General features: G+C 40.2%; 2 protein-coding genes across 3 annotated transcripts; one reads left to right on the forward strand and one right to left on the reverse strand.

The window, feature by feature from the left end:
* Positions 1-32,535: 32,535 nt before the first annotated feature.
* On the reverse strand, positions 32,536-66,893 carry SFXN2 (sideroflexin 2). 2 transcript variants are annotated; one of them, XM_075216241.1, is made up of 12 exons: positions 61,509-61,530; positions 60,243-60,422; positions 56,687-56,857; positions 53,227-53,325; positions 51,608-51,683; positions 49,330-49,415; positions 48,400-48,460; positions 44,430-44,496; positions 42,962-43,011; positions 38,922-38,971; positions 34,434-34,481; positions 32,536-32,779 (listed from the first exon to the last, which is right to left on the reverse strand). In XM_075216241.1, exons 2-12 carry the CDS (start codon positions 60,413-60,415, stop codon positions 32,680-32,682), a joined length of 981 nt encoding a protein of 326 aa, XP_075072342.1. In that variant the 5' UTR covers positions 60,416-60,422; positions 61,509-61,530; the 3' UTR covers positions 32,536-32,679. The 2 variants fall into 2 exon arrangements, with proteins under 2 accessions (XP_075072342.1, XP_075072341.1); XM_075216240.1 differs by lacking the exon at positions 61,509-61,530 and adding an exon at positions 66,803-66,893 and having other exon boundaries at positions 32,553-32,779.
* A 202-nt stretch (positions 66,894-67,095) lies between these two features.
* Positions 67,096-95,686, forward strand: ARL3 (ARF like GTPase 3). The gene is made up of 6 exons (XM_075216242.1): positions 67,096-67,186; positions 71,352-71,495; positions 75,128-75,244; positions 76,192-76,242; positions 76,822-77,007; positions 90,204-95,686. Exons 1-6 carry the CDS (start codon positions 67,184-67,186, stop codon positions 90,249-90,251), a joined length of 549 nt encoding a protein of 182 aa, XP_075072343.1. The 5' UTR covers positions 67,096-67,183; the 3' UTR covers positions 90,252-95,686.
* The last annotated feature ends 33,688 nt before the right edge of the window (positions 95,687-129,374 follow it).

Consider the following 129,374-nt stretch of genomic DNA (forward strand, 5'->3'; position numbering starts at 1 on the left):
TTGGTTGAAAATGGCAAATATTTACAGGGACGGGGCCTAACGACACTTTTTGAGTGGCCACGCCCCCTCAACAGGCCCCCCCTCCCAGACAGCTTATTTGAAAAGGCGGCAAGTATGATGGAAGGGGTCCCAAGAAGTTGCTGTACTGAGGCCCGAAATTCCTTTTGGTGGCCCTGATAACAGCATATACATACAGTACTCCTTGGTATACAATTAAACTAGGAAGTCATTATTCAAGGGGACTGTTCCAACATCTTGACGGACATGCCAGAAGGTATGTCCCTTGTGCAGCTGTATTGGTGTGCGCGGTAATACAGAGGTGTTTTCAAAAAAAAGGAAGGGTCGTTGGGGCGGACGAGCACTAGATGAGCCCCTGGGGATGTGGCACAGCCACTAACAAATTGACCCTAGTCTGTGTGTCTGTGTATATTGGGGAGTTTAGACTGTAAGCTCCAATGGGGCAGGGACTGATGTGAGTGAGTTCTCTGTACAGCGCTGCGGAATTGGTGGCGCTATAAAAATGAATGGTGATGATGATGATGATCCAGACAAGACCATGTCAGCTTTTCGGGTAGTGTTGCAAGGGGAAATGTTTGGAAATATGGCATGGTAACTTATAGTATCCTTATAATTTGCAATAGAGGTTACATAATCTCATATATTATTACATTGCAAGGTCATATCCATTTGGCACGCAGTTAGCATTAGGCTCTGTATACTACATCTAAGCAGTTTTTGTATATTTGTTTCAATAAAGCATACAGAATTGTATGCATCATTATACACCCCTGTTAAGGGCAGATTAAATAAATTCCGTATTGTCATTAAAACATTAGGTAATAATAAAATAACAATCATACAGCTATTTTTATTTACTGATTGCCTGATTTAATATTATTGATGGGCAACCTGATACACTTCAGGGGCTGCATGTATGGACTATGGAATATTGCTCCATCACCAATAAAGCCTTTATTTTTATTTTATATCAAGGAGCAGACATTGCATCTATAACTGTATAGAGAATGAAAGGACCGCACATTACCCTTAATCTCAATAATAAGTTAAAACACTACATTTTATCAATGAAAGAGACACCTTTTGTAATAACATATTAGTAGGCATTTTAATGCAAGATAAACGTGTTAACAAAGCTGTAACAAACATATCTAGCAATAAAGCAGAAAGGAGCCCATGGCTGCAGGTGAAGGCTTGGAGGGTCGTATGAGTCCCTAGGGCCATCTGTTGCCCATCACTGTCTTAGTCGATAAATTTTATTGTCTCTAGAAAAGAAATAGGCAACCTCTGTTATGCTGGTTCTTGTTGTACTCCATATCAGCTGGAGAACTGCAGGTTCCCTACCCTACTCTAGAGCATGTTCTAAACCCAGCAAATATTATCCCTGTTTATCTGTGTTCTATTTGTGTATCATGACTATCAGATAGCACCTGAGTTGCATCAAATTTCCTCAGTAGAAACACACACTGTTGCAGGAATCAACCCAGGTTTCCTAGAATTCCTATTGGGGTGACTCTGCTCATAGCAATACAGTTTCATTTTTCACAATTAAAGAGATACACTTTTATTTAACTATAGAAATATGTACTACACGTTTACTGGATAGATCTACATCCAAAGACCTGCTATGAGCTAAACACATAGGATGTTTGCTAGGAAATGTAAGTGTCTGTGTACCACAACTAGGGCCATAAGGGCAGACACAATGTATGTCACTTCTGTATGCTATATAGACCCTATTCTCCAGTCCCCCACTGGTCCCCATGGCAACAAAAGTATCTGCTAACCACCTCTAATCATTCACACACCATAAGGGATATAGAATCCTATTCAGCAGGTTAGGCTGCACTGAGAGTCTGGGCGTAGTCACTTGTTTTCTTGCAGAAATCAGCTGACTTAGTTTAAAGGGACAGGATGTGGGAAGTCTTGTAGAGCTATGTTGTTTTTACTGAGCAATGAGTTAGTGCAGTTAGAGAAAAACAGTGCCGGTATCCATGCGCATTCATCTGTATTAGCTACCTGATTATATTACTGTCAACATAAATATCCGTGGTCTTAAAATAATACTGAATTAATTTGCTATGAAATAGTTTCAATGGAACATTGGTCTCACAGCAGGAAAGAAATGTAATATGTTATTCATAATAAGGGGCCTATTTATTAAGCCCTAAAACATACGGAAACTGCTTTTTACGCACGGTTTAAAGTGAATGTTCATTTAAGAAAAGCCTAATGCAGGAGTCCTGCATTAGGCAAATTACCGCATTAAACCGCAGTCCCCATAATACTCAAATAGGACTGCGGTCTGGGCAGTTTTATCAAGCTCTGTTTAGCTTACCTTTTCGGAGCTTGACCACGATAGCTAACATCATCTGAAGATGGCATTAGGTATTCAATCCCATGGGGAAAGCATGGCCGGAGAGGGATCTTCGGATCCCTCTCTGACAGCGTTGCTGCATTCCCCTGCACTCATTACCGCTAATGGCAACTGTGCATTCTAGGTTACGCATGCACAGCAAAGACTCTGGGAGATATATTTATCATGCTGTGGGTTTGAACAAGTGGAGATGTTGCCTATAGCAACCGATCAGATTGTAGTTCGTACATTCTACAAAATGACAGCTAGAATCTGATTGGTTGCTATAGGCAACATCTCCACTTTTTCAAACCTGCAGCTTGATAAATTTACCCCAAAGTCTTCATTAAAAAAAAATGGCATTGTCGGGACAGCCTCCTATCGGAAGCGGTTTCCCGACATGACTTGCATATTAAATTGCTATCGTTGCAATGACAGAGTATAATTAACGGGGCAAAATCACGTTGATTATTAAATAGGCCCCATAATGTTTTAACCTTTTTAATTCATTATCAATTGAACTCTTGCTGGCCAGGTCAAAACTGAAGGACACATATTTTAGCTCAGAGACACAGAGCAGTCACTATTGATGTTTGTTTTGTTTGCTTAGTTCTGCATGGTATGGCTACCTAGTCAGGTGAGACAGAAACTGCAGACATGGTTGCTGTATGGCTATTGTATATAAGATGTCACAATTTAATTAATTTACTGTGTGACCTAAAGTCCTTTGTCTGTTGTTTTAGAATATTCCCATCACTCATGAGGCACCAGGGGGAGTGCAAGTCTTGATCCAGTTTTGTTTCTCTCTCATATATAGGGACTGCTTTAAGGTTAACGTTTTTTGTTTTATATTTTTATGATCACATTAAGTAATGTTATTTGTATATGACGAATTAAAGATTTGCAAAGATCCACCTATACTAAGAAGCAAAACGTTGCTGCAATATCAGTAAATGAATATTTTTGCACATGTTAGTCACATTGGGTAAGCTTTGTTTTATATTTGCCATGTTAGAAAGGTTGAGATGATCCTTTAAGACAGAGGAAGCTGCCATATTACTAGCTGTGCTCACAACACAGACAACAACAGTGACCTTATATAGTCAGATTATCCTAAAAAATGTAAACAAATTTTTTAGCAATAACAAGCATTAAGAGTAAAACTTTTTGTTTTCCGTAATGATATTGCAACATAAACAAGGAAGTCAAAAATAACATTAAAACATCTTTTAATTCATATCCCCTAACAATAGGATCATTTAAAACAATATTATTTCTGCAGTTTAATGGTTGAAAAAACATTTATTTTTCTCAGTTTTACTGCAGTACCAATGCTGGCCTCACACATGGTGATATGTCCAATAATATAATTAAATTAGCCTGATATTACCATGTGTGGCCATAACACTAGTGGGCTGTCCAAGAGTTATTAAAAAAAATTGATGTGATGTTTTTTTCTGACATGCATGTAAGTCTTACTTGCCTACTCTCCCGGAATTGCCGGTAGGTTCCCGAATTTTGGGGAGTCCTCACAGACTCCCGGAAGAGTAGGCAAACCTCTCGCATTTGCCAAAATTCACGGGAGTGAATGGAGGGGGGGTCTTAATCGCGTCATTTAGCTCCGTCCCCTCCATTCAATGCTGTGAATTTCGGCTTTTTATAGTGGAGACGGGGCTATGGTGATGCGACGCCCTCCTCTAACCCCATGTCACATGACTTCTCCCCCGGATCTCCTGGGGGAGAGATCTTAATCTTAAAAGTTGCCATGTATGATGTAAGTCCAGACAATAGATGACTTCATCTGCCTGTGTACAGAACCAGATGCTGGCTACATTACCACACTCCCTTGTGATCACTCAGTCTAAGGCAGAGATGGACAGCCTGATATAATTTAAGGACCAAATGGATGGCTGTCTAACCTTCAAAAGGGTCGCCTATTACCCTTATTCTTAGTAATAAGGTAGCAAAGAAAACATTAAATCAAAGAAAGAGACATCTATGTGTAATAATATATCACTAGGCATTATTTTTTTTTAAAAGTGTTACAAGCTATAATACATAGGACATCTGAAAATAAAGCAGAATAAGCTGATGACCACATGATGCCAATCACTGGCCTAAGGTTTCTGTTTATCAAATAGGGAGAAGCCCTAAATCCAGTGAAAAGGACATTTTTCTCCTTATTTATGAAACTTTCCCTGCTGATGATAGCTTTCATGGCTTTCACTCGCAAGGACCTGGGTGTGTTTTGCATGGGGAAACCTTTATAACCTGTACAATTAACGCCGCTGTCCTCCTATCGCTATCGTCATCTTGTGATGGTGATATCCAGCGGTTTTTAAAAGCATTATTATTTTTTCTTGAATTTGGAACCAGAAGTCCAATCCTTTATCCACTGCCAGTCAGTATTGCCAAGGAGATGAGCATCGCTCAGCTAACCCAAGGCTTTTTCTACATAAATTGGGTGAAAGAAGATTTTCTGTTGCTACAATAAGCAGCGATAGAAAGTCTTCATTACAGATGGTTCTTGATAAATCTACCCATAAGCATTGGATGTTCGTATTATTCTGGTCACCAATGTTTCAGCCCAAATTGAAAACAGACCTTGTTGACAAATATGTGTAGTTTATTGGATGTTTACGTATGTGGGTCCTAGTAAAATACACATGAAAAGTTTATGTGTGCTTTTTCCCACTTCTTTTATTTCTTCTAATTTTTACACTTAATTGTTTTAATTGGAAAGACATACTCTAACACTAGGGGCGCTGTAGGTAAGTTGATCGGCACCTTACTAGGCTCAGGGCTTTTCTCTCCATGAAAGGCCATGATTATATCATCCAGGGAACATTATTATGCAAGAGGCATACTCTCCACATCTGTTCAGGAAGCAATTGGATACCTAGCAGATAGAGCAGTGTTGGCGAACCTGTGACACTCCAGGTGTTGTGAAACTACAAGTCCCAGCATACCCTTCCAGCAATAAGCTTCTATATATTGACAAAGTATGCTGGGACCTGTAGTTTCACAACACCTGGAGTGTCACAGGTCAGCCAACACTGAGATAGGGGATACCCAGCAGATAGGGAATAACCGATTGCTTACTTGTGAGTCAGGTGCTTTCCATGAAGTTACTGAAGGAATTACTAGGATTTTCAGTGATACAAGCCTAATGGTGTAATTCTCATGGTGGTGACACACAAAGTTTTCCAGCAACATTAATTAAACAAAGTTACAAATTTATAAGCTACAAACTGGTTCAGCCAACAACAAATGGATACCTTCTTTGTGTATAACTGACAGATACACTTTAAAGTAACACTATATCAAAACTTTTGCTATAAAAACATGGGACATGATTTATAGAGCCCTTTTGGCAGAACAAAAAAAGGACAGTCCCTTGTCTGAAAGTAAATCATACCTGCCCACTTTCCGGAATGTCCGAGAGACTCCTGAATTCTGGGTAGGTCTTCCAAACTCCCGGTAGAGCAGGCCATTCTCCCGCATTTTGCCCACTTCCTATTGAAGTGGATGGCAGGATTGGGGCTACGATGACGTGATTCTCAGCGAATAGTGTCATGTTAGCTCCACCCTCCGGAAAAATTATATGAATGTGTCATTACATCGCAGGGGCGGGGCCAAAGTGATGCAACTCGTGGCATCCCGCTCCCCTCCGCACACTCACTTTACCTGCACTCCAGCAGGTATGAAGTAACTCAGATTCTTCAAAACTTACATAGTAAAGCAGCCAATACATCACAATTTTGTAGAATATTTTGGCCACTTTGCAGTTAATAAGATTATTCATACTTGCCAACTTTTGGAAACTTAATTCCGGGAGATCCCGGGCAGGGGGGGATCATGGTGGAGGGTGGGAGGGGCGGGGCGGGCGAATCACATAATTTTGGCCCGGCCCCCTGTGACAAAATGACAAAATGACGTTTTTGTCACGGGGTTGGGGCCAAAATGACGTGATTCACCGCAAATTGCGTCAAGTTGCCGTATGTGGGATACTTGCCTACTCTCCCGGGAGTCCGGGAGACCTACCCGAATTTCGGGAGTCTCCCGGACATTCCGGGAGAATTGGCAAGTATGAGATTATTGCTGCAGATTAACATATGCTCTTATGTTTTGCTGAACCAATGCTAGAAAATAAAGTACACCTGTCTATTAAATAGGGTGTATTTTCCATGTATAAGTAACAGTAACAAAGTCCCGAGTAGTCAATTATTAAAATAGCTCATGGAAAGCGATCTCCAAAGTGCAATTCGTAGATATGACTGAATTTGAGCAGGGTCCTATTGTCTCTTTATCTATTTGCTAATTCCCTGTCTTGTTTTATTACAGAGTTTGTGCTCAATCGCTAAGCGCTGTATAATATAATTGTAAAAAATAATATAATTGTTGAAAATTATTTCACAAAAAATACATTGTTATTATTTTGTTATGATATTCTAGCTTACATGACTAGTACCTGCAACAAAAAGCCATCCAAGACAGCAAAGGAGGTCACATGATGGGGAAGTCAGCTGCCCTCTTCTGATTAGATGGGGAGTAGCTGGCTGGAGGGCCCTAGGCGACGGCTCGGCGAGCCACTAGCAGCCCTTGAGTCATCTGTTGCCCACCGCTGGTGTAAAAAATACATTACCCATTACAAGCAGCTCTATACACAGACGAGACATGAATATCAAATCTGTGCAGGAGCCACAGCTGGTGTTAACAAATGATCATTACTGTTTATAAAAAGTATTTAAACATTCCAAACTGAAAAATAAACACCTACAGTGTTTTCAATATAAGCTTGCTAATATTACTTTTCATTTTGACCAGTGAAAGGAATTCTTCTATAAAGGAAAACTAATAAAATATGATTTTAAATACAAATGTCTAACATTTAAAGTACAAGTCCAGACAAGCCCTCGTTAATCTTGCATAGCCCCCACATGTAGAAACTAAAAAGCCACAATAGTCAAGGGTACACAATCCGTTAATCGGGCACACAATTTGCAATTCCAAACAACCATTTATTCCATGTTCAGGCTGAGATGGCAGAATACATCAAAGATTTTGGTGGTCTAGTCCGCTCCCTCTTCATTAGTGCAATAAACGGCCTACTTACTTTCTTAATAGGTTTCTGTATATCATTCTTCTATGGCAAAACCTGTGAATAAAAATACTTTATACAAAACATTTACATAGAAAAAATAAAGTATACCCATGACAAGGTGCAGTTTATGAAAGTGCGCTCTGTCTGTACCACTCATTACCTGCGACGTTCCCCAGACTGTTGGGCTGCTGAGTTTTTTTTTAGAAATCTTTTTATTGTACAACAAAGAAAAAAAAGTTATTGATAATAAAATATAATCACAATAGGTGTACAATGTGTTTCTACAGTTCTTTTCAGTTTTTCCTGACTTTCTATGTCATAACTTTACAATAATATTTTTTTTCCAGAGCAGGAATATCTATATAGCATGAATTAAGAAGAGGAATCAAATACAGCAAACTGAAAAATGTAATTGAATATAAAAATAATAACCAAAGAATTCTGATTCAAACTAAGGGGTAAATGTATGAATGTCCAATTTCTGCAAGTCGCCGGAAATCGGCGACTTTGCAGGTAAAATTTAAAGAGGAGATGGCTTGTAAAGGCAAGTTTGCCTTTACAAGCCATCGCCCCTTTAAATTTTCAATGCAAAGTCGCCGATTTCCGGCGAGTTGAAAAAATCGGACATTCATACATATACCCCTAATTGTTAAACCAGTGGAGCTTTATAGAGAAAATGAGAGGACATTGGGGGTAAGATACACAACTTATCTAGTTAGAAGAGGCAATGGGGGCTGGTGGTGGTAGTGGTGGGGGGAGCACAGTGAGACCTAAAAAATGGGAATAATGAGCTACATGGGTGATCTAGATAAGGTACAGTACAATGTAGGAATACAGACATAAGAGTGTAGAAAGATCAGATTCATACTCGTCTAATCAGAGACCATGTTGTAGGCTCAAAGATCTTCATGATGGTATTTTAAGCTTCTTTCGGTAACTAGTCTATGTATGGTCCCTATTTCACTTAAAGGGCCTCCTCTTAATCCACCTCCTCTCTATGCACACTCCCACACGTTCCCTGCGTTCAGCCAGTGACCGCCGCCTTTCCTCTGCACTGATCATCTCATCCCATGCCAGAATTCAAGACTTCTCCCGTGTTGCCCCCCTCCACTGGAACGACCTTCCTCGCTCCATCCGTTTGTCCCCTAATCTTAGCTCCTTCAAACGGGCTCTCAAAACTCATCTGTTTCTCAAGCGTATGATATACAAAATAACTCTGCGCATGCCCAGATCCGGGACATACGGCCATCAACACAGCCTTGTCCATTTCGTCTTCTAACGCAAGGGACACTTACGGCAGCCTATGATTTCTGGGAGTGAACAGGATGGGAAAGGGCCGTTTTGAAGTAGTCACTGAACAGTAAGGGCATGCTAAGCTCAAGCGCACGCAACCACGTCCGAATCCAGCTCTGACCATCTCATAGTTACTTGTTTTGCTGCCGTATCTCTTGCTCCAACTAAAGGGCTATTCTAAGTCCTGATCAATAGTGATTACAGTATTATATGCATGCTATAACATGTGTTTGCAATTACGAGAAACTGTAAAAATGTATTTTATGCTCAGTAGACATTAACAATATTCTAATAAATGTATTTAATGAAAAAATAAATAAACAAAAAAACACTTTTTGAAACTTTTTTAATGCCTATATTATTAACAGGTGACATTAATTCAATATTTGTGCGTTCTTCTGCAAATTTATAATGCACATAGTTATTGGACATATCCTGCAGTGTCTTGTGTGGTAGAGCACAGCAGGCCTACAGTTGATTTCAACAGCATACGTATCTTGAGATCCGTGCCTTCATGGCTTAGGGAATGATTGGTCCCCTTCTAAACTACAAATGATGTAGCAATATAGCCCTTTGCCATGATTTGTGTGTATGGGCTACTATGAAGTGTGTTCAAAATTTTTATAAAGTCGTCGGATAACCGAATCTATGAAAGAGCTTCAAACAGGCTGTCCCAGGTCATCAGATCAAATGCCTTTTCGGCGTAAGGCGAGATCACAAGATTTGGGTCTTTAGTTCCAGAAGTAGTTATTGCCTGAATTATAGTTAGTATTTATTTGACATCAGTCACGGATTGCCTACTCCAGACAAATCTTGCTTTATCTCAGTGTGTGATTGTTGGTGGAATTATTTTTAGTCACTCAGTGAGTATCTTAGTGAATATTTTATTGTCCACATCTAACAGTGAGATTGGGCAAAAGGAGGCACTGGGTTCCTTCCTGGTTTAGGGAGGACTTTAATAATCGCCCTATTAAAATGTATTATAGAGAAGTGTTAATGTGTCTGCAATCTGGTTTTAGAGTATTCCCACTCAACCCATCTGGGCCTGGTGACTTTAAGGATTTCAAATATTTTATTGTTTTAAGTACTTCCTCCACTGTAATTGGTGAAAGTAAAGTTTCTATTTGGCTCCTCGTGACCTGGGTCAGCCTGACCCTATCCCAAAAAAGTGTTTGGAGTTCACATCTCTTGGTTGCTGGCTATACAGTTGTTGGTAGATCTTCTTTCAGCATTTCTATAATTTCTGCTCCCTTATGTTTCAGTTCCCCTCGTTTGTTGTGTAAGGTTGTGATATTTACAATAGGTCTGTCACCTCAAAGTAAGTTGAAGAGGAGCCTCCCTGGTTTGTTTCCATGTTTATAAAACTGTAACTTTTTTAAAAGATTCCTTCTTTTGGTTATATATAAACTTATTTTGATTAGATGAATTAGCTTTTAATTTATTGAGTGTTAATCCTTTTTGTGCCATCGCATATGCCTCCGATTGGTCCTTCATGTATTGTTTAGTATACAGAATAATCTCCCCTCTCAGCACCGCCATGACCGTCTGCCAAAATAGTAACAGGTTTTCCCAGTGTCGTGGAGGTAAGGGGTCCAGACTGCTTCTAACATGTTTCTAAATTTAACAGAATTTGCTAAAGATGCAGGGAACCACCAGTGCTGACATTCTCCTTGTGGGGTGTGGCTTTCTATGGTTATCCAAATTGGCGCATGATCTGATATGTCCGTCGGTTATATTTTGGTAGACATTGTCCTAGTCATTAGCATTTTGGAGATTTTTTTTTTTTTTTTATAAAGTTTTATTTTTACAAGGTCATAAAGCAGAAATACAACTGTCATTGAGAGTACACGTATACAGGTAAAAAGAGTAAACAGTATCTATGGCCAGCATAGTAGCGCAACATGCAGAAGAAGCATAATATTAGTTACAATGAGTGACCAAGAGTTTTCAGAGAAACAGAGAAGGAGGGAATGAATAAGAGAAGAAAAGGAGAGAAAGAAGAGTGGAGTGGTTAATTCCTTAGAAAAAGCTAGAAGTTAGAAGGAATAGGTAATGGAAGGGAGGGCTTAGAACAATGCAAAGGCAGGAGAATGGAGAACGAGCATGAAGGAAAGAGAGCCTGGGTCCCAGACCCTGGTGAAGGTTCTCGACAAGTTGCGAAGAATGCTGGTCATGTATTTCATATGATGCATCTGCCAGACTCTCTTGATTATGGCCTGGAGGGATGGAGGAGTTTGCCACCCCCAGTCCGCTGCAATTTGGCATGTAGCGGCTGAAAGGATAAGGCTAGTCAGCTTATTCTGGTGACGGGTTGCTGAGAGGGCTCCCAGTAGGAGAAGAAAAGACTTTGGGTTTAGAGGTACATCAATCTGGGGTATCGATTGAATCAGGTATTTGATACTATCCCAGAAGCATGTCAGTTTGGGGCATGTCCACCAAATATAAAGGAAAGTGACCTCCTGGAAGCACCCCGGCCACCAACGGTCACGTGTTTTGGAGGTTAAGAAGTAGCAGGCGCGGGCTGGCATAGTACAGTCCGGGGGGCACACAGGCGGCCGCATCACATGACACACGATGCGGCCGCGTCATTGGACGCGGCCGCATCGCGTGTCATGTGATGCGGCCGCATGTGCGCTGACGCGGCCGCATCTCATGTCATGAGATGCGGCCGGCAGACAAAATCAGGAGATTTTGCATCTGAGTGGCAGCCGGCCGGCCTTCCGGCCGACCCTCACAGAGATGAAACCGAAACCAAGTGGCCCGGGGGACCGATGCCCCCCTGCCCCCCAGGCCAGCCCGCCCCTGAGAAGTAGTCAAAACGTGAAAAGGTATTATCGGGCTGTCGATAGTCGGGTATAATCAACATCCATGGAATGCTTGCTCTTCAAATATTTATAACTTGGAGTTGTGTAATAAAGTTACTAACCACAATTTTATACATTTTATATCTGTGGGATGTCCCAGTTCTGTCTCGGCGCTGAGGAGCCACTATATTAAAATCACCTTCTAATATTATATCTGAAACTATAAAAGGATATAATTTATTTAGGTCATTAAAAAAAAAGGATTTGCTATAGGTGTTCGGGGCGTATAGGTTGCAAAACGTATATCTTGGGGCTTCAATGGTAACATCCAGGAGCACGAATCGTCAGCATCATCTAAAAATATATAGTGCACATCTACAGGAAAACCCTTTATAATTAGAAGTGCTGCACCCCTAGATCTGGAATTATAGGAAGTATAGTCAAGCATTGTCTGTCGCAATATATTTAGCTTTTCATGTTCAGGATTTGTCAAATCTGGGCTTTATAAATTAATATTTAATAAACAGCAATATTTAAAATGACAAACTTCAGTTAACTTCAGTTAACATTCTATTATGGGTTTGTAATGCACCAAGGGTCACCTAGACAATTTATACTTGGCGTGTTTTGACGCACCTGCGCAGCAGCAGAGTCCCTGGTAATTTTGTAATATTGGCAACTAAGCACTGTATCTTGCATCACCCTCTTACTGTGTGTGATGTTATCACAGTAAATATAACCACACCTTAAGGCTCCTACTTTTGCAGCGAACTCTCAGATGTTCAGAATCCACAAAACACCTGCACCAGAAAAACAACTTACATGTGAGTCATAAGCCGAAGACTGAAAAACACCAGCACAGTCCATGAACTGACTCTGGCACACTTCTCTGCATGGTCTGTGAATGTAATTAGTAGAAGAGAGCTAGGAACTATGGCACATAGAGGCTTATTGAATATCCTGCTGCAAACAACAATGAAGTTTTGCAAATCATTGCAAACTGTCAGATATTGGCATTTAGTAATAAGTCAGACTAACTACATTAATAGTGCACTAACATTACCACCTAGTTTACTGACTGCATAGACCTCCATGATGTGCCATTTATCAGTTATTTTGTCTACATGAGTAAGATTAAACTTGCATGCTGTTGCACCAAAAATTGCAACCTTTTAGCTCCACCCACCATGGCGAAAAGCCGTGGTCATGCCAACACGCCACAGGGCCAAAATGAAACAGATTGCTTCGAATCGTGTCATTGAGTCCCCCATCCCTGTCCACTTCTTCACTGTGATTTTATTTTTATTAAATCAGGGCGAAACTTAATTTTCTTATCGGTGCAACAAACTGCGATAGAGAATCTAGGTTCTTACCCACGCATCATAAACCCCTTAAATAGGAAGAAAGAAGAAAGAGAAGAGAAGAAAGTAAAGATAAATAGGCCCCGTGTCCCCACCCTTGTGTTGTAATGTTTATTTAGCTTAGGATAATGATGCATTAATTCCTCCCATTGAAGCTATCATATTTTTGGCTACACAGTATCCTGAGATATTACTTGAAGGTATAGACTAAGCTTGTGAACAGGGCCCACAGCTTCTTTTTATGCTTATATATACTCAGTCTTGTTTTATTACTGGGTGTGCTCCAAATTGTACAAAATGCTAGCATGTTGGCCCCTCAAAAGCCTTGCGCACTAGGCTGCAGCCTGGTAGTCCTATTAGATAATCAGGCTGTCATATGCAAGCTAACTACTAGTCTTATAAAATTGCAAATATGTGATTTAATTTATAATATTAGCTTGGTGTGGCTCAGAGGAACTCTGTGTCCAGTCATGGGTTAAAACCTGAAAGGGGAGACTAAATTACTTTATCTCTTTGATTATTTCTAAATTCTTCTGTATTTATGAATAGAGAGTTCCAGACACATAGTTAAAGATGATTAACCAATACCAATTTATCACACAGATCAAAAAATCTAAAGCCTCTTGAAATCTCTCTTTATATCAAAATCATCAGTAACATCCACAACCAGACCCCTCACATTTTTGGTCATTATGTGATATGTCAGGACAGGTAAACTGGGTGCCATAGCAGCTGGGATAAGTTTGAATGTAGGGATATAGGGACACAGGAAAATGTCATATTTTCTCAAATGTCATACTAACAGGAGTCATGTCTGGTATGTAAATGAATAGAAGTGTATGTCTTGTTGTGTGAAGGTAATATCATCTTTGTAGGGCATTTTGGTAAGAAGTTAGGCCTCTGTAAATAAACCCTGACTTATTATTTGTTTTTACAGAGACTTTCTAGGTTTCACATCACAGTGAAAATTGTCCTGTAAATTTAACAGTTTTTGTTCACTTTTGGGAGTCAATATCATATTGAGAAGTGTTCCATTATTCATGTCCTCCCATCAGACCGAAAACTGATCATTCATGACCATTTATGTTGTTTATTTCTTTTTATTTATCTTTATATGTCATTTTGTTAATTGTTTTTCATCTTAAGCATTGTGGATTTATTTTCCATATTAAATTACACTTAATAAGTGCAGGTCTCTGTTCCTACTAATTCACGTGTCAGACTTGCTTGGTATTTGAACGCTATATAGTTGAAACAGAGGATATCATTTGGTTTATGATAACTCTGATGAAAGTAAATTGTGATAGATTCGTTTAAAGGGAAAACTCCTTATTTTGCTTTACTTCACTTAATAAATCAGGCCCTAACAAGATTAACAGTGCATCGAAATAAACCGTATGACCCAAATTTATATTCATGAACAGTAGCCAATGGCTACCATTCACTCATACACAAAAATGAATTGGTGTCAATAACCATACCAAATAATAACAACACATAAACTCACTAAAAACAATTGTGATGAGTGAAACAGTTTACAAATTTCAACTTTTGTTAAAATTTTTTTTTAGCATTGTCAATTGGATTTTTGTAGGCAATTCATTTATGGCATAATGCAATCAGGTTGATGATGATGACTGGAATTTTTAGTCCTGCCACATCTATACTATCTATTTTAAATCACATGTAACTTAAGATACGTACAACTAAAAAAAAAACATGTAAGGCCGCAATTTTGTGGCTGTAGGTTTACTATACATTCAGCCTGCAAAATTGTGGCCTACCCTAAATCAGACCCTCAGTAAATCATGACCATTTAGGACCTGCAACCAATCAATTCCTGGAGCTGTTTCCACTGTTTCAATTCAATATATGCTCCACACGCGACTGCAAACCAAGATGATGGTAGGAGGAAGGAGAAGTCTTGCACGAGGTTGTTTTGACATGTTGCTGACATGCCTGAACATCCCGTAGGCGTGCTTAGGGAAATCTTGGATAGGTAAGGGAAGCAGAATATGTTTAGGGTCAAGCAAACCTACAAACTTATAAGAGTGGTGGCTGGGCAAATGACTTCTTTGCCTAGCCACCAAAGTTTAGGGCAGGTCCACCAGATGTGCAAGAAAGACACTGACAAGACTTCAGTGTACTTTTAATACCCATATGCAATACTAGGTCTGCATAATTTTTTTATGGTGTCATTGGCTTTTAAATTCCCAGTACAAAAACATATTTGCATATGTTTTGATGGAAACTGCCATATTTTAAAAAAATAATGTTGGGATCCAAGGCCAAGTGCACCCATAGTTTTACAACTTGGAAGGTGGTTGATGGGTGAAAACGACGTTTTACATAAACGTTTAGTAGGAGCCACTTAATATATGATATAGTTCATTTGTTTCTTTCTTGTTATTGTTGGTACTTTAATGTGGGCATTAAGAGGTTTCATATATCCCCTTAGATTATGCCGGTTTAACTTCTGCCCTCTAGTTGAAAATCACAGAGACAAGTTGAAACAATCATGTATTTACTTTAATTTAGGAGCTAATATAATCCAAATTACCTGGGGACTGCTATTTAATATTGCATTTGGCTTATAGCTTCTGTTCATGTAAACTCACAAGACTGGCTAAACGTGTTTGGAGAAATATACCAATTGTACTCTTATTATGCTGGTGTGATGTAACTGGATTGCACAGCTGCTCCCAGTCATGGTGAAGGCTTAGCGAAAACCCTTCTCTGCAGGGAGAAACAAAACATTTCCATAGGATGGGAGCGTTCCAGCTTCACATTTTCTAAAACAGATGTTGCCATATACATTCTTCATCTGTGCATACAAAGAAACGCTGCAAGACAGGCAAAGGCGGTTTCATTTCTTCCAGATTTATCTACTGTGTGTTGAAATAGATAAACTCCTGGGATTTTAGTTGGGCAGTAAAAACTTTAGTTGGATTTAACAAAAGCCCTGGGGCTAGATTTATTAAACTGCGGGTTTGAAAAACTGGAGATGTTGCCTATAGCAACCAATCAGATTCTAGCTGTCATTTTGTAGAATGCACTAAATAAATGAGAACTAAAATGTGATTGGTTGCTATAGGCAACATCTCCATTTTTACAAACCCACAGTTTAGTAAATATACCCCCTGGAGTGAAAGGAGAAGAGCGCGGGAACGCCATTCCATTAGGTATTTCTGTTTTCAGATTGCAGTTCTGTCCTTTACTTTGCACATTAAAAGTAGTTTGAGTTCACAGCACATTTCGAGATTGCATTTAAAGACCTTTCTTTAGTGGGGCTAGACAAAGGGGAAGTACCGCTAAATGTAAGGAAACCAGAGAAGCTAAGGTTCTTGGTTTATTGTTTTATTCTGGAAAAACCTATGGGACCTTCAGCAACATTGGTTGAGGCTGGTTTGGTACAGTTCATAATGACTGCTCCTGTAGTGAAAAGCTCTTTGGTAACCCTGTAGCCCTTCAGGGAAAAGGTCAAGTCACTCTTTAGTTTAACTTTATAAAGTCCCTCAGTTATAGCAAACCTTTGCAGGAGCAAAGTTTTGTTTTGGATTTCTCTGCTTTGAAGAAGATTTGATTTGTTTGACTGTACAACACTATTCTACTTTCTCCAATCCTTCAACCTCGGCTTTGTCCTCCACTATTTTACCTTTTAAAATCTTTTGACTTCAGCAAGTACTTCACTACCAGCCCTCTCAGGAATAAGTGGCTAGGCTGGATGTGATGTGTCTCTGACCCCAGTTAAGTGGTTCTTTCCTAGGAGCTGCTAGCATATGACGGTCCCTGTTATGCCTATTACATTTTGTCATAGATCCTATGGATATTTAGTGGATCCCTCGTAGCTGCAAGGTGATATTACTCATTCAGGGGCGCAGAGTCTAACGGGTAGGTGGTGTTCGCCAGTGACCCCCGCATGGGGGTATGGACTTGTTGCTCCCATCGCTCAGGTCGCGGTCCCCAAGATGAGTGTTGGCAGAGTAGTAGGCGGAATCTGACACGGAGGAGAGATGACGGCAACTCAGAGACGTACTGGAAGTAGTAGCACTGAAGCTGGCCCAACAGTAGTACAGAGCAGCAGCAGGAGAGTGTCTGGGACAGCGGCAACTTAATGATAGAATGGTATCTGAGGCGATGACAGTCAGTACAGAGCAATTATGGGAGTGTATTGGTACTGTGGTGGTAGATAATGAAGGCAATAGAGGAGAGGCACTATAGGGATCTGGAGACGATAACTCAGAGCAGCAGCAGATGAGTCAGTGGTACAACGGCAGTTCAACAGAGGCAATAGTGGGGTAGAACTAGCTGATCCGAGGATGGTAACTCAGAGCAACAGCAGGTGATTCACTGGTACAACGGCAGTTCAAATAGAGATGGTAGTGGGGTAGAACTAGCTGATCCGAGGATGGTAACTCAGAGCAACAGCAGGTGAATTACTGGTACAACGGCAGTTCAAATAGAGATGGTAGTGGAGTAGAACTAGCTGGTCCGAGGATGGTAACTCAGAGCAACAGCAGGTGAATTACTGGTACAGCGGCATTTTCAAATAGAGATGGTAGTGGAGTAGAACTAGCTGGTCCGTAGATGGTAACTCAGAGCACAGCAGGAGAGTCAGACCGAAGGGAGCCAGATCCTTACAGAGAGTGAATGAACTCACAAGTCGTTCAGGAAACTCAACCAAGGTTAGCAACTTGTCACTCCAGGGTAGATCAGTGAAACAGGATCTCAGATAGTACAGTTGTGGGCCTCAACGCGTTTCGTTCAGTTTGATTTCCTGATGAAGACCAGATGAGGATATCTACGTACACAAAGCTTAAAAGTTTTGCTATCTGGTACGCATACATCTGCATAAGTGTGTCCTGGGTCTTTAATATATGGAAATTCTGCGAGTTCATCCACTGTGACTCTGTTTGAGAATAAGCTGTAACTTGTATTTTACATCTACACATTGGATGTTATATTACAGTTTTTGTTTCCTGGTTTCCTCTCCACTGGTGTTTCCGGTCCTACTGTGGGTTCTTGTGTGATCCCAATATTATATCAATATACTACACTATTGTGCGCCTCCTCCTCCATTTTTCTTTTATAGGTTATTTCCATGCTACACCGCTTGGTTAAGAGGATTGGCAGCCGCCTGCACATGGGAAGTGTCTACTGAAAAGAATATAGACTCTATACTGGACTATTGGTGATTTGTTACAAGCGCCTATTGCTGTATCTTGTATTTTTAAAAATATATATTTATATATATATATATATATATATTTATTTACGTTATCTAAAGGTATTTATGCTAACATGATGCTGAACAGTTTTTTAATGTTAATAGTGAGTTTTTTTGAAAGTTTTCTTATTTTCACATGCAATTCTGTGTACACAGCTGTACTTATTTGTAATCAGCCTGGACTATAAAAGGATACTCCCAATGGGTTCTTACATTACTTAGAGCTATATGGCAATACATTATTGATTTCATCTTAAGAAATTGCTTTGACGGCAAAGAAACGCGTCAGACCTACAAGGAACTGTATGTTTATTTATTTTACTGCACATATTTTGTTAAAAGTGTTGGACCATTACAGCAGCTATAGGAGACTGGTGATTGAGCTATTACTGGATTGAAGGAACATCAGCTGCAAGTGTTCATATAGTAAACTAAGCTAGCGGAGACTACAGTATACTTTCCGTTTGGATCGCCTCATTTACTATGGTTTCCCAGTACAGAGCTGCTGGTCAGGTCTCCGCAGGAGGAGTTATAGTCACATCGGGGGTTTACTAATTCCATCTACTGTCTACTGGGATCTTCCCGTATCGTCAGATTATAACGTGACCCTTGCTGTTCTCTTTACATCAAGAACTGTAAGTCTGTTCCATATATGTTTTATTATCCATTATGCTCTAGAACCCGGTATATGGACTTTTAGCACAATGGTGCTGCCATTTTCATATTTTTAATTTCATCTACTCTGTGCAGTGACTTTCTAATGAGCTTTACAATTCATCTATAACACCTGATTTATTAATGGACAAATATTAAGCTGATTTAACAACAATTATCATATCAAGGCACATGGTATTTTGTGCTTATTTTATTTTATATTACTCTTTTCTGTAATTTTTGTTTGTTTATAAAGTACATCTTAATTGATCATATTTGAATACCAACATTGTGTGCACTAAATAAATTGTAATATTTGTATTTTACTTTCCAGCATCGTGTTTTTTTCTTGATCAGATCCAGTGCTGTCTTTTTCTCTATATATCAAGTTTCAGTGATTGACTGCAAGACATCCAATAAAGTAACGCATTCGGGGTGATCTGGAGCTGAAGTCAGTGAATGGGGCTCTTACTCTGTATCTCCTTCGGCATCAGCCTGGGTCACTATATGAGATACTTATCCAGATTTGCTTTATGTCTTTCACCTCCTTTACCTCTAGCTTATTGACATCTGTTATTGTTCAGGTAAAACTTGAGCGTGATCAAGGGGTAAACAAGCCAATATTTCAGGACTATATCAAAGGCCTCATTTGTGCTCCGCACACATGCTACTGCATCTGCTTGCGTGTCTACCCTCCTAGAGCCCGTTTTGTCATCTGCTTTGCCATCTTTTTCCTCTCTCGCATGTCTTGTCTGTTTACTCCTTCTGTCTCCCCCTCCCTCTAGAATGTAAACTGTTACATGCAGTGTACTCTCTCCCTTTTGCCTGCTCTGTCAATTTTGTCTGCATGCTCTTGTTACATTGTATACTGCATAAGGTATGCTGTATTGTTCTGCTATACCTGCTGCCATTCGTCCATTTTTACCTGTATTTACTATGCCAGCTACGTGTATTCGGGTGTTTGTGTTATGCTAATGTGTGCTCAGTCATTATGCTCAGTCACTATGTAAAAAGGCAAAAAATCTCTGCCACCAATACTGTTTCGTCTTGGCTACCTTATGTGACTAAAATTATTGGATGTTTTAAGTGTGGTGCCAAATTAGCGCTGCAGAATTAGTGGCGCTATATAAATAGCTGATGATGGTGATGATATCCTTCTGCTGAAAGTGCTGTTCAGCACAGAAACGCGTCAGAGCTCTCTCAATACCTTGCTCATACTGGAATTGGAACTTCACATGCTAGCATAACACCTTTCCATATCTTCTATCACTACCAGCTTTCCATTTGTTGTCCCTCTCTACACTTTGCAGAGGATCCTCGGCATTATGAGTCCTTTATATGATCAATTTATGTGATTGGGACCGCCAGTTGCTTGCTTTCAGGGCTACGCTGAAGTGTCTATTTAACTCTGCATAAGGGAACCGAGTGTAGGACATTGCAGTATCCAGCGTGGAAACATCTGTGATTAGCCGTCCATACGGTAATTCCAATACGCTGTGCAAGAACATAATTCACACTGCTAATTACCATCTCCGGGAGTTTATTCAATGCACAGTGCCCCTTTTAACAATAATGAATATATTCAATACAGACTGTTTTAATCCTATTTTGATTATACCATCCTATCAGGTCTTATTACCTTGCTTGATATTCCATTGATGAGTATTTACCATTCATAGTATTCTTACACTTGTATATTGCAATCAGGTTTTTAAACTTATATACATACTCGTATATTGCTATTTTTATGTTTAATTATTATTAAATAATTTTTGACAAATTGTAAATGGGAATGCGACTTTATATATTCTAGTACTGATTTCTAGCGCAGTCACATTATACTTCTTTCTATTTAATTATCAAGTTTATGCATTTTGAGTTAATGTATCATTATTATAGGTTTATTTTTAGTATTGATGTACCCTTGCTGTACGGTGCTGCGGAATCTGTGGTGCCTTATCAATAAATGATAACGAAGATCTGTATCCAAGCCACACTCCCCGCCCATTTGTGCTTTCACATTAACACAAAGAATTTTTTTTTATCCATATCAAGTGCAGATCTTTTAATTTGTTCACTTTAAGTCCATGATTTGGTTCTCGGTTGTATTTAAGAAGACTGTCTCTTTGCTGTGGAGACTAACAAGCACATTGTTCTGCTAGAGTGAAGATCTTTGTGGGAGGAAGGTTACTCTGTCAATACTTGTAGGGACATCGTATTCCAGGATAAAATTGAGGAATTTTTAAAGTGCGGAGTAATATGACTGCTCAGACATGCATAACATAAAAGAATTGGGACATAACAGCATAAGAACACGGAGCAAATAGCAAGAATGTGCAGTGACACATAGCACTATATCAGCTTGTTGCAACCTGTTGCAGGTAAACTAATGAATGCTAATACCTAATCAATTACTTTGTGTTACAGCAAGTGTTCTACTGTCCTTATTGTTATGGCCACCAGTGTGGCATAAACTTGTAGAACTAGGAGAATAGGTCTTCACCTATAGCAGCTGCTTTCACATTGTACTGTGTTATATAGGTAACATACAAAAAGGAGAGCTCCATTGCAAATTGCCCTTGCTGAAATACAAATAATAGGTCTGGCAGGATTGGTCTCCTAAATCTGCAGTCACATTGTACTGTGTTATATAGGTAACATACAAAGAGGAGAGCTCCATTGCTTATTGTCACTGCTGAAATACAAATAATAGGTTTGGCAGGATTGGTCTTCTAAATCTGCAGTCACATTGTACGGTGTTATATAGGTAAAACACAAAGAGGAGAGCTCCATTGCTAATTGTCATTGCTGAAATAGAAATAATAGGACTGGCAGTGTTGTTCTTAATCTGCAGTCACATTCTACTGTGTTATCAAAATGGATTCACAGCAGTACACAGAAGACCAGGAGCACCAAGCAGCTGCTGGCACCAGTCATGATGATAGTAATCCCTCTACATCATCTGCTAAAGCCTATGTTAAAGTGCATAGTGTTTTTAAGTTAGGGAAACAAAAATGTAAAAAAACACCTTTTACATTAGTCAAGAAAAAAAGACCTGTAATCCAGGCAAAGTTATCTGCAGAAAAAAATAAAATTGCCAACATGCCATTCTACACACGCAGTGGCAAGGAAAGAAGGAGGCCTTCGCCTTTCTCTATGAGTGCTAGTTCTGCAACTGTCACTGAGGCATCTTCTTGTAAGTTCAGTCATGACCAAGCAAGACCTTGTCATTCAAACTCCAAAAGTGGTGTCCAAATACTTTTACATGTAAAAGCAGAGCTGGAGGAAAACAGTAAGGCATTAGAGGAAAACATATGTTCTGATTTAGAAATGACACAAATCCTTGAGGAGAGTCTATCCATGAGTGCTATGTGTAATCCTGAACTGTCTGATAGTGTACCCATAAAGAAGGCCCCTTTCAGCATTTCTGCAGATGTGTGCATGAACAGCCCAAGTGTAGCTGGTGATGCACAAATTGAGGATGCCCCATTGGAATTGCAACAGGATGAGGGCGCTAATGAGGATGTTGATGTGTTTATGAGGATGATGTTTGTGTAAGTCCTGCACCAGTGGAAGCAGATCTTGCACGTGATAAGAAGGCCATTGTCATGCATGGGCATAAGACCAAAAAATCCACCTCTTATGCTTGGAATTATTTTTATCCAAATCCTGACAACAGTTGTCCAGCCATTTGTAGCGTTTCTAAAGCCACAGTCAGTAGAGGTAGGGACCTGAACCATCTAGGAACCTCATTCATGTTACGCCATTTGAAGCGAGTTCATGGCAAGCTGTTGGGAAAATCAGAAACTTATGCTAAAAAAATAACAACAAGCAGTCCATCATCAGCTAGATTCCTTCTCTCAGCTAGATCCTGATGCCTGCAATCTACACCCGCACCGTCCTCATCAATATCCTCAGTAGCGATCGGAGTTAGTCCTGCATCCAAGTTGGTAAAGCTAGATGACTCCTCCACTATCCTGGATTCCTCAGAAGAATTCTTGAGCGTTAGTCCCACTGCTGCTGCTGCTGGGGGTGAATCTTCATCACAGAAGCAGACAAAGAAGAACACTACTAGTAGTTTACAACAATTGACTGTTAAACAATTCTTTGCAAGAGGAAGCAATTATGAAAGCTGTCACCCAGTCGCAAAGCGGATGACAGATGCCATGGCGACTATGCTAGCATTAACATCTGCGTCCAATATCCACTATTAATGCAGCTGGTTTTAAACAATTGCTTGAAGTCTTGTGTCCCCGTTACCAAATTCCATCACACCATTTAACTAGAAAAGCTATTCCTCACCTCTACCAGAAGGTTTGTAAAAATGTAATTGTTGTGCTACAAAATGCCATTCTACCCACTGTACACTTAACCACAGATATGGAGACAAACGGAACTGGGCAAAGTAAAGATTATATGACTGCGATAGCCCACTGGGTTGGTGATTCGCCTTCACCAGCAGGAACAGCAGTAGCATGTACCCAAATACGTCATATTTTTCAGAGGCAGGCTACTCTGTGTATCACCGGCTTCACTAAGAGGCATACGGCTGACAATCTGTTACAAAAACTAAGGGATGTCATTGCAACATGGTTTATCCCACTTGGACTCTCCTCATTATGTCATTTCTGATAATGCCACCAATATTGTGAAAGCATTACAGCTGGGTGAATTCCATCACATTCCCTGTTTTTCTCAAAGAATAAACTTGATGGTACAGAGCTTTTCAAAAAATGACAGGGACGTGCAGAAGATGCTGGCTGTGGCCCGTAAAATATCTGGACATTTCCGGCACTCTGCAACAGCATGTAGGAGATTGCAACAGCTACAAGAGCAATTTAATTTGCCCTGCCACCAACTGAAGCAAGAGGTGGTGACAAGGTGGAATTCCACCCTGTATATGCTTCTGCGAATGGTGGAACAAAGAAAAGCCATCCCCGCTTACTTAAGCCATGACATTGGGAAAGGAGGGGGGATGTATTTTAGTCAAGCACACTGGAGAATACTTTCCGTGTTGTGCAAGGTGCTAAAAGCATTTGAAGTAGTCACCTGGGAAGTGAGTTCAGACACTGCTAGCTTGAGTCAAGTGATTCCCTTAATTAGACTTTTGGAAAAGCAGCTTGAGAAACTGAAGGAGGAGATTAAACAAAGCAATTACGCTAAGTATGTTGGACTTGTAGATTAAGTACTTTATTCACTTCGCCAGGATCCAAGAGTTATCAAAATCTTGAAATCGGATCACTACATTTTGGCGACTGTGCTTGATCCTCGGTTTAAGAGCTATGTGTTTTCTTTGTTTCCAACTGGCCCAGATCTCAAGAGATGCAAGGAGCTCCTGGTGAGCAAGATGACAGTTCAAGTGTTACGTGACAAGACGGCGTCTCCTCCTTTACTTTCTCACTCAACTGCTGCTAGGAAAAAACTTAGCTTTCCCAAGAGACCCAGGGATGATGCAGATGACTCAGCACAACATTTGGCTTGTAAAGGCAAGTTTGCCTTTACAAGCCATCGCCGCTTTAAATTTTAGCTGCAAAGTCGCCGATTTCCGGCGAGTTGAAAAAAACGGACTTTCATACATTTCGTCTGGTCTAAAAGAATTCACCAAAAAATGTGACACCTCTGCCGTAACTCCACCTGATCCTACTATCAACATCCAAAAGATGGTGATTATTTTCACAACAGCATCAAAATAGACACATCAGACAGTCCTTTTACATACTGGGAAGAAAAAAAAGGGAATTTGGAGACCCATGTACCAACTCACTTTGCACTGCCTAAGCTGCCCACCCTCCAGTGTGTACTCGGAAAGAGTTTTCAGCACAGCTGGGAACCTTGTCAGTGATCGGCGTAGGAGGCTTCTTCCTCAAAATGTGGAAAAGATGATATTCATAAAAATGAACTTCAATTTCCACGAGGAAGGCCTTTCCCGCCAATTACTATAAATTACTGAGACTTCTGTAATGGATTCCAGCAGTTATTAATAATGTGTGAGGATGATGTACACACTGATGAGGGTGAGGATGACGCTGAGGATGATGACAACAACATCTTGCCACAGTAGAGTTCATTAACAGCACTGTTACTTTAGGTGACTTAAGCCCATTGTTAGTTTGTTTTGTGGGTCCCAAACAAACCACGCACATCAGCCTCAAAAGTGGCACTCCTTGTCGCTGAAGTTCTTGGTTTGTTAAAGTGTGCATGTCCTTTTTAAGATCCAACATAAGGGTGGGTGGGAGGGCCCAAGGACAATTTCAATTTGCATCAGTTTTCCTTTCAGCTACCGCTGTGTGCCAATGTTACCTACATGTGCTATATACTGTTGTGTGCTTTGCAAAAATCTTAGACACCCATTGATCATGCAGATGACTCAGCACAACATTTTGACATCTGGGGGTATATTTACTAAACTGCGGGTTCGAAAAAGTGGAGGTGTTGCCCATAGCAACCAATCAAATTCTAGCTTTTATTTTAGTACATTCTACAACATGACAGCTGAATCTGATTGGTTGCTATATGCAACATCTCCTTTTTCAAACCCGCAGTTTACTAAATATAGCCCCTGGTCAAAATTGACTGCAAATGACCTGAAATGAGTGTTATTGAGGTTAATAATAATAATAATAATAATAATAATAAGGAAGGGGGGAAAAAAGCAAAAATATGTGATTTTATAAAATAAATAAATAAATCGGGATCCAAAACAAAACCCAAAACACGCAAGGGTGGTCTTGCCAAAACCAAAACACGAAGTTAATCCAGATCCAAAACCAGAACACGGGGGTCAGTGAATATCTGTATCGATATATATCAGGCCTGGCCAGCCTGTGGCTCTCCAGGTGTTGTAAAACTACCAATCCCAGCACTCTTTGCCAGCTATTTGCTAATTATTTACTGGCAAAGAATGTTGGGACTTGTCGTTTCACAACACATGGAGAGCTACAGGTTGGCTAGGCCCAACATGTATCAGTGCAGCACAAATGCAATGTGCTGAGTGGGCTTTGTAAATAAGGTCGTGTGTTCTGTGTTTCTCCCCTTTCCTGTTAACTGCCTCCCCCAGTTTTTCAGGTAGCATCCAGTCCTTTGCTACACAGAATGGATGGGTGACTGTTATCCTGCAGCTATAAGCTCCTCAGTGCACAGAGTGCTGTTCTGAGGTGCACGAACGTGGAGCCTGTAGATATCAGGACTTTCATTTCCAATATCTGCACAGTGCAATATCATAGGCACAACGGATATCACCTACATAATGGCACCTGGTAGCGAAAACATATGCAGGGCGTTCAGAGTTAGTAAGTCCATTTGAGCGATTGAATATGTATCCTGTTGTAAAGGTGACACACTACACATGTGCACAACTTAAGACATCACGTAGAGATGCACACATCTTACACTTGCAGCCTCTGGCACTTGGAGAAGAAGGTCAGGGAAGTTAACATGCAAGTGTAGAACAGTGGGGGCCCCTTTGAGATGTGTTTTAATTTGAAATATACAGATGTTGACGTATGTTAGCTATGTGAATTTTGCACCGATGTAAACCGGTTTAGAAGAGGATAATGATTGACACATGTTCACTCCGGCCTGATCTATATGCTAGATTTTAAAGTTGCTCATATCTTAAGATATAACAATATTGACATAGAAATGTGCACAGATATCTCTTTGCTCACACACAAACCGTTCATCTTTACATTCAGCTCTAAGTCACAATCTGTGTGCTGCAGAGATTCAGGACATTTATATGTGGAAAGGTGTCTCGGTCTGTATGAAAGCAGGCACATGCTTTCTCTGCATAGATCTATTATCGATTCTTGAATACAAGCAAAAGGGGTCATTACATTTCAGAATAGTAATTTAGAGAAAGGGGGAGAGGGGCTAGTGAACGTTCTGTAGTGTTATCAGTGACCAGCAAATCTAAACCATTATAATGGAGAAGCAGAACAAATTGTAGTATCTGTTATATAGATAGCAAGTAGTAACATGTTGCCTTGAATATTTTATTTTTCATCCAACAGTTGATGTTTTATGGGGCTATTAAATGCTATGTGGGGGCTGGTGTGTGTGTGTGTGTGTGTATTAAAGGTTGTCCCTTTAAATTTGGGTGATGGTATCAATGTTAGGTGGCGAGTCTTTAGTAAATGTGGGGCTATTAATGTAATATGGGATCTTTATTAATTGTGGGGGCTATTGATTTAATTCCATGGCTTGTTGCGAGGAAATAAGCTTAGTTATTAAATATAAATGATATTTGCTTGATTTTGGATTTGTTTGGGGGGAGGTAGGTCTACTTATTAAAAGTAAATGCTGTTAGTTTAATTCTGGGTCTGAATAGGGACCAGATAGCCTACTTATTAATGTGGGGGCTGCTTAGGGGTTAGGGGGCAGTGTTCACTCAGTGCCTGTAATTATCACAAAGAGCCAGGAACTAATGCAGTATCTGCAATTACCAACTGCCTAGAGCCAGAATGTAGCATTTTCCCCTGTAATCATGAAATGCCTGAGGCCAGGAACTATCACAGTGCCTGTAATTACCAACTGCCCAGATCCAGAAAGTAGGACAGTGCCTGTATACACCAACTGCTAGAACTAAGAACTAGCACAGTATCTGTATTTATCAACTGCCCAGAGCCAGGAACTAGCACAGTATCTGTATTTACCAACTGCCCAGAGCCAGGAACTAGCACAGTATCTGTATTTATCAACTGCCCAGAGCCAGGAACTAGCACAGTATCTGTATTTATCAACTGCCCAGAGCCAGGAACTAGCACAGTATCTGTATTTACCAACTGCCCAGAGCCAGGAACTAGCACAGTATCTGTATTTATCAACTGCCCAGAGCCAGGAACTAGCACAGTATCTGTATTTATCAACTGCCCAGAGCCAGGAACTAGCACAGTATCTGTATTTACCAACTGCCCAGAGCCAAGAACTAGCACAGTATCTGTATTTACCAACTGCCCAGAACCAGGAACTAGCACAGTATCTGTATTTACCAACTGCCCAGAGCCAGGAACTAGCACAGTATCTGTATTTACCAACTGCCCAGAGCCAGGAACTAGCACTATATCTACCATTACGAACTATCACTATACCTACAATTACCAATTGCCAGGAACCGTAGCTCTGCCTGTGGTTATAAACTCCAGGGGTCAGTGTCTGGATCCACCATCTGACTGGAACTATGAAGTAGCGCAGTGAACATGTATTTCTACCAACAGCTACAAGTGTTTTTCTGCTACCTTACGTATGAAGTTTAACCCTCAGCCCTTAGATTGTAAGCTCTTTGCGCAGGGTCACTGTATGTTATTTGTTTCTATCATAATTCCCTCTATGGATGGTGCAGAAGATGATGTTGGTGCTTTAGAATTAATATATAATAATAATTGCTCAACTTTGCAGGAGTTGACTAGTACCTATCAGCCCCCAGCACTGCTGGATCACCCAAAAGAGCTGCCTTGGAGTAGTAATAGTGGGGGAGAGAGCAAGAAAGAGAGGGGGTAAAGAGGGAGAGAGATAGAGGGGGGCTAGAGAGAAAGCGATAGAGGGGGAGTGGGAGAGATAGAGGGGGAGTGGGAGAGATAGAGGGCGCGGGGCGAGAGAGATAGAGGGCGCGGGGCGAGAGAGATAGAGGGCGCGGGGCGAGAGAGATAGAGGGCGCGGGGCGAGAGAGATAGAGGGCGCGGGGCGAGAGAGATAGAGGGCGCGGGGCGAGAGAGAGAGAGGGCGCAGGGCGAGAAAGAGGGCGCGGGGCAAGAGAGAGAGGGCGCGGGGCAAGAGAGAGAGGGCGCGGGGCAAGAGAGACAAAGCGATAGAGGGAGAGAGACTTTAGACTAAATTCTGCAGTCCAATATTAGGAAAATATTTGAATTGACTGAATGGTTCTTGACTAAACAAGATGTATTCTACAAGGGAAACTAGGAATTTAGTATGTGACATTGCTAGTACTCAAGGATGTAATTCAGGAGTCTCCAATACTAAGGATTCCCTTCTTCCTGCCCCTCCCTCACCTTGACGGAGTTCATTTCACCCATAATAATTACTTTCTGGATCCAAGTATTCATAAATATTTATCCAAAGGGAGTGAGAAGATAGATGTGACAGCACTTGCAATCCATTTTCTTGTTAAGTTGAAAGCACCCATTGTGTTCTGTTCTGTTGTGGATGGTTGAATGGACATGTCCTTCTTAATGCAATGCAAATATACAAATCATTACAAACAAACTGAAATTCTTGTGACTAGTCCTGACCAGCAGCTACAATTGTTATTCTGCTTCCTCATGTATCAGGTTTTCCCCAAACCTCCTAGATTGTAAGCTCACGTGGGCAGGGTCATCTTTACCTTCGGTTTCATGTCATTGTATGTATTTGTTTGTGTCATGAGCCCATCAATGTACAGCAATACATAATACGTTCGTGCTTTATAAATAAAACATTATAATATGCACAGAATGGAAACAAGAAAAACCGTTGTACTTCTGTTCTTTCAGATGTTATATGTCGTTATAGTATATTGCAATGTTCAATAATAAAAATTAATAAAACATGTCCCCAATTGAACTGCAACAGTTTTAAGCAATTTAAAAAATTTAAAATTCATAAGTAAAACATGCATTTCAAAGACTAGGAAATTGGGACACTAGTAAGTTGTAACAAAATAACAACTTTAAATTATTGGATCTGGGTGTAACGTTCATAGTATAGGATAAACGATATCATCATCTTCACCATTTATTTATATAGCGCCACTAATTCCGCAGCGCTGTACAGAGAACTCACTCACATCAGTCCCTGCCCCATTGGGGCTTACAGTCTAAATTCCCTAACGCGCGTGCGCACATGCACATACACACACACACACACACACACACACACACACACACACACAGACACAGACCAGGGTGAATTTAGCAGCCAATTAACCTACCAGTATGTTTTTGGAGTGTGGGAGGAAACCGGAGCACCCAGAGGAAACCTACGCAAACACGGGGAGAACATACAAACTCCTCACAGATAAAGCCATTGTCGGGAATTGAACTCATGACCCCAGTACTGTAAGGCAGAAGTGCTAACCACTATGCCATCGTGCTGCCCTGTAACGATATACAGGATATAGAACAAAACAAAAAAAATTAAAAATCAAACATGATAGATGTGCTGTCTACTTTGTTGTTAGACATTTGAAAATAAATGAGTTACTCTGAAAATGGTTTAATAAAATAGTTGATCACTTTAAAAATGTATTACTAAAAATTGTTTGCAGAGAGGCGCAAAAAGTCTGCTTTAGAGGCCAGGGAAGTAAATTCCACATTCTTTAGAAAAGACTGTGTCTGAAGGGGTTTTCTATATGTTTGAGGAGAGGTTTAAAAACCAGAACAATAAGATACAGTATACAAAAACTGTAGACAGTGTCGATAGATCCGATCACGCATCCTGCCTGCAGTGTCAGTGACCACAATGGGTCTGATTCAGTCAGAATTGGGAACATAGCCAGATACTGGGTGCATATTGAACACCTGAAAAAAACATTCTGTGTTATGGGGGGAAAGAAAAACACACATCAGAATTTAAAGTTGTTATGGAGGCACAACCTAACAAACTCTAGAAAGCAGTGTAAAAATAGAGCTAGACAAGATGCGCATGCAGCATGTAAATTATGCTATATCTGCTCTGCATAAATTATTTTATTTTCCCTCTTTCGAGCAGTTCCCAGATTGTCTGTGTTTGTTTTTATGCAATTCCAGATGGGTGCTGTACCCACAATACATAGTACATATCTCCAGACCCATAAATTGTTATACACCATGGAACACACATCAATGGCTTTCTCTATGTTTATAATATAGTTGTGAAAAATGCTGCATTCTAGGATGGAATGTTTTCCAAAATAAGTAGCAATTTTTTTGTTTTTAAGAATTGTCTTCAGCTTTAATACTTAATTGTTACAATGATGAATATCAAATTGTCAAGTAAGAATGGTTACAAATATTGACCAAACCCATGGCCTTATGCGGACGTAACTGCAAACTCTTTCTGTAACCAGTCAAATTTGTATTGTTTTGCTTTTAACGTGTTAAAACTTAAAGCTATTTACTAATGGGTCACTGGCATAGACTGACCAAATTAAAAAATGATGTTTGAAATAACATAGGCATTAGTCACTCCCCGTCTGCTTATCGGCCACAATCAGCAGGGAACTTGGAAGTAGATTACCACATTTCAAGTGTGAATGGTAAACAAGCAACATGACTAAGAAACATGGCTCAAATTACCCTAGTGTATGTTAGAGGCAATGACAGCAAAGTAATTCACCAATGAGAAAACAAGAATGAGAAGACAGGAGCCTACCGGAAGCTCCGAAAATTGCAACACTCATTTCCGGGTATGGACAAGGTACAGGTGGCATCAAGGACAACTATGACGTTATAACTTAATATTATGTGGTTTGCTAAAAATAAAATAATCCATTTTACATATCAATCCCTTTTTGTAATATTCAAACAGCCCCCACACATTCTGTATTCTTCAGACCCAACCTTGCTACATTGGTTTGCTATTGCAGGTTTATAGATATATCAGATGCATCGTTTATACCAGTTTCCTGTATATTTCATGAGTTTCCCCAAAGTTCTGCCGTGGCCTGTGCTCAAACTAGTTGTAAAGTATACAGATGAGAAGATTTGTGGCTAGTCAATATTTAAAAATGATGTTTCACTGTAAAATCCCTATAATATAAAGACGTAGATCTCCATGAAAAGTTCAGTCAACCACAATACACTTTGTGTTTTTTTTTTTGTAGAATACAGTAAACTGTCAGTTTGTTTAAAAACAATACAAGTAAAAAAAGTCTTTAATTCTTAAAAGTGTTCTTTTATATCTGTCAATAATGAAAACCCCAAAAAACAATCCAATTTGTTTTCAACAATGACACAATGTTATGCTGTCCGATTTCTATGGTACAGCCCTACTGCTAAAATGTTATGAGGTTTAAACGGTTTAAGAGCTTGTCCTTACGCATGGATTGATACTGCCCGTGGTGCGTTGCCCTGCACTTCATTCACTGAAAGGTTACACACAGTGTAAGCTCGTCTATCGACCATTACACAATATGCTTTATCTGTACTGTCTTCCTCCTCTAGAGGCTGGATGGACCCACAATGCATCTTGTTCTATTTATAGTCCATTCAGCGAGCAGCCAAGTACAGATAAAACATTCACTGTGATCAATAAATCAGCACCTTGAGATCTGCTTAGACTGAGCACGGCAATGTACCACAGGATGTATAGCCATTTGAATGAGTATATAACCTAAGAAAAATCTGCCATGTCACCAGTTATCAAGAACAATGCCTAATAAATTCTGGGTAAGGATGCCAGTCAAATAAAATGAGCCTCTTCCTCTGACTTTAGCTTATTTTGTAACATAAAATATGTCCAGCTCTTTAGAGAATACAACCTTCAAGTGTCCTGAGGATATAGGGCCTGAGTCATTAAGGAAAGTTAAGTAAAACAATTGAGTGAGCAGTCTCCTGGACAAAACCATGTTACAATGTAAGGGGTGCAAATTAGTTTTCTGTTATGCCCATAAGTTAAATACTGACTGTTTTTTCATGTAGCACACAAATACTTGATAGCTTATTTGTATTCTGAAATTTAAAGTTGATATTTGTGTGCTAGTCAGTATTTAACTTATGTGCAAAACAGAATACTAATTTGCACCCCTTGCACTGTAACATGGTTTTATTCCAGGAGACTACTTACTCAATTTTTTACTTAACTTTCTTTAATAAATCAGGCCCATAGTGATTTTTGGTACTAAATACAGTTGGTTCCTGGGTTTACTTTTGCTTACTCTTTGTGTCCCACGTTTACAAGCCTTTGTTAAAATAAACATATTGCACTTTGTCTCCATATTGGTTCCGGATGGAATCTTGAAGCTCTGGTTCTAAATTGCTCACAGCCATGGAACTGAAATGAAATAAAACATCATGTTGTCTGAACATACTGAATAGACATTAGAATCACACTTAGCTTTTCATTATTGCATAATACAACAGCAAAGAAAGGAGCAAATGAGCACATTGACACAACCATGTTGCACTATGGCGGTGGGAGGGGATTTAAAATGTGCGGATTTAGAGTTGGGAAGCGCGTCTTAGCGCAACTCTGAATTAGTGTGTAAAAGTAAAGCTGCCCAGTATTTATGTGTTACATGCAAAAGCAGCCACAGTAGTGCAACATGGTTTGTCCAGGTCTAATTTGCCCCTTTTTTTATGTTTTGCTTAAAACTCTAAATTGTTTTATAAATAATCATACTTGAACAGCTTTGTGTAATATACTTCACAACTAACCAGAAATGCTATATAGCAGAGCAAATTTATCAGACATGCTCCCCTAGAGCCCACTACTTTTACTGCGTGGAGAACTCCTGAAGAACTCAGGCAACCATAAAAGGTCCTGCAATGGATGCGCTGTAGGCCATACCTTTAGGCCCATCGGCCCACCATCTCATTTCACCAGTATAATTAGATCTGAAAGTCTCTGTGGCAATAGTCACTACACTGAAACATTCAGGCCGGAGTCATTAAGGAGAACAAAGCATAAAAAAGGAGTAACTTTGTACCTGGGCACAACCATGTTGCATTGGAGGGGGGTGGGGTAAATTTAAAATGTGGGGACAGATTTAAAGTTGGGGTAGGGCATGTCCTAGATCAACTTTTAATTTCAATGTAAAAATAAAGCTATCAAGTGTTTGTGTGCTAGATGAAAAAACAGCCAGTATTTATCTTATTTGCAAAACAATAAACTAATTTTTTACCCCGTGTATTGTAACATGTTTTGTCCCGGAGAACATTTACTCCTTTTTTTGACTTACTTTCCTCAATGACTCGGGCCCTTAAAATCTAAATACTTAGAACTGTACTTGAAATTACATGGCGGGTGACATGGTAGGGAGGTGGGCCTGATAGTACTTTCCTTTGTGATCAGTTCGGCAGAACTTTTGTGGCTAGGTTCCTCAGGGGTCCCCCCAGCACAGGAGAAGAGGATCCCAGGGGAGGTACCATGAATTCTGAAAACACGTTCATTTTCATTATTGCTGAAGCTGCAGAGTACGGTTACTACTTGTAAATGGAAACCATTATGAAAATAATCCTGTTTTTGTGCAAGTTTTACGCTTTTAAATACAGGTTAGTGTCAAGTAGTCAACAACAATAAAAAAAAAGTTCAAGTTAATATTTTTGTCTATTTTACGGATTTGGAATTACTGCCTGTGCAGGTCCATTGTCTCTTTAGAAGATTTGGGAGTAGCTGCAGTTATTCCAATCTACATATGTACATATTCCACAGAACGCTATATACTAATTTGCTTTGGCACAAGTTATAGAACATTGGAGGGGTAATGTGACAGAGATTACAAGTGCAGCTCCGTTTTATGCAGAGAGATCTTTTGTGCAATTTTTTTTTCCTGTAAAAAAATAACACAAATAACCACTTTGAACCTATTTTTAAACATCCAAATAAAAGTTGTTTCATAGAAGCATGCATGTTGCACTTGACCATCACAAAGCAACTATTTAGATTTAAACAAAGACATAATTTGAGTTAGTGGAAAAAGTTTTACCATCGCTGTGGAAACAGTGAACAGGCAACAGGAACCATGAACAGTAAGCTGTGGGAGAGAAGAGCTAAAATTATACATTGTGGGGTCAAGGCACCGAGAGGAACTCAGCTCCATGTAAGCCTGGGTCTGGTTCACCATATAAGCCTTAAAATGACAGTATGTGTATATAAATGTTCAGTGTCATAGCCATGTAGTTCAGGGTATTTTAAGAGGTTTTGAGCCCAACAAGAATATGACACTGAAGGTGATCTGATAAAGTCACAGTTATTACAAACAAATCACCTATTTTATCTTTAAGTAATTGTTATTATTATTATTAATTTTTATTTATAGGGCGCCACAAAGTATCCGTAGCGCCGTACAAGGACAAACAATGGCACAGTACAAGGTGAAACAGCACAGTACAAGTAACAGTAAGCACTATAACTCTGGGGGCTCAGGCACAGCATGAAAGAGAGTGAGGGAGGGGAAAAGTGAGTATAGGCAGGTAATTATGGCCCAAGAGGGTGGGCACGGATGACCGGTTGAGAGTCACTGAGGGGAGCGGAGAGAAGCGAGAGGAGACAGAGGGCAGAAGGATTGAGAGGAGGTGAGCTGAGTAGCTGTAGAGCGCAGTTAAAAGTGATGGAAACAGGAGGTAGGAGAGCCCTGCTCAAAGGAGCGAACAATCTAAAGGGAGGGGAAGACAGACAGACACACATGGATGAGACGGAGAGACGGGAGAAACGGAGACGGAGTCGAGGAAGGGGGAGAAGGGAAGAAGGGATGAGAAAGAGAGGTAGCCGACCGGTGGGAGTTTAGGCATGAGACTGGAAGGCTTTAAGGAAAAGGTGGGTTTTTAATGTTCGTTTGAAAGAGGACAGATTAGGGGAAGTTCTGATTGAGCGGGGGAGCTTGTTCCAATGGAGGGGAGCGGCGTGGGAGAAGTCTTGGATACGTGCGTGAGAGGAGGTAATCAGAGGGGAAGAGAGGCGACGATCGTTGGACGATCGCAGTGGGCGGGAGGGAGTGTGAATAGAGATAAGGTTAGAGATGTAGGGAGCAGTGGAGTTGGCGAGGGCCTTGTAAGTCAGAGTGAGGAGCTTGAAAAGGATTCTGTAGGGGAAGGGGAGCCAGTGAAGGGCTAGGTAGAGTGAGGAGACAGAGGTGGAACGGCGAGAGAGGAAAATAAGCCTAGCAGCGGCGTTAAGTACAGATCTAAGGGGAGCGAGATGAGAGAGGGAAAGGCCGATAAGGAGGAGGTTACAGTAGTCAAAGCGGGAGATAATCAGAGAGTGGACGAGAGATTTGGTGGCATCCTGGGAGAGGAAGGGCCAAATGCGGGCAATGTTGCAAAGCTGGAAACGGCAGGATTTGGCGAGAGAGTGAATGTGAGGGGCAAAGGAGAGAGAGGAGTCGAGGATGACACGTAGGCAGTGGATTTGGGGAACAGGGGAGATAGAGGAGTTGTTAACAGTGATAGAGAGGTCAGAGGGGAAGGAGGTACGAGAGGGAGGAAAGACAATGAGTTCAGTTTTAGCATGATTGAGTTCAAGAAATCTAGAGGACATCCAGGAGGAGATGGCAGAGAGGCATGCGGATACCCTGGAGAGAAGGGAGGGAGAGAGATCAGGAGAGGAGAGGTAGAGTTGAGTGTCATCAGCATAAAGGTGGTACTTGAGGCCGAAGGAGCTGATGAGTGCACCCAGAGAAGAGGTGTATAGTGAGAATAGTAAGGGTCCAAGGACAGAGCCCTGAAGGACCCTGACTGGAAGGGAGGAAGAGTGGGAGAGAGACTCAGAGGTGGAAACAGACAAGGAACGGTCGGCAAGGTAAGAGGTGAACCAGGAGAGGACGGTACCGGAGAGGCCAATGGACTGGAGGGTGTGAAGCAGGAGGGGGTGGTCAACGGTGTCAAAGGCCGCTGAGTGGTCGAGGAGAATCAGGAGGGAGTAGTGGCCCATGGCTTTAGCCGAGGAGATCGTTCGTAACTTGAGCCAGGGCAGTTTCAGTTGAATGAAGGGGGCGGAAGCCTGATTGGAGAGGGTCAAGGAGGGAGTGTTCAGAGAGGTAGGTGGAGAGACGGTTGCAGACAAGTCTCTCGAGTATTTTGGAGGCAAAGGGGAGAAGGGAAATGGGGCGGTAATTAGAGAGTGAGGTGGGGTCAAGGTTGGGTTTCTTGAGAATGGGTGAGACGAGAGCATGTTTAAAGGCGTAGGGGAAGATGCCGGTGGAGAGGGACAGATTAAGAGGTGAGCGAGGTGGGAGCAGGTGGAGGCGGAAAGGGAGCGAAGAAGGTGAGGAGGGATGGGGTCCTGGGGGCAGGTAGAAGGGGAGGAAGAAGAAATGAGAGTGGACTTCCTCACCCGAGGTGGGGCGGAAGGAGAGAAGGAGTTGGTGGCTGGGGGGAGATGGGGGGAGAGTGGAGGGGGGTGGAAGGGCGAGAGGGGGGGGTGGCGGAAGAGTGGGTGCAGGAAGAGATTTCAAGTCTGATGGCCGTGATTTTAGAGGAGAAAAAGGAGGTGAAGTCAGTGGCAGATAAGGAGGAAGGGAGGGGGGGGGGAGACAGGAGAGTGTTAAAGGTAGCGAAGAGGCGGCAGGAGTTGGAGGACTGGAAGGAGATGAGGGATTTAAAGAAGGATTGCTTAGCGAGCGAGAGGGCAGAGCTGTAGGAGGAGAGAATAAACTTGAAGTGGAGGAAATCAGCCAGGGAGCGAGATTTTCTCCAGTGGCGTTCGGCAGTATGAGAGCATTTTTGGAGGAAGCGGGTAAGTTTGGAGTGCCAGGGTTGGGGATTGAAGCAGCGAAGGTGGATGTTGAATTTAATCTTGGTCCATCAAGGTGATAAAAATGCCCAGGAAACTACTTATCTGAGGGGATAAGCATAATACTATAATTGTTATCCTAGCCCTATGTGTTTTGTATCCGAAGCCTGTTATTGGATCTGCTTTTTAGACAAGGTTTTGAGCTGCCCACACGCAGTCCAAGTTTTGGTTGGTCAATTTAGTAAGTTCAGCCAATCTTAACTATTGTACAATGTGTGGCTCCATCAGTGGCGGATACAGGGGGGGCCATCAGTGCAATCGCCCCCTCCCCTACCCCTAGCAGCAGTGACAGCTCACTATACTGATGTTCCCGACAGGCAGAGAAGCCTGTCCGGCTGCGCTGATTGTGATTGCATTATCTGCTTACCTGTCAGCTGCTGGGAATATAAGTATAGTAAGCTGCCGCTGGAAGCCCCTTGCTTCTATTAAGAAAAAAGGGGACGGGGCCCCAAAAAAAATTCTAGGTCCGCCTCTGTGCTCTGTCCCTGACAATTAAAAACTGGTTTTGGATTGTATTTAAATCATCATCAGGATGGAAAGTGAGCGTGACTGAAACCACCTATTACCTCTAGCACATCGAAGGTAATTTGGCAGCTCTAAAATAGTACGGTGATGCCTGCAAGCTATTTCCATTGCAATCTTACCATACTTGATCACTGCAATCTGACCAGATCGGTGTGATCTGGCCCTTCAAGTGTGTGACCAAATTGTTCACCAATCTGATGAAACTGCAATGATGTAATCCAATCCGATTGCAATATTTTGGAACAGTGTAAAGTTAAACACACAGTGTAACGATTTGGCTGGTTTCTCAGTTAAGGAATTGGTGTACAATAGATTACAAAATTTTACAATTTACAAAATAGGGAGGGTGAGGGGTCCTAGGACAAGTCCTAAACATGATTCTATAATTCCAGATACATCACAGCCCCCACAGCGCCAAGGGGAACAAGCATAGCATAGCACAGGAAGATTGAGAACAATGACATGGATATCATTTGTAGATATTTTCTCATTGGTTTAGATATTAACAGAATATACAAATTGGGTACCATAGGTTTAACAAACAAGGCATTGTAAACATATTGTTTTAAAGGAAGTAATATCAGAAAGTTTAAAAGGAACCAAAGTACAAAGTGCATCCTGAAAAATGCTGAATCTGAAAATAAGGATACGACCATGAGGATCTCAAAACTCTATATAGCCTGTAACACCTTGAGAGATAACAAGGATTAAGTACAAGGATCAAATCAATGAATAGGGCACACATGGGTGTTTGTGTACTATTGTCACTTTGTTTAAAGAGTATAATTAACCCTCTGCATTCAAGTGGTAAGTGCTGCTCAGACCCAATGTGCAGGGAAAGCGCCCATATGTACAAGTCCTGAAACTGGAAGAAGTCTTGGATCAGTCACCAGTTTGAAAGGCTACTTTAAGCCCAGACAGGAATGTTGGAAATAAAATAGAGAATATGGTGAATTGTAAGGCCAACGGTGAACTGGACAGTATTTATGGGCATATAGAGTGCATTAAAGGGAGTTGCTTCACAGTGACTGAGATAGTGAGGAAAGTGAACATAAAATTCAATCTTGGTCCATCAAGGTGATAAAATGGCCCAGGAAACTACTTATCTTAGGGGATAAGCATAATAGTTATAACACAACGACTGAGATTTTATACTTACAAACCACCAGCTAATGTGACTTGCAAGGGAGCGTGGAGAAAACGGATTTTCTGCAGAAATAAATAATATTAAAATGACAAAAAAAAAACAACAAAACACAAATGTGTTTAGCAGACATTACACAACTATCAATACTAAAATGATATAAGTTAAAGATATACTAACATCAACTTTTCTTTGTCTAATTGTTTTTAGCACTGGGGAATGTATAGGCTATACACAGTTTGTTACCCCTCTGTGCAGGCTATGAGCAATCACACTGATCGCTTGCCATTAAGCCACACCCCAAGTCACCGTACCGTGAGAGGATGACCACACCTCTATTAGACTGCCAGAGGAGCTGTGTGAGGAGATAAAAGGATTCTGGGGAAGAGAAGGCTACAAGCAGACTCACTAGTACTATTATATAATCCTATAACAACGATATTTTATACATTACACCCTAAACATTTATATTAGACAAATACAAGGGGCAAATGCAGGGATAAAAGTATAGATAACATGAAGTAGCCAATAAAATGATCCTGATTAACACAGAAAACTATAGACAAGACTTACATGGCAAGACACCAAAGAGAAGTCATATATAAGTAGTAGTAATAACTTCTCTCTGAATACAGGATACAGAACGTCACTATATAAACAATGCAATTATCTATCCTATGGAAGAATGGTTTGTCTCTGTATGGTTATTGGTTGGCCACAAGATAATGGAGGGGGGGGGGGGGTTTCAATTAAAAGCATTGTGCGTTACAAGATTGCCCTTTATGCAGATGATATGCTGCTCTTTTTGTCATATCCTGATAAATCGCTGCCAACTTTACTCAGTGTGGTCTCAGTGTTTGGCAGGTACTCGGGGCTTTTGATTAATTGGGACAAATCCAGTGTAACTCCAATTAAGGGTGCTTGCCCTATGGGTCAAGTTTTGCAGACTTCTCTTAAATGGATCATGGTATTTAAATATCTTGGTATCTGGATTTCTAGTAATATGGGTCAATATATCCAGCATAATGTCCAACCTCAGATTGATTATCTTAGGAGCCGGATTGGGGTATGGAAGCAGCTGCCACTGTCGGTCACAGGTAGAATTAACCTGGTCAAAATGATAATCCAACCAAAGTTTTTGTATGTTTTGCAGCAGTCACCGGTATATATTCCTCATAGCACATTTCGATACATTGAACGTCTCATGGCTTCTTTGGTATGGGCAGGCAGGAGAGCAAGAGTTAAGCTTACTACTTTATGTCGTTCTCGACGGTAGGGGGGCTTGGCTTTGCCGAATCTACGGCTTTATTATTTTGCTTCCCAGTTAACGCATATTGAGGTATGGTTCCGGTCGCGGTTGGGTGTAGATTTGCATGACTTTTCAGTCTCGGAGACAGGATCTAATCATACACGTGTGCAGTTTCTTCTGGCTGGAAGAAAGGTTGGGAGGGACCCCCCCCCTGGTAATTCAGGCCATGAAGGTTTGGCGACTGTCAGCCCAGATTGGGGGTGGATTGGATTTAGATCCGTGCACTCCACTCTGGGATAACTTGGATTTTGGAGAAATGATTAGGATGGAGGGAGCTGGAGCCTGGCGAATCTATAATATAATACAGATTGGGCAACTGTATGAAAATAGGGTATTATATTCATTTGAGCAACTTCAGAGGTTATATGAGCTACCTAGGGGTTACTTTTATAGATACTTGCAGTTAAGACAAGCTCTGGCCTCGCAGTTTCGGGGAGCTGCCCCGAGCTTTAGTGCAGACTCCTTAAGGGTGCAACTGTCAAGGTTGGGCCAAAGACGGCAAATCTCTTTTTTGTATTTAATACTGGTGGAAGAATCTGGTGAAGGGGGCTTGCCGGAGCTGCGATGCAGGTGGGAGGGGGATTTGGGGAGACTTAGTAACAAGGCATGGGATATGGTGTTGTGTAGCCCGAAAGAGGTCACTGCATCAGTCAGATTTCGCCAGGTCCAGTTTTTTCTGTTACACAGAGCGTATCTCACCCCTCTTCGGCTTTCTAAGTTTAGTGGGGGTCAGAGGGTGTTGTGTCCCAAGTGTAAGAGTGAAAAAGGAGATTTTTGGCATATGCTCTGGGAATGTCCGCTGGTTTCATCCTTTTGGGGAGAGGTGGAGGATTGTATTAAAAGATTGGAGGTGGGAGTGGTGGCCTTGACTCCAAAACTCTCTATATTCGGTTTGGGCTTAAACAAAAAAACCCGTAGACTTATTAGACTGCTTATCAACACATTACTTATGTTGGCAAAGGTGGTGATAGCTAGAAAATGGATGGCACCTGAAGGCCCGGCTTTGAGTAGCTGGATCGACCTTGTTAACGATACAGTCGGCCATGAAAGGTTCATGTACACCAGCAGGAACCTAGTGGATAAGTATGAAAGAATATGGTACAGGTGGAGGATATCCCCATATGTTACGGAAGGGTTGAGGGAGGTGGAGCTCTCCTAATGAATGCTCGGGGTAGACATCCAACCGCCTGTTGTTGAGTCATTAAGGTCAACGATTATATTCTGTATTATCAAAACTGTAATATTATTTCATTGCATCTTGAAATTGTGGAGGATTTGCATACCTTGGCTTGTATATCTGAATGTCAATGTTTTTTATTTTGTGATACTATTGTGTATGATTACTTGATAATACCTGTAACACTGTGTGGGTTATAATTGGGGATTAAGTCCAATGTTATGGGCTGTTTTGTTGTTTAGAATGCAAAAAAAAAAGTAAAATGCAATAAAATTTTACCTGATTTAAAAAAAAAAAAAAGCGCTGTGCGGCTTAACATCACCGTGATGTTTGGCTGTGCACCTTTTAAGGTACCCAAGATTACAGATTTTGTTGCACACCTCAATGGGGTGCGAGGCAAAATAGTTGATGTTGCATCACAGTGCAGCGCCCCCCGCGGACATTCTGGAGGCATTCCATTGAGAATTGAATTGGCGCTCAATAAGTCAAACGCGTTGAATTAAGCATTGATTTTTGCATAATACAGGAGACTTGTAATTTTCTATATTATGCATTTTCATGGCAGGAATGATGGCAAATGTGAACTTGGCTGGTTTTTTGGTTTTTTTTGAGAACCTGACAACAGCTGCGCTTTTATTTATGTCCCATGTTGTACTTTACACCCACTTCCTAGTTCCCAGAATCAACAAAAATGACAGCCTTGTGTGCATGAAGCCACAGCGGTAGTCAGAGTGGGGAGGACACGGCAGTGAGAGGGTTAATGTGCATAATAACATTATAATAAGGATGTTCTAATGTGCACTGTAAACCTATTTTGTAACAAAATTGAAGTGTGGAAAATGAGTCAATGAGGGTGACTTGTAGTGCATCACTTCTCACTTAGTGGGCTTGCACATGGATTACAGTGTTTGTCCATGCCCCAACTAGCAATACATTTATTATGGCAGTTTGGAACTTTTATTGTGCTTAGTCATTTACATGATCAATGTGCGTAGGACGGCAAAGGTAGAAACATCACCTTACAATTACCAAAGTTTCCTTACGATTTAAAAGATTACAACCATGTTTATCTAGGTTTACATTTTAAGCTAGGTTCACTTTATGATGGGATGTGTACATTGTGCTTGGTTAATCCATGTGAAACGGAACAAAGATGGTTAATCTAATCTAAAGCGGTGGTCTAGTACCTGGTGACCTGTTTACTTAACACGGTTTTATACTGTAGTTACCAGCACAAAGGACACTCATTTAGGGAACTTGTGTTTTACAACCATTATTACTCTTTTTTTTTTTTTTTTTTTTTACTCTTCTTTAGGACTGTGTATTATAAGAAATAATCCCTACCCTCTGTAGATTATAAGGATTTATAAAGCAACCAGAGTTTTGTGGTCTGTACAAAAGGACTCTTCCTGCAGCCTGTTGTCTATACGGAAGTAGCAGTTCTTTATGTGTTCCTCTAACATCCTTAATAGTCACACTAATGTGCACATTAAAACAACTCCATGCTATTTATGAATAAAGATGTCAGTTTACATATCCCCATTTTTAATCTCTGTACAATCCACTCACTTTCATAAAGGGAAAGGACTCCAGCTTCTGCATGAGAATAGGCAGGAGAACTGCAATGAAATAATAATTTATACATTATTTTGATCATGCATATAAATGATAATAAAAAAATATTATTTGAGAAAGAGTTTAAGTATGCCAAATAAAGTTAATTTAGGAATAATACCATTGTGGTGTACATGGGTTCCAAGTGATAATCTTTCTGCATGACATTTAGCACCTGTCTATTATCTAGTTCTCGCCTTGTGAAAGCATATAAAATAGGGACAACAAAGCTGAGAGTTCCCTGTGACTAATGGTCTCATAACAATTGCAGCCCCTGTGCTGTTTAAGAGGAATGTTCCCTGGGGCATGTTTTTTTTATTTAACCATATACTCCTAGGAACATAATGCAAAAAAAGTTTCCCCCCCTCATACCATAACCCAGAATAGGCAGAGGTAAGAACCTGCCCAGTATGCTAATCAGTCACTGGGCACAGCTCTGTCTCTCAGCTGCCGACCCGCCTGCTCCATGTCAACAATCTTGGCGCTAGTCTCTGGTCATAAGCACTGACACAAGTTGGTAGTGGAAAGGCAGAATGGAGAACAGCAGAGCAACACGCTAATCATTTAGACTGGTATGCCAATTGGTTACTCTCCTGGCAAGACCCTCACCATGGCGAATGTTGGGCATCTAGTTAAAAGCTGTGCCACCCTGGTTATGGGTCCTCTTTAATCCCATTGTCCTTTTCTGGTCTTATTCTGATTACATATCTATGCTGTCCAAATGTTTTTCTCTGTATTTTATTGCCATTTTAGAGCAATGTTGTGAACATGGCTTTGTATACTATGTGTTTCATGCTCATTCTTGTTATTAGTATCTACGTGTCTCTGAGGTGAAAGCAGAAGTATTCCTACCATCATCATCAGCTTTTTATATAGCGCCACTAATTCTGCAGCGCTGTACAGAGAACTCACTCACATCAGTCCCTGCCCCATCGGAGCTTACAGTCTAAATTCCCTTAATATACACACAGATGCTGAAAGAGACTAAGGTCAATTTAATAGGAGTCAATTAACCTACCACTATATTTTTGTAATGTGGGTGGAAACCGGAGCACCTGAGGAAACCCATGCAAACACAGGGAGAACATACAAACGTCACACAGATAAGGCAGAAGTCTACTGTGTTGCTGTGAGGCAGAAGCACTAACCATTAAGCCACCGTGTAGCCCATATTTAAAGGCCATTTTTGGTTATTTGAATTGTTGAAAGATGCTCTATGATCAGTGCAGATTTATAATTGGAGAGATAGGCCTACCACATGCAGGAACATTGTGCTGGCAAGACATATAGTGAACTTAGTGCAAGGATACTGCTGTAACTACATGCATGTACTTAAGGATGAACAGAGTGTGGAGATTGCTGTGTGTTTTAATTAATTTGGAACTGAATTTGTATTTGTGAACAGCCAATAAATCATACTTACTCATCCCAGGAGCAGCCATTGCAATTCTGGAGGCGACCACCTGGCTAATACCCTTGATAGCAGCTTTCTAGAGTCAGAAAGCAAGAAAAAATATGTAATTAGTAAGAAATAAAAAGAAATGTTGCTAAATTTTGGGCAATGAGAAGACATTTCAGAGGGTGTACTGGTTTTTGTTTCCTAATTATGACAGCCCTAACTATTACAATTTTTGTATTGCAGTTTACAAATATGTCAATTTATTTTCATTGGGACAGATGCCACAATACAAAACACAATGTAGCCTAGAACTCTGAAAAGGAATAAAAGTTTGATGTATTTGGATGTATGAGCTTTGCTTCATATAGGGTACATTGGACAAGTTCCCTACAATAGTTTGATAGGTGACTTGAGCTGTCGGAGACCCTGCTCCTTCCACTATATAACTTTAAATCTATGGTTTCCCGCTTGTCTCTATTTCCCTCTTCACTCCGTGAAACTCCCCCGTCACATGCAGCCGTGTCCTTATGACACAGTCACCTGAGTGGACAGGTTACTGTCTCCCACAAGATCTGCACACTCTTGATTAAATGATTTGCTGCTGTGAACATTCCACTGATCTGACTGGATAATAATGGAGGGGAATTCAAGATAAGAAGGAAAGGATGACTGAATATAATAAGGTGCTCTGACCATAGTCCCTCTATTTTTCCTATTATAGTATGGAGGCAACCCGCATAATTATGAATATACATAGAGGAAGAGGAGATAAACGTTCAAAGACAGAGAATGAAACCATAGAATGAGAAAATACGCACATTGTCGTTTCATGTTGTGTTCATAGTATAGCAGATTTGTAAAGAATAAAGATATATAAATAACAAAAGCTAACTTTCTGTACACACAGTCTAGAATTCCAGTTAGTCTTCAAGGCAATTAATTTTTTAGAAAGTGGATTTCAAAATGAATTTCCCACCACATTTACCTGAACGGCAAGTGTACCTCTACACTGTTGGGGCACCTAATAAAATCAGGCCTCAAGTCGCTGAACTAACGTTGGTGGGCTGAAGTGGAAGAATGGCAAAGCAGGAGGCAGGCCCGAATTACAGTCTGCCGTGGCCTATTGGGCAAATGGATCTGCTTTATCAAGGTGTAAATTCATCAGAGGTCCTCCCAAGCACAGAGGAATGGGTTCCCAGTGGAAGGACACACCATTCAGGTTCCAAAACTAGAAAATAATGTTTAAATCTACTACTGTCAAAATGGAATTAGTCTTTAATATAAATGAATGTTGATAGATATGGAACAAAGTAGATGAGAAAGAACTGCTCTAGTCTGTATTAGTCTAAATGTAGAACGAACACTTTCCCAGAGTGCTATACAACTAGTGAGTGTTAGCCCAGTGGTTCTAAAAATGCAGGATGCAACCACAGCAAAAGAAAATGTATGTTTTCATGTATAGTATAGTGAAGGTAGTGGTAGACTTAATGCAAGGCTAAGCACTCCAATTAAAAATACAATAATACATAAATTTCAAGATCACATAAAAATAGTCACTGAAGCAGAAGCTTGAAGGATGAATCTGAAAATAAACATGACTTGGGACTGGAGAGAGACCTTAGGAATGTAGCAGTCAACAGCAAAGAGAGAGGGTCGATGTACGTAGCAAGTGGTCATTAAAGGCACAGAAAGCTAGGTTAGGATTTGTACAGAGCAATAAACTAAAACGCCTGAAGTCAAAACCAAAACTAGAGATAAGAGACTGCGCTAGTAAAAGGTGGTCAACATTTATAGCAGAAAGTAAAAATCTATATGGGATATATAAGTATTCTGTGACGGGGCTACCTACATTGTTTATGCTGTAAATATATGCTGGTTAGGTAGGTACTATTACATATATTGGGCCCGAGTCAATAAGGAGAGCAAAGTAAAAAGAAGGAGTAACTTTGCACCTGGGCAAAACCATGTTAAATTGGAAGGGGGAGATAAATTTAAGATGTGGGGACAGATTTATAGTTGGGGTAAGGCATGTCCTAGATCAACCTTAAATTTCAGTGTAAAAATAAGGCTAGCAATTATTTATGTGCTAGATGAAAAAACAGCCAGTATTTATGTTACATGCAAAATAATTAACTAATTTGCTCCCTATGCATTGTAACATGATTTGTCCCGGAGAACATTTTCTCCTTTTTTTTTGCCTTACTTTCCTTAATGACTCAGACCCATTATGTCATACAGTACAAGCTGTGAAGTTTCTTCAGGAAGAAACATCTGAACCCTATGATTTAGCTGTTAATTATGGCAAAAATTGTTCATGAAATTGAGGGAACATTTGGGCATTTGTGTGTGCATTAAATCTTTTTTATTTACATTGAACAATATGCACCTCCAAATGCGATTCTCTGCTGAAGTGCTAGTAAAACGGCACAAAATCCATCACAGTAGAGAACTGGGGGTAAATTTATCAAGCAGCGAGTTTCTGGCGAGTTTGAAGAGTGGAGAAGTTGCCTATAACAACCAATCCGATTTTAGCTGTTATTCTGTAGAATATACTAAATAAATGATAACTAGAATCTGATTGGTTGCTATAGGCAACATCTACTACTTTTCAAACCTGCCAGAAACTCGCAGCTTGATACATTCAACCGTGATTTGCTCCAGCTCAAGTCCTTCTGCAGAGTAGAAATCGCTTTACTTCTATCAACACAGCTGCCAACTTCTGTTCCTCTGCAAATGCCGCATCTTGCTCCACAAACACATGTGGTTTGGCAGAAGTCTAAGTGCACCTGCGTAAGTTGAGGATTTTGCACTGTGTCAGATGCCATTTTGCACTTTATAAATGAGGCCCCTTGTCTTTATAAAAGTTAAATTTGTGGACACAAAAATACACATACACATTTCCCATAGTAAATACATATTTTATGGCTATGGATTACATGTTTGGCTCTGTAGCTGCTATAAGTAAAGCTTTTCTACTATTCGTATTTAGTCATTTGGTCCACACAGATGACAATTTTGCATTTGCTATTTGTATGCAATCGTGTCTGTGGCAGGTTATTGTAATCTATTGACCCATACCTGGCTTATATTAGATGACATGTTCCTGCTCTGTGTACATTTACCGGACCCTTAACAATCACTTTCTGTTCTTTAGTGACTGCACTAAGCTTTGACAGGTATGTGCTGCCCCCTATCTGAGGCTTAGTATAATACAAACAAAAAAAAACAACAAATAACTACAAATGTTTCCATTTGGCTGCACTGCAGTACAAATGTACTTTCCTGTATACTACAGAGTTCCTGCTTGATAAACATGTGCATTAAGTATACAAGCTTCTATCTATGGTATGAAAACTAATAAAACATTGGAAGACACAACACTAAATATGACATTTAACATAGAAGGGACTACTCTTTCAGACAAAATTAGGACTGTACTATCACAGCTGGAATACCCTCATTGTGGAGTATTTATGTCAATAACAAATTGAATATATGAAATTTGCTCCATATACAGGTGTGTTAGACACCACAATCTTCCAGTTTGATAGGCACCTACTACAGGGCCGATGCTACTTCCCGGAGAACCTAGGCAGTCGCCAAGGGTGCCAGGGCTTAGGGGCTCCTTAAACATACCTACAATTATGTGCAGCTGTTAATTCTACAATCCTGGATTGGCTGGATGTGGGATTAGCTTGTGTCATTGTACTTTCTTGTACATGGAAATGAAGGAGCTGGCTAAGCTGAAATAAAGGTAAGTGTTTCTAATGTCTCTTCATATACTGTAAGCGCTATGTTACAATGCAGATGTTCATTTGTAACATTTATATATCAACGCTTACATTCTCTTAATGTTAGTAAGGACTTTGTTAGATACTAAGTACGTCTGATAGGAACACAATGCTGTTTTCTTCTTATTCTTCATACTGCATCATTTATTAACCCGGCATAATCCTTGTATATATTTTTTTCGGTGTTAAAAGGAAGGACTTACCCTCGAGTGGCCCAGCTTATTGTCATTCTCATCAGTAACTGCAATACCGCTAAGAATTTCCCTAAACAAAACACAACAAAACAGGATATTAAACATCTCAGAATTAAGAATGTGGTCTTGTATGGATACCAATGGACAATCTCCAGCACCTCTAACTGAGCGAGATGCTGTTCTGTGAGCCAGTTACATGATCTGCTGATATTATGTGACTATAGGATAGTATTTACATCTGGTGGATTAGCCATAGGATAGTATTACACAGTCATGTGTCTATAGGATAGTATTATAGGGTCATGTGACTATAGGATAGTATTTACATCTGGTGGATTAGCCATAGGATAGTATTACACAGTCATGTGATTATAGGATAGTATTACACAGTCATGTGACTATAGGATAGTATTACACAGTCATGTGACTATAGGATAGTATTACAGTCATGTGAATATAGGATAGTATTACACAGTCTTGTGAATATAGGATAGTACTAGGGTCATGTGACTATAGGATAGTATTTACATCTGGTGGATTAGATATAGTACACAGTCATGCGACTATAGGATAGTATTATAGGGTCATGTGACTGTAGGATAGTATTTACATGTGGTGGATTTGATATAGTACACAGTCATGCGACTATAGGATAGTATTAGTATTACACAGTCATGTGACTATAGGATAGTATTTACATCTGGTGGATTAGACAGGGTACACAGTCATGAACTATAGAATAGTATTACACAGTCATGAACTATATGATAGTATTATTATTACACAGTCATGTGTCTATAGGATAGTATTTACATCTGGTGGATTAGATATAGTACACAGTCATGTGACTATAGGATAGTATTACACAGTCATGTGACTATAGGATAGTATTTGCATCTGGTGGATTAGATATAGTGCACAGTCATGAACAGAACTTACTGCTGCCTCATCATCGGAATGTTCACACAATTGGCAGCAGCAACAGCAGCAAAGGGAACCCAGCGGGCGATTAGTGGCGGAGCTTTCTGAAAGGATAAGGAATTATTTTATTTTGTGAGGGATACAAAAGGTTCTTCCAGGATATCAGGAAACAAACGCACTTTTCCCATTGTCAGACTTGGACAAACCACGCCGCTATTGCAGATACCCATTATCTAAGGTACTTTTCCTGCCCCCTTGGTACATTCGGTCTTACCAATGGTCACCATTTTCTTTACATTTTGCAAGTGAACACTGTGGGCCTGATTCATGAAGGCATGAATACTGAGCGCAACCTGCGTTTGTTTTACAATGCACGGAATTCGGGCATACGCACGTCCGAATTCAACGGATCTGAAGATAGGTGCGCTGTCTGGTGCAGGTCTGCTCTACTCTATTACATAAGACACTGCAGGTTACATCCAATGTGAAATATAAATTCGCATAAGAACGCAAAGAAAAAAAACATCAATTAATGTCACTTGTTAATAATATAGAGCCTGATTCATTAAGGAACTTAGGCAAGAAATTTCTTACTTAAGTCTCCTGGACAAAACCATGTTAAAATAAAAGGGGTGAAAATTAGTTTTCTATTTTGCACATAAGTTAAATACTGGCTGTTTTTTCATGTAAAACACAAATACTTGATAGCTTATTTGTACACTGAAATCTAAAGTTGATATTTGAGTGCTACATGGAAAAAGACAGTATTTAACTTATGTGCAAATTCTAAAACTAATTCTCACCCCTTTAATTTTAACATGGTTTTGTCCAAAAGACTTAAGAGATTCCTTGCTTACGTTCCTTAATGAATCAGGCCCATAGGCATTAGCGATAAACCAGTTAAAAAAAGTGTTTGTTTTTTTAATATGTATTTTTTTTCCAGGAATTACATTTATTAGGATGTTTTAATGTTTACTGAACATAAAATAAATTTTTACAGTTGTTCCTGATTGCAAACATGTTATAGCATGCATACGCGACTGTTGTCACTACTGATCAGCACTTAAACTATCTCTGTAGCTAGAGCAAGACATGTGGCAGAAAATCAAGTACCTTTGAGATGACCAGAGCTTGAATCAGAAGTGGCTGCTTGCGCTCAAGTTTGTCACAGTCTTACTGTACATTGATTGCGTGCATACGCCCCCTCCCCACTCCCTCCTTGAAATTATAAGCTATAGTAAGTGTCCTTTGGTACAAGATGAATTAAACGCCGCTGCCTTTAGTTGCGTATGGTCCGGTTCTGGGCATGCGCAGATGAATTTGCGGATGATACGGACAAAATCAGCATTTACGTTCCTTGATGAATCAGGCCCTGTTTGCTTGGCTGTTTATTACCCAGAATCCTTTGCTGTAGAGATGTGGTAATAGTAATGTTAATAGTAATAGTAATGTTGGTGGACTGGAAAAAACTTGGTCAATGTAAAACCTTAATGTAGGCATTATATTTTGCCAACTCTGCAGATTCATGGACACTATTTGTTAATGTGTTACTGAGTAGAAGACCCTTCTGGTTCAGAGACTTAGTATATGTGAAAGACTAGCGTCAGCAAGTTGGGTGAACCTGTTTTCCTCAGTCACAGTGTAGAAAAAAGACTTTTGTATACCCTCACATGCAATTGTACTTTCCTACAGGTACACAAAATGAAAATACAGTATTTTATATTGATACCAACTATGTGTTGTCTAGTTCTGAATAGTGAACAATTAAAGGATACAGTTTAATTGTTGGAACACGTTTTTTTGAAAAGTAATGACACAACCTGCTGGTAAGTGAAACTAAGACACAGCAACTCCCAAATGCTGTCAAAGAAATAAAACAAATTTAATATTGTGATGTACACATCAGGAGCAACAATTACATAATATCCTTTAATAAAGTGGTCTCTTTAAGGACTTATGCACACAAGCACTCTGTTAATACACAATACTGATCCACTTCATTAACTCATGCTGCACATGGACATAGGCATGTGCAGTTTGTTCTGTTTTTCATCGGTTAACTACCGGTAATTAAAAAACAGATGCAGATTAGCAAATGGATACAGTGACCAAAAAGGCACAGACTGACCTCCATGTACTATGATGGTCAACACAGCGGAACATTAACTTGTGTGTACATGAGCCCTAATATGTCACCTAAATTGCACTGGAGGGCGTTATCCATTACCCCTAGAGATAAGCAATTGTAATGATATGTTTTAACGCTCTATTGCACTGGATCCTGCAATTTCCATACCTTGGTGTAGAGGTTAAGTCCCACTGCAGTGGCCAAAGCAGTACTAGTAGCCGTCAAATAGGCAACTCCAATCTGACTGCAAGGAAAGGATAATGCATTTTAACTCAAGACTCTGATGTGCACCCTACTGCTACACACATTACAAACAGTACCACAGCTTTAATCTTTATCAATATTTAAAAAAAAACCATTTATGTATGTGTCGGTTACTGGATATTTCCCAGAGAAAGGCTGACCACAGCCTTTTACGCTCCCCCACAGCTATTTCAAGAACATGTGGATTATGAGTTTCCTTTTTATGGAGATGAATCATTTAGAGAGAGGGAAGCGCAAGATGGTGTGTTTTGGTTAAGGTGGAAACCAGGGCCAGATTAGCAAGAGAGCTAATAAAACATCAGCTTCAGGCCTCTAATACAGAATAAGCCCATCGGTCTCTGTCAATAAGATCTCTTTGCTTTTTGTGAAATTCAGTGTTTTGTTACTTGGATCAGAGGAGTGTGACCTTATCTTTTTCTAACAGGTGATATAGAAGGAATCAAAATCTGTGCAATTGATTAATTCATTCTAAAAGAGGAGCATTAATGTATTAGAGTGGGGTCGAGGAACCAGTTTAGCATTTATTTTTTCTGGAGAAATAAATCTCTTAAGAATGTGGGACCAGTACAACGGCCACAATGAGCCCACCGTAATCACCAATTACAGGACTTACAGTCAGTCTGGTGAGAAGAGATAGATGTTGTGAAACAGGGCTGTCAGTCCGGAGGCCCTCAATCCCCATAGAGCCCTTCAAATGTTTTCTGTGGCCTTCATTTTAACGGACAACTTCCCTACACTTCATTGTGTGATTTTTTTTTCTATAGGATTCCCACATATTTATAATATATACATCGCTGTAATAAAGTAAAGGCTCCACATTTTTGGGAAATTGACACCCCAGTGAGAAGAGTTACCAGAAAAAAATTAATGTTTGTTTTGAAAACTTTTTTTGATTATAAAATACATTCAAAACCCCTTTAAAATACAGGTGGCTGCTACTACAGCGTGGACCATTATTTGTGATTACACCCAGGGTGCAAATAACTAGCCAGCCTTGGCCAATACCACCCACACATCCTAAATCATGCACAGTGACAATGCCCTGGTACAGAGCATTTCCCTCCAGCAATCAAGTGTTTCGAACACTAACTGTTTCCCACACTAATACATATCAGTACAAATATATTTAATGTATGAACTTCCTGTCATACAAAGGTGTGTTTGACCACAATCTTCCCACACCAATTTGACAGGAGCCTCACATCAGACACAATATATGCTGCTGTTAACATTTGAATACGCTAATGGGGTTATACATTGTTCTTCCTGGCCACTTTTTATTTGTGTGTACCCAGTTTTTCAGAATGATGACAACAAGTACTCTGACCCTAGTCAAACACACCTAAAAAGAAAGGTTTTTGTTTTTATGTTAAGGGTTTATTAAGCTGGAGTACATAGGCAACGGGACACTACACACAAAAGAAAAAAAAGAAAAGAGAAAAAAAATAAAATAAAAATAAATCAGACTTTAAAAACACTACTTGAATTTGAGACACAATTAAAATAGACTGGGAAGAACTTACCCAGGTGTGATGGGAGAGGCTGCATTCCGGTTGGTGTAGTTTACAAGTGCATTAAATGACTGATTAACCCACTGCCAAAACACTACCGCGGGAACGGTCCTGTTTAAATTTAAAAAATAAATAAATTATAAAACCAATTCCTTCTACAAAACAAAATAAGAACATGTGGGCTTTTTTCCTGACAAAACACAAATAATTTATAGGCGAACATCAATATGTTAATAATTTTGCCGTTTATTTAGTGTTACACACACACACACACATTTGTGCAGATTGCTATTTTTAGGATTGCTCACTACAGTGACATTACTGCATCCCTGACGAAATCCTATTTAAGGACATCTATTAAAACGTGTTGGTTTTCACCACACTTACCCTGAAGACAGGTTGAGCAACTGCGCCTGGCTGCCGTCATCACCACAGAAAAAGCCGCCAGACTGTGCTCAAGAGCCCAGAAAGAGACACACACACCAGTCCCGCTGACCTAATCACCCAGCACCGGACAACCACACAGTACAAGGAACCTAAGCTATAGAGCTCCCAGTTAGAACACAGCTGCATACTCCGCAGCAGACACAGACAATTACACACATTCCCCTTCCAGCACCAAAGTCGCCACTATCTATGTGCCCCTACATAACACTTCACCCTTACAAAGACAGCACCACCAGGTTACTACTCATATAACACCCATCCCCTTATATCTCAACTGTTCTTGTAAGAGCACAAGCGCCAAACAGTTGGAGAAAACTATAAAACTAAACAATACATAACTTTCTTTCTATAACCTGTAACAAAGGTAATAAGAGCTATCATATCAGAAACAAGAGTGCTATGACAAACAAACGAGCCATACTGAGCAAAAGACCTAAAGATACAAAAAAGCAAGAGCTACCTGTAGTGAAAATGTACAAAAGAGCCTGAACATCATCTCCCATCATCTCCCATTTCACCACCAATACTATACTGGGGACGTAAAACATCACCCACATCCTGTGACTCATCTCCCACCTGCTTCCTTCACTGCGCAAGGATACTCCAGGATTATTCCACCAAACAAGGAACAAGAACACTGAATAAAGCAAAAGAGAACATCCCTCAACAGCCAATACCCTCTAAAGGAACACCAAGTAAGTGACAAACACCTACTGTACCACACCACCTTTAGGACACACCAGGTTGTATCACGGCACCTCTTTCGCTATCCACTAAGGGCAGGGACCCCCTTTTTTCTCAACATTTCCTAAAGAGCACCAATAACACAATCTCACACAGTGCAGACAGTCCAGATCCAAAAACTTTGCTTACTATAGTAGCTGGTGAAGTTTGGTGAGAGTATTTTGGTAACATTATGCAGCACAATGACCTCTAATTCACGACATGGATGGAAAAATTAAAGAACTAATATGTTGCATTAAAATATTACTGAATATGGTATGGGGGCATGTGGAGGATTATATTAACTATGACAGGGTATTTAAAATGTACAAGTTAGCATGAGAAACAAACTTAATCTTTTAATGTTCAAGCATATATGTACCATGCGTTGAGATCTAAAGAGACTACTACACAATCAGCAGCCCATTTACTGATCCCAATAAAATATCCTCATCTTAATGTTAAATTTGACTCATCCACATTAGTTACTTGCATAACCAGACCAGACGGTTCCACCTGGCAATAATTAACAGACCTATGAGATGAGGCCGGTACACAGACATCTGACAAACAGCTGTGTATGCATTAAGAGTTCACATGCTATAGACTAGATCAGGCCTGGTCAACCTGTGGCTCTCCAGGTGTTGCGAAACTACAAGCCCCAGCAGGCTCAGCCAGCAGATAGCTAGTTGATACCTGGCAAGGCATGCTGGGAATTGTAGTTTCACAACACCTGGAGAGCCACAAGTTGGCCAGGCCTGGCCTAGATTTATAACCTAAATCATTAGTGATACAGAGCTATGGCCATAGATTACAGTCACTATCTGTGTGAAATCTGCATGTTCTCCTCTTGTTTGCTCAGATTTCTTCTCATAGTCCAAACATACAGTATACTGGTTGGTTAAGTGGCTATTGGTGAAACTGACCCTAGTGTGTTTATGTGGTTTTATTGTGTATGTGTGGTAGATAATATAGACTGTAAGCTCCACTGAGACAGGGACATAAACATTCTCTGAAAAGCTCTGTGAAATATGTTGGTGCTAAATAATACAAAATAAGGGAAACATATGACGTATTGCTTTGCTGAACAAATTCAATCTTACCACTGGTTAACCAGGTTCGAGAGATGTTCACATGTATTGCTTTGAGGGTTTTTTACAGTTTGGGTAAATCAGTGTACAGTCACTGAAGCTCCCCCATCAAAAGATAATGAACCAGTATGTTTCCATTTAAGTAATTTTTTAATGTAACTGGCAAAACAAATAAGTCATCTGACTTAATGCAGCAGGAAATCCATTAAAAAAATATTTAATTAATAAATACAGCCCACTCCCCTCAGCAAAATGACTGGGCTTCATTATAATTGCTAAAATATTCCTAATGCATGCTCAGAATGTCTTGGGCTGCTTTGGTTGGAACCTCAAAAAAAGACTGGACAAAGTTAACCAGAGAAATTGTTCTGAACATTGTGGATATTGGTCTTGTAAGTAAACAGCCTAAGGGACAGCCATAGCGACACTGTAACTAATGCTCATGGAGAGAGAAGAAATTAAAATGTATTCTTAAATTACAGCATAGCCTGTTAATACGGCGTACTGCTGCTGCCCAGGACAAGGCTGGTGTCAGCTATGTGAAGCCTCACAAATATAAAGGCAGACTGGAATAGCATCGAAAAATGTTTACTGCACCCAAAACTAAATATTCCCAAGCTAGCTGAGATTTGGGAGTTCTATGCCAGAGCCCCAAAGGTGGATGAGCTCTCCCGAAAAACAGTTTGCTGACCTTGGCACTGTGTCCCCAATTAATTGCCAGTTGGGAAAAAGAGGGGTAATCTTAGCGAGAAATTTATTTTTGGGTGGAATTAGTCTGTAACCATTGAATTGGCAGCACGGTTACCTCTAAAATTTGCAATCTGGAAGTGATGGAGTTAAAATTACAGCTTGCTAGGAAAAAAAATCCAGCAGACTGAATGCAGCCCTTCAGGGTGGAGTCATTCTTAAATTGATTATTTAACTCTTTCCTTTATTATTCTGTTTAGAGGGGACATTGTTTAGACTGGTGTGGATTACTACTGATCCTGCTTGATACTATTAGTTACCGAGAAGCTTAACCGCCAGGCTAAACGGACGTGATGTGAGCGCTATGCAAAGGGATCTTCCGTTTTGGAACCTTGAGTTAACCAAACGTAACATTCACCGTAAAAGACCATTAAACATTCCTGGTGTATTTTCATTGCACTCATGGTTGCGAGTCAGGTATAACTGTACAGAAACACAAACACAACAGCACAAGTTGACTATACCTGTAAAACTGTAGCATGCAGCCAGTAATTGCCATTCCTCCTGGGACCTGAAAAGACATTCTGCCGATCAGATTCATCTTGTCCCCGGTGTCAGGGTGGAAAGCAGAGTCGTACAGTTTCTTGGCATAGTGCAGCTGCTCTACGCTGGTGCCTGGTGGAGTGCCACCTGCTCTAAACACAGAACACACAGTCTACTCCAGGCTTTCTGCAAGAACAAGACTCCATAAAAAGATGACAGCTTTTAAACATACTATAAAGTGGATAAGCCAACTCTCAATAACAAAAGCTTAGTAAGCTCTTGTCACTTTCATGTTTGATATTTCTATTCACATTCCTCTTACCCAAGATTGATAAAGAGAATAACTACTAAAGACGTACATTAAATGTGACAACTCTAAAAGACGACAGTTCAGCCCAGTTATACCCCCTCTGCTGGTAAACATACTTAGGTCTCCACTGAAGATAACTGGTAGGCTCAGTTTTACATCTATAAATATTTATGGAACTAATCAAGCTTAAACATATTCTGTGAATATTGCTTTATTTAATAACACGGAGCTGGTTACAGGATTGTAATTAGCTGAAAGTGATTTTCCAAGTGACAGAGCATCTTTAATGGATTTCACACAAAAAAAGCTGAACGTTAAATTCTGACAGTTCTGATCGATCAGTAGACATGTGTTCATACTTACGTTGCCTGGCAACATTCTACCTGTGTTAAGTTAGCTCTAAAAAGATTAGCACATATTAATTGTAGCCGTGTCCCTCCTACACCTTTTCCGCTTACCGTACTATTTTATTTGTGCAATCTAAATGTGGAATTTGCCTGACATTTGTAGCATTGGTCTTAAGACTTTGAGGTCTTCCCAAGCCCCCTTTGAACAGAGCACATTTTCGGAATGTAAGCAGGAATTTAGGTGTAAGACCTCACCGCAGGTCTGCTCCAACGAGAATAAAGAGCTCACTGTTCGCCCCATATGCGATTTGTTAGGATTGAAATACAGAAAACATGTTCTGTTGGGATGGACTTAAAATAGTTTCAGAGTAAAACAAAATAAAAATAAATAAATAAATAAATCTAAACACCAAATAGAAAAAAAAAATAGTAAATAAATGCAGGCTTCCTTTAGTAATGTCTCACAGATAAAGTCATACATAGAAATGCAGACAGAGTTTCATTGTGCAGTCACTGTGAGGAGCACTATGGGGAAAGACAGGGATAATTGTTAAATTTAACTTTGTATATTTAAGGCATGTTGCTGGAAATTACAGAAAAAAAAATATCCAGAAAACCGTAGGTTCTGAACATTCTGAATAAAAACGCTTACCTGTTGAACGGCTTTATGATGAGGGTAAAACAGAAGAACGCTATTGGTTATATCGGTAACATGACAATCGGCAAAATGAGCAAATAGATCATGGGGTACAAGCCATAATTTATATATACAGTTACATGAACCCTGATCTAGCAAACACTTTATACTCCTGGACAAGAGCAGATATATGATATAGGTTTGATATCATCATAAAGAACTTTTAATGACTATATGTAATTTGTTCCATGTATTGTGTATCCAATAGGCATAAAATGAAGTCACCACCAAAATACAGTGTAGGCAGCTATTTTGTGGGATGAACCAATATTTTTGGCAATGTAGTCTACCAAATGACTAGGACCCAGTGACAGCACTGAGGCACTTTGTCACTGGTTCCCATTCAGTAGAGAACCAAGAACCGGCCAATATCTATTCTCGAACCAGTTCGACGAATCGGTTCTAAAATTACAAAATGTATATAATTACTTTGACCATGTTCACGGCAGGTTTGCACACAGTCCAGCTGGTTTACATATGTGTGATCCTGTTCGAATACATTCAAGCAAAACTTTATACATTTTAGCTTTTTTAATTCTGAACTGCAAACTTTTAAACACAGTAGAGTTCGACGTTCGACTAAAAGAAAAAGTTAAAATAATGCAAAAAGCGCCTCACCCGGTACTACTATACTGTAACTATTGGAATTACTGTTCATGTACCATTATGCACTGTGCTTGTACCTGTACTAGTATCCAACAATTTCACGGTAATGCTCCTTTGATCCTTCAATAAACTCTTTATAAAACAAAAGTTAAAATATTTTATTACATAAAAATATTATTTAAATAGTTTGTTAAAAAAACAAACAAACAAAAAAAAACAAAACCACAAATTTTATCAATATTTCGAAACAGGCTCATTGATTAGAGTGAACCTGTAAATGGCCATGGAACAGATGGAATTCAGTAGAATTTCAAGCAGGTTCTAAATTTTGTAGCATCTCTACTAGTTGGCTGAACAGATATATTCTCAGTGATTCTATTGTTTACTACTAAATGAAGAGGTTGCATTCTCATAAAGACTGATTCAACTCACAAAATAGTTGCCTCTATGAAGTGTAAGCAATGGGTGCACTTTAGAGACAGCATGAACGCAATGTATACAGCGGACGCAATCCAGGGTATTTTTCAATGAGTGCTCAGGTGCATTCAACCTGTATTTGTCTGGAGACCAATGATCTATTATATAAAAAATATATATATATATATATATATATCTACTATATAAATGCCTAGTGGCGTGTGTGAAAAAAAAAACAACAAGCTGCAGCGCCACCTGCTGGGCAGAGTTATACACTGACCTATATATTTCTTGAAGGAGAAGTGACAGTTGGGAGTGGTTGGTGGTTGCCGGGGGTGACAGTGGGGAGTTTTTAACACCTTAGGTAGCTTGATGTAGGATGTGGCGATGAAGATGAAGGATGAGGTGATGGAGGAAAATGATGAGGTGGTGACATGTGGACAAAACCACGTTAAAAAAGGGCGCTTGCGTCGGGAAGTAACGCTCTTCCCCTGAGGAGGCCTGGGCTAGGCCCAAATGCATGACAAGAACCTTTTTAACACCTTAAGTAGCTTGATTTGACTAGAATGCATGAGTATCATGCACGGGTTAACATATATATATATATATATATATATACACATATATATATATATATATATATATATATATTTTTTTTTTTTTTTTCCTCCAGTATTTCATGCACAGCGGCATAATTGCCAACTGTCCCTAATTTCCAGGAATAGTCCCATAATTTAAAGATTTGTCTCTGGAAAATTCCTACTTTTTTTGTATTGAACAGCTGTACAATGAAATTCCTATTTTTCTACATGTTAAATACATTTCTTACCATCTATTCTTATTCTCTAGGCTTTAGAAGTTAACATTTATTGACCAGGAATATTTAGCAAGCAAACAAAAGTAGATCACATGACAACAGAGTATTCCGCGTAACCTCCCTGGACGCGCTGCCTCAGTCGTTAGGAGTCCCTGGAAAAACGTTGGCAATGATGCCGCTGAATACTTGGACAAGCTGCCCATATGTATAAACCCACATAAATAGAAAAGACAGTTATCTGCAGTCATTGCCAACAGGATTGAACATTCAATTTTGTGTTAAATTATTTTAAACATTGACGTTCTATAAAGCTTGAGGGGAAAATAAAACACTTTGAAATTACCTGCATGCCTCAACAAGCACTTTTGCTTGGTCTAGTTCTTGTTCTGACACAATTGCTGTCCTGGGGTCTGTTATATTGAAGAAGTGTTTCAACCTGCCCATGAATGTATTCTGGTCCCATCTTGGGGCATCAATGTTAAAATTGTAAACACCGTCCTTCGTACTTGGTAACATGATTTAACTGAAAAGAGATGAGAAGATCATGAAATTAGAAAATAAATCTACCTATAGCACTAGTTCCCAGTAAACCCTACCACAACCTGGCCTATCCATTCTGAGGAGAACCAGCTCAAACACCTGGATCATATAGCACATTAAGGTCTATAGCTTGGGATATGTGAGTGACTTGGTAGCAGTGGCGGATCCAGGGGGGGGGCGATCGCCCCCCCCCTACCAGGGGATTGCTGCCGACAGCTGCACACTGTGCAGGTCCGTTCAGCAGTGACAGTATGCTGCCCGGCTGCTCTGATTGCACTTTCACTGCTGAACGGACCTGCACATACTGTGCAGCCGCCGGCAGCCTTAGAACACAGAAAGGGGCGGGGCCTAAAACGCCCCCCTAAAATCGCCCCGGGTAGGGCAAATGTCTGGGTCCGCCCCTGCTTGGTAGCCTATGAGGCTATACGGTGGCATGAGAAGCGTCATCTGACTTTGATATATCGGATATATACAATATTTTCTTTGCCAAACCATATGTTGGGAGCATTGGGAAAGCTAAGGGAGAACAGAAGTATAAGCTCTCATACAGAAATCTTTTAGTTACCATAGTTCCAAAGCTTAAGACTCAATTCAGAACCAACCTCAACTTGGATCTATGACTTACCAGATTTGATATGACTTACAGAGGTGAGATATGCTGCTTTGGTTAGTTCCCATATTTTGCTGAATGCCTCCATAAACATTTTTGCTACTTGTGTTTTACTAAGATTATTAACAGAGGCTACTTCTTACACTGGGCATCTATATATCCTCACAGTCAAGAAACTAAACTTCACAAGCCTACAGGCAGTTATGAAATCCTTGTGGGTGTAATAAAGTGGGCCTGTCTGCTTGCATTAATATGTCCGGATTCAACTGATCAAAACCTACCTATAAATCATGTTGTTACAGGTTACAGATACTTTTCTCCTTTTTCTCTTATTTACCCTTTTTATCCCCCCTTTCAAATGAAGTGTTTTGCATTTTCCAACGCGCACAGAACACACAAACAAGCAGTTTACATATCTAAGCTATCTAGACAAAAAACATTCCTAACTTTATCACGTACCGTGAGACCCGTTAATCCAAAGAGCAGAAGAGTAGGAGAGGTGGTAGAGCGATCTTAGTGCAGGCATAGGAAACCAACAAAATGTTGTTGTAACAACGATATTGATGATGGCCCACATATAGAACGTTATCAGCAGCGTTGCACAGGGCTGGAAGTCACCCCCCCCCACAAGGAGGAGAATGAAGGGGCGATATGGCAAAGAGGTTTTACCCTACATCATAGCATCATCGTGATCTTGATGGGGGTGAATGTCAAACTGAGATTTTCACCAGTAAGGCCACACGGTGTCATATTTGTGCAGGGTTCTCATTCATAAATCTTTTGTTTCCAGACATCATTGTTCAGGGCAATCCAGTTGTGGACACTGGGAGGCTCAGATGCCATCCAACCCCTGGCAAGAATCACTTCGGCCAGTGACGTTAAATTGAACATATATTTAAACAGCGACTTGCTAAAACTCTCTTCCAATGTAAGGCCAAAATGGCAAACCCTTGGGCACTGGGCAGCGGCGGCTGCTAGTGTGGAGGAGATACAGCTCTATACCGAGTTCCAAAAGGCCTGTACATCATCAACAACATTTAGCTATATAAAACAATCAAATTCCGTAGTGCTTTACAATTGGGGCAAACACAGTAATAAACAATACTGGGTAATACAGAGATTAGAAGGCCAAAGCATATGCCCAAAAAGTGCCTGGGAGGGTATTATTTTTTTTTTTAATCACTTTATAACCAAAGGTGTTTTGCACCTCATTTACCATAACCATGGAAGGGATAATTCTAACAATTGTTTTCTATTTTAATACATGCTCATTCCAGGCAAATTCTTCCTTTAATAAATAAAATATAATTATATATGACAACAACTGGTCTAGTTTAATTTATGTGTTTAATCACCCACATAGACTTTTAATCAGAAAGGTAAACATTGATTTGATTTCTTTTTTATCATACAAAAACCCATATGCAAGTCAGATTGCAAAGTGATGCCGTCCAATTAGATAGAACACAGCGTTTAAACGCTATATATTTTAAAAAAAACTGCAGAACATTCCAGCATATATAATAAGATAAATATTTTTATATATAAATAATACACAGTCAATATACTGTTTGAATATAGATATCATTATTGTCACTAAACGTGTCAGTCTATTTAAAGAAATGATTCTCAACTTATCAAATCATGTACAGGTGACTTACTGTACTTGGCTGGGTTAGTAATTATCCTACCGTTTTCCACAGACAGAAGTGCTGAAAACGAGCTGTTTGGGGTGCATGAGGACTGGAGTTGAGAAACACTGATCTAAATGTAATGTATGCACTGACCTCTACAGCACTGACCTCTACAGTAAATGTTACACAGTGAATAGAGACACAACAAACAACTCCTGACTTAGATAACACACTGAAAAAAAGTACAATAAGGACATTAGAAAATAATTTATTCAACAGACTTTAAAGCAGCAATCCCATGACATAAAGCAGGTATTTATTTATTTATTTTATTTTTTTTAACATAAATCACTGGTAGGCTACAAGAGGAATGTTAGTATTTATCATTTTCCCTTGTTTTTTTCTTCAGGCTTCTGTTAATGATTTATGATTCTGGACTACCATGACAACCACAGTCACATGGCATATAATGTATTGAGCACTGTGCAATTCTTCTTCTCCCACCTCTGCCATCACATGACATGCTGAGGTTTTGTGTCTGTGTAGCAAACAGACTGTGTCTGGCAGCTATTTGTGCTTGCCAAACAGAGTGCTTTTGAAATGATTTGTAGGAGGGTAGCTATAAATGCATTAAATCACATGCATGCTTAAAATGGTACCTATCTTGCAATTTAGAAAAAAACAAAAAACAAATCTCTCTGGGATTACTGCTTTAAACTATCCAGGGTGCTAATAACATGAAATCAAAATCAAATTGAAATTGGATCACTGCAATTTCTAAGAAATTCAAAAAAGAAATTATGTTATTAAACAGCGTCTTCTTATGATAGAGTACAAATTGACAGTCCATATTTGCTAGATTAATACTCTGTGTTTCTTAAAAATATCAATTTCAACTAATTTGTTGAGTAACGTGCAATCTTAGTTTTTACACCATACTTGTACTAAAACATTTATTAAAATAACCATGTTAATGTGAGGTGCGTAAAGATGAGATAAGATAGCACATTGTGTTTTGTGTTTGCCATGCACCAGCACAGCAGCAATGTATCCTTGGCCACTGTGACTAAAATAGGAGAAAAATATACTTACTCCTCTGCAACGTCTAATATCTAATTTACAGTAGGGGTATGATATTATATATATTATATGGACAAAAGTATTTGACCACACCTGTTAATTATTGAATTGAGGTGTTTCAATCAGACCCATTGCCAGAGGTGTCTCCATTTGCAAACATTTGGGATACAAAAATGGATCATTCTGAAGAGCTCACTGAGTTCAAACGTGGTACTGTGATAGGATGCCACCTTTGCGATAAGACGGTTCGTGGAATTTCATCCCTGCTGGATATTCGTAAAGTGGAAGCGTTTAGGAACAATGGCAACTCAGTCAAGAAGGGGAAGACTGCGTAAAATCACAGAGCGGGGTTAACGACTGCTAAGGCGCATGGTGCTTAAAAGTCGCTGACGCTCTACTGATTCCATAGCTGACGAGTTCCATTACTGGCATTACTGTAAGCATAAAACTGTGCGGTGGGAGCTTTATGGAATGGGTTTTCATGGTCGAGCAGCTGCATGCAAGCCTCACATCACCAAGACCAAAGCCAAGCGTTGGATGGAGTGGTGTAAAACACACAGACACTTGACTGTGGAGCAGTGGAAATGTGTTCTGTGGAGTGACGAATCACGCTTCTCTGGTCAGAGTCCTGACCTCAAGCCCATCAAACACCTTTGGGATGAACTGGATTGGAGATTGCGAGCCAGGTCTTCTTATCCAGCATCATTGCCTGGCCTCATAAATGCTGTACAGAATGAATTGGCACAAATTCCCACAGAAACACTCCCAACATATTGTGGAAAGCCTGGCTAGGTGCTTAATTTTATACACCTCTGGCAACGAGTCTGATTGAAACACCTCAATTCAATAATGAACAGGTGTTGCCAAATACTTTTGTCCATATAGTGTATATCTGGCGGAACTTTTGAATTATGTGAGATAAGGTATTATTAAGCAAATGGACAGCACAATCTAGTTTTGCTAAATGAATTACAGTAGTTCAGCAAATAATAAACATTCAAGACTAAATGTTGTGCAAACATTACCCAAACAAAATAACATTATGTAGATATGAGGGCATATCAAGAGGTCACAGTCTACACTGCAGTTGCTCCCATCTGTAGAATTCACAGAGAACAAATGATCTAGGTCGGAGCTGGGAAAGCTAGTTAATTTCTCAGCTCCTAATGACATTAGTCAGTTATCATCTTGCACCAGATGCAGAAAAATTATTTTGTAGGTGTTTTGGGTCAAGGGCTGTTTAATATTGATATCTTCTCAGCAGCACCAAGTGCACTGCTTACAGTCATAAAACGAAGATATTGCCATTTGATTTAATATTTTTAGATAACCGCAATGAATTTATGGTAGAACTTAGAACTGCATCAACTTTGTATTACACAATAGGGTAAGGTCTGTCTCATATAATAGACTGGCAAGAGCAATACTCAGCCATTTAGTTTATAAAGTCAAACCTAAGTAAAAAATAAAATTATCAGAATATGCAGCTCTATCTGTACATAAATACTGAAATGCTCATGAAAAAATGAGCTTATCTGTTATAATAACCGATTTCTAAATTAACATTTATTAGTTTTACTATATGACTAAAATGTCACTATACAGAGAATAGTGTTTTTTTTTTTTTTACATAAAATGACTACTGATATGTACATGATAATAATAACAACATTAATATAGATGAGCACAATAGCATTGCTTTTAGTCTCTTTCTTCAACTACCTGCAAAGTTATAACATCTGTCCTAACATCATCATCTACAATTATAAGACGAGGGCTGCACAATGGCTTAGTGGTTAGCACTTCTCCCTCACAGCACTGGGGTCATGAGTTCTCCCATGTTCTCCCCGTGTTTGCGTGGGTTTCCTCCAGGTGCCCTGGTTTCCCCCCACACTGCAAAAACATACTGGTAGGTTAATTGGCTGCTAAGAAATTGCCCTTAGTCTCTCTCAGTCTGTGCATGTATATGTTAGGGCAGTGGTCAGGGAACAGGGGAAAATTACCCCAAATGGGGTAAAAATGAAATTCCTGGGGGTAATGCTGCTGATTCACATGCTGTTAGTTGAATTGTAGACCCCTTTAAATGTGAAATTGCTGTTGTACTAGAAGAGCCTAAAAGGTTGGCAGAGGCACTTCTTGAGCTTCGATGCAATAATGAAGCACGTATTGCATTTGAAAACAAAGCAGATCTGTCATATTTTTGGTTGTCAACAGCTGCAAAGGCATTCAAAATTGCACATGAGGAGGCAGTCAAAAAGTTTCTGCCTTTTGCAACAACCTACCTTTGCAAACAAGGCTTTTCCACTCTAACGAACATAAAAACAAAGCAGAGAAATCGATTGGACGCTGAAGACTGTATCCAAATTGCTCTGCCATCAAAATGCCCCAATATTGATGCTCTCATGTAAAAAATTAAGCAACATCATTTCTCCAAAACCTGAGGTTTTGAAGTTGAAGCTTTCAAAGAAATTTTGAATAGATTCAATAAAATGTTGAATTCCAATAATTAATAATATATGATTTCTTTCCTTTCAAATCAAGGGGGTAACGTCGGCGTATCTAAATATATTTTTGGATAAAAAAGTTCCCTGACCCCTGTGTTAGGGGATTTAGACTGTAAGCTCCAATGAGGCAGGGACTGATGTGTGCGATTCATCTGTACAGCGCTTTGGAATTAGTGCCGCTATATAAATAGATGATGATGATGATGCAAACTTCTAAAGTAATGGATAATATCATAGTTATATACAACATAATAACAACAACATAATAACAACAACAAAAACTCAACATAAACACAGCTGCAAAACAAAGACATACAATTGGTCCAGAAAGCATTATTATTTAAACTATAATATCTAGTGCAATAAAGTAACAGCATTTACACTCTTCTTGCAGTAGTGCCCAGCACACTCCCCTTATATTTACCAGAATATTGCTGTTATCACACTGCTGATATAAAGTTATTTCTCTATGGGCTTAGTGTATATGATGTGCTACAGACCCTGATCCCCTGTAGACACTATAATTATACTATACCTGCAGCTCAGCCCCAACACAGCCAGGTCCTTCTATAAGCCAACATGCACTCATTCACTGACTGACTTCTTCCGTCCACGCTAGCTACTAGAAGCGTGGTAACCAATCACAAGTCAGTATCTCCCCCTTCAGCCAATTAAACGGCAGAGCTAGGTTCTGCCCACATTTACACTATGCGCTATCGTGGAGCCGAGAGTAAGCTAAATTTGCACGCATGCGCAGTACCGTTCCAGGTTCAGGTATGGGCAATTTCAGCTTCGTGGGGAAGAGAATGGGGCGTCACCAGCGCGCACCGTGACTGACACGCCCATGAGCCGTCACGCGTCACCAGCGGCTTGGGTGACGTAGTTGCCCCTGGTAACCTGGAGAGTCGCGGAGAGGATGGTGAGTGGTGCTGCGGGGCCCGGTGACCCGGCTGTGCGGCCGTTATCTGGTAGACCGGGGGGTGGAGGTGGTGATGGTTGGGTGTGCGGGTGGGGTGGGAGGTTTAAGCTGCTGCCTCCTCTGTTGGTTGTTCCGTTGCTGGGACGCCATGATGCTGAGGAGGGAAGGGGGCAGCCGGGGCACCGCTCATCCTGGGTGACTCATAGTAAGAGGATCTGCCAGGGATTAAGTCATTGAAAGCCTGGTGGGGATCACCCTTATCCTCTAGTCTCAGGGCTCTCGTGTAACCCGGTGCACGTTCATTCATCGCCTGTGTACCTGTGTCTAATACAGAGGTATTACCTGCTCTGGTGGAAGTACAAGTCCCAGCATGCCCTGCCATAAAGCCTATGCTGGGATCTGTAGTCTCACTACCGTTAGTGAGTCACAGCTGGTCCAACTCTGATCTAATAAGTCAGCATTTTACTATTTACCAGTCGTGATGTCTAATTTCCATCTAGCTGCAGGCCACTAGTGTCGTATCTGCTATTAAATTAATGTTTTGGTTAAAGTGATGGTTTTAGGAGCAATAAATACCATGTAGTATGATGTATAATTCTTCCATTCTGTCCACAGTGTTGTAATAATCACTCTAAAGTTCATTATTACTGGTAAAAAGTCTTGTGGGAAAAAAACAACAACCCATGATGATCTGTTACTAATACATTTTTTTCCTTTTACATAAGTGTTATGGGATTAGTGTTAGATCATTGATGGTTTCTGCATATGACTAGCTCTATTCTAATCTCTATTTGTAAGTCAATTATAATTGGGGGGACACCATAATACTCATGTGGGTGATATTTATTTTGAAAAGTTTAAAATAGTCAATACAGTTCTTTTATTTCCTGCTATTTGACTAGTATGTGGGGAGCTTTTTGCTATTACTCAGGCAACACAACAAAATGCCATTATTCATATTTTTGAGAGTGAATGATTAAACTTGCTGTAAACTGCACTAAAACCATAGCAACCAATCAGTAGCTTTCATTGTCTAACCCGGGTTGGGTACTGTTTAATGGTGCGGAATGGTGGAAATCGTGAAAACAATTACCATTGGTCTAACCCAGTGGTTCCCAAACTTTTTCAGTTTGCGGCACCCTTAGAGTCTCCATAATTTTTTTCAAGGCACCCCTCCAAAATAATTACCGAGCAGTACCGTTTTTTATAAGTAGTTGGGTCAAAATAATGTAATAAGTATTTAGGTCAGGACAGAATTGCTTAGTAAGTTGTTTGCAAAAATAATACACATAAATCCAAGGAAAAATAATATATATATATATTTGTTTCAATTATATTTCTGTCAAAGAATAACTTAAAGCTAATACTAAGAGGAATAAGATCAAACAAAATAAAACATGTACAAAATCATCGCACTGCCCTCCTTCATCCACACACTCTGTGCCCTCCTTCATCCACACACTCTGTGCCCTCCTTCATCCTTTTGCCCCTCCATTGCTGTTTCCTATCATCATTTCCCCTCCCATTTCTTTACTTACCATACTTGGCCTTCTGTCTTCTATTTCTTCTGTCTTCTCTTCTGTCTTTGTACCAATCTGGCGGCGCCCGGGACCCAGCATCCTCCCCTCTCCCGCCGCTTCACACTGAATAAGTCGGACATGATGACGTCACGCCCGACATTCAGTGAGAAGCGAGGAGGGAGAAGGATGCTGAATCCCAGGTGCTGCTGGATTAGTAAGTTGTTTTTTTTTTTTTTTTTTTTCCTTCCTGGCCACGGCACCCCTGTGACAGTGCCGCGGCGCACACTTTGGGAACCTCTGGTCTAACCTACACTAGACAGATTAAAAACGAATTTGTTGCTAAGGTTCTAGTGCAGATTTGCACCTCTCAGCAATGTTTGTAAATAGCTTGTGCTGTGGTTGCTACTCTTTCGGGCTGTAAACGAGAATAAATCTAACAACAAAAGAAAAGTAATCTACCTAGCGAGGAGTTCACTTTTATTCATGCATAATTTCTTTTGTCTAAACGCTAAACTAAAATTCCAGAATTTAAAATCTGAATTCTTTTTTTCATTTTCTATTGTCTGTATGTACAACTTTCCAATTATAACATAGAAGACGTTAACTGTATGGCAATTCATGCTACAGCATATGGCCGTGGCACAGACGAAGCACATAGCTGATCTATCTGCTAAACCATCTCAAAGTACTTAATACCTTACCTGGTCACGTGAATTGGATTTCAAGATCAGACAGAAACGCAGCTATTGTATGTTTTTCAACCAGGTCCGCTCTGCTGCTCCAGGGAATGTGCTGTTTTTCTCAGATTGTACATAATGAGTCACTTGTGAGCACCAGACTGCCACTATAGCACCCTGCTTTACTAATACCCCATTCATACTGCACCAAAAACCCGGGTTTTTGCAGAGGCACGCTGAAAAACCCGGGTCTTGGTGCAGTATGAATAGTCCAACCACAAAATCCCGGGTCTAAAATCCCGGGATTTAGACCCGGGATTTTGCGAGGGGTAATTCCCGTGTTGGACCCCGCTCGCCTGCAGTATGAATGGTGCAATCCGTGTAATTCCCGGGTCTCACCATTCATACTGTAAAAAAAAAAGATTGTGAGGTAAAAAAAAAAGATTTTAATTAATAAAAAATACATAAGAAGTGTTTACTTAACTTATTTTCAGCCAGCAGTGTCTCCGGTGCGTTGCCGGCTGTCAGGGGGACCTCTGGGTACTAAAATGACGTCATTTCTAATGGACTAGAAATGTTAAAATCTTTTTTAACCCTTTTTTGTTTTCTAAAACCCGGGTCGGGCAGGTGCAGTATGAACCCGCCCGACCTGGGAATCTTGTTATCTATACTGCCCTGTGCCCCGGCAATATCCCGGGTTAACAACCCGGGATATTGCCGGGGCGGCAGTATGAAAGTGGTATAACTAGTTTATTTCTTAAATCCAGAAAGCTCTTAATTGTCCAGTAGCTGTCAAGACAGAAATCTGATTTGTGGCTTGCAAAACTTTACAAAGTAATGTTGGAGCCACTAAACCACAAGATGCACTGCCCTTTCTGATTAACACCTCATTTTTTTTCTTGGTAGTTCATACCAGATTTGATTTTTATTGTAATTTCCACTAATGACTGACCCAAAACTGTCTTTTAACTTGTATGTAGTCCTTGAGCCATTCTTATCCATATCATTTCTTTTAGTGCTACAGAAATGCTGGTATATTTAATAGTATATCAAAGTCTTTAAGGTATGAAATTGAGTGTATCAAAATGTACAATAAAAATGTATAAAACAAAATAAACAACATAGAAAGCATTTGTTGAAATTGATACATATGTATTTACAAATACAGATGATGTAACTCTGAGCAGTTTTTATTTTTCGAATTATTACATTTTATATACTTCACCCATTTTCTCACCAGAAATGTGATCTATAGAGAAACCCAACAAATTAGGTGTCTGGTATGTTTCTTGGCGACTTTGATTTGATTAGTCTTGTAGAATAATAAATCAACCACCCTCTGCCTTCCCCATGACTGTCTTTACAGTTTGCTGCATCCTTTAATTGTTTTTTTTGTCAGATGCATAATTAAATATAACAGGGTTCATGTTTTGTTAGAGAAATTTGAAGATATTTTAGCTATATTCATTTAATTTTGTATTAATTCCTTCTTACATCAACTTAATTCATAGAGTTTGAAGACTTTGGAGCTGGGTAAACAACATCTTATTTAAGAACCTGACTTTCTTATGATCCAGGGAAGAAATGTCTACACAAGTCAATGGCAAACATTCCATATTTGGCTGTATTTGCTTTTGAGGTCTTTTTTAGCATCTTCTAGACAAAATGTAACTGCCAAGACATTAGAAAAGTCCTTGCCATGTCAAAACCTCTCCATGCAACCATAGTCGGGGAACGACTGAGATCTGATATACTGCCAGAACATCTGGTCTATATTCACACACAAACATGAATTAACCATGCATTTTATCATAGGGCTTATTGCAGATTGCCTCTGCAGTGTTCAGCCTTTGTCATCACTCTCCTTCCTTCTTGTGGAGTGCTTTAGCCTCATGCAATGCATCACCTTTAATAAGTACAATTATATTTACTGTTTTGTTTTTTGTTGTTGTTTTTATTGCCATTTAGGGTCTGCTGTCTATCTTGCGTAAATTGAAGAGTGCTCCAGACCAGGAGGTACGAATCCTGCTCCTGGGTCTTGATAATGCAGGAAAAACCACATTGTTAAAGCAATTGGCATCTGAAGACATAAGTCATATCACTCCAACACAGGTGAGTGACAGACACACTTCTGGTGATTAATTATTGGCTGATAAGTCATGTGCCACATAAAAGAATAAGGTCAGAGGCCAAGTACCTTTTTTATTATTATATTTTTATAGTTTCTTTGAGGCGTCACAAAGTTTTCTCAGCGTCGTACATAGAGCAAGGGACAACAGTCCAGGGTAAAAGTATGCGGAATACAGGCAGTACAAAGTGCGATAAGTAGAAAAGTGCAAATAAGGTGCAAACAGTACAAAAATGGCAAACTCCGCAATGAGCAGGTGCCCAGGCAAAGAGGTAAAAGTAACTACCAAGTGCACAGATAGAGTACTGGTAATGGCCAATGTTGTCTACAGTATGTAGTATTTTATTTCATATCACAAACTAGATACGTTCGCAGAGCCCCGTGTTTTGGTTTTGGATCTGGATTAACTTCGTGTTTTGGCAAAACCGACCTCTCGTGTTTTGGTTTTTGGATTCCCATTTTTTTTTGCTAAAATCACATAATTCGGCTCTTTTTTTTTTTTCTGGGTTTTTTTTTTTTTGTTCCTACGTTATTATTAAACTCAACATTAATTTCCAGTCATTTCCAGTCAATTTTTGTCAAGTGACAAGAACACTGCTACTCCTGTTTATGTGTGAGCAATGGCGCTGGATCTCCTGGGGAGGGAGGTACTTATGGAATCCAAAACTTGCGAGATCCGACAACGCAACAATGACTGTTTGCCTCGATTCAGATCCTAGGACATGCGAAAGTACCGAGCCGGCTCGCATCCCCTAAGTTTGGGTGGGTTCGGTTTTCAGTAAACCGAGCCCGAGCATCTCTATCACAAACAAGTGTTCCTATCATTGTACTTTTATATACAGATATTTACAATTTACTTATACTGAAAGAAAGTCTGTTACAAAAGTTCAAAATATTCTGGGGCATTACTATTGTAATTTTTCTTTAATACATTTGTCCTACTGTGCATGCTGATAATCCATGCCTTTTTACTAGCAGAGTATTGAAACAGAAGCAAGATTACCATAAAAATAATAATAATCATGTCGCAGATAGCATGCCACGCTTACAGCCTTCTACAGCATTATTTTTTTCGCCATAACGTCTCCCCGCAGGGACACAGGGATCAGGTCCCCAATTCACAAACCAACATGCAGACCCAAAAAATATAATAAATGAAACATTACAAATAAATGGTCTGTTGCCTACCAGCCCAACAATATTCTGCAGAACTTTGACTCCTAGTTATGAGTGTTACACATTCATGCAAAAACGCTGCAAGTCACAAAAACCGACCGTTACTGACCACTCCTACTGGTGTCGCCTCGCCATCAGACACTCGCCGACTGCTAATGCCAACTGCACACCAGTTGTAGGAGAATTCGGTTGCCACCACTGGATAACTTTGTGGCGTCCAGAACCGCTTACTTCTGGGGTAGTTGGTATAGCTGCTGTAGTGCCTATTTGCTGCGGGTTGGCTGGTAACGCCTGACCGTCTACTATGGACCAGGGCTTTTGGGTTAATACAGAGACACTGGGTTCAACTAAGGACAGCCGGGGAAATGGATTAGAGTGTAAGCTCTTATCTGTTAGTCACAGGTTACAGCAGGTAATAGTGGCAGGCAGAATCTTCAAGCGCTGACAAGGACTTTTACACACCAGTTTGTGGTACTAGTGGTCATCCAGAAGTCAGATGGAAAATTATACATTACATGGTCAAACAGTCCTCCTTTTATACAGATTTACGCACATACCCTGGCAGGCGGTAATGCAGCCCACCCTGATTCAAGCTGGCACCAAAACTTCTGATTTTACATAAGATAATTTAACATAAGGATGTGATAATTAGCTAGAAATTAGATACCTATCGGTTTACAGGTTTGGTGAGGAAGCGATTGCGGGGTGGTGAAATTGTTTCTCTGCCCAAAGAAGAGACTTGGGGGTATATTTACTAAACCACGGGTTTGAAAAAGTGGAGATGTTGCCTATAGCAACAATCAGATTCTAACTGTCATTGTGTATAATGTACTAAAATAAATGATAACTAGAATCTGGTTGCTATAGGCAACATCTCCACATTTTCAAACATGCAGTTTAGTAAATCTAGCCCCCTAATCTCAAAAGTATATGGTTTGCCTCGGCTCCTCTAAAAGTAAAGTTGTACCAAGAAAAATGGGCTACAAGAACAACACTGTATAGACAAATATTCCAAGCCTAAATACAACTGATTATAGTGGCAGATTTTACAAACTCATGGAATTGACTTAAAATGCAATGATTTTATTGCTAAATTCTTACATACAAATAGTTGTAAAAAACAAAAATAGTTGATCATAATACAACAAATGAACAGGTAAAAATAATAAGAGACTATTCTTCTATGAAACTGTTATCACTATATATCGGAGCTTATACACCCAAAACTTCGGTCTCAAGGTCAGTATGATAAAAGCAAGGGAGGAAAAGATCCACTTAGCAGTCACCTCCCATAGATTGTCCTGTGTAAAGCAGTAGAGACAGCATGCATGTGGCAACTTTAATAGAACTCTATTCTAATGCTACCACATATAAATGCTGTATTTATCATCATCATCATCAACATTTATTTATATAGCGCCAGCAAATTCCGTAGCGCTTTACAATTGGGAACAAACATTGATAAAACAATACTGGGTAATACATACAGACAGAGAGGTAAGAGAACCACATATAAATGCTGTATTTACTACTTGATACTCCGCACTGTCGACTGTTTTTCAACAGTATGTGTTACCTAGATATGACTGTGTTGTCTTGACACACTGAATTAGACAAATCGGATTGGAATCTAGCAATGGGGACAATAGTGATTTTATTTTATTTATTTTTATCTGGGGAAAAAAAAAAATCAATGTGAACCTGTCGCTAATCTAAAACATTACCAAAATCATCCAAGCATGTAAACTAATTGGCCATGTTCCATTATGTTGTTGTCAGCAGTGCCAGTTATGGGTGAATCATACATAATTATGTGGAAATATAACATTCTTTTATAATATATGGCACACAGCACAAAAAAGTATGTTCGGACAATGATACCAAATAAAACGTTGGTTTTATATTTGTAGAATACATACGTAACAAGTATTGGCTTGAATTTATTCATACTCATGTATGATTTTATGGTTTCCTTTAAAACATTACACTAAGGGATGCCACATTTTGTGCAGGTTATGACTTGCACTGTTGAGCTTACTATGTGGTAGTGTTGTCTCTACAAGATCAGGATAAAATTCAGGGACTTTTTTGAGCAAATTGCCTCTGAGTTTCCCTCTATTGCTCAATTGCTTAGTCACCGTGCATTTTTATTGACAGAATAACAGTTCTCATTGTATGTCAGAAAACACCTACTAGTTGGTGTACTGCATGGGACAAATAAGTGATCTAAATGTTGCTCATGCCCATACTGCCCATACCATGCCAAACATGTACAGGAACTGATCACTGGAAATCGGTGCTGTTTAAGATCCCATTAGATTGGATCCTTTTGATGTGTGTCTGTAAGCAAAGTGTAACAATGTTTCATATGCATTTTTTTGGCAGAAAATGTATCCATGTTTACTACTTTTTGATATTTACATTGTTTTTTTTCCCCCAGGGATTTAATATCAAGAGCGTACAGTCTCAGGGTTTTAAACTCAATGTATGGGATATAGGTGGACAGAGAAAAATCAGGCCGTACTGGAGGAACTATTTTGAGAATACTGATGTACTTGTAAGTATTCTGTCTTATTAACAGAATATAAATATATACACACATATGAATTGAAATCAAGTTTGGCGCTAAAAGTGGCAGCTAGGGTTGACATGGAACCTAAATTTTTATTTAAATAGAAATTGCAGCCATATTGGTAAGGTGAGCAAAAGAGGTTATGGGTACCTAAATTTTTTAAATAGAACAAGAGTGCATCTCTAAGCCTTTGTGCTACTTCTTTTTAGGGCATATGGGTATGATCTGCATGTATATCTGTTTTACACAAGCAGCTTTTTATCACCTTATATTGCAAAAATATTCACTGCAGCAATAACCATCATAAAATGCCCAATCAATCTGATGATGGTCAATAAATGTACCTGGATATTATCAATACTGTAATATAAGGGCCATTTAGGTGGACAGCCCCATTTATTCCCTCTCTATTTACCCTTCTAGCTGTTGTTTTTACCCATTTTGTATACCCATTTTGTATTGTGTCCCCCTGTTTGGCTGGTTATGTACCATAATATAAGTTTAGAAAATCAATACCATTGAATTGTTGAAAATGTAGATGCCAGCTGTCCTTTTTCTATTTGCCAGGAGCTTGTCCAGTCTTGGCTTAATATAACAATTCATCTCTAATATGGAACCACTGTAGTTTTACTCAAAAATAATTTGAAAATATGACACTTTTTCTAAGTATAATTGTCCCTTTAATAACATTTTACTTGCGCTGCCTACATGAAATTCAGATAAACACAAAAACATTAAATTATTAATTTACTCCTCTGTGTTATGGATGACTCTGTTTGTAACAATTACTGCTAGCTAAGCTAATCTCCACAAAATAGTCGTCAAGACCACAGGTTGAATTAATGAAAATGTGTATACAACGGAACTTACTTTACCAAAGTTGTAATGCTCTATATAGTGTTAAAGAATGATTATATTATGTGTTTGTTTAGATATACGTCATAGACAGTGCGGATAGAAAACGGTTTGAAGAAACTGGTCAGGTTAGTATTGCTAAGAATTAAGCATAACAGTTCTTATTTCATTGAAAGGTTCCCATGACCAATTTCCTTGTAATTATTGGGTTTCCTATCTGTTCAGGACACAGATCTGCTCCTGATAATAGCACTGAATAAAATAGTTACACACCAGCACCATATCTCAAAATGAAAACCCTCCTTAAACCTTTCTTATAAATGGCAATTTTGAATTCATTCGAAAGAGTCTAATATACAATTTAATTACATCCCTTTTGCTGACTGTAAGCTGCCAGAATCTAACTGGACAGTTTGCTTATTGCTCCAAGTCAGTGACTTTGAAGTTGCGTCTGTTTGTTTGTTTTTTCGCAGAATTCTAGTGGAAGATGACCTTTTAAAGTCTCTTCATAGAAATACTAAATGTATTTACCTCTGAATGCAGCGGTCCCTATTACGAGAGTACAATGTGTAGTTCTGTAATTGTACTTGCTGTGATAAATGGTTTACAAGGGGAACATAATGGCACATAAAACATCCAATTCAAGCTGTTCACATTTGATCCTGCTTCTAAAATTAAAGTAAAGTTGTTTTTATTTTGCATTAAAGGAATTGGCTGAACTTTTGGATGAGGAGAAACTGAGCGGGGTTCCTGTGCTGATCTTTGCTAATAAACAGGATTTACTGACCGCTGCGCCAGCCTCAGAAATTGCTGAGGGCCTAAATTTGCACACAATCCGGGATAGAGTCTGGCAGATTCAGTCATGTTCAGCCCTCACAGGAGAGGGAGTACAAGTAAGTGCCTTAGGGAGGGGGTCGTGTAATATTGGTGGTATCTGATCCCACTTCAATATAGCAGGAATTACCTTGCTGGTGTACGTTACATGTTAGTGTCTAGTATCAATCTTTCTTCCACAATGATAACCTCCTCTTTCTTTAAGCTATTTTTTTTTTTTTTTTTTACAGCTTTCCCATATGATTTATTTTATGGAGTGATATAGATGCATTTATATAAATATTTCTATACAAAGGTGCTATGTACATTCAATTTGTGTCTGCTACAGACAGCAGTTAAACATCCCACTGGAAGCACCACACTTGTTCTTGTCTTTCAGATAAGACTTTCTGCTGTGTACTAATAATTCCCACCCCACCCCCTCCCATACTCACCTTAAATTCTTATTGGACATTGTTTAGAATGGTGTTTGTTGTGTATAAACTATTTCACTGCCAAACATAGAAATGTCTTTATTCAAAGAGAAAACATAAAAAGTATGTTTACATTTATTCTACTGTAAGTGTATAATAAGTCTATTGACTAACTGGATGGTAAAGATACACTGTACTCCAGAGTGTAAGTGATGGTACTTGCAGGTGAAGGATTTTCTCTCATCAGAGTTGGGGATTGCATGTAGCTACCTGCATAGACCTGAACCTCACCACAGGGTCATCTGCCAGCAATTTTAAACTTGCTGGGCAGATAAAGTGTACGTATCCTATGCTTTATCCCCCTCCCTCTGAAGACATATCTTAATAACTGCATGTAACATTGATGCACTCTTGAGCAGAGTGCATCTAGCCAAAGGATATTGAAAACATCCTTGTAAAATCAATCAAGGGCAGTGGTCCCCAAACTGTGCCCCTAACCTCCCTGGGGTGCCTTGTAGATCTCACAGGGGTGCCTCGGCCAGGGCCAGTGGTAAGCAAGGCAGGGGACTACTTGGTAATTATTTGGCTATGGGGTGCCTTGAAAATATTTTGGAGGCCCTAAGGGTGCCTTGAACGGCAAAAGTTTGGAATCCACTGATCTAGGGCATGATTTATGGGTTTAAATAAACTGAAAATGCACATGGCATACACAGGACACATCTGTGCTCAGTTTAGCCTCATTCAGTTCCTAAATTCATTTTAAGAATAAGGAGAGTTTGGGACAAAGTTATTTTTCGTTTGTGTATTTTTTTTATTTTTTTTTTACTTTGCCTAGAAATGCACTTTTTCACAGAAGTGTGACTAGAAGGTGGAAAATGCCCCCATTAGCAGCATAAGGGCAAGATTCTGTACTTCTACAGACGCTGCCCTCTTGGCCGGCAAAGTTAAGGCACTTCCCCTTAAAACTGAGCGCTTTCGCTTAAGTAAACGTGACATCCCTCAAGAGCATTTGCGCTGCAATTTTCCACATTTGCAGGTTTGTAGTTGACCCGTAGTGAGATGAAATTACGTTTTTTTAAACAAAAGTTCACAATGGTGGATTTTGTTATTAGAAGTGAGAAGTGTTTTTGTTTTCATTCTTCACTCACAAACATATTTGAGTAATTGTATTAAGTTTTGTCATGTTAAACGTAAATTTTACGTTTAACATGGGAAAAACACTGTTTTGTCTGTTATTCCTACAGCCCTTTAAAGCTGTGAAAAATCTGCAGAATGTCCATCGTTTATATTTTAATTTTGTTTTTAAGGTTTCCAGAGAACAAACACATATAGGGGACATAATGGTATCTAATTACTCCATCTGTCTAGTTCCAAAATAGTCATTACAGGTGCTTAAAGGATATTTCCACCCAGATATATATATATATATATATATATATATATATATATATATATATATATATATATATATATATATATATATATATATATACATATATAATTTTTGTATTTTTGTTCTTTCACCAGCAGGAGCTATGAGTGTGGTAAGGTCTTTCCCAGAATCACAACTTTTCAATCTCAAATATATTCAGTGGTGATAGTTCCTAAACCGTATACATATGTGTAAATGTTATTAGCAGGTATTTTATGTATGAAGTCTTCTAGTTATGGCTTAGCGGAGTATCTCTAGTATCTGGCCTTTGTGCGGTCACTAAACTGAGGGTTTACCATAGTAAACTTGCCCCTTGGTTGCCATTACTACAGGGAGACATATGGAAAGGTTCCCTACACATGCGGCAGTGTAAGTCTGCAGAGCGATCTACAAACAGGCAGGATGACACTTTGTGCTATACAAACACAAACATGTATTATTTTCAGATCACTGGTGTATCAATACGGGTCACTTGGTTCTCGTCATCTCTTGGTGATGGTAGGTGCACAGGCTTTGGCTAGTTTAGTTATGGGAACTAAACACTTGTGTGATCGTTCAGAACTAGAAAATCTCCAACTCCATCTACTAAACAGGCTGCTCTGGTGCTTCATCGTGTTCATGGGGCCTGGGCTCATAATTGGCGCAGGGATCGTTAGCTTCACCACGGTTTGTGATGAGGCAAAATTTGGTAGATTGTTTAGATCATTTTGTCTTCAGTTACTGTCATGATTGTATATTTACTGGCATTCACTAAGAAATGTATTATATTTTTTCCTGTCCGTAAACAAAATAAAACAAATAAAAACATCAGTGAGGTTACATAGACCCAGGTGATGCAGGAAACCATTTTTTCTAGTGTTACCAAGTGGAAATGTACCTTAACTAGCAAAATTCACATAAGATTTACCAAACCAATGGTTCTATGCCTAAATAAGGCCATAGCCCCATATTTTCAGTGGCTGGAACTCTTCTTTCATCTAGAAACTACTGTTTTTACTCTTTGCTACATTTTTTAATAACCTATTGCCATTAAAAAATCTCATTTATCTAAAACCTGGCATTCCTGACTACAGTGCCTCACACAACAATCTCAGATATAGGGCTAGATTTACTAAACTGCGGGTTTGAAAAAGTGGAGATGTTCCCTATAGCAACCAATCAGATTCTAGCTGTCATTTATTTAGTGCGCTCTACAAAATGACAGAATCTGATTGGTTGCTATAGGCAACATCTCCACTTTTTCAAACCTTCAGTTTATTAAATATACCCCATAGAATATAGTATCAAGGACTGATCACTTATATGAAGTAAGAATTCGAGATCCCAAACTTTGGAGCTGGAACACTTTGCAAAGCAGCATAACACAGTCTGAAAAATTGTATTGCAGTGAATGAAGAGGACCACGTGAGCAGCTCTAGTAATCCCTGTTGCTGCAGCTTGCTACTGGATACATTCTAGTCTGTTGCATCTTTCCATTTGAAGTAATGAAAGACTGTAACAAAACAGCTAGGTAATCTAAAATAAAACCTAAAACAAACTAAATTTACAAAAAACAAAACATAGAATGGCATATTTCAGCCCATCTAACCCAGCTGCTCTGCCGCTGTAGTTAACTGCAAAAGCTAAGAAAACATACTTTAACTAGACGGGACACTGGGAGTAGCCGGAACTTCAAGAACGTTGTGGTGGATGTGTGAGTGGAAGAATACATGTAGGTGGGGTGGCGGGAACAATGGTTTATATTACCAGATTGAAGTGAAATCTAACCACAATATGTAATATTAATAATTCACTTCATTGTCAGAGCTGTTTAATCAGCCTGTACCTGGATCTGACCATTTTCTGAAAGTAGTCACCTAAAAGAATGAGCACAGTGGCTTAGTTAGTGGTTAGCACTTCTGCTTCGGAGCACTGGGGTCATGAGTTCCATTCCCGATCATGGTCTTATCTGTGTGGAGTTTGTATGTTCTCCCCAGGTTTACGTGGATTTCCTCCGGGTGCTCTGGTTTCCTTCCACTCTCCAAAAACATACTAGTACAGGGTTTCCCAAACCCAGTCCTCAGGGCTCCCCAACAGTGCTGGTTTTCTGGATCACATGTGACATAATTAGGACCACCTGTGGATCTGTTACAATGTGTCAGTCAGTAATGAATACACCTGTGCTTCAGCAAGGCTACATGGAAAACCTGCACTGTTGGGGAGCCCTGAGGACTGGGTTTGGGAAACCATGTACTAGTAGGTTAATTGGCTGCTATTAAAGTGACCTTAGTGTGTTAGGAAATTTGGACTGTAAGCTCTATTGGGACAGGGACTGATGTTAGTTCTCTGTACAGTGCTGTAGAATTAGTGATGCTATATAAATAGATGATGATGATCACCTGAAATGGAAGAAAAAGCTATTTAATTTTTCTTTTTTTAACCATTGCATATTATATGTGTCACATTTATATTTGTTCTGTACCATCTACAACTTGTATAGTTCAAGTTTAACATATCTGATTTCTGTAATCCACACAGGATTACTGTTGGCAATACCCTAAGCTTCAAGGTATATGATTTCCATACTGTCTCTCTTCTTTCATCCACAGCTGCTGATCTCCCCATCAGCCTAATTGTTCTGTCTTTCTCTATAGTCTCCCTAATTATATTGCCTTTTCCTTTCTGCTATAGGTGCTAGAGACCTATGTGCCTCGATCTTTCTCCACAGTCTCTTGTTTTTCAGGCTGTGACCCTTTCCAGCCTTAAGGATATATGTTTCTATTTAAGATCTCCCTCTCATAATGTCCTGCATATCCCTCTTCGTTCAATCTCAGTCAACGTCTTTGTGTGTCTGTATAATATATAATACATAATACACACTTTTTATGTCTATCAATGTGACCAACAACTGTCTGTCTCTGAGCCTACAGTTGTGACTCTCTCTCTTGCTATTACTGGCTCCACAGCTGTCTGTGCATCTCTTTCTCCCTCCCTCTCTTTCTCACTCACGCTCTCATCTCCCCCTTCCCTTTTCACACACAGTCTGTCTCTGCGCTCCAAATAGGTTTACCATATTGATAAAGGATTCTAATGAAAACTACATACAGCCTGGCTGCATTTTAATCACTGCTCGCTCTCGGTATGCATTTTTCATAAGTGCCCCCTGTTTAAAGTAGCGATGATACAATAGAAGCTTCAGTGTGCTCTGAATTCCAGCTATGGCTACAGACATCTTATTAGCCCCTATGGGCAGTTGGAAGAAGCAGCATTGCTGATTGCTTGTGAAATAAGTATATCTGGGGAATCCATCCTGAGCTCAGCAGAGAGGCCCATCACTTCCTAGCCATCCAACCATTCTATGAAAGCATCTTGTTGTAGAATATTTGTTTCATCCAAAAGTGCAGTACCGTGTGGCAACCAATCAACAATTAGATTTCAGCAATCTAGTTAATGAACATAAATGTCTGATTGTATGCTATGGGTTTTTACATAGTTACACTTTGATAATAAATAAAGTGATTTATTGGCAATTAAAATGTAGGGTTATAGCTAGGGGTTAATTTAACATGATTCTGCACAATAGCTACAATTTACTGCCAACACGTATCTTTTTAAGGTACTAGTTCTAGATTAATGGGTGCACCCAGGGCTGCCAAGAGGAATTCAGGGCCCCGGTACAACAAATTCATGGGGCCCACCTTATAGTTGAGTAAGCTAAATTTTTCATGTGTATGGTCGCACAATTGGGGGCGTGGCAATGCGCTGTTGGGGCGTGGCTAGCACAATAAAATCAATAGGTCCTGAATTCCGCGGAGCGTGACATTTGTCCAAGCATTCCTGACTTTTAGGACATCTAGCACCCTTGTGTAGTATAGGAAGAATGTAGTGTGCACACAAAGAGTTCAGTCTTGGCCTGCGCCCACTGGACTCACCAAACATTGACATTGTCCCTACTAGAATGACAACATTTCACACACTATGCTGCTCTGTCCTACCTGTTCTTCTCACTTTTACCACATGTGGCTGCAGATTTCTTTAGTTGCGGCTTGTCTGGATCATGGAATGTTGGAGGACCTATATGGAAAAAAATGGCTACATTTAGAAAATTACAGCCAGCCCCACTGTTAAATCAATAACATCCATGATTAATAATTAGGCCTTCCTCCAGCCCAAACATTAAAAGAGTATTCCCATTACCCCGCAAACAAAATAGCAGCCATTAATTAGCCACCATCTACCTCACACACACTACATTGCCAAAAGCTTGGTGCCATCACACACACATTACTGTGCCCCGTTATCATCATCACGCTATGCCCCCTTATGATCACACTGCGCTCTCCATGCTGCCTTTGCCCCTTTCTTTAACCCCCTGTACCATGCTGCTTGTCGTTTTCTTTAACCCCCTGTGCCATGCTGCTTGTCCCTCTTTTCTTTAACCCCCTGTGCCATGCTGCTTTTGTCCCTCTTTCTTTAACCCCTTTGTGTCATACTGCTATTGTCCCTCCTTTCTTTAACCCCTTTGTGTCATGCTGCTATTGTCCCTTCTTTTTTTAACCCCTCTGTGTCATACTGCTATTGTCCCTCTTTTTTAACCCCTCTGTGTCATACTGCTATTGTCCCTCCTTTCTTTAACCCCTTTGTGTCATGCTGCTATTGTCCCTCTTTCTTTAACCCCTCTGTGTCATACTGCTATTGTCCCTCCTTTCTTTAACCCCTTTGTGTCATGCTGCCCCCCCCCCATTTTTTAACCCCCCCCCCTGTTTTCCTCCCTTCACTTACCTTTACTTCTCTCTTCCTTCTTGTCTTCTCTGCTGCTCTGTGTTCCATTGCTCCAGACTGACTGAATGCTGGGCTTGACATGATGATGTCACACCCGGCATTCAGTCAGCCTGGAGCAATAGAGCACAGAGCAGCATAGAGGAGGGACGCCGGCGCCGCAGTCACGTGAGTATGGTTTTGGTTTTTTTACTACCCTGCTCCCCCCCACCAACAACCGAGCCCCCCCCCCCTGCCGAAAAAAAACCAAAAAATTAGTTTAAAAAAATAAAATAATAATAATAAAAAAAAATCGTCGGGGCCCGGGCCCCCTGACATGCCCGGGCCCGGGTAATTAGTACCCGCTCCCCCCCTCTCGGCGGCCCTGGGTGCACCTCTTCCTTGGCTTTTAAGCTGCCCACATATATGCAGCATTTTGAGCAAAGGCGCAAATGTACCGCCGATCCAGATGGGGGAAATCTGGTTGACCTATGGGATCCAGTCATTTGTTTTGAGCACTGGATCTGTCCAATCTGGCAGCACTGGCATGTGTCTAAGTTGGGCCTAAGGCAGAGTGGCTGGATCAGCCGTGTGTGGCAGCTTTAGATTGGTCACATGGTAATTTTCTCAAGGCCGGATCTGAAGATCTCCTTTTATTCAGATCTTTTTCTGGTGCTTCCATACTGGGCGTCGGAGACCATACAGGAAGGGTCTCCATATTAACCATGTCGCTAATTTTTGGAAAGAAGGTTTGTTTTTTTCTATCTTCCAGCATTAGAAGCACTTTCTGCTTATTGCACAAAAGGTCTTATAAAATATATTTTATGCACACAAGATTTTTTCCTTTAAGGATCTGGCTTTCATGGCCCCTTGGAAGGAGCTGTATGTGTCATATAAAATATACTGCAGGCCCGTACTAGGGAACGGCTATGTATACGCCTTACATTTTATTTCAACACCATTGCTCTGGTGATGGGATCCTTACTGAAAATGCTGCTGACTCTTTCCCTGGCTGCCTTCCACACTTTCACAGCTGCCTCTTCCACACGTCTTCTCTAAATCCATCCTTCCTTCACTGCCAGTGAGGCTGCCTCCTCCCATTCTTTCCCTGTCCTGCTCTAGTCTTCATATCAGGTTATCTAAGGGAAGCCTGTCTTTGCCAGTCTTCTGATTCCTCCCTATCATACCCGAATAGTAGGAGACAGCCGCAGAAAATTAACACCATCAATTCCAATTCCTCCCACATGACTCTTGCCTCCCTCCCTCTGGCTGGTTGCTATGGTTTGCCATTGGAGCTCTATAGCATGGACTTAAATCACCACTAGATGGCAGCAAAGAGGTCTGTGGAAACTGAGCAACCATTTCTTTCTGTCACTTCCAGATTGTCTGTTTCATTGTAGTCTCTGTTCCATGAAGTTTGAACTGCAAAGTGAATCTTGTGGTTGCTGCTTCATTTCCTTATCACTTATTTTTCTTTTGTCTCCTACTATGAATGTCTGTGTACATTGACATTAATAATAAGTAAAAAAAAATTGCCTGTCTTTAAGAAAAAAATGGAGGTCCATAAAAATGATTCCTTACTGTTAAATGACACGTACCCATACTATGAGTTGTGGGCCTGTCTAAGGTTATATAAACCCTTAATTTCAAATCCCTGCTACATTTTGCTCTCTAGATGATACTAGATCAGTGTTGGCTAACCTGTGACACTCCAGGTGTTGTGAAACTACAAGTCCCAGCATACCCTTCAAGCAATAAGTTGCTATATATTGGTGAAGCATGCTGGGGTTTGTAGTTTAACAACACCTGGAGTGTCACAGGTTAGCCAACACTGCACTAGATTATAGTAAAAATATTCCTTTTAAAGGTTGGCATCCATGTGTTGAATAAAGTATTGTCTTAAAGTGTATTTGCAAGCAACGTGAAACAAAAATTGGGCTATAAGGGATGCATAAATCAAAGTGATATCTGGAAACCTAGAATAACGAACATGCACATCTGCTTTGATTCTGTATTTTTGGTTTTAGTGATACATTCCGTTTGTAGTCCATGTTCCCATATCCTAATACCATTTTATAAACCTTCTCTTAAACGTGATTGATCTGCAGGAATATATCCACAAGATAAACCATGATTTAAGGCTTTTCCATTTAACGTTGGTTGAAAAAGTGTCTGTGGGTCATTGCCCGTTTAAGGTGGCTTCTAGAATATTGTCTATAGATTGCATTATATAATATAGAATATTAAATACCATGCCTAATCCTGCATTAAATGCTGTGGTTATTTTTACATGGCCTCGGCAGGATATTGCACTGATGTCTCAGCAAAACAGGTAACACTGATCATATCTCTGTGAGGATGACATGAAGGCTGACAGATTAGCATGCTACGGAGCCCAGGCTTTGAGGCCTGCTTGTTATTTGAGGATCTAAGTGTAACTCGACACCCTTCTGTAAGATGCTCAGTTCTGGTTTAAGCAGTGTAGAAAGCGGTGTGATCTAAATGCTACCGAATCTCGCACTGCGTTACACTGTGTGTGTGTGTGTGTGTGTGTGTGTGTGTGTGTGTGTGTGTGTGTTAGCCGTTACACTGTAAATTAAACAATTTAAATCTCATCAGCCAGAAATAGCTGTCTGGGTTCAGCAGCATATTTATCTGAGTAATATGTGCATGCTGGTATATTTCAAATTGTATGTGACCTTGTCCTTGCTCATTTGCTAAGCTCAGTGTATGCATTTTTTTTTTTTGGTGCTCAATTCTCTACCATGCCCTCACCCGCACCTCTGTCCCCCTTTAGACGCTGTGCCTTTGTTTGACTGCCGAATTACACCTTTTTCCTCACAGCAGCACCCCATAGATTTCACGCTAGTTGAGCAGACTGTATAGTTTAATAGCTGTAGGTGTATGTGATAGATGAGCCAGGGATGTTACATGTTTGTATCGTTATTTATGGGGCAAGTGCGCTGAGTAGGTGTCAGCAGATCTTTATTGTTTGAAGCTGCCTCAGCCGTTCTGGTTTAGCCAATAAACCCGCATTGAAAATTAATGAAGGGCTGTGTCTCATGTTTGGCACGATGGCTGGTGATACGGTCAGATGGATATCAAAGTACAGAGCCATTGGGATGACTTCATTCCAGAGACACATCTGATACTTTAGCAGATTTCTGTGCACTGCAGTGAGGTGCTAGATGAGAGAATGTGTGTAGGTTGGATACTTTATTGATTATGCTGGTTAATGGTGAATGCAGATATCCTAATGTCAGTTATGACGTGACCATTTAACCACTTCCTTAGGAATCCTATTTCACAGAGTGAATTTGGAAGTGATCAAAGTGTGTCCATTATTCAACAATAAATATGTATTTTTATCCATAAGATACTGGAAATTAAACTACAAAGAAGTCCTATGTGCATAGGTATCTTGCAACATTAACAAAATTTAAATAGGGTCAGCACACCCATTGTCCTCATTCTTCATCATCAACACTGTGTGTCCCCAGTTGTCAAGTGGGTAGGGCTAGAACAACCTCTAGCCTATCGGATCATCAGAATGTTCACTGCAGCACATGTTCTTTAAGGATATAAATGCGGGAGTCAGTCGTGTCATTGTTAGCGAGGATAGGGCTGCATGTGATAGGGGTGGTGCCGTGATGTGAGGAGAGTAGCAGAAGCAAGCGGAGAGGTCACAGAGCTAGCAGATGGAGCAGGGTCCATAACCTCCGTGATGCTCTTGTCAGTGTCTCGGACACTTCTATATGAAACAATAGTCTGCATATCCATTATTTTTTTTCCCATCAGTCTTTTCAGGCTCTGTTAAACTGGCTGCATTTTCCTGCAATAGGATTACAGATATGATGCCTGTTGTATAAAGGAAAACAATCTTCCATCCTGATCATAGGTTTATCTCCAATAATGTACCTTCATATTCGCATATATTTCTGAATGTAGCTTTACTGTTGGTCACATGACAATCATGTTTAATTCTCTATTCGGCCGTCTGACTCTACTCATATGCTATATTTGTTTGTCTGTCCACCACATACTCCCTTTATGAAAACCAATTTCCAGGCGATAGTGTAGAAAATGTGGTGTTGCCCATAAGAACTAGTACAATTCTGTCATTTTGCCAGCGCAGTTTAGAAAGTCTCTCTAATCCTCCTCCATGATGTCTCTAGTGATCCAATCGGGACAATCTCCCCAGTGTTGTCAAGGACCTGCTTGGACCATTATGTCCTAGAGCAGGCCTGTCCAACCTGCGGCCCTCCAGGTGTTGTGAAACTTCAAGCCCCAGCATGCTTTGCTAGTAGACAACCTGTTGATAGCTGGAAGGGCATGCTGGGACTTGTAGTTTCACAACATCTGGAGGGCCGCAGGTTGGACAGGCCTGTCCTAGAGAGTCCTGGATCGGGGACAACAGGGAAGATTTTATTGTTCTCACCTAACTCCACCTAAAAATACATTTTTAGATTTGGGTGGTGTTATCCTTTAAAAAAAAAAAAAAATTAAATCTACGGCATTGGGTAAACAAATTTTATTGTTGCCTATATTTGCGGCTTATTTGTTAGAAATCTAAATGGAATGTACCCTGTCACTGGCTTCTAGATTTTACTGGCTCCCAAATTATACCTATTGTTTGCCCAGTTACAAGTGAATTGGTTCATTACTGCAAACTGCATTGGTTATTATTAGGATTACTACTGGTTATTATAATGTGCCTATTCTGTATTCTTTTAATCCTCGTCTGACCTCTGACTCTCCTCATGGACTATATTTGCAGTACTGTTTTAAGAGGCAAATTACTCCAAGGATATTGATATATTATGCATGATAACTGGTACTACCCATACTACAGAAGTGGCGCAAGATAAGCTTACATTCAGCTAAAACTGCATGTAAAGTTTTATATTTAAAAATCTATCTGTTATACACAGTGGAGGCAGACATTTTGTGGACTGAACCAATATTCCTACATGCAGTCTGTCAAATCACTTTGAACCAGTGACCGGTTATTTCATTCTTCAGTGAGAAAACCCACATTGAAATGAACAGGCCTGTGTTGGCATGAGGGCTGTTGATATGGTCCGATAGACATTGGAGTTCACTGGTTTCAGGAGAATGGTTGGCCTGTATTCATCAATATTGGTTCAGTCCACAATAATAGCTGCCTCCACTATGTGCAGACAATGTGTACAGTTTATGTTTGCAGGGGTGTAGTGCGAGTTATCGGTGCAGTAAACACCGACACTGTTTACTCCTACATAATTATTCCGATAATGAACAGAGCGACATAGAAAAAATAACTACTTACCAGTAAAGAGACACAGAGGAAATCTGATGAGCGTACATCGCAACACTTCCAAATGATGTCCGTTGCGTGCGCGACTTTGTTTTTGTTTTTTTTTGTTTTAAAAGTGGCAACGCACGGACTATGGTAATATTAAATTTATTCCTAACCCTAATCCTTAACCCTAACCCAAAGGTAATAGTTATTTGGGTCCGTGTGCTGCCGCTTTAAAAGTCGACATTTCCAAGTCGCGCACGCAACTGACGTCATTTGGAAGTGACGCGATGTCCTCATCGGATTTCCTCTGTGTCTTTTTACTGGTAAGTAGTTATTTTTTCTATGTCGCTCTGTTCATTATCAGAATAATTATGTAGGAGTAAAGAGTGTCGGTGATTACAGCACCTATAACTCGATTACCACCGGTTTGCAGAATATACATGTTATATATTCATGTTGTGGCTTTTTTTAATCCCTTTACCTGCTCAAACCTATAAATCCATTTCATGGTACAAGAAAAAAACATTAACGTAGCAACATATTTACTGAATCACCATCTGTCACCTCCTACATCCATCCACCTCCATAGTGGCTAGGCCAGGGTTGCAGAGATAATGGTTTAGAAATTCTGTTTTGATTTAATATAATCCTTGCAGTGTGATTAAGGGTATGTTTTCTGTTATCTCAGCAGATGACCAGTTTGTAGCAATAGACATGTCTTGTCTTACAAACCCTGCGTAATATTTCAAAGATATTATCTGATGTCGGTATTACACATACTGTACTGATTGCTCTCCGTGTCCTTGAATGGTTTTTATGTCCTAAACAACACAATTGTGTAAGTGCTTTGCTACAGATTCCGTGGAGATAGACAAATTCAGTTTAACTATCTGTATCCTGATCCTTCTAGTGTGAATCCCTGTCCTCCTACAGTGGGGGTACACCCATGCTCATTTTTCATAATTGAAATGACTGCAGATGTGATCACTTCTCTTGATTTTGCAACAAAAAAGTGCAAAGATAAAGGTTTACTATTTTTCCACCTTCAGATTTCTTTAGCTTGGACTTTCCAGGCTGCAAAATGGATTACATTTATTTATTTTGCTTTTTATATTTATATTTTATTTTTATTTAGTTGTATCTCTGTGATGACACAAAGCTCCTCTGTATACAGTTGTATCCAATGCAGTGAGTGGTGCTGTTCTGTGTTATATCCCATGATGGCACCAATAAACAACTAACACAAAAGGGACCACAAAGAGAATGTTGTATTCCGTACAAGTTTCACATGGGCACATACAAGCTATGGAGGATCTAATGGGAGAGGGTGAATAAAAGTATGTAGGTAACGTATGGTGAGCGCATTTGATAAGCTTGTATCTGTTTTTCTAGGATGGAATGAACTGGGTCTGCAAAAATGTTAATGCAAAGAAGAAATAATGGCCAGGATGCAGTGATGGCTTGCACACAAGACTGCTTTACCACCAACATTCTTTTCACCTGCAAAGGACTCGAAGGTCACAGCTACATTTTCTTTTCTTTTTTTTTTTTCTCAGATTCTGGATAACATACAAAAAAACACTATTTGCTGGCCTGCACTAGCTCATTTGAAACAAAGCATGTCTAAAACTGTTTCTAGCCTACTTGGCATTTATTTAATCTTTTGAATGAATTACTCCTGTATCTTAAACACCAATGTAACCGAAGATCCACTGTAGGTGTAGAAAAGCGTCTTTGTTTAATGCCTTTTGTACCATTCATTGGCATCGCTGGGCTACGTAGGAATACTGTTAAATAGAAGCTGCTCTGTGTTAATGCCCAGGTGACCTCTATACCCCATTAGAGGAGTGGAAAGACTGGGATGGAAATAACATTGCTTGTTTCTAGGTCTGCCACAAATGCTGTCCAAATGATGTTTACCATAAGAGACAAGTTTCAGCAACCTCTCCTTAGCTGCAGCTGCTCATTCAGTAATTCCACACTACGTTCAGACCGTTAATAGCTTGAGATTTTCTTCCCTTTCATCGCCCTAATGCTTTGCTCGTACGTCACTGATTAATGAGCAGTACCTCTAATTACTGAGGCACGGTTGTTGCCTATAGCAACTAGTCAGACATTTCATATCATTTTGTAATCCGCGTTTGAAAATATAGAACCCGGTTGCTATTGATTTATTGCTCATTTTCTCCCATACAGTCTATTCTTGATAGATCTACATGATCATTAGAAGAGTTTCTGCTTTCCTAGTAGATCTTAAGTGTCGCCCATTAATACAGTGATGATAAACACTACAAAAGTTAAACATGAGAAGTGTATAACCCTAAAGAACACAAAGGTTTGTTAATAAACTGGTACAATGTGCTGTTTTTCCTTCCAACCAATCGGTTCTAGCATAGTTTAGAACATGAAGGAAATGTCTGGTTGCTATCGGTTACAACACATTTGTCCACACAGCATTATGTTCTCAAGTAAGCTTCTATGGTCTTGATTTGCCAACTGGCAACTTGGCTACAATATAAAAAGCTCTGGATTACAATATGTAGGTTTAACATTTCTCCTAATAGAAAATTGGGACCAAGCTATTTTTGCACCGTGATCTTTCTGACGTTTGCCAGAGATTTGTTTATGCATGAAAACTCTTTTGGGTAAATTGGAAACTTGTTGCTGTTGATTATTTGCTGGCAGGTGAAAATCTTCTGGAAGTTAGGTGCTAACACGCCAGCAACACCTGACTTTCAGAGTAAATGACTACACTTACTATAAGCATACTGTTAGATATTTAATCTTGGGTCCACACACAAATTATGAACACACCAAAACCTGTCCTTTTTATGCAGATTGTTTTGTTCAGTAGAGGCCGCTTAAAATGATCCATATTTGTGCAACACAAGACCAAAGTTTTCCAGGTAGAAAGGTGATATATGTACTAGATTGTGGTCCGATGGCTGAATGACATAAGGGCCCCCAAACAAAAGTCAGGTGAGGTGTCCTAAAGGAGGTTGAATTTGTAAGTCATTTGGTAACTGGATCAGTGGTAACCACAGGAGCTGATGCTTCATTTCATAGGTACCTGGCTTTGGGATAATTATGCCACAGCCCCATGATGAAATAAAGACAAGTGTTGCACTGTGCTCAGCTGTTGGGATTACCACATATACGTTTGCTGGATAAGCCTCTTCTCTCTTAGTACCTGTGTTGTTGCTCTTTCTTCTATATACACAAAGGTCCGAACGCTAGACGGCACACGTATTATGAGTTGTTGTTTTTAAAGTATACTGTATAATAATCAAAATAAAAGTTTACATCTGGCTAGTATGAATCTGTTTATATAAATATTTATTCATGTTTGATTAAAAAGCACTTATTGTTAAAATCAAGTTAATTCCAATATGGATGTTTTTGCAACCACATCAGGTAAGATGGTTTTGCAGACCATCTTACCTGATGTGGTTATGGTGACCGTGTTACTTCCACCATACAATAACCCAGCCTTCTGTGTCTAGAGCAGCCCGCCAAGGCTCTTCTGGCTCCTGGTGTTTCTGACACTCACCATGGCCATAGCAGGCTGTGACTTGTAGTTTCACAACATCTGGAGAGCCACAGGTTGTCTAGGCCTGCTCTATTGTATGACCTATACATAAGTAAGCAACTATCTTTTGCGGTCATCTAATAATTTTTGTGTACTTAAAATAGACCTCTTTACTTCACCTATTTTGAAAATGCTCCTTTTAATTTTAAAGACATTCTGATCTTAATAGTGTTGTTTCCTGTGCCTGTTACAGGGGAATACATATGTCAGACGTACATTTTTGTTTTACCTCTGTACAAATGATGAGCAAAGTTAGGCGTTTTCCACTGCCTCCCTCCTGCTCTCTTATCATATTTTCCAACCTTCTAGCTCTGTGACACACCCAATTACATCATACTATGCCCACACTGACATCAAACCTGCTGTCTGTCACTAAGGGTAGTACAGAAAAAGATCATTCTACTGAATGGTTAGCTCTGCTGGTCAAATTGGATGATCTCCTGCTATTTGCTGCCTACACGGAGAATGACAGCGCACACACAGGTTGATGCTGGTTATCTATGGTCAACTTCAGATTGTAACATGATCAATAATGATCTTGATCAGCCTATTATCGGGCATGTTGTTTGTTTTGGACTACACACGATCCTGAACAATTGCCCATTATTGCAGTGTGGCAATCTCTTATAGATGCCATATTCTGGCCTGCAACAACAATTGTATTAGTTTTAGAAGTGCAAAACAATCTTAGATGTAAGAATCACTTTATACAAGTAACTTATTGAAATAGAATAAGGTGTATTAATGTATAATACGTTTTTGGGCCTTTCCATTAAGACCTCTGCACTAATCTAGAGTACTGTATAGATGAAATCTCATTGTAGCAGATTTACAAAAGATGAAGCAGACCGGCTAAAACACATAATCCATGCTTTTACAACAAATATTTTATTGGTAGATAATGGCAGCTTCTCAACCTTACATTTTCTAGCGCTGTCTCACAGTTCAGGAATTCATGTCTGTTTAGCACAAAACTAACTCGAAACCAGTTTAATCTGTAGGATCTATGCCTTTTAAACCATGACATATCCTTGATTTTTTCTGAAGTACATAGGACAACATGATTCACAGAGATTGCTATGCTCTGAGCAGTCAGATGGGAAAAACAAAATGTTGGGATCTCCCTTGAGTTCTCTGCCGATGTTAATTTATCTGCAGAGCACATAAGTCCTACCTGGATTTGTGCAGAGATGACATGTTGCTTTCAACTTCACAAACATCACTAATTGGTGGAAGCCAAGTCTGCATGTTTGCAGTTTTCTGATATGTAAAAGGACCTGTCACTTCTGTGATGGGGCTTGTTTAATTAGGCAAAGGCTTGGAATAGCATGCAGCAACCCTCCCATTTACCTGGGAGATGGTCTCTAGTACTTGTGGGTTGTGCTCATATCCATACTAGTTGGGAAGAGCAGGAGGCTGGTGAGAGAGGGACAGAAGAGTGTTGCTTGATTTCCTATTAGCGTTCTATCTATCCCTGTCAAATAGGGGTGGGGGTGATTTTTTTTTTTTCTGCAGTTCCTCTGGAAACGAAGTCCTAATATACATTGCAAATATATGTTCTACTTGATCTGTTCTACTACAATTACTAAATAAAATGTAGGCAGCCTATAATAATCTACTGGGAAACTATAAAACCTATCGCCCCTCTTGTCATAGATGCCTCAATACATACGTCAGCAATTTACATATCGTAGATCATCTACTTAATATTCAAAAGCATTCTAACTTCATGTTATTGTTTGATGTGAAGTGTACAAAATATACAAATGGACATGTGCTTTAACTCGCAGCAAGCAGTCCGTTATTATCTTTCATTAGTCTGAATACACTTTATCAGTGATGGCCAACCCGACATACTTCAAGGGCATTGACATTGTGGTCCTCCAACCTACAAAAGGGTTGGACATTAACTTTAATTTCAAAACGGCTTTGACACCCGTACATCTCTCATTCCAAAATGCACCCACATACCCACCTGCTCCAAAACTCCACCTCATGCTATTCAGATCTGCAGCTTGCTACTAAATATCACTACATGCCCTCAGACCCCTCGTCACAAATTGTCCCCACATGTATTCTGCCATATGCCCTCAGACCTCCCTACACGCCAACCATGCCACTTAGATCCTCACAGACCTCTGCACCTATCCCCACACTTATCTGAACAGCTGGAGCACTAACTCCTCCCCCTTCTCTGATTGGCTGTGCTGTGTGACCTCCCCTGCCCTACAGAGGAGGCTGCATGACTAGGAAGTCAGCTGCTCCCATTGACTTATTATCTGCTTGCAGAATAAGTGATACTGGGAGCAGCAAACTGAGGGCCACAGGGGAAGGCTTGGCAGACCGCCTGTTGCCCACCACTGCACTATACTAATGAAATATGATACTTGATTGCTATTGGTTACAGTACATATTATAGAAGTCCTATAATTTACTAGCTCTCTGTACAGGTCATGGGCAAACTTGAGTGTGACCAACTCCCTTTGATTTGCTCTCTATCATATTTGTGGACCTGGTCACACATCCACGCAATCTTCCACAATGACCTGTGACTATCCCGCTACCACAAGACCGTGCCCTCAAGCTGCTCTATTATCGGAGGAACATCACACATGAATAAGATTGACGGGAGTTTTTAGGTGGGGTAATGGGTTTATGAAAGAGGACAAAAAGAATGGCTCTGTAGGAAAGCATGCATGTTTAATAATGCCTTTATAGAAGCTATGTAAAGTCATGCATTGGAAATATTATGATACAGTACTCTTTCAAAATTGACTTTAGACAAGTAGAAAAAAATAAATAGTTAGTGTGCCTTTACATTAAACGTATGTTAACACTGAAAATATTGTCTTTCAGCTGAATGCATTTGGACATCACCCATTTTCTTTCACTAATGTAAAGTGTGAAAATTTCCAGGATACTGGTGATTTATTGAATTGCTAAATACAGGTTACATTAATGCATGTAAGCAGCCTGAAGATCCCATTATGTCTCAAGCAATTTTGTTTATCAAAAGATCATGTGGTTCTTGTATCATACAGGGATTATTGCTCTGTGATTCAGCCTATGTACATCTGCTGTATTTTAAAGACTGAGACCAGAGGGATTTTACTTATGCTCTAATGTCCCTTTTTGTCTTGATGTTCACTATCTGATTTCTGCAGCCCTACAATTTATTCAAACTGTCAAAGTGGTATTTTATTATACTGTAAAGCTCAATGTGTCACTTTTAAATGTATTTGTCATAAGGAAGGGGAATAAAAGGAATTTTAGTAGAAATACCAAACCGCGTTTTATTTCTGTTTTCACTAAATATTTTTTTTTACTAATTTTTAGCTTTTCCATTTCACTATTACAAAATTAAATATCTTTAATCCTAGGTTTGTCCTAAATGCAGAATTTGACTTTCGAGAATTGACTACCAAGATTTTTATTTGCCAGAATGCAATTAATTTTAATGGACACAGAATTATCATTTACAAAGTCTAAAATTACACATAAAATTTAACTCTATGCTGCTTAATTGTAAAATGGAAATTAGGATTTCACTTTGGTGTTAAGCAGAATCTTCTTTAAAAAGGTGCAGTATTCACCGTATGCATAAATATGGGTATTTTGTATAATACATCTAACTTTACCGGCTTTTGCAACAAGCGGTGCAATACTCAATTGTGGAATAATAATGGTTGCAGAATAAAAGGATGTTAAAAATCAATACACCCATTTTTCCTACATTTCCATGTATGCGTTAAAAAACCCAAAACCAAACACTATAGTAGCATAAAATTCCGTTTTAACCTACTAAAATGAGATAATTTGTCTAGCTGGGCATGTGACTCTAAGGGGTATATTTACTAGACTGCGGGTATGAAAAAGTGGACTTGTTGCCTATCGTAACCAATCAGATTCTAGCTGTCATTTTGTACCATGTACTAAATAAATTATAACTAGAATCTGATTGGTTGCTATAGGTAACATCTCCACTTTTTCAAACACGCAGTTTAGTAAATATACCCCTAACTCTCTCTGCAATAGAGACTTTTAAAATCAAAACAAAGGGGAAAAAATGAAAAAGTAAATATTTCTAGGACACATGAAAATGTAACCGATAAATACGAAGTGCGCACAGCAGGCTGTAGGTAGGGATATGGCGGATGAAATCACGGAAAGTCCACTTCCTAGTATACAAAATATCAAAAGGGATTGAGCGCTCAAATTAACACAGATCCAATTAGTATGAATGATTGTCTGAGTGTCCCTAAAAGGAACTATAAGTCTCTAAAGCGTGACTTCAGGCTACCTAAAGTCCTTCAAGCAAATATGTGAAGAATTTGGAGTCCCTAGAACAAAGTCCTATAGATATTTACTTTGGGGTCATAGTTTGGTTATGGAACACCGGTCTTGATAGAAGCCCCTGCAAAGAAACATCAACAGACAATGGGTTCAAGAAAACTTATAACGAGTGTAAATTAATTTTTGTTAAATAGAAAGTAAACTAGATGAGCTTGTAAAATTGTGGGCTAAATGGGAAGAAAATGTAGGGATCTTCACTGCTGAAAATTGGGCACATAAAATACAGATATACACTTAACAGCATTAAAAGCACTGACAAGTGAAGTGAATAACATTATCTCTTTACAATGGCACCTGTCAAGGGGTGAGATATATTAGGAAGCAAGTGAACAGTCCGTTCTTGAAATGAATGTGTTGGAAGCAGTAAAAATGGGCAAGCGTAAGGATCTGAACATTTAAGCCTGCAGATTCTAGCTTTCATTTATTTAGTACCTTCTACAAAATGACAGCTAGAATCTGATTGGTTGCTATAGGCAACATCCCCACTTTTTCAAACCCGCAGCTTAGTAAATCTAGCCCTTAGAGTGATTTTCAGCTATCCTGAACTCACATTACGGTCTCCTGAAACCTGACGCAGTTTGCTGAAGCAGTTTGCTGCGTGACAGAGCAGAGCCGGGGCCACACAACGGAGCCCACTGTCCCTATTTCTCAACTCCACAGATGGCAGGGAGCAGACGGCATGTTTGGGGGAAGATGAGTGGCTGTGTGTAATGCTATATGAGATACGCTGGGATTTATTTAGCAATAGTCCCCTTACATAAGTAGGCTATTTAATAGCTGTAGAATACTAACTATATTGGGCTTTCACTTTCAATAATGTCAAAAATGTTAAAGTTTAAAAAAGACATTTAATTCATTAAAGAAAACCAAAAAATATACGTAAAAACCTTCAATTATTACAAATAAAATATCTTGAAAGAAGAAATGTTTTTTTTAAAGGAAATAAATGTTATAAGCATCCTAAGATGGAGACAACAGAACATACCACCACAATGCTTGTTACATAGGCATCACCGTGAAATGCTCTAGAAATCCTGTGTTGGCCCCTGACCTCCATTGTGAGAGTTTTCCTGTTAATTACGGGATCATTCTACTCTATTACTAATAAAGCACTTTGAACCTTATAATACATTGTTTAGACAGACTCTCCCAGAAATTAACAAATGTGCAGTGTTGATTTCACAACCCAATTGTGCTGCATTGTTTTTCCCCTAACAAACACAACAATAAAGCCAGCGCTCAAAAACCACTAATAAACTCCACTTAAGCAACACAAATGGCATAGAAAAGAATAGAGCTGCAACTGATGTACAAAATGGATAAGTTTATTTGCATAAACTAAAAATAACTTATACAATTTAACATATTATATACAAGTAATTAAAAATTAGGATTATTTAAAATATCACGTACATGGAGCAGTGAGTAATAATAATATCTGTACAGACGCATTGTGCCTAGATGTTATAGGTATATTCATCATCATTATCAGCGCTCAAAAACCACTAATAAACTCCACTTAAGCAACACAAATGGCATAGAAAAGAATAGAGCTGCAACTGATGTACAAAATGGATAAGTTTATTTGCATAAACTAAAAATAACTTATACAATTTAACATATTATATACAAGTAATTAAAAATTAGGATTATTTAAAATATCACGTACATGGAGCAGTGAGTAATAATAATATCTGTACAGACGCATTGTGCCTAGATGTTATAGGTATATTCATCATCATTATCATCAACATTTATTTATATAGTGCCAGCGAATTCTGTAGCGCTTTACAATTAGGTACAAACACAGTAATAAACAATACTGGGTAATACAGACAAAGAGGTAAGAAGGCTTTGCTCGCAAGTTTATAATCTATAGGACAGTGGGAGTTGGATACATGAGGTTAAGTCTACTTATTGTATTTCAGTCCAGCCAGATTGCAAAGGTAAATAGTGATTTGTATACTATATGATCCAGGCACACAGCAATGTTGGTCAGGGGATCAAAGTGTTGTTGTCTTGTGTGAATTGTGTAAAGGTTAGTGATAGGTTAACCTAATGAGTTTCAGAGGGTGGTTGAGGAATATTATAAGCTTGCCTGAAGAGGTGGGTTTTAAGAGAACGCTTTAAGGTTTGTAGACTAGAGGAAAGTCTTATTGTGCGAGGGAGGGAATTCCATAGTGTGGGTGTAGCTCGAAAAAAGTCCTGTATATGGGAATGGGAGGATGTTATGAGAGTGGATGAGAGACGCATATCTTGTACAGAACGGAGATGTCGAGTTGAGAGATATTTTGAGATGAGAGAAGATGTATGTTGGTGCAGTTTTGTTGATGGCCTTGTAGGTTAGTAGAAATATTTTATATTGAATTCAGTAAAAAACAGGCAACAAATGTAGAGACATACAGAGTGGTTCAGCAGAGGAAGAATGATTTACAAGAAAAATCAATCTAGCCGCTGCATGCAAAATAGCTTGTAGGGATGAGAGTATGTTTCGGGGAAGGCCAGTAAGGAGGGAATTGCAATAGTCAATGCGGGAGATGATGAGTGCAGGAATTAGAGTTTTTGCAATGTCTTGTATGAGATATGTGTGTATTCTGGAAATGTTTTTTATATGTATGTAACATGATTTAAATATAGAGTCGATATGGGGAGCAAAGGATAGTTCTGATTCAAGGATTACAGCTAGGCAGTGAGCTAGCAGGGTTGGATTTATGGTCATGTTGTCAACAGAAATAAAAATGTCAGGTAACTTCTGTTGGTGGGTGGAATATTATTAACTCAGTATTTGAAAGATTGAGTTTGAGTAGACCTGAGGACATCCAAGATGAAATGGCAGAAAGACAATCAGTAACACAGGACACCATAGATGGTGAGAGATCAGAAGAGGATAGATAAATTTGGGTATCTTCTGCATAGAGATGATACTGAAATCCAAAGGATCATATTAGTTTTCCTAAAAAAGTGGTATAGATAGAGAACAACAGACAGTCTAGTACTGAGCCTTGTAGTACTCCAACTGATAAAGGAAGCGGAGCAGAGGTGGATCGAAAGAAATTAACACTGAAAGAGCGATTAGAAATGTAGAATGAGAACCAGAATAGGACAGTGTCTTGAAGGCCTAGGGACTGTACCATTTTATATGAGAAGAGAGTGGCCATCAATGTCAAATGCAGCAAAGAGATCCAGGATAATTAGAAAAGAGTAATGGCCTTTAGTTTTAACAGTGATGAAATCATTCACAACCTTAGTCAATGCAGTCTTTGTGGAGTGTTGAGAACGAAAGCTGACTGAAGAGGGTCCAATAGGTTGTTTGCGGAAGGGAAGTGTGTGAGGCGAGTGTAGGCAAGTCTCTCTAGAAGCTTGGAGGGGCATGGGAGCTGAAAGAGAGTTTGGGTCAGAATCTAGTTTTTTCAGAATTGGAGTAATCACTGCATGCTTGTATAATGACGGGAAACAGGAGACAGGTATCAACCAAACTGTGAAGGTATATGATCAAGAGGACAGAAAGTAGATTAGGAAGGTAAAAAGAGATACTGCATCTTCATTTGTGGGTTCAAATGAAGAGAAGGTTTCAGAGGGTGCTGAGAAGGAATTGAGCTGATTGCTTGTCGAGGAAGATGATACCATTTCTAGTATGGTCTGACCAATCTTGTCCTTGAAGTAGGAAGCAAGATCCTGGGCGCTGATGGTAGTTTGAGGGTTTGGGGTGGGAGGGTTGAGAAGAGATTTAAATGTGTTAAAAAGGCATTTGGGGTTAGAAGTCTGAGCAGAGATGAGTGATTGGAAGTATGTTTGTTTTCAGTGTTCAGAGCATTTCGATAGGAGTGGTAGATGGATCTATATGTGAAGAAATGAGTAGAAGTACGAGATTTACGCTAGATTTCTGCTGTACGGGAAAGTTTTTGAATACTTTGTGTTACTTTAGTGTGCCACGGCTGACATCGATGTCAACGTGGAGTATGAAGAGTCGCTGGAGCCACATGAACAAGCACTATCGCTAGTGTTTGGGGAAAATGAGGTACTGCCATATCAGAGGAGGAGAATGTATTCATTGGGGAGAGAAGGTGTTGGAGAGAGGTGGAAAACTGTTGAAAATTAAAAAAGTTAAGATTTCTGTGGGCATGAGGAAACTTTGTAGAGTTAGAGAGCCGAGAGGTTAAAGTATTGGGGTTGAGCGAGTAGCTAATAAGGTGATGATCCAAGAGGGGGAAAGGAATGTTAAGGAAATCAGAAACTAAGCATATTCTAGAGAAAATAAGATCAAGTCAATGGCTACGGTGAGTAAAGGATTCAACCCACTGGGAGAGGCCGAGGGAGGAGGTTAGAGAGAGTAGATTGTAAGCAGCATTGGAACGTGGATTAGCAATGGGAATGTTGAAATCGCCCAGAATGATGGTGGGGATGTCATGAGATAAGAAGCGAGGGAGCCATGCAGAGAAATCCTCAAGAAATTGTTGATGCGCTCCAGGGGGATGATATATCACAGCAATACCCATAGAGAATGGATTAAAAAGCCAAATGGCATGCACTTCAAAAGATGTGAACATAAGTGATGAAACATTTGGTAAAACTGTGAATGTGCACTGTGGGGAGAGAAGTAGTCTAACTCCGCCTTCTTGTCTGCCTCAAGGTCTGGAGGTGTGGGCAAAAAGGAGGCCACAATGTGAAAGAGCTGCAGGGGAGGCAGTGCCTGATTGTGTAGGACATGTTTCTGTTATAGTCAGAAGGTTGAGGTTGTTTGAGAGAAAGAGGTTGTGTATGGAGGCAAGTTTGTTACAAACAGCGTGCATTCCAAAAGGTCATATTTATAGGGTTTTGGAAGAGATATGTAACAATACTAGTGGTATTATCTGAAGCCCAATATTATTATTATTATTATTATTAATTTTTATTTATAAGGCGCCACAAAGTATCCGTAGCGCCGTACAAGGACAAACAATGGCACAGTACAAGGTGAAACAGCGCAGTACAAGTAACAGTAAGCACTATAACTCTGGGGGCTCAGGCACAGCATGAAATAGAGGGAGGGAGGGGAAAAGTGAGTACAGGCAGGTAACTATGGCCCAAGAGGGTGGGCACGGATGACAGGTTGAGAGTCACTGAGGGGAGCGGAGAGAAGCGAGAGGAGACAGAGGGCAGAGGGATTGAGAGGAGGTGAGCTGAGTAGCTGGTGAGCACAGTTAAAAGTGATGGAAACAGAAGGTAGGAGAGCCCTGCTCAAAGGAGCGAACAATATAAAGGGAGGGGAAGACAGACAGACACATGGATGAGACGAAGAGACGGGAGGAAGGGGGAGAAGGGGAGAAGGGAAGAAGGGATGAGAAAGAGAGGTAGCCGACTGGTGGGAGTTTAGGCATGAGACTGGAAGGCTTTAAGTAGAGTAGATACCCAGTAAGTAGTCAGATACTCAGCAAGTTTGCCTGTTCGGTACACAAGAGGGTAGTCAGATGTTTGCCGGGTTGGTACACAAGCGGGTAGTCACAGACACAAGGAAGTGTAGCAAGTAGCAGGAGCTGAGAATGCAGAATACTCAAGTACATGTCTGATCCAGGAAGAGCCTATTATAGGCCCAAACAGGATCCAAGATGGTTTCTCCTTGATGCCATTCTGGCCATCTTGGATAAGGGTAATTCTAAGGGTAAGTTACAAAAACAGAGACCTCTATTGGTTGGAGGTGCAAATATCAGAGTAATTCCTTACATGATAGGAGACAGGTGATGTGTTTGAGGTTTGCTGGATTTTGGTAGTGTTTTGATACATGTGTATTGGAGGAGTGTGGGGGACCTGGATTAGGTGATATATCACCAGCTAATAGAAGCAGAGAGAGAGAAAGATAGGAAAGATGATTGTAAGATGTGTGGCATTATATTATCTGGCTACAGGATGTTCAGTCTTCCTTTATGTCTAAGCCCTGTTCAGGCAGATGCACAATTGAATCTCCATGGGTACTTCCACTAAATAGAAGCAGACAGGGGGAGATGTACTTCCTCTATAGACAATCAGCAGTTCTTATTCTTCACTTTCCTATTGTGTCTGGGCACATCTAAAGCAGAATTATATTATGGCTGTACCTTGCTATATACATGGAGGGTGTAAATAATGGATGACAATGTTACTTTATAATCTTAGCCATTCACCAGCCAATAATATTCAGTCCTTTTCAAGTCCTTAGTTACTATAAACAATTACATGTTCCAGTGTGAAAAATCGCAAATATACTGTAAATCTTATCAGCCTCCTATATATCTTGGCTCATCTCATGCAATAACAATATAACTAGTTGCACTGAAACAGATTTCACTCCATTGTCAGTTTCAGTAAGCACAAAAAAAAAAAATGTTCACCTTGGCAAAACCATGTTGTACTGTAGGGGACAACTCCAATATGTATACATCCTACTGTTCATAAAGGCAGAAACCTGTCCCTGGTGTTTTGCTGGTGCTCACTCAGAAGTAGGCTGTGGCCAGTAATATATTCAGCAATGCCCTCCGATAAGTCTACGAATCCTCAGGGGACACCAGCTTCTTCTTTCCTTTGCACCAACACAGGGAATAGTCAGGCAAATGCCCGGTGCCGCCAGAGCTTGCATTCGTAGCTACTAGCCCCCACCTGCAATCACCAGCGAGAATACAGGCCCAACCTCTCATCACAAGCTCCAGAGACAGATACCTCTTTATAGCGGGACTAAGTGCAGCAGATGACATTGTGTAGCCTTCGTGCTGCTGTTTCAGCCTGATTAAAACACCATTTCACCAGTGTAGGATATGTAACAGGATCTTAACTGGAGAGCATCCACAGGTAGCTGCTAGTACACGCTTCACAGGCCACGCTCCTTGTGGCCTAAGTGTTAAATGACATTTGTACATTCATGTTTTTTCATTCATCCCTATTTTTTCTTACAAATAAACATGCCTATTTTTCACTGACTGTTGGTCCGTTTACTGACAGTTGGCAGCCATCTCCCCTGCAATTCTCCAGCAAGCTCAGAAAAACAGACAGAAAGATGAAAAATGTAAAGAATTTATTTGTTACTTTTACATTGTTTATTAATTACCAAAAAAGCAGTAGTAACTAGTAATAAGTAGGATAGGCCGTAACAGAGACTTGAACTGACTTTGTCTAACTCGTGTGCGTGAAAACAACATATTTCCAGAACGCATCAGGAAAGGTGAGAACAAGGCATCTGTTTCCATTGCAGTGAGAGTTAGAAGTGAAGGCTAACATTCCTGGGCACATTGCCGCATTGTTTTCTTCAGTCTAGCCAGTGTTCTATAAGTGGAATCCAAAGGGCAAGGAGTCATTGAATTCAGCTAAAACTGCTGATGATATTTTCATTGCCAGCCTCTGAGAGTTTATCCAAAATAATGTTATTTTTCTCTGGACATCGATTTTAAGGACAGTTACATGAGCAGTACCATTACCATCACTATTCTGTCTTTTAAAGTATTCCAGCAGGATATTCATCTAGTTTCGGGGTCTTTGTTTTCATTCATTTGAGGGTACTTGCAATGTAATTTACACACAGATGCCCTCTTTGTCCTCTCCATAACTGGACTTATTCCAAATAGCCTTTCTTAAAAAATAGCTCTTTCCCTAAACATGATTTGCATAGGTCAATGCTGTACTAGCGCCTACTGTAAAGGAAACAGGTATATGACACATCACATCAGCGGGCACCATAAATGAAGATTGAGTACATGATCTGGCCCCCTCCAAGAATAAGATAACAGCCACTTTACCTTAATCGGGTTAATATATTGCAATGAGTCTACATCAGAAGACATGCCCTAAATTCAAGGTATCTTATTATCCTCATATACTCTTACGTCGGTGTCCAGAGATATCGATGTCACTACTGTTACAGATGCCATCTTTCTTGTCAACCATTACACTAAGGTGTTTGTTCCTTTTAGTGGCAAAGCCAATGGTCCCTGAGCCCCAGTATAAAATCTGAGCTGGGAAATTCTCCAAACCCCTAATTAATTCCCATTACACACAAATGCTAACACATTGTGCATTCCTTGTTGTCCCTGGACAATTCTCATGCGCTGTCTGGGTTTATTAACCCATTGTATCTCTACCCCTATCTCATTTCTTGTCCCCATGTCTCTTTTTAGGACCGTGTGTTTAGTGGTTTAATCTCCTTTCCCTTCCTTTCAAAATCAGCAGTGATGTGGTGCTCCAAACACTATAGAAGACGTTAATAATCTGAATTCTGAGAATTAAAATGTCAGAGCATTAATATTAATAGTTATAATCACATTGTAAGCATATAAAAATTTGCCAAGACACATAACATTAGAATTATCTTCCCAACAAGATAGTGTATGTTCTACAGACATGCCGTATTTTGTGTTACATTGCTCTGCGCATGCCCAGAAACGGACTATACGCCACTGAATGGAAGTACATCGGCTTTATCTTCAAGGGCAAAAAACATTTCCGACAGCCAACAATTTCAGGGGTGGAACAGGGGAGGGGCCATATGCATTGTAACGAATTACTTTGACATTTGCACCTCCGACCACTAGAGGTCTCTGTATTTGTAAACTTGCCCTTAGATTTGCCCTTATCCAAGATGGCCAGTTTGGAATCAAAGAGAAACCATCTTGGATCCTGTTTCCTGTTTGGGCCTATAAATGGCACTTCCTGGTTCAGACATATGCTTGAGTATTCTGCTTGCTCAGCTCCTGCTACCTGCTCCTCTACCTTGTATCTGTGACTACCTGCTTGTGTACCAACCCGGCAAATGTCTGACTACCCGCTTGTGTACCGACCCGGCAAACGTCTGTCTACTCTCTGGATATCTACTCGGCTATTGGGCTTCAGATAATACCACCAGTATCTTTACATGCATGTACAGGGGCTGGCTGGGCTGGGGGGCAGAAATTTGCCAGCCCTCCCTCGTGCATGTAGTCAATGTACAGTAACGGTGTGCCAACTCCAGAGAACTAACATAATTTTCACACGGCTGTTGGACATTACTTTGAAATTCAATATATTGTCACCTGGTTTAATAAATGTTGTATTTGTTGAAAATTGTATTGACCCACCATTTTGAAATATAAGGGGGGAATTTCTTTTTTCATGAGCGCTATTTACACCTTTTATTATTATTATCTTTAATTTATAAGGCGCCACTAAGGGTCCGCAGCGCTTTACATGACATATACAGAAAACAGTGACCCATGACACAACATTATACAGAAAGAACAAAAAATTTAAAACAAAAAAAATGCAAAAGCACAAAGAAAAACATAAACAAACAGGTAACATGGAAATGCACATCATATTGTATCTGGGACAATGTGTGAAAGTGTTGGTAGTGATGGTAGAAATCAGCGAGAAGTAGGCCGAGGCTTAAGAAATCAGGGCTAGGGAAGCTGGCCAAGAGGTACAGGGGGTGATGGAATAGTAGAAGGAGCACACAAGGAAAGAGGGCCCTGCTCCTGAGAGCTTACATCCTAAAGGAAAGGGGAGACACAAATAGGGTGGTACTACCTAATTTGTGTTTTGTTGTTATACTGTCTTCTGACAAAATTAAATCTAGTGTGTGTGTGTGATGTGGGTGGTTACATATTATCGGTACAGTGCTAAATAATGTTATTAGTGCTATATAAACAATAATAATGTATTGCAGACCCCCAGTCTCTTATGGCTAGTGTATATCATACTCTGCCCCCATGATACACATTCCTTGGGGCTCCACACTGAATCTTGTTTGTTACTACAGGGAATAACTGCTGCGAGCTGTCAGTAATATCTAGCACAGTGTTGCTCGAGCTTTATACCTTTAACTCCATGTGTTAGGGTGTCATTGGCTGGGAGCCCAAAATAGGTAGTTGACAATAAAACATTTTCATATATGAGAATCAGGGTGTCCAAAAACAGATTCTGGGATTAAAGATTGCACACATCTAGCCTAGCAAACCGCTCCTGTCACTTTCATTTGCTTATAGTGTCAAACAGGAAGCTATCTGTACAGTTTCCTCTCTAACACTTAGCAAATCAGAGACAGAGTGTCGGTAGGTATCTGCTAGATGTTATCCCTTTAAACATTAGCCTTTTATATTCTACTTTTCATTTTCTTTTTCTTTTTTTATGAATTTCTTTTGTGTAAATTAAGAGCTTGACCAGCTGTTATTCAAATTATTGCAGCATTCCAGCTTGTCACCACATAGCATCACACACTTTCCATGTAAAACACTCTGTCTTATCCAACACCTCTAGAAAGCACATCACCCGCCACGGGCTCTGTTATGAGGATAGGATAACCTACAGCTGCTAATTGCTTGGGGAGTCACCTCTGTAACATCTGCATATAGATACTGCCACTCTTCTATGGTGAAGAGCTAATTCGCTATAAATATTTTTTAAACTCAAAATATACCTTAGTCATACAAGCAGGGCTGCCAAGAGGAATTCAGGGCCCCGGTACAACAAATTCATGGGGCCCCCCTTATAGTCGAGCATGCCCAAAAAAAAATCGGGGTTGTGGTCATGCATTTAGGGGCGTGGCAAATGCACCATTGGGGCCTGGCTAACATCAAAAGCACTAGGCTCTCAATTCGCCTGAGCGTCACATATGTCCAAGCACTCCTGACTTTCAGGACATCTAGCACCACAGTGTAGTATAGAAACAATGCAGTGTGTACACAGAGAGTTCAGTCTTGGCCTGCATCTTACATTGGGCACAACATTCACCAAAAATTGGTATTGTCCCTACTAGAATCACAACATTTCACACACTGTGCTGCTCTCTCCTACCTGTTCTTCTCACTTTCTCCACCTGTGGCTTTCTCCACCTGTGGCTTTCCTTAGTTGCGGCTTGTCCGGATCCTGGAATGTTTTTAAAATTAGTGTTTCTCTCCCCTTTTTTTTTTAATTAGTGCTTCTCTCCCCTTTTTTTTAAATTAGTGCTTCTCTCCCCTTTTTTTTTACTCTCAGCCTCTCTCCCCTGTTTTTTTACTCCCTCTTCTTTATAGCACTGTCCCTTTCTGTTTCCCTCCCCTTGACTCTCCGTTTCTTTACTTACCTTTTGTTAGCTTCTTTCTTTTCTTTTCTTCTCTTCTCTTCTTTCTTCTGGTCTTGTCTGGCGCTCCTCACTGACTGCCGGGCGTGACTTGATGACACCACGCCCGGCAGTCAGTGTGAATGGAGAAGAGAGGAAGGAGGGACGCGGCGCCGATCACGTGAGTATGATTCTTTCTTTTTTTTTATTTTTCGTTCCAGCTCCCCCACCAACGACGGACCCCCCCCCCCTCTCCCCACGGACACAAATAAATAAAAAAACAAAAAAAAAAACCACCAAATAGAAAAAAATTTTAAATTAAAAATTAGCACGCAGGGCTCCCCCCCCCCTCTCGGCGGCCCTGCATACAGGGGTTCATTTATATTTTATGGAAATGTTTAGCATAAACATATAGAATAAGTCTGTCAACATAAAATGATATATGACCTGAAGGCTTCCATGAAGTAGTGTCCCCAATGATTGAATCATTAATGGCAATGGCAGAACACTGAATTAAGGAGAACTCCTTTCAAAATCTAATATTTTGGTTATCCTGTCTCACATTCAGCCGAGGTGCCCTGTTGTACCTCTGTACTCTAGATGGTGTTGTTGATGGTCTCCCTCTGCGTACTCTCTCATGAACTGGGACGTACACTCTGGAGAGCAATTGGCAACGTCATCATCAACATGATTAGAGGTGTAGCAAAGAACAGCGTTTAATCATTTCAAGCTTCTGGTTGGGTAATCAGTCATTCGGGCAAACAACGAATCCATAACTATCAATATTTATTAATGCAAAAGGGGACAAAATAAGACCCACCCACAATCTGCTCAAAATTCCACCCTTGATTCTCCCCAATGTACCCTCATTTCAACAAATCTCAGTGCAAGTTCTGTTCCTTTCGAGGTCTGCAAAACGGCACTGTTGAACCCAAATCTGAACAGTTGGGGTGGTATACTCATCAGAGGTAAGTAAGGGATAAGATTTTATGTTAACATAGTGAGCACCACAAAATAATAGAATTAAGGTACTGGATGGAGTTTTTCTTTAACTTCACCAAAATACAAAGCAAAATATCTCTCAGACATGGGAGCGCAAAAACAATTATTTCATTATGTAGAAATAAGTGAGCTTTAGTATAATGTCCAGAAGAGCAAAAATGAAACTAATTTGAATTAGCCAATATGCCTTGTGCAATGCAAGAAGAGCAAGTTTATATACTAGTTTATAATGACTAGTACCAGAGGCATGTCACCCGTGGCTCTCCAACTGTACAGGAACCACAAGTCTGACCAGCCATTACCAGCCTCTGCTACTTGCGGTTCCACAACAGCTGAAGATGAACATTTTGCCAGTTTCTGTTTTATAATGTGCTCGTTGCAGGTTAAAATGCTGATCAAATTTTAGTGGCTATTTAAAATTGTGATATAAAACGCATAAAAATGTTTAGATTTGGCTGGAATATAACCCTGTGTTGGAGTTCATGAAACAGTTAACAAAAGAACAGTAAAATCTACATTATAGTCTTATTTTCGATAATTGCAGACCTGTGGTTTCACTAGCTTATATATACTTGACTGAAGGACTGAAGCCAAGATTCTTGGGCCTGTATGAAAGAGTTCCGGATAACGTTACCCACTCACTACAGAGTTGGTTCTGTCATTTCACAAGCACCCCATTAAAGTCAACACTTCCAAAATAATAACCCACTAACATTTTTGGAAACTGATGGTGTGGCACGAGGAATATACGGTTCAATATTTGTCAGAAAATTGGAGAAAAGTAGACGCTGGAGGTTATGAAAAGTGGTCTACAGTGTAAAAAAAGGTTTTGTAACTCATAGCAATTAATCAAATTCTAGTTGTAATTTTTTTAGTACAATCTAGAAAACAAAGGCAAAAGCCAGGTTGCTATAGGTTAAAACAACATTCTGCACCGTTATCTGTGCCCTAGTTTTGATAATTTGTTTCCTTGTGTGTATTGGTTATAACATCTTTTATAGTGACGTGGCAAAAAAAGTTGGAATGCGTGAATGTTACAATGTATAAATGAACAAAAATCTCCGAAATATCTCAAGATCACGCACTGCTGAGTGTAAGCACAAACAAAACCCACTTTTTGGGTTATTTTTTATATATCATGCTAATTTATTTAATATATTGTGGTGCGCCAGGACTACAGCATAACACCCAACATACAAAGAAAGTTAACCAGGACAAAAAAAATTTCCATCCCCCATCAGCCTATCCCATTATCTCCCAACACCAGGGTTACAAGTTGGTGAGTGCCACTGAAAATATAAACTCCTGGGATGTACACTACATGGCTGCAGAAAGCTACCCACCAGGTGGAGCAGGAACTGATGCGAGTGAGTTCTCTGTACAGCGCTGCAGCTATATAAATAGATGATGATGATATGACTAAAGATTATTTGCAAATTTCATTTCTGTGTATTCATTTGCTCCATACGTGAGTGGAGAGGTTTGAGGGTGTGGTACTATCGGAATAGGACAGGACTGGCCTTTGCAGTGCATGACCTGCCTTTGACTTTAGTGTTGCTAAACACATTGGGGTATATTTACTAAACTGCGGGTTTGAAAAAGTGGAGAGTTGCCTATAGCAACCAATCAGATTCTAACTGTCATTTTGTAGAATACACTATATAAATGACAGCTAGAATCTGATTGGTTGTTATAAGTAACATTTCCACTTTTTCAAACCCACAGTTTAGTAAATCTAGCCCATTGTGATACATTAATACATTGTGACATATCTGGATGAGTATATGTCTGTTATAGTAGATGTGAATGGGAATGTATTGCATATTGTAAAGATGATTTTTTATTTCATTATATTGCATATGAGATGAATAAAAAAAATTGGTAGGTCATAATGAGTGAGCAAAGTGGTTCCTTTGTTGAAGAAGTGTGACACCCAAAATACCATTGTCTGTAGACTTCAGTGCTATACATCTAGCCCTGATTTTAGCTATAATTCCATTTTTGCTTCCACTTCTTCCACAGATGCTGTATGTGGCCTGATTTATATATGTAATGCTTCCATCCAGATGGGATACAAGTCTCTATGTGTCTGCATGCTTAGCTACTTAAATGTATACAAATCCAAAAAGACAGAAGGTAGCTGTACAATATATCATCAAGCGACTGAAAGAACAATGCTGAGAGTGTTCCATCTGGCAGCCACAACCCATCTAGGTCTAAGGAGGGACGAGCCTTGGGCAGCAATGTGGTTCAGGCAGCGGCACACAAATTACTACCAGCCCCTCTATTTTGTTTTATTTGTTCTTATTGGCTTGTGCCAGCTGCTCATTTAAAAGAGATATTCACACATGTTTTATTCATATTCATGTGAGTAAAACATAATGTGGAAATTGTTATTACTGAAGTGCAATAACGCCCATAGCAATATGGCATTCAGGGCATAATTTGGAAAGGGTCTTAGGTGTTGCCATCGTGTAGCTTTACGGTGCTGAGACTAACCGATCGTGCCACTGAGAACTGAGATATCGCGCACAATTCCCAAATTATTGCTGCAAATGCTTTAGTGTTGATGCTGTTATAACACCAGACTGGACACCTTTTAATGGAAGGTAAAGCACTTGGAGCTCCAACAAATGGGTGTTGAACAACGTTAGTCAAAGGTGTAGACAAAAGTTGTCCTTTTTTGGGCACATTGGAAGCATGATAAATAATGTGTCTTGAAGCTTCCCTGCATCATAGTGTACTAAGTAATTCATCAGCATTCCCATACACACAAAATTGTGCCTTAAAGAGGGAAGGCTGGGGTAGCTATCAGAGAAACACCACGTTCTGCCAAGCTGCTTAGTCCTGAGAGGTGCAAGCTGTAATCAAAAGACTGGAGAAGCTAAAATAGTGATGTACAGTCCAACAAAACAAGTCTTCTTCAAAGCACAAGCAGAGAAATCCAAAACAAACCTTTGCTCCTGCAAAGGTTTGGTAGAACTGAGGGACTTTACAATACCTGCAAAGAGGTAAGATAAATGTTCTGATTGACTTGACCTTTTCACTGCAGACTAAAGAAAGCCGCGCAGTTGTCCAGGTGAGGTGACTAGCTACACTGCTATTCTTATCAGAGTACTGATTACAGGAATTGAGAGACGGTGTTTGTAGCTTTCATTGTAAACAGTTTTTCTGACATCTGAAGCTAGTGTTGTGAATCCTCACAGTAATTGTTTTCTGACAGCTGTCATCTGAAGCTAGTGTTGTAAATCCTCACAGTAATTGTTTTCTGATGGCTGTCATCTGAAGCTAGTGTTGTGTATCCTCACAGTAATTGTTTTCTGACAGCTGTCATCTGATGCTAGTGTTGTGAATCCTCACAGTAATTGTTTTCTGACACCTGCTATCTGGATCATGTGAATCCTCACAAGCAGTTTTGGGACCCTTGTCTCTGATCCCTAGCCACCCATTGTACATACTACCAGCTACATTACATAGCTTCCAATCACCACTGCACAGAGCCCAGCAGGTCAGATTTACATCATTTGTCCCCTATTGCTTCTTGTTCTGTGTCTCCCCATATGCCTACCACCACCCACCTCCTGTTCTGTAGCTTTCCATAATTTCATCCCCAGACGCAAAGGAAAATCCTCTTTGGTGAAATCTCGTGCATCAGTATGTACTTACGTGCCAGAATTCCTTGGTTTGAGATAACAGAGGAGGAGAAGTTTGCAAAGGAGCAGAAGTTGGCACTACCCAATGGGAGGAGTTGAGTGGAGAATTGGCATTCCTAAGTACAGAGTAGACGCATTTAGTTTTGCAGAGCAGCGCAAATATAGTATTTGATTTTGTGGTGCAAAATTATTAGAATGAAGCAGGGTTTTGGAGAGGGCATGTTTTTAGGGATGATCCTTGTTTTGTGAAAAGTCACGGAGCAATTTAAACTGAGCAAAATAACTTTTTTGCACCAGCTCTTGGCAGAGATCTTATCCTGTACGTAATGGGTTGAATTTTTCATTTGCACTTTTCTAGGTGCACTTTGCCTGGTGTAACGCAAAAACTTAAAACACATAAAAATGCCACATATCATAAAGAAAGTCCAGGGGGTAAATGTATTAAACTGTGGATTTTGCAAGTCGCCGATATTCAGCGACTTTGCAGGGGAATTTTAAACCAGCAATGTCTTTAAAGGCAAAACTTGCCGTTTTAAATTTACCCTGTAAAGTCACGGAATATCGGTGACCTGCAAAATCTGCAGTTTAATACATTTACACTCAGAAATCCTCTCACTGTCATAATTAATGTAAGCCATACATAAGGCAGTGTTTTAGGAAAAAAAACCACAAAAAAATGTAATGAAAAAGGCATTACTAAACTAAAAGGTGGCTGTAGACTTCTAGTTTACGGAGGCATCTACCGAGAGACCTACACCTTAAAGTGCGCTGGGATGACCATCTAGTGATGCTGGTACAAATTCTGCCAACATTTCTACAATAAATACATTGTAATGTTTCAGTCCTAATTGAGCACATTTTCAATGTTTATAATATGTTTATAATAAGTATATAATAATGAATTAATATACAAACAAAGCAAAAAACAATGAAATGCAAAGTAAGCATAGTCCCGCACTAGCCACATTGCAGACTCCCCCACCAGCCATATTGCATAGATCCTTGTAGCCACATTGCGCATACCCCTCCCCCACACATGTTAAGAAGGAGCAGTCACAAAATTTCGGGGATGAAAGGGACTTTGTAAATTAATTGCCAATTTGCTAGTGTTGATCAGAGCTGCTACACTCTGGAAACAGTTGAGATATAATGCTGATACATTTTCTATCTGATCACTTCCAGGATACGCACTTATAGAAATAATTGGTTGGAGAGCTCCTTTAAACAGTCAAAAATAGGAAACGTTTGGCTGTGTGACATAAGCATGTTAACTAATATAAGGTGTACGGCAATCTGTAAATAAGACCTTCAGCATAGCCAGAGTCAGATAATTAGACATTCGAGGAAACTGCCTTCTTTCTTGCCTGTACCTCTTTCTTTTGTGTGCAAGGCTGCAGCAGTTGCATAATGCGGAGGATTTGAATATATTGGTGTGACTGTCTATTCAGTGCTTGGCCCAGGATTTATCCAGATCCAGTCCAATTAAATGCTGTATAGTGTTCCAGCGTTTCTTTCAGAAAGAAAATATATTTATAACAACAAAGAAACCTGAATATTCCCTTTCACCAGACTCTTGTGTATATGATACTCAAATCAGATTATTCTATTTCAAATGAATGTACATGGATAAAGATCTCTTATTCTGAATCTTACATGTCTTGTGTACAGCATATCCAGGCTGAAATATGCACCAGGAAATCAGTGGTACAGAGGTAGATATAGGCATGTAATTCTTCCCAGTACAATAAAACCTCAAGAAATGAGTCATTAAACAGAAACTATTTCCTACTTAACAATATACTTAGAACCTGATTCATCAAGTCACTTATCTGTCGATATTGAGCGTATCGTATGCAAAATCACTCTGCGCATGTCCAGAACTGGACCATGTGCCAGTAAGCACAGCCATGGCTGCTCCCTCTTTGAACGCAAAGGACATTTACTACAGCCTACAATTTTGTGGAGAGATCGTGGTGGGGAAGGAGCATTTGCCGTAGTCCATTTACAATAAGGGTGTACCAAACTCAAGTGCACACAGCAACAACTGAATTGAGAACATACTTATAAATGTATTTCATGAGAAAATTAGTTTTTTTGCACTGATTTATCATTAATGACTTTATTATTATTAACTGGTGACATTAATTTTATATATATTTATTTTCTGTGAGTTATTTTGCAAATTTATAATCCACATAATCTTTGGACTTATCCTGCAGTCTCTTGTGTAGTAGAACACAGGAGAGCACATCCGAGTTCATCAGTGGACGTATCTTGATACCCTGATATACGTGAGTTTTAAAACAAACGTGCATTGTGCTCAGTAAGCGTGCCTTAATGGATCAGGCCCTCAGTGACCAGATTATTAGGTAGTTCTCCCCTTCCCATGTAATTACCTACTCATTCAGTCACACACACGTCAGTTAAGCACACGTCAGTCAGTCAGTCAGTTACACGGACGTCAGTCAGTCTGTTACATACATATTGCTGCCTTGCTTCTCTCACCCTGATCCTCTTCCTAGTACCCTTGGACCCTTCACCCACTAATTTGCTAGTCCATCCTCTCCCCTTCTATCCTTCCTCTGCCTACTCCCTTAGTCTTTCACCGAGTCTCCTTGCTCCCTTCCAATACTCATCCTACTCTCATCTCCATGACAGATCCAGCCCACCCCCATGCACCAACATCCCAACCAATGTCATCCATATATCTGCACTTACCTCTCTCCCTTTCTCCTGTGCTCTTTGAAATTCCAGATCCATCTGCAACAAACTGCCCTCTAGCTATGACCTCTTCATCTCCAGCTCTCTTAACCTTCTTGCCATGACAGAAACTTTCTTCCACTGATACTGCTTCCCTTGCTGCTATCTCCAATTGGGGCCTCTCTTTTACCCACTCCATCAGACCTGATGACTGCCCAGGCAGCATGGTGAGCATCCTCCTATCCCCAATACCTTTCATTTCAAGTTCATCCTCCCATCCTACAGTTCCGCCCTCACCCTCACTAAACAATAATTCTGCAAGTCTTTAATCTTTTCACAGTCCTCCAATCAATTACGCTTTTTTGCCACTTTCAACGCACTTCTTGGCCCACCCCCTCCTCCTCTCCCATCCTCCCTTACTGCCACTGACACTGCCTCCTTTTTCACTTCCAAAATTGAGGCTATGAGACACAAAAAATTCTCCTCCTCCCATCGTTTCTCTTCCACCCCTATCACTCCACCCTCAGCCACCACCTCTTGTGCTCCTTCCACCCCACTATGGATGATGAAGTTCATTCTGTTATATTATCTTCTCCACCCTCAACCTGCCCCCTGGATACAATCACCTCTCACATCCTTCACTCCCTCTCCCCCACTGCCTGCTTCCACCTTGCTCACCTCTTCAATTTGTCCCTCTCCACTGGAATATTCCCCTCATTCTTTAAACATTCTCTTGTTTCACCCGTTCTTAAAAACCCAATCTCACTCTCTAATTACCAACCCATTTCTCTTCTCCCTTTTCCCTTCTCCCTACAACCATCTCTGAAGCTACTTCTCTGACAACTCCATTCTTCATCCTCTCCAATCTGGCTTCCGCCCCTCTACTCCACAGAAACTTGACCAAAGTCACTAATGATATTCTCTCAGCCAAATCCAGGGGCCATCTCTCCCTCCTTTTCGTTCTGGACCTCTGTGCGGCCTTTAACACTGTCTCCTTCTCCACACCCTTCACACCATTGGCTTTTCTGAAACCATCCTTTTGTGGTTCACCTCCTGCCTCACCAAGTGCTCCTTCTCTGTTTCTACCTCTGATTCCTCCTCTCCCCATCCATCGCATAGAAGTCTCACATGGTTCTGTTATTGGCCCTCTGCTTTTTTCTCTGTACGCCCCCTCTCTGAAATACAGCCAATCAACCAAATGTTCCCACCTCTAGCTCACATACAGTATATCCTAAGTTATTAATATAAGAAGTGGACCTATTGTGGGGCAACCAATCCAAGGAACCCAGACTATTAAAAAACTTTTTGCCATTGTTTACTCAAAAACTTTAAATTATGTAGTATCAAGTTCCTATCTGTGCTATGCCACCCATCCTCCATTACGCTTTATGAGTTTTGAAGGTTTTCAGCAACTTGCTGTCACTGACTATACCTACTCTTGAAGCTTCGCCAAACCAAACTAAGTGTGTTAACCTCCATTTTTTTAATACATTAATTTATTGAAGACATTCAGACATGAACAAAATAAAAGTGTTTTGGTCAAATTTGAGTATCATAATTTCGACATTACAAGCCAACAGCGTTAGAGACAGTCCACATCAATTACAGAGCACAACTTTGAGCAATAAATGACACATGCTGCCAGAGACATCAGGAGAGTAAGTTCCAAGTAATGGCCGGGAAGACCAGAGACATGGAGAGACTAGTGAGTAGTCACACAAAAAAATAGGGGGGTCTTGTAGGAAAATCTTTGATTCATAACAGAATGTCTGATGAACGCACTCCCAAAGATGTGCCTTCAGGGGGACAGACGGTGTTTTTATGAAACTTTCCTCTGATTCAAAGAATCGACAGGTACATTTTTCGTTTTGGAGGGAAGACTCCAACCAGCCCATCCTCAAGATAAAGAACAATCAATCCAGTGGCGTACGCAGGGGGGGGTTTCTGAGTGTCTAGAACACCCCCCCTGCGCTAACTAAGTGGCCACTGTCCTATACAGCAGCCGCTGCGCTGTCAAAGAAGCGTCCGTGGTGGTGCTGTAGTGTATACAGCACCGCTGCGGACGCTTCTTAGACAGCGCCGCGGCTGCTGTATAGGACAGAGCTGACGAAACGGAGCTGCGCCTCTGCAATCTTTAAAGAGATCAAGCATATGTGGAGAATGCTCTTTCTAGCAGTGGCCAATCTTGCCAATAGAAGTTTTTTACTTCCTCTGGAAATTCTGGTGTTGTGCGGCAGGATGCCCAATATCGGCCGGTAAATGGGAGATAGTTGATAGTTGAAGTTTGCCATGGTGAATATTCACACACGGATCCAGAAACACCAAAATTAATGGAAAAGATCTGCATCAGTCTCTCTGCACATGGGACAGTCAAAATTTTCAGACAGGTCCTTAACAAATCTGCAGTGGGAAGAAATATAATCTCTGTGGAAGATGTTAAGGAAAATCTTCACTTATGCTGATACACAGAGAGTAGTTTAATGGAGGTATTGAGAGTTTTGAGGAAAATATTATTATTCGAGTGGGGGAAATGTTTCAACCATTGGGTAAGGCCAGATTGGATAGAAGAATAATTTAAATCACTCTTTAAGAGAATATTGTAGTATGAAATTTTTTATTTTTGGCGGGGGAAGGGGTTAAGCCACTTGGGCCCAAAAATGAAAATCGCTCGATGGCCTGGCTAAATCAGAGTGACTTTTTAGAAGATATATCCATTAATTGGCTCACTGAGTGCAAACCCCTTGATTCCCAAGCCTTGAAGGGATGAGCCACCATGCCTTCCTAAAAATCAAGGTTAGCAGTCAGGGGTAAGTGTATAGAATTATATGGGTTTAGGTGGAATCTATGTCATATGATATGACAAATTTTCCTCACTGATGTCCATTATATGTGTCTGGATTTCCTGATTGTGGAGGTGAAGGAAGACAATAATAACTAAGGATGGGAGGAATTGCCGCTCGAGTGCCAAATTAGTGTATATATTACAATGTGAAAGCCAGTCTCTCAGATATCGCAAGTGGACAGCATAACAATAGGGAATCACATTAGGGAAGTTGATATCCCATTGGTTGGAGATTGTTGGAGTTTAATGAAAGTAATACAAGGGCGTTTCCTCTTCCATATGAAAGTGCGAAATAGACAATTAACAAGATATTCATCGGATTTTGTGAGAAGTAAGGGTAATGTCTGTACAGGATACAGCAGTTTTGGAAAGGACACCATCTTCAGGAGGTTTGCTCTACCTAGATAAGAAATATTGAGGTGTTCCCATTCTGTCAATTCTTTCCGTATGTCATTGATGATACTGCCAATAGTAAGTGCATAGAGAGTGGCCGGATTCCTAGGAAGTTTGATACCTAAATTTTTCGCCCATCGTAGTTGAAGATTCTCCGCCCACTTCGATCTAAGCTGGCCTTTCCCAAGAAACAGGGCCGTCAATTTATCAAAGTTGACCCTAAATCCTGACACTGAACCAAATTCCTTAATTCTCTCCATCAGAGGAACCAGGGAAGCCTCCAGTTTGGATATATATATAGCAATTTGTCATCTACAAACGTGGTGATCTTGATACTTTCTGTCCCTATCTGGATGCCCTGCAAAAGAGGCCACCTTTGTATGACCACAACATTCCTCCAGTTGGTAGAACAAATAGCGTTTATATCACAGAACTGTGGGTGTGGCCCCCAGCCACACAACCACTATCCACCTGTGTCCCAGTGGCCGCCAAGGAGTATACAGTCTATGTCAAGGTAGTACTAATCAGCAATCAGTGGGGTCCACTCTACAGAGCAACCCATAGCCAACAGAGAAAAGGGTCAGTGCAGGTATCTAGGCGGGCAACGTATGGAGTCAGTACAATATAAGTACCCAGCCATGCACCCCCTTCAATGATATCATGGGTCTATTCCCAAATAACCCAGATATGACCAGGTTGTCGCGGCTCTGTTCACAGAAGAGCATCACGGTCACAGTTTCGGCAGTCAGCGGGGAGGGATGCAGCGGCAAGATCCCCAGGCAATTCAGCAGGTTTGGTAAGCTGAGAGTACCGCAGCCGAGGGGACCAGACATGGCTGATGGAGCCGTGTGGCATCATGGAGGTAAGGCACAGGCTTCAGTTCCAGCAGCCATGTTTGCACCGTGTCCAATTCTTGATCTCACTGGCCCAATGTGTCTCAGTGTAGTGTAGATGCCCTGCTTAACATTTGGGCCATAGGGCCCTTCTCCACATTGATTGTCGGCCAACCACCAAAGGATAGGAGACTTTCCAGCCCAGAAGTATGCTTAGGGTTAGGGTCCATGAAGGCACTGACACACTGGGGAAAAGGCAACACCTCCTTGTAGTCACTCTGTAGCTATCTCTAGGGCAGCCTGTCAGTCTGGAGGTCTCTTGCTGGCAGTGTGAGTTGCTTATTTTACAGTATGAGCGTTTAGGCAGATTGGCAGAAAACTGTTTGTACAGGCCACTTTTCATATGGCCGGACTCCGTGGATGTATATGCAGCTAGGTATGCCGAATTATTGGCAGTTTATCTGTCTCAACCATTTCTACCACCAAAGGTGAAGTTAAATGGCAAAACGGGTCCCTCCAGAGGGGTAGATGGAGTGAGATAGAGAAGCCAAATACAGAGCTTGGCTAAAATACAGATACGATAGAAGCTCCGCCCATTGGAAGTTAGGTAACCACCATTTTAAGTGGGTGATCATTGCCACCACCAAGCTCCTTCACCAGCCTACCAGGAGCTGCTTACACTTCTATTAGGGTATAGCTGGTGTTTTCATATTTTGTTCAAGGAACACAGCAGTGTCTTAATATAGATAGTGTATTGTTAATTTACTCTTATAAGAGCTGTTCTGTTACACTCACCATTTGTAGGTAGTGATGTTATATTTACATGGGTTACTAGCTGTGTACATTTTTACAGATGGTGCTAGTGGGGGTAGGTGCAAGGAAATTTGTACAGTAATTGCCGGAAATGTGCGTGGCGCGATGTCTGCGCACCACATTGCGGGCAATTGAATTCCCTCTAAGAGTAACCAAAGTCCAATCAGTCAGTGCACTATCTTAATAAATGTGACTCACTCACTAGTCCTGGATCTGGATGGAGAATGATGTCTTGAAGAACTCATTTTCCCAAATCGATAGGTTAATTGGTTGCTAAAAAATTGACCCTAGTGTCTGTGTGTGTTAGGGAATTTAGACTGTAAGCTCCAATGGGGCAGGGACTGATGTGAGTGAGTTCTCTGTATAGCACTGTGGAATTAGTGGCGCTATATAAATAAATGATGATGACGATGATGATGATGATAGACCAAACCTACAAGCACTGTTTGTTTTTGGTGGGGGGTGGGGTGAATTTTGGTATTCATATAAGAGGAATGCAACCTCCAGTAAAAGTTGCTGAGGTCCATGTGATATAGTCTGCGTCTTTTTGGACATAGGTAGCAAATACTAAGAATAATTTTGTACATGCAAAAAAAAATAACCCCTGCAGCACATATTCCGTGTTGTGACCTATGTGCCTATTTGTGTGAATACTAGAGTGTCTTTATGGGAAGTGCATGGATCTGTGGGTCGAGAAAGAGGCTTCTTCAGGGGATGCGTAATTTTATGTTCCTCAGCATAATATCATATGTGCTATTCAAAGCAAATAGGCAAATAAAAATGGATATATAAAAAGGTATAATAGATACTTGGGGCTAACGTCTATCTCATAGGGAATGGCTCGTCTCAACTCAATAAATGTACAAATTAAAAATAATATATATCACCCTCGAGGGGTGCACACACTGTTAAAAAAAACATGGGTAAAAAGTCCACCTCTCAGAAGCATATTATCATATATATAGATCTTGATTTTTCATATTAGGATCCTTATCCTCCTGTGTTGTAAATCAGACATAAATCTCACATGAAAGAGAATATAACATATGGGGAAGTAAGTCTCCAATAAATAAACAACAGTAACACGCTCAAGCATGCTTCATTCCCACTGTGTTGTGCATCCACCAAATAAACAGGTGTACTTGGATGATTATATCACCATATCTTAATTACACCCTCTTTGTGTGTATACTTAAGTTTTTATCTATGTTGTCAATCATAAATATCTCTCGTAGCTTTATTCGAAACTCTTCCTCTATATTAAACTCTTTTAGCTGTGTATAACCATAGCTCAAAAAGAGAATAAGAAAGCAAAATATAGGCGCATTACCCTTAAAAATTAATATTTTTCTAAAAATCTTAAAAACTCCATTAACCTTTAAAATACTTCATAAGAACATATATCCCCAGCGAGGGAGTGCAGCAAGGTTTCCTGGCAGACATAAGGAAGACAATATCACCAGACAGAGGAATTAGGAATAGCTATTATAAAGTCCTAGGATCTCTCCATGTGTTTGGAATTGTGACCGGTAAGTTCAGAGCATAATTATAGCTGCACACCTCTCCTTTACCAACACGTTTCCATCCTAAGTGGGATCTTTCTCAAAGTAGAGGGATAATAGTAATGTCTATAACTTTTTATAGGGTTGGTGGCCAATCAAAAACATTTTCATTCAAACATTGTGTAACATAAAATCTTACACTTTCATAATAATGCATAATATAATCCACTTTAAAAATAAGCCCATATAAATAAAAAAAATAATCCATTTGTATCCTATCACAAAAAGACGCCATTATCTTGCTAAGGTTGTTATAGGAACAAATATCAACAGTTTGGAGAAGATGTGGAGCAGTGAAAGTAGCAGGGATGATGTGAGTAGGATGGAAGATAGAAACACAGGTGAGGAGGTGGGGATAGAAGACAGCAAGGGAGAGGGGAAGAAAAGAGCAGAAGAGAGAGCAAGAGAGGCTAGGAAATAAAAGTAGGAGTGCTAAATAATGAGGCTGTTGTTGGGCTGTGTTGTTCTCTCCTACCTGTCATTGCAGCTTTCATAACCTGCTACTGATTTTTTGCCTGGATCCTGGAATGTTGGGGCCTGTTTGGAAAATGTATAGGTACATGAAATAGTGAAAACCAAGCAATAAATGAATTAATACATAACTCAGATCACGCAGTGTGCAGAGCCGTAACTAGGCAGGTGCGGGCGGTGCCGTCGCCCAGGTAAAAGATGGGTAAGTCACCCTCCCTTCCTCATTGTGCTGCCAGTTCACCTACCCACTATACTGCCAGCCTCTTCCTCTACACCTTGTGTGGACAGTTTTGTAGACTTATCCTCTATACTGACAATCTCCTAACCCTACCCCATGTCTACTTTATTACCTTTACACCCCATACTGACAGTCTCTTGCCCTCACCCCTTCCTGCTGTCTTCCACCGTTGCACCTTATGCTGGCACTCTCCCATGTTTATACTTCATCCGTCTCCTATGCCAGCAGTTGCTCAGCCCCTACCATGCTCAGTCTCCTAATCCTAGTACGGACAGCCTTAAGGAGATAAACTGTACGCAAACCCTTCTTTCCTTGCCTATTGTGCGGACTTTTACAAATGGTGCTAGTGGGGGTAAACTTGCCACCAGACCAATCCATTATAACAAAACCCTCTTTTTTCTGACAGGTAAACTAAGATCACTCTGCAGAATTTGCTTAAGGCAACAATTAGCTTCCTTTGTTATTGTGCGAGGAATTCAGTGTAACATCAGACATGTAGGTGTGAAAGAATGTGGGAGCCAGTTGGTACCTTGTGGTGACCCAAAATGCTATAGGTAAGTGTACATCTGTGGGGTGGGGAGAACGCAGCGACTGCTTATGGGGTGAGATGTAGTTTCAAATTTATAAACAGTTCCACACTGTGTATACAGTAAAGGGATATACTAAATATAGCGTGGGCTAAACGGATGTACATTTTATGATACACTTGGGTGTTGTGTACTTAGGTCCTCAGCTGGGAATACAGGTCAAGAGGGGATTCCTACCCCCTTCCTTTTTTTTTTTCCTTTTGTGCTACTGCGGGAAGGGGGGTTCCCCTGTCAGATCCCCAAAAAGTTTTTTAACCTCTTATCAGCGTGACAGCTTTTGTGCGCACACACAGACACTCCTTTCTCTCTCTCTCTCTTTCTCTCTCTCTCTCTCTCTCTCTCTCTCTCTCTCTCTCTCATGCATTTGCAAATATGTGTAGCAGAATTCTTTCAGTAAAGTGCTAGCCACACCCCCACATTAGGTTGGCAACACCCATTTGGCAAATGTCATTCCCACTAAGATAGGCAGGGCCGATGCCCTGTCTCACCCAGGGCACTAAAATGTCTAGTTACGACACTTGCAGTATGTAATTCATACATCTATAAATGCCACACGTTATTAACTATCATTGTTAACTATCATTAATAAAAGTTTGAGGAAAAACAGCCCGAAAACTACCTCACTCATCCTAAAATGTCCCCTTGTGCCCCTCATTTGGTCAAAAATTCTGCCACATGCGACTCGGGCCTCCCACATGCTCCAAAATAGACCCACATCCCCTCAGAACCCCCAATTGCCACAAAATGAACCCAAATGCTCTCAGACTCTCACAGGACTTCAGATTCTACATTCCAAACCTCTTTACATGCCCCTCAGATCTCCCCACATACCATCAAACCTCCCCACATGCCCTTTAAATGCCCATCAGACCTCTCTCTATATCCCCACATACCTCAACATGTGTGTGGAGGGTTGCTCTGTGGGCCATATTGCAAATTACAGTCAGTATGTTCTACCCCGGCTACCTCGTGGGTACTAGCAACCAATACCAGAGGACCCCCCCCAAATACACGGGTGTTTAACACAGTCACATGTAGGCAGACTCTAGTGCAGTGGTGTGGTGCAGTGCAATGAACTGTTGTGCGCCAGGCCAACTCAGTCCAAAACAAGATAAAACTTTATTACAACTCCTCTTTTCCTTCAGCACAAAAGAGCATAACTGTTGCAGGTAAAGGTTATATGATCACTTTAACTCCTCCAGCACACACTTTGCAGCAGTAAAATATTTCTGACAGTTCACGCACCTGATGTTGTAGGAACAGTCATTACACAGCATCAGCAGAGCCAATCATATACACAGGCAGATGGTAGGCATGGTCCAGAGGTTCTCGCACTACGCTTGTGTGCAGCATCCCCTATGTCGGGGACCCTCCTTTTCAACTTGTAGCCACATTGCCTTCATGCAGTGATTTCCCCCCTCAAGTATTGGGGTGCTTTTCAAGGGGGCTTCTACTGCTGTACAGAGTAATTTCCCATTATCCAGGGACCTCCCCTCATCTCTCTGCTGAAGCTGTATTTACCTATTTGGGGGAACACTTTCAGAATATTTTATAATTGTTGCACATCCCAGTTGTCAGGGATTTCTGCATCCCCTCATCATAGTCACACACTGGCTTGCTGACTCACAGTACTCCGCAGGGTCCAACCATACTGTTACACATGGCACTTTCCCTCCTGCTTAGGACACATGAATCAGTCTAACAGGGCATCTGGCCATGAACTCTCTCTCTGACACTCATCGGGACTCTATCCAGGGTCTCTCCCCCCCTGCTGTCATACAAATGAGCTTCCGTGGCAGCTGCCACTCACTCACCCCTATCCAGGGTCTCTGCCTGCCATTCATCTATGCCTCTCTCTCTCAGACACACTTCTCCAGCAGCTTCACCTCCAAAGGCTCTACCTTTCTGTCTGTGTAGTGGGGGACTCTCCCAATCTTGCCCACTGTCATACCAGTGCTGCACCTCTCCATGCTTTCTCTCATTCTGCACGGGTGCCACTTCTGGGTATCCCTAAAGGTGGGGATCCCCTTTGCAGCCCTATTCTTCACTACGGGGCTCTTTTGCATAATTGGAGGCTCTTACCTCCTTGCTTACCACCCTTCACAGGGTAATGTGGGTCTGTTGCTGCCCTTGCTGGGCTCCAATCCCTGTTTATAACTTCCACCACTGGGCTAGCAAGTTTGCTTACAAGGGTACTTGCCACTTTTGCCTTTACAATTGCCGGGGACCCAAGACCATCTCTTCCCTCCCGGGTCCCGGCTAGAAGACCGCTCCCCTCTCTTGGCACTTATGCTAGTTGGCCACGCCTTTTCAACCGTTGTCCACTCCCCCGTTGGTAGTTATCCACGCCTCTATCGATGATGCGACCACTCGCGTCATCAGGGGCCGGAACCGAACGGCAGCCCTTCTTACATGTCCATTACATGCTCATCAGACCTCCCCATGTGCCCTTTCCATGTCCCTTATATCTGCCCACATGCACCCCAGACCGTCCGCATATTTCATATTCCATAAAACCTCTTTACATTCCCTTTCCATGCAGGTTAGACATCCCCACATGGTCCTTAAATGCCTATTAGTCCTCCCAACATGCCATAAACAATACATTTATGCAGGGAATTGTTTGGTTTACAGTATATCTGTCTAAATTAGGTTGTGATTCCATTTTGAGACCAGTCAGGGAATAATTAAAGATTTCAAGTAAATCTTGGCACGTGGTAGCAAGACTTTGTGATAGTAATGAGGTTGAGATATATTTTGGGGTATTTCAGCTATATTTAGATATACCAGATGGCTTTGTTTTGATTAACCCTTTGATTAACCCGTTCTGCCATTTTGACTGGCCCTCACACTAGCCCTCATGCAAATCTCTATCTTTAAGTCCTAAGCCAGCTTCCCTCCAGTCAAGCCAGAATTCTTTGCAGCCATTCAGCCACATGCCACGGCGCTCCCCAGGTAACCTGAGCTAATTCTCACTTTGGTCCCAGCAACTCTCTCCTCCAGCGCAGGAATCCCAAGTCCTGAGAATGACTGGAACAGTCACTTAAAGGCATTGTGATTGTCGACATTACTACTATCGACAATCACAATGTCTACATTTTAAACATGTGGATAGAATAAATCTGTCGACATTTACCCTGTCACCATTTTGTTGTCAACAGGATAAGTGTCGACAGATTCAAAGTCAAAAAATGTACCCAACTAGATAATTGACCCTGCAGTGCGAAGTTGCATTACCCACTGCTTGGTGTAAAGCAGCCCAATGGACAAACGAGGGACCCAGCACCCAGATCTTCAGCGGACTTCCATGCACTGTAAGGCAGCAAACAAAAACATTTAAAGCACCACAACACAACACAGCATCCCCATAGGCCAGTTATGCACAAAAGCCACCGCATGTCATGACAAACGAGACCCACTCTAAGAGGAAAAGGAAAACAGAGAGAAAAAAGGTAGGAAAGAAGAGAAGAATACAAAAAGGGGTCGGTCAAAACAGGCGAAGGTAAAAACTGTTAAAACCTTGTGATGCCAATAGCCGATCAGACCCAATTTAGAGGGAAAATCCGGAGAAATCCCTTTGCGCCCCTGCACCCAAGAGCAGCAAGCAACAAAGTCCTGTGTCCACCCAGGGAGAGAGGTTGAAAAAGGTTCAAGAGAGTAGAGGGGTCTCACGTATTGCCGATATGGAGCTGACCTCCATCTGCCTAACTGCTGAATATATGGGCCTGACTCCCCATTCACAGCCGCAGACATGGCCACATCTATTCTAAATGAATGTGTGCCAAATTCTGCGCTATTCAAGCCCAAAGCATCCAGCGTGCGCTTAAAGACCGCCGTGAAATGGAACCGAGTGAAGGGGGACCCATCACTATGCACCTGTCACTATTATTATCTTGATAGTAGCATAAAATAAATATTTTATACACACACACACACATGGGTTTGCCTAGATAACTGTCTGTTGATATTGATATAAATCATTTATCATTATGCAGCTTTTATAATATTTGTTGTTTATTACTTTGCCATTGTCTGTGTAATGTCTTAATAATTTGTACTCTTTTATTGCCTATATTTAAATTTAATTCCTATTGTGATTCAATAATGTATGTGTTGCCATGTAACTTCTATTGTTGGTACATTATTTTTTATTTTTTTTCGTTTTTTGTCAGGTAGTATTTAATATTTTTTCAGTACTATTTTAAAACTCTTTCTTATAACGTAATCTAGTTTTGTGTAGCTCTTGTATTGTTCCTTTTTGAGTACTAAATGCATGAAGCATTAAACTACCTGCTGGTATATCTTTTTGTATATATATATATATATATATATATATATATATATATACACACACACACACGCACACACACACACACACACACACAATCATACAGAGACATAGAGGGAGAACACAATGGCTATTATTTCGTTTTGTTAATATACATACTGTAGGACATTGGAGTAATGTATGGTGGTCATCTAAAACAGTCTTCATCTGCTTTCAACCACAAATCCTGGGAGGCAGTAGATGTTGTGAGTTCTAGTTCATCAGCTAGAGTGCCACAGCAAATTACCTTATGAAAGGATTTAATTTAAATGGAACAATGAGAATGAAATATAGATTTACTTTTTTTTGCAATGTGGTGGTTTCCACGGAAACTGGAAGCTTGCTTTTTCCTTGTGTTAATGATAACTGGGTGGATGTAAAAAATGAGTGTGGGAAGTAAATGGACAAGGTAACTGTCAAATACTGTGGTAATGTCTAATGATTTTGCTCAGCCACTAGTGATGGATTTGGGATTAGTTTGATAAATGATTCTGCTAATGGTCAGGGGCACACTGATCTGGACTGCTGTCATTTTGTTTGTTTGGGTGATCATAGGTGGTTGCTAGTCATTTACAGATGTTAGGCTGGATCGGCTGAATTTCTCTTTGTTTTGATGTATATATTGCATGCTGCATTCTCACAGTACTGGTTAATGCCTGTGGCTTGGGAAATTAGAGCTGTCAATCTACTGTTTCATTAAAAGAGACCTCCAGGCAGTCTTATTTTTTCTGCAGAAAACAGCACCCACTCCCCGAACCCTAATTTCCCCATCCATCCCATATCAGCCATTACCTCATGGCAGTGGTTCCCAAACTCTGCGCCGTGGTTCCCTGGGGCGTCGCGGCGATCTCACAGGGGTGCCAGTGCCAGTGGTAAGCAAGGTGGGGGACTACTTGATAATTATTTTGACTTAGGGGTGCCTTGAAAAAAATTCTGGAGACCCTGATGGTGCCTCGAACTGAGAAAGTTTGGGATCCACTGCCTCAGGGTATAGTTCCCTCTTCCCATTGTAGGAATGAAGAACCCTCTAATTAAATAAAAGAAACATCATAGACCATGGGCTAGATTTACTAAGCTGCGGGTTTGAAAAAGTGGGGATGTTGCCTATAGCAACCAATCAGATTCTAGCTTTCATTTATTTAGTACCTTCTACAAAATGACAGATGGAATCTGATTGGTTGCTATAGGCAACATCCCCACTTTTTCAAACCCGCAGCTTAGTAAATCTAGCCCCCAGTCTTTTTTCTTTTGCTTTCACTTTGTTAGGACAGGCTTTTGGTCTACTTTCCTAGTTAATTAAACACACTATTGATTTCTGAGATATGGCTTGGAATTCCATTGCTTTGGTATTATCTAGAGATAATGGGTTATATGCGATAGCCAGAAAATGGCAAATTTCTTATCATGCTTGCCTTAATTTTGTTTTCTTGCCCATTTGCCATGTCAGCCAACCCACCCCCACACACCCCTGAAATTAAGACGGGGTCTGCAAAAAAAAATCAGCAAACCCCCTCCCTTAGGTTCCGCCAGCTCCCGCTGGCATTGCTCTTGAAATGTCGACATTGTGACTGTCAACATTCCTTACTGTTGACAGTCACAATGTCAACATTTTAAACATTGTGACATTCACTGTCACCATATCGCACCCAACCCATATCCAGAGCTAAGTGCTGACCTAGGTAATGTCCAGGAAAAGAATATTATGGCAACTCCAAAAAACATACTGGTAGGTTAATTGGATGCTAACAAATGGACCCTAGTCTGTGGAGTGTATGTTAGGGAATTTAGACTGTAAGCCCCAATGGGGCAGGGACTGATGTGAGTGAGTTCTCTGTACAGCGCTGCGGAATTAGTGGCGCTATATAAATAAATGATGGTAATGATGATGATGATGTATGATAATAATTTTCCTTTTTCTCGAGTTATGCACTCGTAGTAGCACACTGCTTTCTTTGACTTGAAGGTTAGAGCGAACATGCTGTCATAGTGTGTTAGGGATGCACTGTCTGTCTAACATTAAAACTGTAAGTAGGGTAGTCCCCGCAGCCACATTACTAACCGAGGTCACAGCTTTGGCCTACTCCGGCCTATAGACTGCCATTTATCAGGCATCTTACAATGCTTGTGATTACCACAGTGCAGTATGGATATTGGCAAGGGGGAAGGGAGTGTGGACTGTGAAAATCATC

Source organism: Mixophyes fleayi, chromosome 6, assembly GCF_038048845.1.
Source record: "Mixophyes fleayi isolate aMixFle1 chromosome 6, aMixFle1.hap1, whole genome shotgun sequence".
NCBI classification, from domain to species: Eukaryota; Metazoa; Chordata; class Amphibia; order Anura; family Limnodynastidae; genus Mixophyes; species Mixophyes fleayi.

Coding starts and splice junctions, on each gene's coding strand:
- SFXN2 (XM_075216241.1), bottom strand. CDS start 60,415: ATGTTACCAAGTACGAAGGACGGTGTTTACAATTTTAACATTGATGCC. Junction 44,497..48,399: donor ATAAGCTGGGCCACTCGAGG/GTAAGTCCTTCC, acceptor TTCTGACTCTAG/AAAGCTGCTATCAAGGGTAT. Junction 32,780..34,433: donor TCACTGTTTCCACAGCGATG/GTAAAACTTTTT, acceptor ATTTCATTTCAG/TTCCATGGCTGTGAGCAATT.
- ARL3 (XM_075216242.1), top strand. Junction 71,496..75,127: donor GTCATATCACTCCAACACAG/GTGAGTGACAGA, acceptor TTTTTCCCCCAG/GGATTTAATATCAAGAGCGT. Junction 76,243..76,821: donor GGTTTGAAGAAACTGGTCAG/GTTAGTATTGCT, acceptor TTTGCATTAAAG/GAATTGGCTGAACTTTTGGA.